The 141,378-nt window shown below is 40.9% G+C and overlaps 9 protein-coding genes across 13 annotated transcripts in view; 8 read left to right on the top strand and 1 right to left on the bottom strand.

The window, feature by feature from the left end:
• Positions 1-16,691, top strand: part of sfswap (splicing factor SWAP) — a 52,197-nt gene extending 35,506 nt beyond the window's left edge. For both annotated transcript variants that reach the window (XM_030767459.1, XM_030767457.1), the window contains 5 exons: positions 4,682-4,986; positions 7,888-8,034; positions 10,078-10,251; positions 11,165-11,237; positions 15,892-16,691. In XM_030767459.1, coding sequence (XP_030623319.1) covers positions 4,682-4,986; positions 7,888-8,034; positions 10,078-10,251; positions 11,165-11,237; positions 15,892-15,957 — 765 coding nt within the window. In that variant the 3' untranslated portion in view covers positions 15,958-16,691. The remainder of the gene's footprint in view (positions 1-4,681; positions 4,987-7,887; positions 8,035-10,077; positions 10,252-11,164; positions 11,238-15,891) is intronic.
• A 27,888-nt stretch (positions 16,692-44,579) lies between these two features.
• Positions 44,580-83,993, top strand: mmp17a (matrix metallopeptidase 17a). Its single transcript, XM_030769806.1, has 11 exons — positions 44,580-44,613; positions 44,761-44,894; positions 66,586-66,718; positions 66,902-67,037; positions 73,321-73,607; positions 78,100-78,276; positions 79,761-79,863; positions 80,662-80,744; positions 81,260-81,412; positions 81,944-82,201; positions 83,668-83,993. Exons 1-11 carry the CDS (start codon positions 44,580-44,582, stop codon positions 83,991-83,993), a joined length of 1,824 nt encoding a protein of 607 aa, XP_030625666.1.
• A 6,389-nt stretch (positions 83,994-90,382) lies between these two features.
• Positions 90,383-106,356, top strand: ulk1b (unc-51 like autophagy activating kinase 1). Its single transcript, XM_030768411.1, has 28 exons — positions 90,383-90,568; positions 91,194-91,286; positions 91,383-91,424; positions 94,417-94,449; positions 95,037-95,073; positions 95,937-96,110; positions 96,814-96,887; positions 97,001-97,102; positions 97,968-98,026; positions 98,266-98,348; positions 98,538-98,588; positions 98,975-99,063; positions 99,636-99,801; positions 100,046-100,106; positions 100,432-100,521; positions 100,980-101,114; positions 101,361-101,515; positions 101,766-101,843; positions 101,997-102,241; positions 102,453-102,640; positions 102,875-102,990; positions 103,841-103,960; positions 104,132-104,307; positions 104,552-104,730; positions 104,958-105,076; positions 105,226-105,383; positions 105,742-105,877; positions 106,003-106,356. The coding sequence occupies exons 1-28, from the start codon at positions 90,479-90,481 to the stop codon at positions 106,056-106,058; spliced, it is 3,105 nt and encodes a 1,034-aa protein (XP_030624271.1). The 5' UTR covers positions 90,383-90,478; the 3' UTR covers positions 106,059-106,356.
• Positions 106,357-110,654: 4,298 nt separating this feature from the next.
• On the top strand, positions 110,655-112,749 carry pus1 (pseudouridine synthase 1). The gene is made up of 6 exons (XM_030769422.1): positions 110,655-110,780; positions 110,862-111,106; positions 111,188-111,325; positions 111,410-111,512; positions 111,639-112,345; positions 112,582-112,749. The coding sequence occupies exons 1-6, from the start codon at positions 110,714-110,716 to the stop codon at positions 112,612-112,614; spliced, it is 1,293 nt and encodes a 430-aa protein (XP_030625282.1). The 5' UTR covers positions 110,655-110,713; the 3' UTR covers positions 112,615-112,749.
• Positions 112,750-113,439: 690 nt separating this feature from the next.
• Positions 113,440-118,701, top strand: noc4l (nucleolar complex associated 4 homolog). The gene is made up of 15 exons (XM_030769654.1): positions 113,440-113,592; positions 113,796-113,916; positions 114,208-114,314; positions 114,753-114,860; positions 115,169-115,318; positions 115,528-115,630; positions 115,735-115,769; positions 115,882-115,932; positions 116,017-116,128; positions 116,462-116,522; positions 116,678-116,788; positions 117,007-117,170; positions 118,079-118,161; positions 118,254-118,367; positions 118,542-118,701. Exons 1-15 carry the CDS (start codon positions 113,440-113,442, stop codon positions 118,659-118,661), a joined length of 1,593 nt encoding a protein of 530 aa, XP_030625514.1. The 3' UTR covers positions 118,662-118,701.
• A 270-nt stretch (positions 118,702-118,971) lies between these two features.
• vps29 (VPS29 retromer complex component) lies at positions 118,972-122,319 on the top strand. Its single transcript, XM_030768657.1, has 4 exons — positions 118,972-119,051; positions 121,072-121,263; positions 121,538-121,773; positions 121,944-122,319. The coding sequence occupies exons 1-4, from the start codon at positions 119,049-119,051 to the stop codon at positions 122,059-122,061; spliced, it is 549 nt and encodes a 182-aa protein (XP_030624517.1). The 5' UTR covers positions 118,972-119,048; the 3' UTR covers positions 122,062-122,319.
• A 3,802-nt stretch (positions 122,320-126,121) lies between these two features.
• gpn3 (GPN-loop GTPase 3) lies at positions 126,122-128,580 on the top strand. Of its 2 annotated transcripts, none has more exons than XM_030769196.1 (8): positions 126,122-126,300; positions 126,580-126,688; positions 126,840-127,007; positions 127,115-127,239; positions 127,480-127,595; positions 127,711-127,807; positions 128,011-128,139; positions 128,286-128,580. In XM_030769196.1, the coding sequence occupies exons 1-8, from the start codon at positions 126,253-126,255 to the stop codon at positions 128,346-128,348; spliced, it is 855 nt and encodes a 284-aa protein (XP_030625056.1). In that variant the 5' UTR covers positions 126,122-126,252; the 3' UTR covers positions 128,349-128,580. The 2 variants fall into 2 exon arrangements, with proteins under 2 accessions (XP_030625056.1, XP_030625057.1); XM_030769197.1 differs by having other exon boundaries at positions 126,122-126,315.
• Positions 128,581-128,889: 309 nt separating this feature from the next.
• On the top strand, positions 128,890-131,226 carry arpc3 (actin related protein 2/3 complex, subunit 3). Its single transcript, XM_030768680.1, has 7 exons — positions 128,890-128,976; positions 129,420-129,519; positions 129,683-129,759; positions 130,061-130,129; positions 130,241-130,367; positions 130,667-130,761; positions 130,976-131,226. Exons 1-7 carry the CDS (start codon positions 128,971-128,973, stop codon positions 131,036-131,038), a joined length of 537 nt encoding a protein of 178 aa, XP_030624540.1. The 5' UTR covers positions 128,890-128,970; the 3' UTR covers positions 131,039-131,226.
• Positions 131,227-131,299: 73 nt separating this feature from the next.
• ube2g1b (ubiquitin-conjugating enzyme E2G 1b (UBC7 homolog, yeast)) lies at positions 131,300-134,853 on the bottom strand. 3 transcript variants are annotated; one of them, XM_030768677.1, is made up of 7 exons: positions 134,782-134,853; positions 134,422-134,476; positions 133,546-133,648; positions 133,356-133,453; positions 133,050-133,228; positions 132,781-132,891; positions 131,300-132,539 (listed from the first exon to the last, which is right to left on the bottom strand). In XM_030768677.1, exons 2-7 carry the CDS (start codon positions 134,462-134,464, stop codon positions 132,423-132,425), a joined length of 651 nt encoding a protein of 216 aa, XP_030624537.1. In that variant the 5' UTR covers positions 134,465-134,476; positions 134,782-134,853; the 3' UTR covers positions 131,300-132,422. The 3 variants fall into 3 exon arrangements, with proteins under 3 accessions (XP_030624537.1, XP_030624539.1, XP_030624538.1); XM_030768679.1 differs by lacking the exon at positions 134,782-134,853 and having other exon boundaries at positions 132,449-132,539; positions 132,781-132,895; positions 134,422-134,535; XM_030768678.1 differs by lacking the exon at positions 134,782-134,853 and having other exon boundaries at positions 132,475-132,539; positions 132,783-132,891; positions 134,422-134,535.
• Positions 134,854-141,378: the final 6,525 nt, after the last annotated feature.

Here is a 141,378-nt window from a genome sequence, read left to right as displayed (position 1 = left end):
TTTAAGCCTGCGTTTCTCTGGTGGCTCCTATTAGCACCAAGTTCCTCCTGTGTCACGCTGTTGGACCTCAGATGTGCAGCTAGCAAAACCATTTGATCTGCCAGTGTTTTTTTCAGTCACGTTTCTCTGTTTTTGCCTGTGAGTGTGTCTGTATGTGTGTGTTAGAGAGAGAGAGAGAGAGAGAAAGAGAGAGTGAATGAGAGAACACACACATTCCCCAAGGTTTAGTTCCTGCCCCTGGGCTTTGGTGCTTCTCCTCCTCTGTTGTCTGCTTTGCTCCTTAATTGATTGGGCTCTTTGTCTCGTAGCTGACGTGCTCCATTCCAAAGAGCTGATCTCCTGGGAGAGCAGTTTTCAGCAGGTGCTGCTTTAACAAGATAGGCTGCTCTAGGAGAACTCTCATCATCATTGACAAAGCTGAGTGCATAGGTCAAAGCCCTCCGAATTCTCCATCCTTTATGCGTCTTAAATGAACAAGTCGTCACGCAGGGAAAATGGGAATTATGTAGGGACATTAGATATTGACTTCTTAGGGGATCTTACACGCTGCGTCCTATTCTCTTTTGAAACCCCGCGTTTGTGAGAGTTTTTGATTTTCCCCTAACCAAACGTTCAAACAAACTGAGTCCAATCAGTTTCTTTTGTTCACTATAATAAAACTGCCAATGATTTTACTGTTCGTCCTTATAATTTCGTGTAATTGCTCTTTAAAGTGTTTGAATTGCTTCAGCTCAGCCGCTAGCTCTTTTCTCTCTAATTGGCTTTCCAGCTAAATTTTGATTATGGTTTTCATGATTACCCAGCAGTTAAGTAATCAATGCGTCGCTGTTGGAGATCTGTTTCTCTCTCTGTCACAGCCAGAGAGAATTCCAAATTTTTCCAAGAACATTCTTAAGCTGCAGTCATAGACTAAAGTTAATGACTGCTCCAAATTGTTCATTGAAGAAAAATGACACAGTGATATAAGTAAGCGGTTCACTTCTTCATTTCTATGGAAAAACAACATTTTCGCTGGTCTTAAAGTGAAAGACTAGATGTTGCCTCAAAACAAACATTGTTTTTTTTGTTTGTTTGTTTGTTTGTTTTGGGGGGGGGGGGGTTTGTGGGTTTTTTTTTTTTTTGGATGTGGTTCCTGTGCCAATCCATTCCTCACCTCCTACCCCTCCAGCAGGGTGCGGTGATGTGTTTACTCAAACACTCAAGTCTCTCCCGGTCTCTCCTTCTTTTTCCCCCCTAATAATACTGCATCACTTCATCTATTTCTCTTTCCTCCCACATACTAATGAGAGTAGCTGAGTCAGTTTGGCTGTTGCCTGACCATATGCACAGATGGGAGTTTTAACACACAAGCTTTCAAAAGCTTCCAAATCCCTTCATCATATGCTGACCCCAATCAACACGGTCCTAATGTCCCACACTAAAGCCTGACCAGATTAAACCTCATCTATGACCACCAGCATCACTGCGTCCTGCTTCAGAGAACTGCGGCTTACCTTCCTATCAGCTCCGTCTTCTGCAACAGGTGTTTCAGCGAAGACTTCAACATGAAGAAGTCTGTTCTTGTTTGTTCTTTTTACAAGAATAACAAGATTTTAAAAAGTTTGGAAATAACTAGACAGACAGTGCCTCATTAGAAAAAGTTTCCATTTTTGTCTGTTGTTTAAAAATGCAAATAGGTTTGTGCTAGAATAGTCACGGAAGCAGTTGTTCTTTCTAAAAAAAACAAAAAAAAACAAAACACCTGGACTCAGCAAGATCCAAATATAAGGAAGTTGTCCGTGTGACTCAGAAGCAGATTGGTTATTAGCTTGGAACTGTTGTTGCTAAAATAAGACCCCCCCCAACCTCCCTCCATAGGTTATTGTTTTTTCGCATCTCTCTGCAAAAAGACGAAGCTAATTAATGTAGCATTGGCTGTCAGCTGGGCTTTCTTTGTTACTGTTGTGGTGTCTGCAAATGTCAGAAGACTCGGGAGGAGAAGAGAAATGCTAGAGGGGATCAAAGAGCCTGAGCTGCACCGTCGTTATTTGTGTGAAGGAGGGCTCCCACAGTACACCCTATGAGGGGGAGCTTCCTCTCCACAGCCTCCAACGCACAGTTTCCCTTCTCATGCATTTCAATAACTCTTATATACACAGCTGTATTTCCCTAATCCACTTTCACTGCAAGCGGAGCCAGGAAGTGCTAACAAGAGTTGGCCATGTGAAAAATGTCGGAGAAATATCTCTTAGGCACCTCAATGATTTCCAACTGTTCCCCACCCCCTCGCAGTGATCCTATTTACTCGGTGAGTTTGATGAGTCACTTCAATTTGACAGATGGTCCAAACGGTTCACCAGTACCTGTAACTTTTCTGCTTTTCCTCTAAGATGCCAATGTACAATCTTCCAGAATGATAGGAAGGGGATGCTTCATAAAAAATAAAAAAAAAGTCTTCCTTTCCAACAGTTTACCTCAAGTGTGAATTCAGAGAAGGGCATTACAGGGAATTTTTGGCATTGAACAGTTCAGTCTATTTGGTCTCTGAACCACGGCAGAGAGAACACGTATCAAACAATCAAAGTTAAGCAGTTTGCAATGCAATATAGATAGATGCTTTTTAAAAAAAAAAAAAAAAAAAAAATTCACCATAGTGTTGAACTGTGGCTAGGCTGGCAACTCTTTATGGATATTTTCCCAGAGAACCTCAGTCCCATTTGTCCCTGCTGTGGCATATGCTGACCATCTGCGTTATGACACTCTTAAGAATCCTAAGATTATTGTTCTTTACTTGTTCCATAAGAGGATAGCAATTAAAACAGTGTGCCTTTTTTTTTTTTTTTTTACCCTCGTTAAGGAATGTGTGTCTGCAGCCCCGTTATCGCAGTGCCTTGCATAGTTTGTACCTCTTCATTAAAAATTTCTCATCAGGCCGCAAAGTAAAATTATTCCTCAAATCCCCGGAGAAACGCTCGCTTTTCAAGCCTTACTGCCATCCCATTTTTTTTCTTTCATTAGTGAGTCAGTTTGTGAATTGACCTCAAGTGAAACTATTGATCATCACACTACACAAGCATGATCTTCAAATATAATTCCCCTTGTTTGAGAACGTGTATCAAATGGGGAGTAATGAACACATTTGTGCTGGAGATTCAAGTCTTGACCATGGTCGCGCAACACGACTTTAAGATCATTCCAAAACAAAGAAATTCTCTTTTGTCGTATCCCACTCTCTTATTCTGCTTGCTCTCGCTCATACGCTGCCTCGCTGTCTGCTTCTCGGCGGCTCCCTCTGCGCTTTCTCTCTGCCTTTCATAAGCCTCTCACCGTGGCTTTGCAAAACAACAGCCAGTGAGAGCGTGTTGGAGGGTCTGAGGTGGATTTTTTTTTTTTTTTTTAGCACCTGTGGGGAGTTTTGTATCATCACAAACCCGACTGTCTTTGCTCCTCTGTGTCCGCATGTTTGTGTACAGTGTATCTGACTCTCTGGCATGCTTCCTGTATGTGCATATGTAATTTTTAGAGGGCACTTTGCCCCTATCTCACAAGAGCAGGCGTGAAAGACCGGACACTCTCTCTACGTTCCCCCCTCTAGGGGATTAGCCTCTCCAAATGTCATGCTATTTTTACCCAAAGCTGCCCAAATCAAATCGCAGCCTTCATTATCTGCCCCTAGCTGGTGTAAAATATTTATTGAGAGGGAGTTATCAAACTGAATAACCGAACTCATCTCCTATCTTTTCTAGTCCTTCCACCTTGAGCTGGTGTCGTCTCGTGCACGAGGGAAGAACACAGAGTTTTTCTTTTTTTTTTTTTTTTTTTTTTTACGTCAGATGAAGGGAAAACTGGAAACATTTCGAAATTAATTGGAAGGTGTCTTTAAATATTCCACAGAGACGTTGTGTTCTGGTTAAGTCAAGACCCTGAGAGAGCGCCTTTAACCCGTTGTTCCTGTTATTTCATCGTACACCACTCTCTGCCTTTCACATGTCTTGTGTTGGGTCCAATACTTCAGCCTTCACTGTCCTCTATTTTTTTTTTTTCCCCCTCCTCTGAGCGAAATGGATTTTTTCCACATCCTGTCAGACCGAAAATTACAGAAATGTGTTTTTTGAAGGAGTGAGCTACGGCATTGATTGATGAAAGACTATTTTGTGATGTGTATCCAACAACGGAGAGATTCAATTTAACCAGTCAGAGACGTATGGCGGTAATTAGAAACGGCGGAACAGGGCCAATTATGTTGTGCCAGGGCCGCATTGTGTTGAGTAACAACCAGTATCTTTTAATTAGCAGCTTAGCAAGTCTTGGGGTAGAGCGAAGATGAGTGATTATGACCTAGTCAGAAACACAGACGTGAAGCCCTGATCTAGGCAGCTTTTGTCCACAGCCTGCACCGCGCCACACAGACATGCACATCCCCAGGCAGATGCTGATTGTAAACCTAGTTAAAATTGGATAGTGCCTCACAGGTGGCTTAAAGCCAATTGTTCTACTATCGATGTGGCCAAATGCGCGAATGCAGAAGTCGACTGTGTATGCGCGTTTCATTTATTTATTTATTTTTATTGTGCTTTCCCCCTAGCATGCTGTCAAATGACATTTCCGTAACTCTTTTTCTTAAACTGTCAACTTAAATGTATGCAACTTTTCTTGTCTGCTGTCAAATAAGAAGTTTGCTCCTCTGTGTTCTTCCTCACAGCCGGTCATGCCCACCCGGCCCCTCACGGCAAACCCACCGCTGATGGGCCAAATGCCAGCCTTAATGGAGTACCAACCCATGGAAGCTTTGACCTTACAGACCAGCGAGCCACCGGCCTCCCTGCTGCCCCCTCCCTCGTCATCGTCCTCGTCTCGAGGTTCCAACAGAGAAAGAGACAGAGACCGGGACAAGAAGAAGAAGAAACACAAGAGGAGATCTCGAACGAGGTCCAGATCTCGATCCAGATCAAGGTCCAAAACCAAACACTCACTCCCTAGCGCCTATCGGACGTTCAGGAGGTCCAGGTACAGACTTCACTTTCCGCTTTTCTGGGATCTGTTCGTTCAGTTTGCCCTCTTGTTTAAATGTGCTGCCTATTGTAGATACTCAAAGCTAGAGGCACTTCTTTCTGAAATGCCGTTATGTTTTTCTTCACTCATTTCTTTGTTTACTCTCTGCCCTTTTCAGAAACTGTTTAATTAGCAGAGTGGTTAGAGGGGGGCACCATCAGTCATCTATCACACTGTTTAGAAGTAAATCTTACATATAGGCCTAACCTTTTGTTTAAGCCAATAGCTGACTGTGAATGAATCCACAGACTGTGAGTACACTTTCCTCCCCACTTCGCCTCATGTCTCCACACAGAGTTCTTTTCCTCCCCTCTCTCCCTTTCTCTCTCTCTCTCTCTCTCTCTCTCTCTCTCTCTCTCTCTCTCTCTCTCACTTTTCTTGAAACGGGGGCCAATTTGTCATTATCAGCAGCTGAAGTTGCCATAATTACATTCGTCTCATCATGTCGTCTTGACATGCTGTAATATAATTTCCAGAGATCGAATCATTTCTGCCCCCAGGTTTTAAATCACTTACAGTGTGAATTAAAGGCTCAGTGGATTGAAATGGGCTTCTCAGCCTCTGTCAGGGATTACATTCCTCTAATATACAATCTGGCCAAACTTTTTCTTTCATTCCTTCCTTCCTTCTTTCTTTCTTTCTTTTTTTTTTTTTTTTGCCTGAAATGGGGAGGTGCAGGGCAGAGTCAAAGTAATGTCCAAATGAACTTGCTGAATTGGAATATGGAAGGGGTAAACGCTTCCTTCCAGTTCCAAATAAGGAATGCTATTTTTTTTTTTTTTATGAACGTATTTTTTTGTTTGCCAGCGTAAGCTCTGTCTCTTGTGACTCCACGTGGACCGTTTATGTATAAAAATATGGTAATCTGTCTTTTTTTAGAGGACTTGCCATAGAGCTGTGAAGACAGGGTTTGAGTTTGCTCTGGGACCCACAGTTTATTCTTCAAAGTTGTTGAGAAGAATCATCCTTTCCCTAGTGGCCCTCTTGTTCTGTTACAGTCAAAACGTTAAGTCTAGTTAGCTGGCTCCACGTCGGCGTTCAAGATTCCTCTATCCTGACCGCACTATTCAAATAGTCTCCCACCGTCTGCCAACCAGCTGCTTACCATCAAACAGGGGTTGAAGTCCAGTATACATGTGACTACTCCATTTGTCTGGGTCCTACAGGACGGACTTGGTGTATTCAGGATATGCTGCTCTTCCTGTCTCTCGTCAGTTGACATGAGTTAATGAGGACCTAGGCTATGACACTACTCTCTCTCTCTCTCTTTCTCTTTTTTTTTCACCCCCACGACACACACACACACACACACACACACACACACTCTGTCCTCCATTTACATCCACTCCCACTCTAGGCCACGGCGCTTCAAACTCGGTCATTAATAGACCTGTCCATAGGTCCATTATATCCCAGCCCGTTCTCCTCTGACCTTGGACTAGCTGATTAAGGCACCGAGGCGGTTGACCAGAACAGGCCGACCCTCTGTGTCACTATTCCATAATGATGAAGATGATGATGGCTAGGTAGGATGTGACAAACAATGATGAAATGCTGCAGACGGATGGTTCAGCCACATTTCTTTTGACAGCCATCACGCCGGCAAAGCCATGCCACCACTGTATCTTCAACCTCGTGTCAAAATAGAATCGTTTAAACTGTAATCGTTGGCTTAATGTGTTTTCCAGTTAAAAAAAAAAAAAAAGAAGAACCCTGGACGTGTTGCCCCAGTCGAGTTGGCCGTGGGGTTAACTCATTGTGACAGAGAAAGGCACATTTGCCAAACCTCTCATAATGCCAGTTAGCTGATGCCTTTCCTGTTTTTGTGTATGTGTATGTGTGTGTATGTGTGTATGTGTGTGTATGTGTGTGTGTGTGTGTGTGTGTGTGTGTGTGTGTGTGTGTGTGTGTGTGTGTGTGTGTGTATGTGCGTTTGAGTGTAACACCCCCCCCCCCCCCTCCCCCTTGTAGTGTTTTTATGTGTTGGATGAAAAGTTAAAAAAAAAAAATGTCCATTTATTGCTGGAATGACTTCAGTTGGGGGAAAAATAGATTAGACTTAGGGTTTTGTAAGGTTTAATGAGAGAGTCATTTTATACATTTCCTGCCCTTGAAATCTAATAGAAAAAAAAAAGACATAGTCTCCATCAGAGGAGATGTCATTATTAAAAAAACGAACCTGCCTGGAGGGACAAGGGCAAAAAAAAATAGAGCGGTCTCTGCATCCATCAGTCATGGCCGAATGACTGATAAGAGCCGTCGCAGATAGATATATTCCAGTAAATCGTAATCTTGGATTAAATGACGTGCTTTTGCTTTTTTAATTGATCAAATAAATTTGTAAGGGGACATAGACTATTATATCCGCTCACATTAAATCACCGCTTTTACGATAGGTCCGAGCTGGAACAGAAAAGTTTGGAAAGGTTGTGCGGTTCAGCGGACAGAGGACAGGTTTGCCGCGGTTTTACGTCGTTGGGGGATAGATCAGAAATGGACGGCAGGTGGTCAAAAGATTTCCTGTCTTCTCTTCGTGCACGTTGGACTTTTCCAACGGGCAGAAAAGCCGAGGTGTTATGTTCTGACTGGTTGACAGGGGGAAATTCAGGCGCCGTAAGAATGCCCGAGTTATTGTTTATATTTATTCGGCCGTTTTTGGATTTTGCCAGTTTAAATGCTACATGACATACAGTAAAGTTTGTGCGACACACCTTTGAATATTTGGATGTTTTAGTTCAGCTTCAGATCATTCTTGTTATAGCGTCAGATTTTTATGCCGCTTTCCAATGTTGATCTTCTCTCTCTTTCTCTCTCTCTATCTCTCTCTCTCTCTTTCTCTCTCTCTCTCTGTCTCAGGTCTCAGTCAAGATCCCCCAGTAGGAGAGAGAGGAGGGCTCGCTCATCTGAAAGAAGACACGAGGAGAGAGAACGGGAACGCTATGGTCCCGGCGGATATCGCCTTGGCAACAGCCCAGGGCTGGGCAGGAAGCGCTCCAGATCAAGGTAGATGCAGAAATGCAATGAGGAAGTGTTAACAGAGGATCCGTAACCGAACGCTGTCGACTACCGAGAAACACACGTATGAGTGGTTATGAGTCGTTCCAGCCTCCTAATTAACACAAGACCCCTCTAAGTGGCTGATTTGTTTGTCCCTGACAATTCCATTAGCTTCATAATGGAAAAATGTGCTTGTAATATTTGTTGAATTAGAAAAGAGTGCTTAAAATTGTTTCTGCGCACTAACGAAGTTCTAATTGCATTGGCGTTCCATTTAGTAAAACATTTGAACAGCATGTGGAATCTTATTTTTGCTCGCCGAGTGATGGTACCATGTTGTCTCATGATTACCGCTAGCTTTGAACAGTTGTTATTCCCTACGGTTATTGGCATTTTGACCTGTTCTCTTGTGAGATACGGTCGGGGCTAAAACTTTAACTAACGCGGCAGATTCTTGGATGGATCACGTGGAGTTGCTTTGTGATAAGAAACCCTTTTTTCTAAATCCTATAGCCTTGTGTTATCGTAGCAGTCCAGTTTGCTTGGCTTGGCTTTGCATGCCTGTGCATCCTGGAAAGGGGGGTGGGGGGGGGGGGGGGGGGGGGGGGAAGAGAAAGTGCTGTCCTAGTGCTTCTGCAACACTACAAATTCCTAATCTTTTCATTGTTCCTAATCCTTCCATTGAACAAGACTGAGGACTCGTTGCCTTGACACCAACCAAGCTTACTCGTTCTCCCAAGCTTGCCCGTTGTCAGCTTATTTTACCAGTGAAACCGCTCCGTTCACAGGTCTGGGGAGAGAGAAGGGAGGGTGTGATGAAGGCAGTCACAGAGACGTATATTGTCACCTGTCCTAGTTTCCATCTCTCAACAGTTCTTTTCGAGTAGAACCTCTTCTTTTTTTTTTTTTTGAAGGTTCTCAGAATAACTGTTATTATAATTTATGGCTAGTATTTTAGGGGAGCTTTTCTTGAAGGAGCTCCATGGAATGTCATTACCTTCTCTACGTTTCGTTGAGGAAGAGTAGCCATTCTGTGGCTCCGGCATTCACGCGTGTATCGTGAGAGAAACAGAGTGGGATTAAGCTTTGCTCCTCTTCCCTGAGCCCTGGGCTCTTTAGTCGCTAGTTCAAAAGCATGTTCAGAGCACCAACCAGACCCTCAGAGCAATAGAAAGTAAACGAGTGTTTTCCACCCTCCTGTCTGGCCCTGGTGACAGGGAGCTGTCGTCATGGAGATGGTCCTGTTTAGAAGTTAGGCCGTAAGGCTGATAAAGCCTGTTTTAAACCCTAAGGAACAGACATTGCCTGGAGGTAGTGTGATGCTTTTGTGTGTGTGTGTGTGTGTGTGTGTGTGTGTGTGTGTGTGTGGCTCTGTGGTTCTGTCTGTCTTTGTATCTGAATGTTGCTCTCTGCTTCCTTACACAGAGAAAATAAGCCCCACCGTCCCATAGGAAATAAGTAATGTCTGCTTTACGTTGCAACAGCCATAGCTGTTACATTCAAGTCGAGCTGAGCTGTTTTTCATTGCGTGCGTCTCACACCATAGCACATGCCAGCAGCTTTCATCCTCTTTTACCTCTAACGCGCTATACCTATCACCTTGCCGCAGATCGTTTCAGACCCTAGTAAGCATGATTTCACGTATTCTGTTAAGAGAGCGTTCCTCACCAGTTTAACCCTGAAGTGTCTTATGACTATCTCAACACTTGTTTGTTTTAAATGCAGTGTGTCTGAGCTCGTGGAGTATGTGCTGAGTGCTCTCTATGCGCAGTGTGTTTCCACAGTGCTACTGGGCGCTTGTCACGCGGTCACACACTCAGTCAGCCGCAGTGTCCCAGTAGCAATAAGCGTCCGTCTCTGCCAGAGTGTGGAGGAGCATTTGATGGCTCCCAGTCTCCTGTTCATCTCTTCCCCCATTTTAAGCTCAACTGCTGTTCCCCGCTTCTTCTGTTTCGTTACCTCTCAAAAGTACTGTGTAATTTATCTTTCTTTCTTTCTTTCTTTTTTTTCCTTTTTTTCCCTGGCACTTTTTTGTCTCATTTATATGAGGTCACCTCATGAGAAGAGGAAAAGGAAGAGCTCCAAGTCTCAGCGCGCATCAAAAGGCTCCTCGCGCTCTCCATCTGTCTCTCCGGACAGGGGCGGGACAAAGAACAGAGTCTCCGCCCTCTCTTCCAGCCCCTCCCCTACCACCAGTCCCAACCCAGATCTGGGGAGGTCCAGGTACAGTCACGCTCTCCTCATCTGTTTCCTAATATGTCTGTGTACTGATTCTTCCTTTTATCTATCACTGCCTGAGTTTAAGGTCAGTCTGTCAGCCAGAAAATGTTCAACATAGCCTTAAATTAGCACTGAGCCTTGTTTTTTTTTTTGTTGTTGTTGGGGTTTTTTTTTTTTGTTTTGGTTTTTTTCATTTGTTTTTTTGTTTTGTTTTTTGTTTTTTTGCAACTTGGCATGATTCAGAGACAATATCCCACAGTGCTAATAGCCTTTCTCGAATTGCAGCAAAAAAGACAGAGCTTTGTAGAATATCCTTCAAAAGTTGCATGGTGTTTCCCTATGATTTGACAACTTGACTAATGACCGGTTGAATGAAACATGAAAGCTTTGGAACTACAGAATCGCCTACAATGGCTTTTTGATTTGGAATCTGTGTTGACATTGTAAGACATATGGACGATGGAGAGAAGGAAAGCACGCTGGAGTCCTTTGCATATTACAGATTGCTTTTATTCAAAACCTGCATGATTTCCGCAAGAATATATTGAAAATGAGACCTTTTGTCAGAGCTTGGAAAGTTTCATCAGAAGTTTCATCCCAAACTCTTAGAAACTTTTGTGTTTTTTGCCTTTCTTCTGTTCCTTTGTATTATTTGTGCTCTTGTTGTCAACTCTTTTCCGGCATTGGGTGAATATTTTATAGCCACCCCATGGTCACGGTGTTTTCAGGACTGTGATGTGGACAGTCTCCTCACTGTCTGCCTCGCACCATGAATACTGTATAAGGAACCTTCAAAAGCTCTTCGTGATGGTTACCATGTTTCTTTCTCTTTTCTCTTTTCTCTTGTCTCTTTTCTCTTCTCTCTCTCTCCCTGGCTTCCTTTCTCCCTCTTTCTCTCTCTGTTCTGTCTCTGCAGGGACGGCTCCCAGGAGAAAGACAGGCAAGTTTCATCAGCTATCGTGTCCTCAGTTCAGACTAAAATCACTCAGGTATGTATCTCTGGAATATATATTTAACATCATGTTCGCTGTTATGTCGCAAGGCTTCACTGATATCATTGTTACATGTTTTCAAGCCTTATATTACAGATTGTCATAATGGCAGATGAACCAGACAAGAAATAATTCCTGTGTTGAAAGTGTTTTGAAATCCAAAAGCTTGTGTTTTAAGTGCTTTACATTATTCAGAATCAGAGGCGCCTCACTCATTTGATGTTGGCAGAATGTTAAGTGTCGAAAACAGCCGGTAATGCACGATGAATGCTGTAAATGCTTACGTCCCTGGAGGTCATCGTGCGAGCGTCTCTCCGGCTCAGCTGATTCGGTGCAGCTGTCAGTCTGCTCCCAACGCCTCTCGTCATCACGCTGATCTTTGACCTTGTCTCTGATCTGACAGAAACGCTGGACTTGGTTTTCTTTTTTTTTTTTCTTTTTTTTTCTTTTAGACGTCAGTGTTTTCAGTCACCGTTTTCTGTCACAGCTGCTGACGGCAGAGAAGCATTAAAGTTTCACAAGAAGAACAGCAGTGTCAGTGAAAGGAAGATGAAAATAAATGTATTATTATTTAGACAAAAAGAAAATCCACATCCTAAAGAGTGATTTTTTTTGGGGGGGGGGGGGGGGGGGGGGGGGGGGATTTCTGACTTTCAGATCTCTCAGCTTCACTCTGTTAAATCAGTTAAAGACCCATGCAGAAGCCCAAAGTTATGAAGGCACAAACCTCTTTCGTAACCACAGTATTATTATTATTCTGACGATGCATGGGTGCTCCTCTTTGATTTAGCCTAATGGAAGCCTCTGAGCTGGCTGGCTGTAGTATTATCTTTCAGTTATGTAGTTTAGAACCATCAGATGCAACACACTGAGTAGGCTCAGCTTGACATTTTTTATTCTATAGCAATATCCTCTGATTGCTGTGGTTTCCTCGCGTATGAAATTCACAGCGCGTTCGTTTCACTGCTGCTCTGAATCAATGCTGACACCTCCGAACCCAGACAGGTCTTCCGCGGGGCAACGTCTTACGCAGACGGGCTTTATCTTATTAAAAGCAGCAGCCAGAACCCTTTGTGAGGGAAGGAGGGGGTTGGAAAAAAAAAAAAAAGACTAACCTTGGCAAACGCTCTCTGAAGCAGAAGATGCAGAGCAGACACGCTTGAAGACCTCCCTTCCCACAAGTTCGGTCTTTTGGGGAGGGCCGGGTTTAGGAGACGCAGGGCTCTGCGGCCCATTGAGTGAAAGATCAGTAGGTTTTAAGAGTTTTTAGCTGCATCTTTGAGCAGAGGTTTTGATCCCAGTCAGGAGCTCTTCGGGAGCCGTCCAGGGAAAGCGCTCTGGTAATGACAGGAGCAAGAACGCTTAACAGTATCTTCAGAGCTGCCGCCAAAACTGAAGACCTTCAGAAAAGACTTAAAGAAAAAAAAGGGGGGGGGGGGGGGGGGGGGGCTCGACACATACGCAGAGCTGGAAACACGTACTCTTTATTTGCTCTGCATTTTGGGCATACGCTTTTGCCCGTGCTGTTTTATGAACTTTAAAACTACCCGTCAGGAATGACTAAGGAGCTTGGTTTACGATGCCGTGGGCAGAATGTAATGGACTTTTTCCCCCCTCTCTCTCTCGCTCTCTCTCTCTCTCTCTCTCTCTCTCTCTCTCTCTCTCTCTTTCTCCCTCTCTCTCGCAGTAAAACATTTTGCATTTTTTTCCCCATTTGGTTGCCTTTTCATTGAATGGAACATGCCCTGTGACGGATGAGTGATTGTTTGATAAGGGGATGTTTATGGCAATATACTGAACACTCCCTGGAACATTATTAGTTTGCCATAAGATTTTTTTGGGCAGAGAGGAAGGAACTGCAGCAGGACATCTCCTGTAGTTTAGTAATGCTACTGTTCCTCTGCAAATCCGGAGCACATGCAAACAGCCTCGGTCTGACCACCTCAAAGTCTGGGAGTAACTCATTAAGGAGTCTGAGGCTAAAGCTAAAGTGATCTGATTCCAAAAGGCTGACTCGACTCAGGGACACGATAACAGCGTTGTATAAGAGGCGGAATTCTTTGCCTGCTGCTGACAAGAAAATTGAGGATCGCGAGAAAAGTTAGGAAAAAATGCTATAGAAGGGAAAAGAGTTTAGATTTTACAATCAAGATTAAAGAAAGCACAGGCTATATCAGTAAGCCTCCATAAAAAAAAAAAAAAAAAAAAAATGGGGGGGGGGGGTCAGCTCTAGCCGTAGGCCCAGAGATTCCAGGTCTGTTCACAAACTCTTTCCCCCGAGACGCCCTTTTCCCTTAAACCTCCCAATCCTCCTGCAGCAACAAGAGGAGCAACAATAATGGCCGTCCAGCTGCGGATGCCGCGACCGGCCCTTACGTAATCGTATGTAATCACACTGAAGATTTGCTCAGTTCATCTCTGTAATCGCCTCTGGTCAGTGATCCGGGCTAAAGGCTGGACAGCGTGCGGTGTCGCTGCCCGAGAGAGCCCCTCATCCCCAGGCTTAGTCCCGCCACTTAAACGCAGGGGATCAAGGTGCTCTGAAACATCCCTTCCTCTTTCTCACCCGCCGGCCTCTGGCTTCACTAACGCCTTGTGTATGTTCGCAAATAACGCCTCATTATGATCCATTTACCATCCATATTGCAGCTCAGACTCAGTCCAGAATCTGTCCCATAAAAAAAAGAAAAGAAAAGGTTCTTGCTTTTTATTGTCAGGCAAACCGTGCCCAGCTAATTAGCGTTTGGGTAATATCCAACAGTAATCGTTCCCTGGACGTTTTCCCCTCTTTTTTTTTTTTTTTTTTTTTTTGGAAATACATCTCAGATAGAGTTTGCGTCTGAGTGTGTATCAGTCTCGTCCGTACTGTTAGATTTTCTCCCCAAGGATCCGATACTTGGTCACGCCATCCTGGGCTGTGGAGCTGAAATCAAAACAGATCTTTACTATTACTGTTGGATCTCTACTGACTCCGTTAATAGCATTTAGCTGTGTATTTTACCCAGTGGAGGGTGAGGTTAGAGTTCTCTGGAACTGATTCTGATCTGAACTATACACTAAGTAGCACCATACAGGCAGTAGAACTGTTTCAGTAACTAAAAACAGGAGTAATGCAGAATAGACCTTCTGAAGTGAGCCATTCTGCAATGAGATATTTCAGGCCAGCTTTACCACTTAAAATGTGCTCTGTTTTTGGGGGTTTTTGTTTTTTCATCACTGGGGTGAGTGCTGTTGTTCTGTGACTGCATTGGTCTGGGCAAGTTATTACAGTCCCTCTAAAGCTCTCTCTTAGTCATCTTCCTCCCAGACTGCTCCCACTTAATACACCATTCAGCACACCAGACCGACCCATTCCTGTGTGTGCGCGCGTGTGTGTGTCTGTATGTGTGTGTGCGCGTCTGGCTATATCTGTGTGTGTGTGTGTCCATCTGTCTGTCTCTATGTGTGTGGGTTTGCCTGTATCTAGCTATCCGTATGTGTGTGTGTGTGTGTGTGTGTGTGTGTGTGTGTGTGTGTGTGTGTGTGTGTGTGTGTGTGTTCTGAGGTGCAGTTTTGTTTTAGTTAGGAGTTGCCCATATCCTGTATTTGTTCTGTCTGTCTCATTTATTTGTTTTTATGATTATTCTGGTTCGGGGCTTTATTGGAGTTTCAGGATCAATATCTCAGGCTGAAGAAGACAGACGGAGCACTAAGTTCAACCTTAAAATCATCAGACTCTGAACAGTTCTTCTGTGACAACCATGCAATTCACACGCTTGCTCAGAGAGATTGAATATCTAACCAATTTGATATGTAATCTCCAGTTTGGACCATGTTCAGATCTGAGCAGGCACAGCTAATGAGGCTTGTGATGCAAGGTGTCGATGGTTGAACCGTTGTAAAAAGGCAGGAATACATTAAGCCGTCATTTTTGTATATCTTAGGTTGTGAGACTAGACATCGGAGATTGTTGTGTGTTTATTACAGCAGATGTGGAGCGTCTCTCTTCCGAATGTGGTGCATTAGTAATGGACCACTTAGAAAATTAATCTCATAATGTGATTTTCTTTTTTTTCTTTTTTTTTTTTTCTTTATTTTTTTGCTCAATAACAGCAAGCCTTTCATGTTGTGTTTGCGTGCACATGTGTACATGTGCGTGCCTGCCTCTGTGTGTGTTTTTCAATCAACAAATGAATATTCTAGTTAAAATATGCCATGTGTCATGACCTTAGATTTAGGAGCAGCTGTGCTTCACCAGTGCCCTGGGAGATCACACACTCAGGCTGGATTTAGAAGGAGTGGCCCCCACAGGCCGGGCTGAATGGACCGATTGGAATGAGAATGTAGCCGAGCTGCTAAAAGGGCCTCCCTAGTGTGTGACATTAGCACCCCTGTCCAGATATAGCAACAAGGATTATCATATTTATAAAGCAGCAGGCAAATCTTAATGTTCAGTCTAAAATCTTCATTTAAATCTCACAAAGGATTTAACCTTTGTGGCATTGTCAACAGTGGATTTCTGAATTTATTTGGCTCTGCCTTCTGAGTTTTACTGTGTTTACTTCTCCTGTGTAATAGAATTCTCTCTCTTTCTCTCTCTCTCTCTCTCTCTCGCTCTCTCTCTCTCTCTTTCTCTTTTTTTTCTTTCTCTCTCTCCCTTTGTTCTTTGAAGGACCTCATGGCCAAAGTGCGGGCCATGTTGGCTGCATCTAAAGGTGTGCAGTCGAAGCCCTCCTGAGAAGCCTACAGAGACGGCCATGGAATGGGGCAGGATTCAAACACAACCTTCATCTGCCTCATCACCACGACAACAACAGCCTTTGCTGGCCAATTAGCAGACTGTCTTCTGCCTGGCGCGCTCCACAGGGCTGGACCAGAGTGCTTTTTATCTCATACGTTTGTCTTTTGAAATTACCTCTCTGTGTTTTTTTTGTTTTTTTTTTTTGCCTTCGGAACCTTCTGACTAGGAGTAGTCATGAAGATACCCCTTAATGTAAATGAGATATTAGGAGAGCCAATCTGGGATTCTTATTGGTGGAGCATAGTCAAATTGAACATATGACTAGCCAAACAGCAGACGGCAGGTATTCTCGGTCCTCCTGTTCAATAAATCTGTTTGTGGTCAAGAACAGACAACAAAGAAATTTCAAAGACATTCTGAATTGATTCACATAGTACCTCATGTCTCACACAAAAACAAATTGACATTGGGTCTTTTTTTTTTTTTTTGCTTTCTTTTTAATTGTGTGCTGCTGAAAAAGTGGCTACATTATGTCCTTCTGTGAAGGTTTGTTTTTTTGGGGTTTTTTTTCTTTCAATTTCTCATTACGGCAGTCTGAACACTTCCAGCCAGGTCAGTTTTTATAGCCATGGTCTGTTCTACTTTCTTCTCTTGTCATTTGGTTCAAATACGTGGCCTTCACTCTCTGAGTTTAAGTTTGTACAGGGCTTATTGTACAGCTTCTTTGTAATATACAGACTGTCAATAAAATTTGAATTATGAAAATAATCTGTCTTCTTGTCCTCTCTGTGTAAACTGAACAATCTTTGACCTACATATTGACTATTATTTCATCTCTTGCACCTGTGAACTCTTCAGTTTTGGATTTCTTAGTCTCATGATAACATCACAAAATTGTGCGTCCTGTTCTGCGTCAGGTTTGATTCTCCGAACGGATTCTATTTCATGACCAATTTGGCTGCTTCTGTGCAGAGGCATGTGGTTTGAATCACATTTGGTCTTGTGGGACGCTGGCATCAGCAAGTTGGAAACACATCTTTGTTCCCCAGGTAAAAGAGCAGGCCCAAAGGATCCCACTGTCACCCACGCTCCAGCGCCCTGATAGCCGAGAGAGAGGGAGAGCTCCTCACGGCTCCCTTCCACAGGGCTTTGCTTATTTCTCTGGATCTTGATATTCAGTCAATCGAATGTTCTGGTGACAATCGAAAGCTAAGATTTTTTTTTTTTTTCCTTTTATCCCCCCTGGAAACAAACAACATTTACAGCCCATCTGGTTCATCAGCAGAACAATGGAGCAACGCAGAGCTGAAAGCTTTTTATTGATCACTTTTGTTTTCTTGGTTCAGCCGGTCATTATTTCTAGTCTCTCTCTCTCTCTCTCTCTCTCTCTCTCTCTCTCTCTCTCTCTCTCCTCTCTCCAAGGACCATTCATCAGTTTAATAATGACATTAAAACATGTCCTCAGAAGTAATCTTTAAATCTCTTTCCAATTTTTTTTTTTCTGTGAGATGATATTTGTTGTTCACTTGCAATTACCACAGTTACCGATACAAAGCCAGCCTGTTATTCTAGTGACTAACAGGTTGGCCATTATATTTTGCATCTGTGTGACATTAATGCTTGTTACACATTAGGTTTGGAATTTCACAGTGTGTGACGCCAAGACACCCAAGGGAAGACTCTTCGTCTGATTGTGATGTATTGATGTCATAATGGACACCTGCTGTGATTTTGAAAATACAGAAGAGTACTTATTTTGTGTGGTCATTTCCAGGGGAGGGGGGGTGGGCAGGGAACAGCACGAAAAATAAGTTCCTTTCAAATAGGACTGTTAGGGAAATAGGGTCTTTTGAGGGAACAATTCATGCATTAAATAGGATCTTCAGTCTGAACTAAGCATTAGTGAGATGTATATAAATCTAACTCTCGAGAAAGGATCTCAGATGCTAGAGGCAGCTTGTGAGGCTTTTTTTCCCCCACTTAATGACTTCATTAGCCATAAATATTACTTATATTACAATGTTTAACATTTTTTCTTTAATATAAATATAGTATCAGGTACTCTGCTAGCACCCATTTCCACAAAAAATATTTCGCTACTGGGTTGAGACGTGGTAAAATGCAAAAAAAAAAAAAAAGTTCTTTTGTAGCTAATTAACTAATTGCAACAATTAAGACGGAGTGCTTTAGTTGGATTAGACCGGATCCTGGGTACCTTGGAGACCTGATCTTGGCACTTAGAAATTGGTGTTATGCTGCTGTCAGGGACCCTGATCCCATCTGGCAAATAGGACCGAGAAGGTTCTGGAAAAGAGCTCTCAAAGGACCCCCTCTACCCAGGAGTCTTAAACTCCATTCATTGCTACAGTCCAGTGATCTGCACAGGAATACGAAATGTACATCAAGATCTTGCTTCTGGAAAATGCTCCACATAATACATTCAATACATCCAATGCACCTTGCAATACTGTGAGTGCCTTACAATGCATTAAATCATGGATTTATGTGCAATTAAATGTGCCTCATAACATCTGCATTGATCCCATTCCAAATGGAGGCCCAGTGCACTAAATTTCATTAGTTCATGTTGGCTGAGGTTTTTTTTTCTTTTTCTTTTTCTTTTTTTTTTTTTTTTTGTAATATCATACATAAATGTGGGTACAAGATAGAAGAGTAGTCATTCTATGAAGTGATCAGTAAGGTACAGGAAGAACACTGAGGTGATTTGCGTGATTTTTTTTTATGTGTTTTCAAACCCCTGGCTCTCCTCTGACACTTGCTGAGGTAAATGAATGCTTAGCGGGGATTAGCTAACTCTGGAAAGAGTCATAGCATGTCTTTTTGCGGCAGTCTTATTTATGTGTTTGAGTGTTGCGAAAGAGACGATACTTGACTCGATTTATTTCACCTCGATGGTCCATTCGCACACCCAGACATACACACACACACACACACACAAAAGAAAAACGGGATGCAGTCAGTCTGTTATGTGTCAAGTCACTCGCAGAAAGCGGAGAGGTGAAAATGTCTCTTGGTTCTTACTGTAGCACTTTCTACTGTATTGTGTGGAAGTGCTTCCCTTCACATTATCTTCCATATGAAGCATAAAGCAGGTCAAAGAAAAAGAATTCAATGACAGCTTACGTGAAATCAGATCTGGCCTCAATTGACAACCAAAATGAAAAAGGCACAGACATGTGCTGCTGAAGCATGACTCACTTGATGTGGTTATGTTAGATGGAGGGTTTTTCTGACTCTTTCCCTTCAGGCCAAAACCACTTCAGCAGTTTTACTGAAGTTTCCAGAATGGGAGTGGAATTTTACTCAGAACCATGGCTGTATTTATAGTTTTGAACTTTGAAACGTCATCTTGTGATGGATTTGTTATGTATAACCACCAAATGTGCGTGTGACTCTGTGTGTAGCTTTAAGTGAAAAAAAAAGTACCAGAAAGAACAAGTCAATGAAGGTCAGAAAGACTTCTGCTGTTCATCTCTCTTGTTAAGTTAAGAGGTTTCTACTGATTGGTAAATCTCTGCAACCTCTTGGTCTTAATTACACCATTTTGTTTTTGTGTCGATTTTCAAGGTGCCCTGATTTTAGAGATAGCCCCTAAGCCACTCTCAAGATCAGCACATGCTCTTTCAAAATCTGTTGCAATAGCCCTCGTGCGTGGCCCCATGGAAATGTGCTGCTTTATCTTGTCACTGGCAAGACTAATATGATTATGCTGACCAGCCGTCCAGAAACTGATATTGCTGATGTGAAAGATTTGTGGAGTGATATTCGGAATCTCAGTATGAGGTTATCAACTGATTTATGTTGCTCATAATGTACAGACACTGGGCCACATAAGCCATGCTTTCCTTCTATCACCTAAAATATGACATTTAAATTCACACTGAAACCGGGTTTAATTATTAAAAGCTAAATACTTAACCATTTTCTATATGCTGTTGGAAGAAGAAATCATTCAGATGATATTATTTATATGCTGAAGGCTTTTTAGACTTTTTTTTATCTATCTTTAATAGTGTCCACTGGGTAGCATTGAATGGCATGTTATTCTCCTAGCATTCACACTGCATGTGTCTCCATGGTGCATCCATGAGTGTTTCTAGACCATTCTGCGGACAAGTCAAGGCCCTTTCGCTCTCCCTTTCTCTCAGCTCTCAGACTTGCTTTGTATATTTCAACTATATAGGGATAGAAAAAGAGAAAGAATATTTTATCAAAGCCGGAGAAAGGAATACTCCAGCAATCATTTGCAAGTCAAATCATCAATGGGATCAGGGGACTTGTGAGTATGAGTAGCTAGAAAGATGTTTAAATGCACAATACTGGATCTTCACTTTGCAATATATCAGTTTATCATGATTTTACACCACAGACTGGCTTAATGTGATCCTACAGATGAAATATACAAAAATAAATCAAATTTAGAACATACATAAAAAAAAAAAAACTTTGAGTGGAGTAAAATTTGGTTAAAATTCTCTTTTGTATGTTAATGACAAGCATCGACATCTTTTGTGGTTTTTAGTGCAATGACTTTGCAGAAAATGTGTCTTTTTTTTCATCCCGAGGGCAGGATGTTTGTTTGATCTGTTAGTCCAGGCCGAGAAGAGTGATGGGGGAAAGGTGTGAGTTTGACCTCACATCTCAAGGACTTCGTGCTGTTTAGAAAAAAAAAAAAGTCACCACCCCCAACCAGACCCGACGGACCAGCTTGCGTCAACCTCACATTCCTCAAAAAACCCAGCTGGGGGGGGGTTGTGTGTCCCGTCTAGCCTGTGCCCCCCCTTGGCCGAACGACACGGAGGGACTGGCTGCGGCTTGAAGGTTAATGATGGCTGCCAGCACTGGACTGCTCTCTCTGAGAGAATTCAATCAAACAGCCGCTGACAGCTCTCTCTCTCTCTCTCTCTCTCTCTCACGCCCCTCTCTTCGCTCGTAAATTCTGTCGCACTTTACCGTATGTGATAAAGACTCCGATTCCAGCCCTTGGGATAGCGTCGTAAGAGATCAGATGAGAGGAGAGTTCTGCTACTTGTGGAACCAGCCTTCCAGTCACCTTGCGAGTATCTGTCAAATCCGTCTGAAAATCTGCTCTTTTCCAATGCTATTCGTGCATACCTTATGCAGATGATTATGTTAATACAAATAAGATCAAACACTTCAGATCTCTCGAGGTATTCAGGAAAAACATACACGTTAAATAAAAAAATCTGCTTTTTTTTGTATGATGTGGATGTTTGAAAGCGACATTCAACGGTGTCCTAAGAGGACCTTTTTTCAGGGTGTTTTTTTTTTTTTTTGCTTGTTTGTTTGTTTGTTTGCTTTCTTTTGATTTTAATCCCTCATCTAACAGTGGCGAGGAAAGAGACTTTCAAAAGGCGATAACCACGTGTTAATTTTTTACTGCTGCATTCAGTTACTTCTCTCCGCTCTCTCTTTCTCTCTCTCTCTCTCTCTCTCTCCCCTTCACTATCTTTGACTATGCAGACTGATTAAAAGCAGAAAGATGGAGAGAAAAACATTGCCTCTGGCTTTGCTGCGCTTTCTTGCATGGCCCTCCAGGCAGATCCGGAGTACATGTAAGTAAACCTTAGGATGACGTTTTCTTCCCTCACACTAACCAATTACACGTCAACTCTCTCCTCACCTCACCTCAGTCGTAACGAGGACTCACCCTACAGCGCATTTGTCAAACTATAATGGCCAAGTCCATGTCACAGTGTGGAGAAAGCAGGAAAAAAAATGTGTGTGTTTGCTGATGTATTTATGTGTAAAATACACCTTGGCAATGAGTGCTGGACCTTATTGCTCTTTGTCACAGCTTCACAATGCAAACTGCACTGGAGAATCAGCGTTTTAACAAACAAAGGGAGTGAAAACCAGATGGAGCTTTTTCTTGCATTGTAATGCCGTGACACTGGAATTGGAATGGACTCCTCATAGTTTGCCTATTGGATGAAGAACGAAAAGTCGGGAAGAGCTTGTTATCACTGAGGTCATTTTTGGTGAACTCTTGTTTCTCTCACATTTTCCAGTGTCTGGTTTTGATTTTTGGCTGATTGGGAGGCTTTTGCCTCAGCTGAGAGCCGTTCGCAAATGGTCCCGTCCCGTTTTTAAAAGGTGTCAGAACCCCCGAGACTGAAAAGACGAATGACCCTTTGTGACGTGCAAGACCTGTCTTGTGTCATAACACCCCTGTCTCCGTTGAAAGTAATCAAAAATGCCTGTACTCCATGAACTCATCTGGGTCAAATTGTCTCTTCAGTACAAATCACTTGAACCACCAAAGAGAAAGACACTGGGGGAGAGAGAACCTGGGTTGTAGCGGAAAGCGATCAGTCAGCGATGCTGTTCTCTCAGTCACAGTCTAAGACAGACATGACTGGAACATGATTACAGTGCAGTATGGGGTCTAATTTACTTGCAAAGTGTGCCATTGTGTTTGTCCTCAGCCGTACACCCACCCTTTATCAGGGAGAATAATAGTCTCATCAGCTGTAGTCTGTAGCTTTGCTCTGAGTAAGTAGCTCAAGGCAAGATCCTCTGCTCTGTGAGCATGTGTGTGTGTGTGTGTGTGTGTGTGTGCATGTGTGTGTGTGTGTGTGCATGAGAACAGCAGCAGTGCAGATGCACAATATCAGTTTGCTCTCAGTGTTCTGTCAGAGTCCTGTATTAGAGGGAGGAGCATGTTCGAGAAACGTATATTTTTGTCAGAGTAATTTCCCAGGTACAGGCAGCATGGTCCGTGGAACGATTTGACATGAAGGGAATTGTATGTCGGGAATCCTCTTTTTTTTTTTTCTTTTTTTTTTATTTGAGGGTTGTGCTTTGTTCAGTGTGTTTATTTACTATTCTTTTGTCGGAAAACAATGATGTTCAAACAAAAAAAAGAGAGAAAACATTACTATCAGACATAATAATCCACAATAATCATCTCAACTATTGTGCCTCATATGATTTGTCACAGACAAATGTTTGACACTTACATGGGATTTTTTGCATCTCAGTGTGAGACTATTCATTAAATTCTCTCTCTCTCTCTCTCTCGCTCTCTCTCTCTCTCTCTCTCTCTCTCTCTCTCTCTCTCTCTCCCTCTTGCTCTCTTTTTCTCTCTCTCTGTTGCAGCTTCCTTTAACTCTCTCTCCTTCTGGCTCACCCTCTCTCTCTTTGTTTTTCTATTGTCTCACGCTCCCTCTTTCTTTCAGGGTCCTTCTCTATCGTTCCAGCTGTTGTTGGAGAGTATTAGTGTCCCTTGAGGACACTCGTGTCCATATGGCAGGGCTCTCGTCCCAACAGATCGGCGAGAGAGTGGACAGAGCGGAGTAATCCTGACCGCTTGATTGGCCATTGTTTTCTGTGCGGAGAACATGACTGTTTATGTGGGAGTCAGTTCCTTCAAGGTCTCAGCTGGAGTTCAAGTTTTGTTTGGGCTCTGTTTTGATTTCTTTCCTCAGCAGATCTGGAGTCTTGTACTTGAGCCAAAGCAAGAGCAGCGTGAGGCTTCACCTGATTTACCAGATTGGCTTTTCCTCACCACGCCTCTGTCTGCAGCTGTCTGCTAACACAATGGACTCCGCAGAGAGAGAGAGAGAAAATCTCATTCAATAGAAAGAAAAATTCCCCAGAGAAGTACCCACGTGGTACAAGTCTTTGTCCACAGAGCAACATGCAAACAGATAGAGCAGCAGTCTCCACATCAGCTGACATCTACAGACACTTGCATACTAGATTCCTTCAGGCTTTTGTTAGACTGTTAGGTGTACTCTGGGTCAACATGTGTAGAAGAAGACCTTTCTTGCTCTTTGTGATGGGTCACTGATTGGCTGGACCGCATAACGTACAACGACTCCTACATCTTCCGTCTATCACTCCAAAGAAGAAACATGAGCGATTCTGCTGTGTGGAAAAGACATATTGTTTATCTGTACTTGTTGTTGAAGGAATGTATAGGATAAATGATTCATGTGTCATACCGCTTTGGAGTGAAGCGAACGAGACAAATCTCCTAGTGCCTGTCCAAAATTTGTTTCACCGTGTTGAAGAAATTAGAATTTCAATGCGAGGCTCCTGTGCTGAAAAATGCAATTGCCTTGTTCTCATGTCAGCTTCTCCACAATTCAGTGTGGATGGAGGTTTTATTTCCTAAGAGGTTTTGAGAAGGAGATGCAAGGATTTTTGTAGATATTTCAGCCATCCTATGAAATGGACTCAGGGTCTAACCACATATAAGTGGATTATACACCACTTCTGCTATGTGAATCTGATTTTAATGGTAGAAGGGGTAAAGCAAATTGTTTCTTTTTTAAAGAGAGTCTTATTTAATGTTTTGGGTCGGGTCACATTATGTATCTTGACTGATATTACGCTCATGCTGGGGAGATGAAAACATTATTGGCTGTTTTTTTTTTTGGTTGTTGTTGTTGTTGTTTTCCAATCAACACACAACCTCAAATCTCTGCTTCCCCTTGCCTTTGGCATTTGTTTCACTTGTTAAGGCAGTCTCCTCCCAAGCAAGACCACCTTTTAATAGGATTTTGTCCACAGTGTAAAATACATCCATTTCCTCACACTCCAGCAGACACCTAGTCAGTCTTTCCATTCTGATATTAAAAAAAAAAAAAAAAACTTCAGGCCTACAACCCATTTTAAATAAATACATAAGAAGAGTCATGACCTGTCTGGACTGGGTAGTGAGTGACAAGTCTAATCAGCCATTCTAGCTCCCAGGCAGTCTGTTATATTAGAGCCCCACTACCGCTGAACAGAGACTTGGTTGTAATAATGTAACCTGTTACCACTAATGCTCACGCTTGTGACTTACACTTGTGGCCAAGCATAACAGTGTTCAATTTCTCAGCTGTGACACTGTGATATACGTCTGTACGTCTCGTGTTGTCATAGCGCAAGCTGTGTTTTTTTGAGTGTCAGTGACATAGTTTAGGACCCCCACCCACAGAGCTCTCTTATGTACTGGGGCTATAAAAACACTTCCTTCTCAATGAAAGTAAAAACACAGTGCGACGTAACTTTACGCCTGTTTGTGAGTGGTGAGGGGGAGTCGGGCAATGCTGACATTTATACCCCCACCCACCACCAGCCCGCCAGCGCCCCCCCCCCGGCCCGGCCCGGCCCGGCCTGGCCTGGCTCAGGCGAGCCACTGAATCTCTGCTCAAGCAGACACGATCTGTCGGTTAACCGGGCTGTCCTCTTTAATTAGCAGACAGCCCTTCGGAAATGGTTCATGTTTCTGGCTAAACATACTGGCGGCAGTTCCATGAGCTAAGGTCATGAGCCAGCTCAATATTTCCTGTGTGCTGCGTGCGAATGAACTTAAGTTCTTGCAGCATGTGTGGAGAGTGTTTTTAGAGCAAACTCTATGCATGTGTGAACAGAGTATTCAGTTAAGCATGAGTCACATTCGGCTCAATGTCTAACTTGCCTGACTCACCTGTCTCACATCTAGAGTGTCAGAGCGACAGCTGCCGATGAAAGGATTAGTTCAAAATATAGGCAAAATAAAGTGACAGCTTTTTTTTTTTTTTTGTACATATTTTGAAGAGCAGCTGTCAAATAGCCCATGTTTAGAGCCTTTTCTTCTGGTGAAAATTTGAGTTCCAGCATCTCAGCTTTCTCCCATTTGAAACAAAATAAGACAAAGTGAACTGCAAATGAAGATGAATACTCCTTGAAATGGTGGTTGCTGATCTCTCATGAATATAGACGCTTATTCATCGCAGTATCTATTATCGTGGCTTTGGTCTGTGTTTTTGGGGAGAGATATATTGAATTTGTGAATGGACTGGCATAAATCCTCCATTACCTCTTTATGCCATAGAAACCAAATATCCGTGGTGAGTTGTGCAAAAAAAAAAAAATACAGACTGTGCAAAAACATTGTTGCTATGTAAAATCTGACAAATGGAATTATATTTGGGAAGATACTCCCTGAGTGTGCTTTGCATTGATGAGCTGAGTGCTATCATAACTCTGCAATGTTCTAACCATTTGTTAGCATTTAATACGTCCGGCATATACTAGCATTAAGGGTCCTCATTAGGCGGGGAAACGGATCTGTTTTTCTTCCCTCATGTAACAGACCCTGGAGATGCGTTGGGAGTTTTGTTGGCCTTTGTTTAACAGATTTTGCAGAGCAGCCACTGAAGAGCTTTGAGGGTCTACTGCCCAGCTATTCAAAGGAAGAAACACTCTAGACGCCCCACTGCTCCTTACAGCCCACAGAATGGAACCATTGTTCCCAAATTCAAAACCTCTCCATCCCACATAAGAGAAATCTATTCACTAAGCTAAACCAGGAACGTGTAGCCATTCATGAAGTTCAGACTAGGCTCCACTGAATCAGGTTGGTCGGTCAAGGAACCTTAGAAGCGACAAAAAGAATATTAATGAAGCATGGAGGTGTTTGATTTTCATTCTGTGGTTTTAGTTCTTGTTTATAATGTTATTCTGAATTCATATAAAGGCTATGAAAAATTGGCAGATGGTAAGTTTGATGATCAAAAGTGTTTGATTGCCAGAGGGGGTTTTGTAAATTGTAGTTAGCGCATTTTGAACTAAAGAACTTTTTTGTTGTTGTTTTTTTTTTTTTTTTGGTCTTGAGACTCGAGAAAAAAAAGAAGAAAAAAAAAAGCTTTTGCTTGGAAAGATAATTTTGCCTATTTTCATTCTTCTTGCAACTCCTACAACAAAGGCCCTACGTGCCTTTTATGGCACAATGCTGCAAAAGAATCCACTAGTTAGAGTTGCTAATTAGTGGAGAGGAAGAGAGAGATACACTGTCAGCAGTTTGTGGGTTAGCACAGTCTTTGAAAGCCCTCCAACCTTATTTTATTTGGGGCCAATACAGTGAGGTTCTTATGAAACTGGATTAAGTCATGGTATCAATGTATAATAGGAGTATTATAGTCTTTGGAGAAAATGAAGGCGTCTGTTGTCTAGGTCCAAAATTAGCAACTTACCTCAATGAACTTTTTTTCAGCCACCCCCTGCCCCCCCCCCCCCCCCCCCCCAACACACATACACACACACACACACACACACACAGATATGTAAGGCACTGACAGAGTCTCTTTTGAAATGCTTTACTTATAAAGAGTAAAATTCCACTACCTTGCTTTTATTTCACGAAGGAGGACTCACCAATTTTTGTTCCCTGAAGAGAAGGGTTGAGGAAGGTAGTAAGTGAGTCAAGTGACACATTGCTGCTTCTCACAAAGTGGTCCAATTATTGCATCCCGTGGGGAACCCCATTCTCCCTACAGATTCAGTTTCAGCTCTTTAAGAAATAAGAAAAATTGTGTCATCTGAGTTCTGGATCTAAATCTGTATCTGCTATAACTTTACATGCAGGCACAGAATGATTCAGTTACACTTCAAAAATCACAGCGGATGGTTGAAATGAGGGGGGGGGGGGGGGGGGGGGGGGGTTGCATTTATTACATGTCTAGTGCAGTTCTGCACTGTTTCTCTGTACCTGCGGGATAACAGTGAGGTTCCTATGGTACGGAGCCTCGAGAGTCTATGATTGGTCCAGTGTGATTCACTAATTGGGAACATCTGTATGCATAAGTATAACTGGCATATGCGGTTATTAGCCGTAACTATTCAGCAAATGTGAACCATCAGTAGAACAAAATGTATTTAATCGCACATTTGCTGGGTAAGCACTATTAACAGAAATACGTACAGAAAAAACATATCAGCGGCTCCCTTGATTCTCTTGTAAAAGTGCAAAGAGGTGAGTGATAGCTGTATAGCATTTCTTACAACATGCTGTTCATTTGACCTTCGAGTTATTTTGTGGAAATACCTCCAAACCAACACCTCTGTAAAAGTCCGTTTTTATTTTCACCATAGTTTACTTTAGTAAATGTCCAGCAATGTAGATGAGTAATGCAGAGAGCCTCTTAAAAAATTTGAAAGCTGAATATTAAAAAAAAAAAAAAAGAAAGAAAGAAACTGCCATTTTCCATCAGTGATGGTCGCTAATTGCACCGTTAGCTTTTGCTTTATAAATGAGAGACCTGCGGTGGCATTGCATGCAATGACAAGGCAAGAGATAGCTAATGAAATCCTATTCACACTCTGGACTCAAGGACTTGCCTTCTGTTCTGTATTCAAGCCTCTTTCCCTCCCACATCATGCACTCTAGCGTTCAGTCTCAAACTGGAGAGAGAAGAGGAAGAGGGAAGTCATTTCCTTGTGAATAGCTATCAGTAGTGTGTGTTGCCCACTGTTGGCATCCTCTGAATCAGATATCTAACAACCTACAGAGAGAGAATCAACCTGGCATTTTCTCTGCAAGACAATGGGTTTGATTTTGTTTATGTGTGCCATCTTAAATGGTAATGCAATCAAAAAATAATGAACAGATTCAGACTATTCGAATGAGCCTATTATCTTTTTCATTCTTCAAAGCACAGAGCTCATTTGAGTAGGTGCTTAAGGAGACAGATCTCATTGCAATAGAATGAGTTTACTGAGAGCAGTTACTGACAACGTCGCGGCCGCTTTCGGGGGGTGGGGGGTGGGGGGGTAGATACTGCTAATCGAGTTTTCGTCATTGAAGTCGCTTTATGAAATATGAGTAATGAAATGAAATGTGGTATCAACATGAATCAGGGACATCTTCGTCATACACTGAAGTCCCATTGATAAAATCCACTGACATTCGGTCAGCTTGCTTGCTACGTGCACGTTACCAGGGTGAAAAATGGAGAGATACTAAGCAGAGACATACACTACAAAGAACAAGAAAAGCACCACTCCAAGCACTCTGTGCCACTCCAAGACGTTTATCGTGTGATCAAACAGACATGTTTCAATCCGAAGTCGACTTTCATCGTAGACCCGATTAAGATGTACCTTGGACCTAAACAAAGTTTGCTGCTTTCATTCCTAGAAATATTAAGAATGGTCTGTGAGTGCATGATTCTAAATTCAGCTGAGAGGGAAGGTTTTGTTATTTTGATCATGAGGGGAGATGTTCTGGTGGTCCTCTGAAAAACTTTGACATAACTGATGACAGTGAGTGCTCTTCATAGTGAGCGTGCTTCTCCATCTGTCTTTACTCACTCTCTAGATGTTGGAGCGAGACACACAGCTCTTTATAATGACAGCCCTTGGTGGTAGAGGGACTGCCTCCAAACTTTTCCTATTGATGTTGCAGCTTAGCCTTTTATTGGGAAAGCAGTTATTCAAAGCTTAGCGACTCTTGGGTTTCATCACCACATCCAGATACCTCAAACTACAGAACTTAGAAACATGTCATAATGTCAAGCGTTGGACTTCCCTGGAGAAGATCCACTGAATTGTGTGTTTGTGCGTGTGTGTGTGTGTGTGTGTGTGTGTGCACATATGTGTTTGTGTGATTGAAACACACATGACAGTAACAAAACAAAAAAAAAAAACAGTACCAAAGTAGCAGTATCTAAAATCTAACAAAAAAGGCAATTGAGTAAAATAAGACAATCCTTCTCGTTCTGTTTTTTAGTTTTGAACTGCTCCAGACATGAAAGCACAGGGGTTTTGTTTTTCTGACAGGCAGGGTTCAACCTAAAAAGGCTGTACGCATTTGTTTTTGCTTTTGCCAAGTTATTTACAGAGGTTTGTCGATAACCCCAGGGATGCGGAGAAAGGCTTTTCACATCAAGATGAGGAGATTTCCATGCCACGTGAACAGATTTCAAGAGCCACTGAAGGACATGAATGAAAATAATGCAATTAGACAATGACTATTGAAAGCATCAGCTCTTCCCTCATGCTGACTCGCCTGGGTATTATTTTATCATACTCCTTCAACGGAATAAAACTAGATTTAGATTTTTCCAATAAACTGCATAATTCCGTATCCGTGTACTTCTAAACACTTATTGATTCTACGGATTGTTTGTCGTTCACTAAAAGAAATACAATGCAAGATAATAAATCTTAAATATATGAGGTTGTGTAAATCCAGCGCTGAGAGGCCCAGCATAACAATCCCATCCTCAGATGTCAGACTGTCAAGCATTAGGTTTAGCTTAATGACTCTAACCCCTGGGTGCAGAGTAGAAGATAGCTGCCAACTAAAAGTGAGCCAGATGATTTTTTTTTTTTTTTTTTGATGAAGATGAGAGATTTTCACTCTACTCCCTGTCTGGGTGTCAGAAAGATGCTTCTTTCAAGTAGCAAATGGTGCAAAAAGGTCAGTTAGATTTTCTGGGCATAATCTGTCCTGTTGAAATATTTCACTGAAACTGTTTTTTTGTTGTTGTTGTTGTAAATTTTCCACCCATTTTCACATATACATCTCCGTTCTTTGTTGTTTGTTCTTTTGGGGGTTTTTTGTTTTTGTTTTTTTTTTCCTTTTCAGTATACCGAATTACCGTAGCTCTAATTCATCTATAATTCAAAGCGAGATTTATTAACTCCACATTACCGTTTTTCATCTAAAACATCTGTTTTGTATCTCGTGCCAAACAGACAAAAATGAACCAATACGAGTTCAGATCACAACAACACTGGCATAAGTGAGTCACTCCAGAATCTTTGCCTGAGCGGCTGCGAAAGCCTCAAGGAAGAAAGTTTCAAGGAAATAAATGAATACAGCATTGGGGAGGGAGGGAGGGAAAAAAAAAAAAAACGTGAGCAGCAGTCCAAAACCTCACGACAGATATCTCGTGAGACGACTGGCGCCAGCAAGGCCGCAGGGTACCGTGGAGAGGGGGTGATGTCATAGGAGGGAGAAAGATCAAGAAGGATGGGTATTTCATGACTTTTGTCCATCCGCTATTTTTTTTTTATTGTGCCCCACAAGTGTCCGACACAAACATCAGGATCAGGTTGTGAATACACTGTTTTTATATGTCTGTGCGCCCTAGTCACAGCCTCTCGTCTCAGCGCAGATAAAACCCGCCAGAGGTGCCTGGCCTTGTCCTCTGTCTTTTTAAAGGAGTCTCGGTGTATTTTGATGAGAGGGTCAAGACACGGAGCAGATATCACACAAAATCTTCCCCGTATCTCTACAACTCCTGTGATGACATTTCCCTAAACCAAAGGCACTGCAGGTTAGAGAGAAAAAAAAAAAATTCTATAGGCTTTTCTTTCTTGTGGAAAATTGCGTGTCACTTGAAAGGCAAGTGTCCTCAACTAAAGAAGTGCTGCCAAGCGCCGCAATCCTCCGATTCTCTTCGCTTCGCATGGCTGTTATCTCGCGGTCCCAAAAATCTGGGACGGTACCAAATCACCACATATGACATGTTTTTTCTTTTTTTTAAGCGGTTATATGTTTTTGCTGTTTTACAGGCTAATTGTTTGAAATGACATTGAAATGGTATGCAGATCAAGCGAGAACACAGAACCATAGACGCGGCGACAAAAGCGGCGTTAAAGGGGGAGCGCGCCGGGGGCGGTGCGGTCTCCTCTCCTCTCGTTTTTTCGCTCATGGTGCGGACCCACACCCAGTAATCAAAGGAAAAAGCCCTCCAAGCAAGTTCTCACACGAATCCAGAAGCTAATTAATGGAGTACTTTGAAAGGGTTACCCGTTCCCGTCTACGGGGATCCATAAATCAAGCGCTTTCTCTCTTTTTTTTTTTTTTTTTTTTTTTTTTATCTGTTGACAGAAGAAGTATTAGGGCAAGTGTTGAGCGGCAGACACACCCAAGACCCTGTCACTCATTGAGAAAAGGAGGATTGTGCAGCATGTGAGCCCAGGCCTATTAGCTAAATGGATTTGGATGGAGAGGAGGCTGAGATGGCAGAGAGAGACAGAAAAGCCATGAGGACACTAATGCTCCCTCTCTTTTCCATTACCCAGTGAAGGGCAGAGACATGTCTGAAATGAAATAATAAAAAAAAAAAAAATGCCCGGTGTACAGAACATTAGTGCAGTGGCACCAGTGACAGGTCAGTGAAGCAAAGAAGAAAGATAATCCAGTTACATTGAGAAATGTGAATGTCAATGGATCCCCATTCATTTACATTAATCCATCCATAGATTCATGCACACTCATGCTTAAAATTATTAAAATGGATATTTTTATCACCCGAGCAGCTTCCCAGGTGTACCTCAAATATTGACTGAATGTTTTGTTGTCACTGGCCTCCCATTCAAAAGTCTTAAAATATATAAAGGCAAGTGAACTTGATGTATGCTATGTATAGATGTGTATTTTCAACACTGAGCAAAGCCCTCCTGGGGTGTTTAATGGAATGGCTGACTGATGTGTCATAGTGCCTGGCCATTGTCAGGTTACATACGCACACAAACACACATATACACACAGGCCCAAATGTACAGCCAAATTGAGTGGAACCCTCCCCCATCCTCCATCAGGCTAAATGCCACCCACACAGAGAGCAAACACACTAAATCCCGTCCTGCAACATCCTCCTATATTACACTCTGCCCGGGCCTCTCACAGAGTGTGCATGGATGCAAGGCTCAGGTAGTCACCATGGAATAAAAAATGGGAACCTCACCGCACAAGTATTTTACAGCTACTGAACCACCTGCAAAGCGTGCTGACAGTTAGTGTCCCTAAATTGTGAGTGTCACTCGTAGTAGTGAGCATGATTAAAACGTGGGGCTGATTTCCTGGGTCATTTATCATTCTCTAAACAGAATGGGTCGTTGAGGTTGGGGGGAAGGGGGCGGGGGATGTGGGTGGGGTGGGGGTTGGGGGGGGGGGGGGGGGGGGGGGGGGGGGGGTTGTAAGCGCAGCACAGTGGCACTAAAAGTCCAGGTTTGCAGTCAGCAGTAAATCTGTTTCTCTCACTCACTCTTCTGTCTTGCTTCAGGACATTACTCCTATTATAAACTTGCAGAGCAGCAGTATCAGCAAACAGGGAAATGTATAGGCATCTTAACAACACCAAATTCTGATAAACGACATGACTTTCAGAGGTTTTTCGGGGACACAGTTGAAAAGCTGTAGTGAAGAGAGAAAATCATCTTCACCTTTGTCCCTCTTGTCGTTTAGCCCAGCATCACAAAGATCCTATCCATCTTCTGAGATATGACAAATCGAAGAGATGGGCTGACTGAATTATAATGCCTTTATAAAGTTTCATGTTTTCCTCTCTCCTTGGCCTTGTGCCCTACACTGTGAGAAATGTGTGGTCATGCATTTTATCATATTTCTCTTCTTCCTCATACCCAGACATCACAAAGTTTTGTATATGGAAGGCTCTGATCAACTTTCGGGAGCGTTTTGATCAAATCCGTCTGGCAGGCGGACCTGCCAGCATTGTGTAATGTTTTTTGTTTTTTGTTTTTTAAATTAGTTATAAGGTTTTCGACTTGTTTACAAAAAGTCTTATGAGTGCTGTTGATGCAGCCACACCATTATTTTGCTGTGTATATTCTCTGTGTGTTTCTTGCGCTTTGAGAAAGAAACAGTCAGACAGTTAAATCTGTTTCTCCAGTGAACTGTAAATTACGTTCAACATTCAAATACAGACTTGAGCTTATGCAGAGCTCCTTTCAGACTGATTGCGTGAAACCGCCATATTGATTTATCTCTCTCTCTCTCTCTCTCTCTCTCTCTCTCTCTCTCTTTCTCTCTCTGCGTCTCCTTCTCTTGCCCCCCACCCCCCTCCTCCATCCTCTTTGTGCCCTTCTCTGTAGGCCTGTTGGTAAAGAGAGATGAGGTTTGAGTTTATTAAAAGAAATGGCATGTCAGGACAAAGTTTCATTCCCGGCCCAATGGGGCGCCAGGCTTCTGCATGGCCTCATGTGAGTGAGTGGAATGGTCTTAACTGCAGACGCGGAGCTGAGTTAGGGGTTATGGAAGATGAAATGGACAGATCCAAATATAGATTCACTCAGTATTCCATTAGAACAATGTTTAAAACTGCCCAGCACAGCAATGCAATACATTTATAAAGTCATTACGATGCCATATCATTTCCAAAGATCATTACACTAAGTGTTTCAAAACAGCTGAACTGTAAGTTGACGTCAGATTTGTTTTGGGTCCATGTTTATTTATTGAGTCTGTCACCATGTCCAGTCAAAAGAGGTGCTTGTGGCCTTTTAATGTTTATACACATGGTCCATCAGTTACAGCTGAAATCCCAGCCAAACTATGACCTCACAGTGAATGCAGAAAAGACATGAAGCTCAAATGATCTGACCCAGATAGAACAATCGGGAATTTAAGCCAATTGCTCTTGCCAAAGACTGCTTTACTGCATTTAATGAGAGTGTCCTTTGTACTTGTCTGTTTCCATGGCTCTGTTGAGTGATATTCTAATTGTTTAGTTAGACTGTAAAGGGAGGGTGAGATCAGTTGGCCAGGAGTAGGGCCATGAATTTCTCGCTCCCAGGATGTGGGCTTTGATCTCTTTCTACAACTGTATCTTGTCTTCAAACCACCAGAGCGCTGGAACCCGTCACTGCACAAGACCATGGTTTTCTTACACTTATTATTTTGTTGATTTAGCAAATGCTCTTTTTCAGAACAGCTTGCAGGAAACGCATTCAAAATTAAGCAGGGAATCAACAATGTGTCACCATCATAATGCTGAATCCTTAGGAGAAAAAGCGTCAATAAGAATTACCAACGCCGCGGTACATTTTTTTAAAATAGCGTTCGTGTGGTGCTTAAAAGCGAGGAAATGAGTGTTAGCGACGTGAAATTGGGTTGGAGATGTAGCAGTATGTCCTGGTGGATACATGTGTTTTCAGTGGGTGGTGGAAGATGAAGAGGCAATCAACATTTCTCACTTCAACAAGAAGGTCATTCCACCACCACAGCGAGAGAAGTGAGAAGAGCTGAACCCTTGAAGCGTGAGATCTTGGAACAGACAGTGCTGGAACTGCCAAGTGCCTCAATGGGAAGGAACTTAGTGGTAAGGGCAGATCATAACCTGCGGATAGGCAGACGCAGCTCTTTTTATAGCACCTTACACAAGATCAAGGGTCTTGAACCGATTATGATATACAGCCGACGAAGGGCGAGGGGGAGCGGAGTTATCTGCGATCTACAGTGTTCTTTGTCAAGAATACGGCAAAAGTTGCAAAGCCATGATGGCACAGGAAGGCACGACTGGATGAGGTAGCTATGCAGTGGTCTAATTCTGGAAATAACAAAGGCTTGAATTTGGAGTCATAACATGTCTCCGCTGAGAAAAGGCCAAATTTAGTGCATGCAGGACCAGGTTGTTGACGGGACATGAGAGGTAAGTGAAGGCTTGTCTGCATAACCAGCATAATATGCAAGCAAGCTTAAGGGATCAGTGAAATCCTTCTCTCTCTCTCTTTCTTTATCTGTCTCTCTCTCTCTCTCTCTCTGTCTGCTTAGATGACAATTTGCCACCAAAGACTGACTACATCAACGCTCTCGACACTGTCATATGCTAATGGCTGAATCAATCTGTCACTCCGAGACACGTGAGAGCAGTGGTCAGTAATAAACTGCAAATTGACCACATTTTGACTCCAGGGAAAAGTTGACAAGAACCAACTGTAATTTTCGATGACTTCAGTTTCGCATTTATGAAGTCAAGATAATATCACAGTCCGTGACTGGCACAAGGACGGGGTTGCATGTAATTCTGTCTGTCAGCACTTCAGATCTACATGACTGAAAGCTGCAGTAGTTTACCCAGATCTGGCTGAGCTGAACTGATCAACATGCTAGGCAATGGACAGGTCTATACAAATGTATCCCACTCAACATATTGGATTTATACCCTTCACATTTACATTATTTAATATATGAATGTAAAATGCTGGCCTCATTCATTCACTTCGTTCAAGCTGCTCATAATGATTAAATATAGAACATAATCTGAAAATCATTCAGATTTTATCATTTTCGCCTCAATCATTGACCGGTAGTTAAAAACCCGATGTGTCTAAATGACTGCCATAAGAAGCCACATCCTAACCTGTTGCTTTACAGGTTCCAAAAAAGGATTGTAGTGAAACAAAATCAAAGCATTGATCAAGTGTAATCATCTCCTCATTCCTCTTGATCAATATACTGGGGTTGTGGTGAGGGGGGGGGGACTTCAAATTAATTAACACCATTAAGCACTGAAGTTTTAATTAGGTGACTTGGTGTGGGGAAGTGATCTAAAAGTAGTTCATTATATGTAGAAAACAACTGTTAATCACGTGCAGTCTGGCCCAAAAGAGGCCTTGCATCCTAAACAAAAACAACAACAACAACAAAAAAACTACAAACAAAGCAAAAAATCAGAGTGCCAGGAAACAAACAGAAGGGAACACTATACGAATAGGACCCATGGGCTTCGTCTGATGACCAGCCTGTGCTCTGTGCCAACACAGAACAAGCCGAAAGGTTCAACACAGCCAACAAATCTGTCACCCTCAAACCTAATGCAGAACAAACTCTTCTTTGAGTAACTGAGAAAGAGCTTTCGATTTTCAACGAGCCAAGTTCAGGTACTCAAAAAAAGAGGTTGATGACTAACCTATAAAATATGCAACAGTGGAGGGGATACAGTAGATGGAATCAGTGGAACCCATCCCTTGTCCAGAAGCGCTTTGTGCTGAAATTCCGTTTGTTGGCATAATTAGAATTTTTTTTTTTTATGTACCACAGTTCCAATAACTTGTGGCTCTTTTGGGGGGGGTTATCCGCTGATAATTAGTCAAAATTCCTAAAAAGCTATTAATCCTGTGTTTTTCTAGATGAAGGGCTAATATTAACATCTTTAATTGGCCACTGTGGTGTACTCTGTAGCCTCACTTCCTACCTCTTGCACCATGACGTTTGCCATGATAGCAGAGAGTGTCTGTTTTAAACAGGTACACCAGTCTTGTAAATAACCAATGAAAGGGGGGAGTCATGGTGCAGCATCACTGACATGTTCCTCTTACACCACGAGCATACATCAAACTGAATTTCCATACTCAGACAGAGAAGGTGACTTTTAATCTAACCCTAATGCAATATCAGTTTTACACAGGGAAATGTCTGACTCTAAAGCCTTAATTTTTATGTCAAATGTTATACCCCCCCCCCCCCCCCCCCCCCCCAACACACATATACACACACACACACACACACACACACACACAACCACCCTCTCACCTTCAGTATTAGCCCCAAAAGAGATTAGACTGATCTCTTATTTGAAATATTGTCTGATTAAGCTAATGCTCCAGTGAATGTGTTTGTGAGATATTTTTTTGAGATGCAGCTCACTGTGGTCAAAGGCTCCACACTGCTGATGAATTCAGATAATGATGATGACATTGGCAGGAGGGATTGGGAGATGGAGGAGGTACTTTTGGCATCAATTCCCAAGATGCATTAGTTTCTCACATACCCTGTGGCAAGGCTGTTTGTTATCTGTCAAGCCGGTAACACTATTTTGTTACTACACACCAAAAGAAGAAAAAAAAATGCTAAGCAGCTTCAACAGAGACACACACACACACACACACACACACACACACACACACACACACAAACACACTAACATACACATGTACACACATGCACACAGACCTCCCAACATTGCAAAGAGAAACAGAAAACAATCTATGCTTTTCAGACTTCAGTGCGGGGTTTTGTTTTTTTTTTTCTTTGTTTTTTAGGGAACCCCACGAGAAACAGCAGGTGTACCCACAATGAGATTACACTTCCGCTGACAAAGACACATTGGTGTGATAGAAGGCAAAGCACAGCATCCAATCTCTGAAATAACTCTGTCTGGAACAAGACACACAAGGATAAATAGAAAGATATTACATTAGAGCTGATTTGCATGAGAGAAAGAATGAGATTCATCCAACACAGTTATATCTCACCATACTGCTATTGTAAAATTTAGCCATGGCACAATACACAGCACAATCCATCCAGATATGAGAAACATAGGCACAAACTCTGGTCAGACGTAGTGCAGTAAAGCATTCTGCGTGTTGACTCAAGCAATATTGGGGTTCAGATATCAGATTTCATAACGCATTATTTTAACTGAAAGGACCAGAGATTTAATCAGGCATGCAATTATCTGCTTATGGTAAATCGAGCACTTGCTAGCAATCGCCCAACATGTCACAAGGCAAAATTGCAGTGACAAGACATTTGTTGCACATGGATCTATCTAGAATGGAATCTTAAAATAATAAGTAAAATATGACCCCCTAGATATGCCTACACAGACGGAAATTGAATTCTTTGTCACACCTCTGAGCTGCAATATTTATTACTTTTAATCTTTGCAGTGGTGCAAATGGACCCGCAGCTAAATTTTAGCATTAATTCATAACAGCACTGGTTGGTTTTGTGTGTGTGTGTGTGTGTGTGTGTGTGTGTGTGTGTGTGTGTGCATGTGCACAGCACATTGTGCAATGCAATTCTGTCATTTGTAATTTGTGAGCAGATTAGGTCAAGCCATCACAAAGCCTTAATGCAGCTATTCTTGAATAGATACGGGACATGTTAATGGTTCTGTGTTGGCCAGATAAGTTGAATTGGCATACTGTCAAAAGGTCAGTTCAAGTTGCTCAAGTAAGTATGTGAAGTGTCTCATCGAATTGGACCTGTCCCATTTCTCCTCAGTGGTTCCTTTCCTTGTGATCTTGCTCTTTTCATTAACAGGTTAAATTGCACCTCTTATGAACACACAGTAAAGCACTCATGTGATGCTTGTTGGCGAGTACTTCAACTCATTCAGTCCTGTTAGAATTGTATTAATTTTAGTAGAAAAGCATATGCGGGGGCAGAGTATTGGGATGGAGTCCAGTTATTCTCCCAGACTAAATTACTGTCTAATCAATGTATGTTTAAAGACTGTCATTGCTAAGTCCGACTTTGATGTTATGCAATCAATAGCATGGCAGCAGGAGATGATTTTTAAGCTAATCCAATGAAAGACACTGTATGACTGTCATCAAACAGGAAAGAATGAAAGTGAATTGGAAGAGAGTGATAAGTGGATGTTTAGGGATGAAAGAGCTCATTTTTGTAGTGATTTTTGAATGCAGCAGCGGCATCTGAGCCCAAATAAAGAGCCACGGCACGGCTGATCCAAATCACATGTGACTCACAGAGACCTTCAGATCAGACGGTTTCACTGTTGATACAGAGCCCTATCACAAATTAAACATGTCACATGAACCAGGTTAAAAGAAGATTTTGCATTCATTTATAGCCAATAGTGCTTTAAGGCAAGAGCAGACCTGAACAGCAGACCTTACAACAACCTCTTACACCCAACAAATAAAGTAGCTGTCATAATAAACACACAGTTAGGCGTAAATCCAGAAAAAAAAAAAATCAAAACACTGACTGAAATACACAACCTCATCAGGAGAGGAGCTGGCTTGGAAGGGTTTTTTAATGAAGGCAATTAAGGTAAAAAGCTCTCAAGCCAAAAAGGTTAAGAAAAACATTAATGCGTTCCTGCCACACGCTACTCTTGTTCCGCAAGCACGTTCGTTGTTCACACTCAGTTTCTGCTATGTGGTTTATTGCCTGTGGAGTATTGCTCAGAGACAGAGAGAAAGTGGATACACTCGGCCGGAATAAAAGGTCTGAACACAGTGAAATAGGCTGGTCAAAATACTCGCACCTTCTAAACCTGCAGGGGAATGTGAGGCAACACCTAATAAAGGTTGATTGTACAACTCAGTCAATAAATGATTTTTCAACCAAGCAAGCTGATCATAGAAGCAACAAACAACAAGACTGTGAGCATGTAGACGTGAATACATCACTGTTACATACAAAAAGTTGAGAAAATATCGGTTTTTGCAAGTGGCACACTTTAGTTTTGTCCCCCTCTCGGTTTCTGTCGCTGTTTCAGATTCGTATTAGGAGCAAACCTGAACTGCTTGCCAAGCACGACAATGGTGTGTTTGATTTTCACATTACATCTAATCACATCTGATTCCGAATCATATGGTTCTTGTAAGTCCTGAATGGCATCTGTGGAACCAGCTTGCCTTGTGGGTCATTAAAATCTTTTCCAGACCAGCCTTCATACCCAGCAGCACCACGGCACTGTGACTGCCAACGTTAAATGGGTACAGAGAAAAGAGAACCCTTCCATTACATCCTCTCACAGGGCAGTCTTCTGCTATTATTCCCACATGTCACAGCAGTCTGTCTGTTAACACCATTCAATGCCAGCAGCATTGGAAGTGTGGAAAACTGAGAAAAAACCTGACAGGTTTAATAACAGTACTTTCTGTTCAAATGTCCTTGCAATGCGTCCAAAAAATCGAAGTGAAAGGACGAAAGCAGGTGCTCTCAGATAAGGTGTCTTTTTTTGTGTCCTGTCTGAATGCGAATAGAGAATGAGAGAGAGAGAGAGAGAGAGAGAGAGAGAGAGAGAGAGGGGAAAGAGTATGTCCAGACTGGAAAACACAGAGGGACACTCTCAAAAGAGATTAGAGAATTTCTGCTTAGCCAGAGCAGTCACCCATCTATTTGTTTATTTCCTCTTAAGTTTTAATGAAGTCCATGTCAGTAAAGAATCACAGTAGACTTTGCTTTAAGAGAGATGTGGATTAAAAAGTGACTTGAATACAGTTCATTAAGTACACATGTTAGGCTCCGCTTGTTTTTGGTTTTCAAGGGACTATGTTTTGATTTATTTTTCCTGTCATAAAATATGCTTCTGTCCTTGAGCTGTTTTGCTTTCCACCTCAGTACATTTTCAGTTTTACAAGCAGATACAAGGCTCAGCACCAAACCAGAGAGATTAATTAATGCCCAGTTGACATGTCTGTCTGTTTGTTTGTGTTTTTAAATGGTAATCTTAACCTGTCCAATGGGAATGCCTATTAGGCCATACCAGTAGTCCAGATTTCCAAAGCAGCAATACAAGATAAAACACACAGCATGATACACAAAAATTATAGACAGACATTGAGAAACAAACCTCAGACACTCTAAATGCTCTCCTCGCGAATATGTGACGTTCCACACTCAGAGCGTCTGCAAAATTAGAATTTTAGATCAGATGTAAACATTAAAATCAGCTTCAGTTTCCCTGGTGATAGAGGCAAGTTTAAAAGGATTGACTTGCTTGGTACTGATTCATAGCCTGATGCTCAAGTGAGCATCAGTAACTTTAAAACAACTCCCACTGCTCTTTGATCTCTAAGTTTCTAAGAATTTAGTCAAGTTATTACCACTTTTTTTTTCCTTCAGGTGTGCTCATGACTTACTCCATAATTATACTATTTTTCAAAGAATTCAAAATATATAACATATATCTTTACACCTCTCAGTAAGCAAGGCTTAAAAATGAATGGCTGTCCATCTTGAATCCTTTCAAATGCTGATTATAAGATCATTGGGACCATCTTTTTATCGCTCCTCTTTTGAAAACATTATGTAATGCTCAAGATAATAATGTGAGGCTTTTATTTTTTTTTTTATTACATTTTTATGAAATGTGTGCATTGTTCTTTTGTTATATGACTTCACCATGTATATTTAGTCAGTGCTATAACGCTGTCAAATAAAAGGCACAATTTCCTTACAAGTCTGTCTTTTTAGCGGTTGATAAATATTCTCAATAAAATTCTAACTACAAGCTGTAGCATGCCAAATATATGAAATCAATAAATCAATAAATAATTGCCACAGAGAAATTATGTCAAGTATTGTGATCCTTTATCTTCTAATGTAATTCATTTTAATCAAGGTCAGCTAACACTCAGTCGGAACAAAGACAAACGCACTGCTCTATGAGATGCTCCCACTCCGAATACTATTTGGACTGAGACACTAATAGTTCTGAAGAATCTGACCTGTCATTCACCATTACGCTTATTGTTATTCCGCGATGTCCTCGTATTTCCCCGGTGGTTTTGCATGCTTCAGCCTGCACTAAAAATGAATTTCCCCATTCATTTTTTGACTCAGGGAAAATATGCAACAATTAATGTGTCCCATGAAATAAAAAAAAAAAGAAAAAGATTTGATCATTTCCTTTCAGCTGGGATCATTCTACAGTGGTGATCATCAGGTCTTTGAAATGGGTTTGTGATTTTCTGTGATGTCCTTTGAAATTCAGCAATAATGAGGGATAGAAAATAAAACAGCTCAGTATTTCAGAGGCATACACAGTCTTTTTCAGTTGAAGAAGTTTGCTTCTAGCAATATATGTATATTTAATTGGTTGACAGTTCACAACCCAGAATGCTCAGTTGTGAATTCTGAGCTTCCTGATCTCTAAAGACAAAAAAAAAAGTGATAAGGCATTTTTGAAGTGCTAAATTTCTGAGCAGTCAACAAAATGATGATATGTTTTACGTTAATGTTTTTCCTGTGTCCTTAGAAGTTGTTATCCATTCATTGATAGTTGAACTGCAAATGTTTTCTGCATTGACAAAGAGCATGCAAGACAGAGACAGGAAATGTGGCATGAAACCTCTAAAATTTTGTGCTCTTCCTCTGTGTGCGTGTGTGTGTGAGAGATAGAGAGAGAGAGAGAGAGAGAGAGAGAGAGTGTGTGTGTGAGAGAGAGAGACAGCAAGAGAGTGAGTGTGTGTGTGTGTGTGAGAGAGAGAGAAAGAGAGACAGAGAGAGAGAGAGAGAGAGAGAGAGAGCATGTGTGGAACAGCTCAAGATAAACGTGTTTAAATTAGGGTTCCTAATTAGATGCTCTGTAGGTGGGAAGTTGATTAGTAATATTTGCTGGCTAAAGTAGACAGGTATATCTTCAATCCTTCACAGTCAAAACTAAAGTGGAGGCTGATTCACGGTCAAAATGTCTTCGGCAGATAGTTTCTTGTTGTTTCTCTTGATTGTTCTTGAGTTTTATGTTAGGACTGTAACCATGTAATGAATTTTAATTGACTTTTCAGAAAGACAGACGAGGTCACACCAGGAAAAAAGAAAACTATCTAAAAAATACACTGGCACCATCGGGTTGACCTTAAGAAACAGAACTTATAATGGTGATTGTGGTGTTGAAAACTCTTTCATCTCCAATACTCTTAGATCTCACCAGAGCTAGAGTACCATCAGCCTTACTGAGGTGTGTCAGAGATTGTATCACGTGGTGAATTACTTTTCTATTCTCTTCATTTTTTGTAATGGACAGATTAATCAAATTTAGATTAGAGTTCTAAGATGATATTCCATGAATTATTACCACTATTTTCGACATGCTTCATCAGAAAGGCTTCGCACTCTTTATAGTACGGAGCTATATTCTCTCTTCCATGAGCTACAGACATCTTTAATTCTGTTCCCTTTCAGCTATGAGTTGCACGGCAGTGTTCATGGATAAGTTTTTACAACTGTTTTGGGAACATCCTAATTGTACATAGCTCTACAAAATGGGAGTCCTATTCAATAAATTCACATTAGTCATGCGATCAAGAAATGAGTTGTTTCAAGAATTATTAGTGCAGAAAGTCATCAAAATGATTTAACTACATTTCCAGAGAGCATATGCCAAATATGTATTTGATTCTACTCGTGCGAGCAGCAGAATGTTGTGCGTGTGACATTTTATTCTTCATTTTGTTTCACATTACCTCCATTAATCACTTTCCTCCCACACACCACCTCACCGTTGCCCTGCGTCCCTGAACGTCTCTTTCGATTACGCAGGTTTTACGTCTGAGGTTTGACCCATCGACCCGCTGTCATCCAGTTTGTGATTCCAGTTTCTCGTAGTCTCTGTCAGATGACCATTCTTCATTGTCCGCGGAAGGCTACGCTACTAGATTACCTATTTTGTGTTTTCTTCGCCGGTGTGTCCTCATTGGTTTGGGTAGATATGCTGGTTTAAGTCTAAAACGAAGTTACAGAGGTGTGTTATCTTCAACACAGACACCAGTTCCGCACTCGATAAGACTTCGTCTGAGGTGTCTTAGAGGCATTTTATTTTGTGGAGTGTCGATTAAGTGAGATGATTCTTTTTTTCGTTCCAGTCTTAAATTGTTTGACTGTTTTCTCCTGTGACTCATTCATATGATAGCTGTGCTGAGCTGTAATGTATGTCTTCACAGGAGTTGTGGTTTAAATGAAAGCTAAACTGAATAGCCTGTGGTTAAGCAGCCACTCGAGGCATTTTAAACAGCTTCAGCATATACTGATATTACCTGCATCAGTAATAATAACAGTAATAATAGATATTTATCGACAATATCTTTGCGATAATTGAGTCATTTGAGTGCAATGTTGAGCTTCCTCCCGAAAGGGCGACTGAAATACGTATAGAGTTCGTAAGAAATTAAGTGGCATCCGTGCGTAAGTGTAACTGGACGGGGTAGTGCTCCCTGATCCCCCTCCCATACGAGAATCATCTCGTAAGTAAGTTCCTCTCCCCTCGCTTAAAGCGCTTCAGTCGGAGACCGTTATGCTTAGTGCGTGGAGCGCTGCACCTCTGTTCAAGAAGCAGGCACGAATTCGAAAACAGATGCCTTTTTTATTGACGACTGTTTGCCTCAACTCTTAAAGACAAGTCATCCGGTCCAGTGGAGTTAATGATGTATCGTTTATTATTTTTAACTGTTTCTGCTCTTACACGTTAATTGACATTGTGAATGGCACGCATGTTGGGGACTTTCACTGTGGAGGAAACTGATTGTTTTCTTGGACAAATCCATTTGTCATTTTCGGAACATTTCTGGCTATGTTATGTGATATGTGTTTCACGTGTTTACGCGCAACCGTGAGGTAGTTAACCGATCAATTAGTTCTGGACATTTCAGTGGCAGTGCATATGCCAGGAATTCGGGTTTGGCTCATTTATACAGTGGATGCGGTGGCAAAGCCCAGTCTATGAACAGAAAGGGTTCCACACGCGGAGAACATGATTTGTTTAACATTTCTGAAGTGGAATTCCACGCCGTGCGTTTGGATTACTTACCCAGAGATGATCCTTATTCCAATACTGTGGTTTTTATCCCAGGCTCGTGCAGCCCCCTCGCTAACGACAGAGCAGATGGATATGGGGGTGGTAAGTATACTCTTCAGATAATCTTTCATCACTTTACTAGCTTCGAGCTGCTGCGGCACAAGGTGTCAAGAAATCGTGGGGTTTTCCATAGGAGTAGCTCATTATAAATCAAAATTAAATTCGCAGAATCTTTAAAATGTCGCCCACTTTGCTTTCTACCAAGTGAAATTGGCGATGGGCATGGAAGGGTTCAAAAGCGGGAATATCATAGACACCGATACACCCCAGCGTGACAATTATTCATGTCTGATATATCTTAAAATGCAAGCTATCGCAGCATTCAGAGAGGCGGTGCATGATATAACAAGTATGACAAATTAACGTATTATTTTCTCCAAACACCAAGCCTCTTTGCTGAAGATTTCTTGAATCCAATCAAAGTGAACACCTGGTGCGTGCTCAATAGATGTTGCTGAAATGAGAGCTGTCGAAATTCCAAGCATGTCGCCTGATGTTCTTTAGTTCTCACATCAACCCTCTGCTGTGTGACCACTGTCGTTTTAATATTTAAAAAGCAGTTTTTCTAATCAAATATGCTTAAAACACTAGGTGAAACTCACTCCTTAAACATGTAAAATGACTGTGGCGACGATTTGACGAGAGCAGAATGCTGAAGGAAAGCTTTGAACTTCACAAGCGCGAGAGAGGCGCTAGAAATGTTTGACTGCTTCATCTGCCTCAGGGTGAATATAATAAGCGCAAGGGTAATCGAGTGACTGAGAAGAAAATGCTCTGAAACTGAGCCCGTGTCTTGTTTTTCATGTCACTAATAGTGTTAACAATAAAAAAGTGACCGGTTTCACACATTAGAACCGGTCCTCAAGAGTACATTCGACTGTTTAAAAGTGCAAACGTGACGTAACCTTAGAAGACAGAAGTGGAGGTAAAAACAGCTTTATAATTTCACAAAAGTTAAAAAATCTCTTTGTTCACATAAAACTTCATAGTTATTACATATGATAATGTTTATGATTAGGTTGATCTATCTATCTATCTATCTATCTATCTATCTATCTCCTCTGTCTTATTTATTATTAAGAAGTCAACTCTGAAAAGTGCTCGGTTTCTCTTTTGACAACAACCATTTATCTTTCTGTCTGAAATAGTCACCTATTCTTCACTCACACTGTCTGACAAGAGGCAAATTTGTCCTTATTAGTGCCTGCAGTGAAGGCACACATATTCAGACATGCACACAATTATTCATCATTCTCGACCTCTGCTTAAACATGAAGACCTGAAGTCTGAAGGACTTAGACCATTAAAATGGTTGAAACATTTCTCCTCGTGACCCTTACAAGGCTTCATAAAAAGCCCAATGATCAGTTGTCTCTTACATGTAATGAGGCAGTCGGTGTCTCTGCTGGTGCGTGACACTTGTCTCATCCAGCTTTATCGCTGCTGGGCTTGTACAGTGCTTGTGACTCCAGATTTTGCAATGTTTCTCTGATGAGCTATAACACTCTTTGACACCAGCTGTTAATAAACATCAGACACTTTGCATTTGCAGTTGTCTGCCTGTCCATTATTTCTCTGCTGTAGCGTCGTTCCCCCTGGTTTTTGTGACACTCTCTGTGCACTCACAGGACGTAACCCCATTCAGTAATGCATTGTTATGACTGGCTTTCTGCACACATTTTGTATGCATGAGTAGAAGATTAACCAGTTGTGTGTGCTGTAAAGGGTGGGGTTTTAATGAACTGTGAACTTTACTCAGTGGGGAACGGCACGGTGGCATCTGGCAGACTCAGGTGGATGGGCTCTTAGCGACCAGCGGTAGTCAATGGGCAGATGGTAATATACCTTAGGGATGAGACCTCTGTGACTGACAGGATGTTAAGTAAAAGGGATTTTGGGGGGAGCAGGTGGGCGTATGGGATGTTGATTGGGGTTTAAGGTGGTTACTCAGGCTATACAGATCTTGCTGAGAGGGATGGAGATGCTAACGAGCTGTACCCGAATTCTGCCCAGCTTTTCTCTGACTCCTTGCTTCCCTCTACTACCAACTTATACATGCAGACCAGCCACGAAAGATAAATAAACGCTGAGTGGAGAATGCAGCGCAAAGACGGCAATTCATCGGTATTCAAGAAAATTATTTATATTTGTTGTGTCGCTCGGTCTGAGAAGTGTATAAAAGCAAACCACTTCTTATTCACTCAAATCATTTTAAAAAAAGTCATACATATTTTAAGTATAATTAAGTTTTTAAAAAATGCAAACAGGACGTTAAAAATAACACAACTCCACCGTTAACTATACCATGATTGCCACAGGACGCTTTCCTCTAAGGTGTTGTAAAATAGGATGGAGTGTGCTGAATATTTGAGCACGGCGCGGGCAGTGGAACAGTGTTCCCATGTCCTTTTGGAGGACTGGGTCGACATAATGATCATGCTTCAGCAGTCAGTGTCTGTCCTGAAACTGAACCAGACTTAACTGTAATTTCTTTAATGAGAGCACCATCTGGACCCATCAATAGTGGGACGGAACAGCAGACGCCACATCCTCCCGAAATCCTCCAAGCTTTGCGCTACCCCACACACTAGAACCAGTTCTCATTATAGTTCATCCCTCACTTTGGCCCAAAGGTGTCACCGTCTCATCAGAGCACTGTCCCCTTTCCTGACACGTGTCTAACTCAAAGCTTTTCTCTGATGAATTCACTCCAGCTCTCAGTCCTAATGAAAGAGAGTCGGGGATTGGAGGGTTGTAAGAGATTGATTGACAGTAAAAGGGAAGTGGGCAAGAGTTAGGAGTGCTCTGCACAAAGTAATTAGACAGAAAGGAAGGAAAGAGAAAGAGGAAAAGTGCACTCTACACACACACACACACACACACAAAAAAGCCTCAACCACTTAGACAACTGGCAAACATGAAATCAATACCGTTTCCCTCCAACTGGGATGAACCTGTCTCTCAGAGATAATGCAGTAGAGACAGAGAGATTTGCTGTTACCGGATCGGTAGAGGACTCTTTTGTCTAATTGCGTATGTCAGTTGAAAATCATACATCCCTTGTGTAGAACTCCAGACATAGAGGAAAGATATAACGATGTGGTTTGATGAGGTTAAATGTTTAAGTCCCACCTTTTCTTTACTCAGTGCGTAGTCCACTTTTGGTTCCCGCCCTACTTTCCACAGACACTCTGGATTCCTGTGACCTCAAGTCCATTGCTTGGCAGCTTGGGGGTTCAGATTTAGGACGAGCAGATTATTTCAGGAACAATGTCTTTGGGGAGCTTGCCCATAGCGCAGGAGAGAATAAATTACTATGTGTGAGCAAGAGGTGCAATGAGAAGAACCAAGCATACAAAGAGAGAAAGAGAGAGAGAGAGGAGCGAGACAGAGAGATAAAGAAGGAAGACAGCTCAATGTTCTGTCCACGTCCAGTTCATTTTCTATCTTTTAGAAAAGAGTGCCTTACGTTGTCTGAAGACAAGGGTTTTTTTTTTTTTTTTTGCCATTGGCTTTTGGACAGCGCAGCATTAGAGGTTTTTTGCAGAAAAAAAGCAGATGACCCTTTACTGGCAGATCTCATCCCTTTGGCAGCAGGCTAGCAACTCCTTCAGACCTTGTCTGACCCTGTCGGAGCAGACTGACAGACTGGCCCATCCGGCTCGAGGTGCTTTCAGTGTCGATACCAGCAGCCAAAGCGATTAAGGTGTCATGTTCAAGATCATCTCTTTATTATTCTAATGAGACTCCTCCCACACACCGTGCCCTCCATACTCAAACGCAATGCTGCTTTATGCATGCTAATAGTGGATTTCCTTAGCAGTATGCTGACAGTGTTGTAGACAAGGGCACTGATGAGTCCTGAAAGCATTAGAGATAGACCTCAGAGAGCTAGAGAACCAGCTGTCATATGTCAAATGCGTAAAATGCACAAAAATGAAAACTTACCAGCAATGGATACAGCAGTAATAGATCAAATTGTGCGGTCAAGAAAGACAGAGCGACTTCTTTCCTCACTGCAACGGCACGCAACAGTGTCCCCTTTTTTCCATAGGCGAACGCTGATTTCAGCACTAAAGCAAGTTAAAAAATCAAGCTATACCACTCTAAGCTCCTCCAAAAGAGAACCCCAAATCAACTCCATGTGTTCCTGTATCTTATTTTAGCAGAGGAGTTCCCCCCCTCACTCCCATTCAAGCTGAGATCAAGGACACCCTCACAATGCTAGCCAAAGGACCAACAGGCGCTTGTAATTACTGTGGTTTTGGTGTTTGGTTGGTTTGATCCTGCTGAAAATAACCCGTGAGCCAGTGTGTATATATGGCAATAGACAACCACAAAACACTATCAGATAAACCCAAAAAAGCAACGGCAGAGCCCCTTTTAAAGTGTTTGCAGATTTATTTAAACTCCTACAGATATGTTTGTAAAAGCGTTGTTTGCGTGCATGTTCTGTGCTGTTTGCCGTCCTTATTTTAAAGTGCATGGGATGCGGGCGTAAAGATTTTTTTTTTTAAAAAAGGCACCCTGTTGTTAATTTTGGTGGTAGCTCTTTTTCGGTTTTAATAAGTTTGTTCATCTTCCAGGTCATTCACAGCTTCACAGTAGGGGCTCGTCTAGTTTGTCTTTCATTTGCATTTGTCAGTTCTTAACAAGACGGAGAAGAAGCTTGCTCAGATGCAAGGAGTACCATAAAAATCCATTTTTCTAAGCTGTCTTTTTTTTTTTTTTTTCCTTTTCTTTTCTTTCTTTTTTTTTTTTTTTTTTTGATGTGCAGTAAAGAAATAAACTTCAAGCCTCTTCATAATGGCAAAAAGACATGGCTCCCCCTCTCTCTTCCTGGGGGGGCAGAGGGACAGACAGAGAAGGGCAAGTGACGCATGTTCATTAGACACACTTGTAGCATTAGCCTTTATCATTAAACCACAGACACAGAAAAGATCATGGAGGTGAATTCAAGTGAGATATTATGATGGTTTAATCTGTCCATTAAACGAGCTGGCTTTAACTACTGGCGTTTCCATACAGTGTGAATGATAATGAAGTATTGGTTGATTCAATGTACAAATCTCCCAAATTTTTATTGTGGAAGTGGTGTTCAGGAAATTTTCTAAAATAAATCATTAATACATGATTAGGCCACAGCAGATTGATTTGGGGTCAAAATTGCAAGTCTCATATTATCTTTCATATATTTCTTACACATCCTTTTTATTATGAGGCTGATCATTTTGAGTCCAAACACAAGATGTTTCTCGAGCAGTGATGACAAAACTGATTAGTGTGAAAAAAGGTCTGTTCTCCATTGTTATGCCCTTGATTGTGACACTTCACCTTAACCACTTTTTGTCAAAAAATATTCTTTATAAATGGATAAAAAAAAAATGTCTCAGCTGCACTGGCTGAGCAAATGGATAGATCTGGATATGATTGTTATATTTTTGGATCCGCCTCTCCAGAGCACATATTTGAGCCTGTATCTTTGAAATCATTATCTTGTCCACACAGCCTTGTCTGTACAATTGGTTTTCCAGCTTTATTTTGTGTGATTCAGGTCATCCCGTTGGGTTGGGCTCCCAGCCCCTCCAAAAGAGTGGAGTGATGGCTGTAGATGTACTTTTATGTCAGTGCAAGGTAGAACGTATAGCTCTCAGGAAGTATAGGATATAAAATGCAGAATATATGAAATACACATAAAAATTTATGTACATAATTTTTCTTTAAGACAGAGGACTCTCTCTCTCTCTCTCTCTCTCTCTCCCCCTCTCTCTCTCTCTCTCTCTCTCTCTCTCTCTCTCTCACACACACACACACACACACATACGTTGGCTCAGGATCATAGACTTGTGAAAGGTTTGATTGTGCTGAAATGGGGAGCGAGTTTGCACTTAATAATCTGGCAAATCAATATGACCTTAATGGTGTGTCATTAATTTAGTTATGTACTGCATCATCCATTCCATTATTTTTTTATTAGTATTATTTTATCCATCAGACCATGATTTGATGGGTCATTATTGGCAGTACTGACCCAGAGAAATGACCCATAGCTCAGTGATGCAGATGCATTTTAAGGGAGGCCACAGAGACAGATCCGGGAGAATAAAACCAGATTTGCTATCCTACACACTCTACTCTCTTCATTCTCTCTGGGACACTCTGTGACATTTATCCAGACGTGTAATACCTGTGTGTGTGTGTGTGTGTGTGTGTGTGTGTGTGTGTGTGTGTGTGTGTGCGCGCGCGCGCGCGTGTGTGTGTGTGCAGGCGCGCGTGTGTGTGTGCGTGCATGTGTTTAATAGCACGTTTTTACTGCCTTGTTGACACACTGTGTGGCACAGGGGTCCCCATGAGGATTTTAAAATCTAACAGCTGGTAACCTTGCATGGATTTTTGCAAGTCTCCACTTGGGAAAACCATTTTCCCCCAAAATATAAAGTTGTTATTGTTAAAACCAAAAGTAACACAGGTCAGGGTTTGAGCTGGTGTTTAAGTTAGGGAGTTAATCTTTGTTTACAGTAAAATTAAAATCAAAGTGAAGAACACACTGTGTGTGTGTGTGTGTGTGTGTGTGTGTGTGTGTGTGCGTGTGTGTGCGTGTGTACACATATACATGCATTTACATATACAGTGTTATATATGCAAGATGGCCATTGTATTGCTCAGATATGGTTAAATCAGTGTAATTGGATGTGCTTTCATTTCACTGGACTGACTGATCAACATTGACAGTGTGCCTTGTCATCATATCCGCCTCCAAAGATATAAATTATCCCCTACAGTGTTGTGCTTTACTCTACCCATGAGCACCGATTCTGTGTAAATCTCAAATAATTCCCAAAGTAATTGCTGGTTGCTGCTGTGCTCTGGCCCAAAGCACAATCCTCTGTGTAACATTAAGATAACAGCAAAGAGGTGTACTGCACACTCTGCTTTGTTATTATCAGTTTAACACGATCAATTGTTTTCTCCATGTCTCCCTCTCTTTTCTTTCTGTTTTTTTTTTTTTTCAACCTGCAGCTGTAACATCCTTTTCCACGTTTTCAGTAGCCGATATCAAGGAGACCCCGGTTCTCCACGGGAATTAAACTGTTCTGTTTCACTAAGTGCCAATATAAAACACTATGAATAAATTAGTTTAAGAGGAGGTCCGAATCTCTCAAAGCAATGAAAATTCCCCAGACATTGAGAATAGAAAACTGCTCTGTTTATTGGTTTACCCACATATCATGATTATTTCATATTTAACACCCTCAATACCCTGAACAGCACTGAATCTTAATATACAACCCTGAATGTTTATATGGCAAGATACCAGTGGTTAAAAAAAAAATGTATTCATTATTTATTACACTCAAGCATGCTGTGCATCAATAAGGTGGAGACCACAAGGCTTAACACAATTGTATCTCCACTTAAAAATGATCTGACATCCCAGATTGCATCAGCAGTAATCAATGTTCCAACACTGAAGATCTCGGCTCACCTTCACTCCTCAATATCGAGGTCGCAGGGCCTCTGCAAGAAGTGCTGATAGCTTATCTGCTTTTATGGTCTCATGCATACATCACTCTCTCAGCGACAGAGACAGATATTCACTTTATCGCCATCAACTGGAATGAATTAGAAGATTCCTTAATTTAAACTCAGAAGAAGCATTCAAAGGTCATCCTTGTTTAAAGACGGAAAGCAACAGCCCACAAACAGTCTGTTCAAACCCAGTTTTGGTTTCTTTGTTATGTTAGTCTGTCATTGGAAATATAGTTGCTATTGTAAAGGGAAGCTGAATTGTATTTAGAACCACATACTGTAGAGTCTCAGGGGTTCCTTTTCTAGTAGGGTTTTTTTTTTGCTGTTGTTGTTGTTGTTGTTGTTGTCACAATACACCAGAGATGTCATAAGAGCTCCGCTGCAGCAAAGCTAATTTTGTAAACAAAGTTGACTTTAGAGGTGACCTCACTGTGCTAAGAGGTGTAAGAAACAGAGAGAGAAAGAGAAAGAGAAAGAGAAAGAGAAAGAGAGGGGGGGGGTGCTGCTATTAGCCCAACCTCTGCAGTTACTAAACTTAACTGCTGCTACTGACCTGCCTGATTTGTTATCTGAGCATCTGTACAGCTCTCTGTTTGATGCTGCTGAGTGAGCATCTGGGGTCAGGATTTGATAACATGCCCCGTGGTGAGATTGGCCTCCTCCACCTATTGCAGATATCACAGGAACATCAGCCAGAGATCCCAGTGGAAAGAATTAAAAGCTAATTAACAGCCATTAGCGTGTAAGCCTGGGAATCATCAGTAACAGGAGCCAAGGTGTTCCCTTCAGAGCACACTAGGTAAGGATACGGCTGCATTAACCTCACAACGCAGACCCCGTGCAGACCAGCCCCCGTACCACGCTCCAGCAGGGAAATTGGAGATCTAATTTAGCCAGAGTGGAGCAGGGAACATAGAGGACTGAAGATAAATTGATTCATCGACTCACGGGGTTGTGAGGTTTATTTTTGAACCTTTACAGTCAGCCACATTTTATTCGTGGGAGATTGTTTGGGTTTGAACTTCGACACCATTTCGAAAAAAAAAAAAAAAAAAAAAAAAGACCCGTCTGCTCCTTTGTGGAGGCCCCACTGGTTTTAGATGTGAAACAATATCCAATTTCCTTTTATTTATCTCTCCTTCATGTTGACACGAGGGCACAGTGGTCACCTTTTTTGACAGATTTCACCTTGTCCCAGCTCAGTCCTCTTATCTCTCTCGCTCTGTAGTTTTTTCACTTTGAGGATTACTCGTGACGCCTTTTTGTTTCTTTTTTTTTTTTTTTTTTTTTTTTTTTTTTTTCCGTCTTGCTTTGGCAACGTGTGCCACAGCTAAAACTCACAACAGTGTAAAGTCAGCAGCCAATTTTGGGAGAGATCCTGGCACATAATTCATGTCGCTTGTTTGATTTACACACCTTGATTGCTCTAAAATAAAATATACGAGTTCGTCCAGGTTGAGCCGGTAGTCAATATGCTGTCTAGGTCTAGGCTGTAGTTTTTAGCCATCCCATTGCTTAGATGTTTGAGAAATATTTGGTGCACCCCTTTCAATAACACTGTAAATTGAGAAAGAATAAAATTGTTCGAAGCCTGATCGTAATTTTTTATGGTTGGAAGGCCTAGCCCATATCAATGATAGAGTATTTTGTGCTGCCAGTTGAAGAGGTCAGGACCAGTTGTTACCATTCCTCAGCATTCTGTCAGTGTAGCAGCTCTCAGCAAAGTCTCAGTGTAAATCTGTCTCCTTGACAAGTGGTTGTTCAAGACAGCTTTAAGTTACATCAGCAGACGAAAACCACCGACACCGAAGGACACCAACATGTAGAAAAACCCTGGCTGTAACATGAACTGCGATCGTTCATTTTGCATAAACAAAAGCGAATGCCCAGACTTTGGTATGCTCGTGAGGCGATATGTTTAAATTAGAATTCACATCCACTCAAGAGGTTCACAAAGTTTTCATATTACATTTCTCTCGTGAGCCTTAAAGAGGATATTGGATGCTGTGGCATATGGCAGTCAGAATACGTGACTCTTTTGCTCTCTGTGTGTTATGTTGTGAATGTAATAAATATTTCAGAGGGGCCACTGTTTGTGGTTTGCTCTATCCCTGTATTTGTCTGGCCTGGCTTAGCTGCAATGGCAGATTGGTGTCCCACTAGGAATTCGACATCAAACGATTACCAAGGTTTTCGACTCGTTCTGGCAGTTAAATTTAACCACTGTAGTAGGATGCCTCAGAAATTGCTTCTAACATCAGAGATTGTTTATTTTAGAACTTGAGCTGGTTCTTGTTTGCTCTTCACGCTACGCAGTAGGTAAAAACCATAAGCACATACATAAAGCGAGTCGACACAAGTGACTGATGTTAGGTTTGGTCTTTCATCCTTGGTAAATATTTGATTGAGTTATTTTGAAACTCTTCATGTCAGAAATGGAAGTAGCTCACTGGTAAAAGATGACAACAACTGTGTAGAGGAGATGCTGTTAACTTTAGATTCTGTTACCTTCAAGAAATCTCAAAATGTGCATGTATACATTACATTAGCCCCAGTGTTGCATAACAGATTTCTCTGAATTTAGCAAATTGCGTTTATTATATTTAGCAAATAATCCCTTTTATTTTCACAAAGCTGTTAAATTAAAGAGGAAATAAGGCTGTTTATCAAGAGTTACAAAGATGCAGGGGAAAACAATAATTGCGCAATGGCAAGCAGTTGGCTTACTTAAGAATGCTTTTCTCAGTATTCTGAATGTGTTCCCGCTTCTCTAGTGGAACATGAATCACTTACACAACATTTTTCACTCTGTAACATTTGCTCTTTCTCTGTGCTGCTTTGCGGCCTCAAACCTGAATCCCAATTTTTTTTTTTTTTTTTTTTTTTTCGAGCTTGTTCTCTGCAAACCAGTCCAGTTCAAATTCCACAGTTACTGGAGCCTTAACCTGATCATTGGCACATTTTCTACTGACAGGTTTTATTGTTTTTTTTTTTTTAACCTGACACAGCTTCATGGTTGAGCAGCATCCCTCTGGACCTTTGGCTTTACTCGATATTCGCAGATCCACCTTCATTACGCTGCCAACAGAGAGAATGAACCCAGTCCAGTTCGACCCCCGCACAAAAGGTGTTTGTTTTCAAAGGATCCGCTGTATTGACTCCAGAGGCGGTGTTGAATGAATCAGCTCAGAGCACGTGCCCGGTGGAGGATCCAATACCTATTAGCACCTCTGTACTAATGCTCCACATAATCTTGTTTTGAACTGATTTCTTTCTGTGTTTTCTCTCTCTTTGTCTGTCAGGGACATGTTTAACGTTCAGTGTGCACCGTGTCCACGCTCTGAATGGTTAGCGCCTGCTTTGGCTCAGAGTTTGCTCTTGGCAAAGGCTAGGAGCCAGAGGTAGTGACTGCAGGCTCTCTCTCCCACATTCCCTGCGTCTGCTCTCACAGCTCAGTTAGACACAGATAGGCCTGGTATCTCCTCACACTTGCATCAGCTGCCCAAGCTTAGAGGATTAAAAGTAGAACTTATCTGCTCTTTTTCAAACCCTGTGAGTGAGTGTGTGTGTGTGTGTGTGTGCGTGTGTGTGTGCATGTGTGTGTGTGTGTGTGTGTGTCTGTGCATGTGTGTATGTGCAGGCATGTATGCGGTGCATGTGTGCGTGTGTGTGTGTGTGCGCGTGCTTGCGTGTGTGTGTCTGTGTCTATGTGTGTGTGTGTGTGTGTGTGTGTGCGTGTGTGTGCGTGTGTTTGTGTGTGTGTGTTCCTGTCCGTCTGTCCGTCTGTCCTCATTTACCCTCAAACACAGCACAGCCATTACTCTCTCAAGTTTGAAAAACAGGATTAATTCCTGAACAAAAAAATATTCTTAATAGGTTGAAACACCAGTACACAAACTCAGTCACTTTAAAACCCAGCCAGACCCACTAGTGTCTCCCTCTCTTTGTGTAGAGTAGAAGATGCCCTGCTGGCGACCTCCTTAGACAGACAGTGCTTTACATAAATAGTGACCATGTTCACTCCATTGACCACACACTTACTCTTATGGAACTACGCTGACCTAAGCTGAGTAGATAAGTGGTTAAGTTTGTGAAAGCACATCCTTGCAGCTAGTATTCATGTCTCAGCCTTTTAAGTGTCAGGCCGCGCTTCAGACTGGCGTTGGTGTGCCGTTTTCCGCTCTCCCCTGGGGTGTGTTATAGCACACTGTAAGCCTGCTGACAGTATGTCTAACCTTTGTGTGAATGCGTTGAATAAACTGTGTTTTTCGCCTTGTCCGCAGAGGCCAAATCAACAGCATTGCTCATTCACAGAGCATCTGTGACTGAGGCTTCTCGTGGTGTCTCACGAGCTTATTATTATTGTCAAGTGTCTGCCGAACTGGATGAATCCTCCTCATAACATATGGGATGTCTGCAAACATTTACCTTGAGTGCACTTCCCACTGAATGTATTATTGATTGTTGCAGCTTGTTGAAGTGTACAGTAATTTTCATTGGTTTGTATGCTCTAGTGTTTCTCTATTACACAATCCATTTTTGATTAAAATTGTGCTGTGTGGACTTTCAGCCCATTTTATTTGTGTTTCTTTGTGTGTGTGTGTGTGTGTGTGTCTGTGTGAAAGGGCAATGTGAAAGTTGGTTGTGTTCACAAAACACATTTAAAGGAAACATGTTTAAATTGAATATGTTGAGCCAAACGATTTCTTTCCTTTTTCAAACGAACTACCTGGCTATATATTTTAGTTCAGCATGCTCTGAAAGATGCCGAGAGTTTCATAAGATATTTATGATTTTTGTTATCACCGTGGGAGCCGCGTCGGTCTGTTCGTGATGATTAGCAGAAGAGAAAAGTGAGTGTTTGCATAAAGAATTGTAGGCAGTATGCAGACACTTGTGATGTTCCCTGTCTAGATTCACTAATAATAGAATTGCTCTGCACATACATGCATGTACATCGTTTTTCAATGGTTAAGCAGTGGACTTTTTTCCTTCATAAATGGACATAAACATTTATCTACTTACAGAGAGAGAGAAGTGTGTGTGTGTGTGTGTGTGTGTGTGTGTGTGTGTGTGTGTGTGTGTGTGTGCGTGCGTGCGTGCGTGCCATATAGGGATGCTCTTGTGTACTGTGGCTATATATATGTACACGCGTCGGTAAGTCCTCTCTATATCAGATGATGGTGCCAGCCCATTGTGAAGGACAAATTTCACTCTCAGCATATGAGATATATGTATTCATAGCCCCTGTAGTGTCTGGTAAAGATCTGAGAGAAGTTGTTTTTATGCTGTTTGTGGTTTTGTGTTGTTGCTTTATTTATGTTGCTTATGTTTTATTTAGGCTGTGTCATGAAATGCAGGGCTGAAGTCCAGATGATACTGGTTTATTTTGTGTGGATATTGGATGAAACACAGGATCGTGCCGCTAAGTACTAAAATCTTCACTCAGGACAAAAATGTAACCAGTTGGTAGTTTGAAAGATGTAAGGCCTAAAGATATGACATACAGTAATTTATGCTCTGATTTACATGTAAACTGTGTGTCTGTGTGTGTTCAGTGACGAGCTGTGGCATTTCTTGCTTCCAGAAGACTTTCACCAGAAAGATGATTGATCACTTCTCTCCTTTGCTGTGTATTAAAGTAGTTCTGCATTGAATGCTTAAGGTTGTCGTATCGATTTCGGCTTTCTGTTTATTTGTGCTGCCGCTGGCCTTTGAATATGAATGTCTGGGGAAACAGAGACAGGTTGGCTTTACACAGCTCTCTCTCTCTGTCTCTCTCTCTCTCTCTCTGTCACGCTCCCTCTCCCTTCCTCTCTGTCCCCTCTTCTCTTTTTGTTCCTGTGATAAATAACAGATTATTCAACAGCGCGTCTCATCTCTCTCAGCCGCAATTGTTTGTCTGTGTATGTTTTCCATGGGAATTACTTAAATAAAATGTGAGTTTAGTTGCTGGAGACTATGTTGCATAGTTTGGGGTCTGACAATGTCTGTAATCAAAGAGAGCGTCACAGAGGGGCGTGTTGAGAGAGTTGGTTATTTCATCCGCGTGTTGATGGATATACCTAGCCAGCGTGTTACTTTTTCTCTCTCTCTCTCTCTCTCTCTCTCTCTCTTTCTCTCTCTCTCTCTCTCCCTCTCCATCCTCCTCTCTCAGCTCATGTACAATCTTTCCATCCTCATTGAGTAGATTCTCCTGAGCGTTTGGATTGCTCACTCATTGAGTTTCTATTCCCTGCTTCAGTTGTTTTGCTGGCTAAATCCCCACTGTGCCCTTGGCTCTTCCTCTGTCTCTCTCTCTCTCTGTGAGACTGAATCACAGTCCCAAGTCCCTTGTGGTAATTTATTAAATTATACATTACATTAAAAAAAAAAATAAATCAGCGACAGTGACGCTAGCGTTATGTTGGGCTGAACAGAATTATATCTGTATCTGTGGGTTTTTACACTTCCTTGATTTTTTTTTTCCCCCCCTTGCTTAGGGTACAAAACAGAGAAAATGAAAGATTTGTTGCAATCCATTGAAAACCCTTTCATTTTGACTGCTTTATCGCAGTCCCACACATTTTATTTCTATGCTCTACATTTGAAGTGCACCGTTGATCATACGTCAATGCTGCAAATCCTTTGCATTGCCAGTAGTGGCAGATTCAATCAGATGTTCAAGGTCCAAACTTCCCTAAACCGACACTAATCAGAGTAAACAGTCAACTCTAACCAGTAAACTCTATGATTATCCCTCTTCTCATTCTGTGTGTTTGTCCTGTATCAGTGCCTTCCAGATGGTCGTAGCTAGGTGTTTGTCTCTAGAGAAGCAATGTCTCTGAGTCTTTGATATAGAAACTTTTGATTAATGACAGGGAGGGTTATTGGAAATGGAGGCCATTCAGAGCCCCTTCTGTCTGTTTGTTTCTCTCTCTCTCTCTCTCTCTCTCTCTCTCTTTGTCTCTCTTATTTTGTTTGGAAGGTGATGGCAGTGAGAATAAGAAAAGTGTTAAGACTGTGATTAATGCTGACTTTCCTCCTGTATAATCTGAAGTAAATCTTATGGGGGATAAGGAGTTTGAGGCAATGAATGCATCAGTGTGTGTTGAAGCAGTTTCTCCCTCCTTCGTCTGTTTTCTCCAGAAAAACCAGGACCTCTCGTTTCAAATCTGTTTATTCTCAAACACCGTTTTGAAACCCCAGACGTCAAAAAAGTTCCCATAAATCATTTTTTGGTAGGATTAAGGTATTCTGTCTCAAATGAGATCTATCAGCCTCAGAAACTGATAAGAAAGTCTCTGCTAGACCTCGAGGGGATATGAGAGAGAGAAAAAAAAAGAATGTTTTTTATTTATTTGTTTATTTTCAAAAAGAGGGCTAAACTTAGAATTCTGTACGAACCCACTGTCTGTTTTTTTTTTGTTTATATAAGTGAGTGTTGTGCTAATATTCTATGTTCAGTGTCTCCTGAGTTATACTGATGTAGAAACAAGACTCCACATCACTGATCGAACATCAAGTCCTCCTCGTGTCCTCTTTGTGTGTGTATGTGAGTCGGTGTGTGGGTGTGTGTGTGTGTGTGGCCTGGTACACCTATTTTAAGTGAATGGGTAGACTGAATATACAATATCTCCTCATGAGAGCTATCTCTCTCTCTCTGTGTCTCTGTCCCTCAGGGATCTGGGAAGACATTTAGCTGCGTAAACATGATTTAATTCACTCCAGCTATTTGGGGATATGAAAGGGGGGGGGGGGGTGCGGTCAGAGGTTTTGGTCTGGAAGGAGACCTGGGCAAATGACTCACTTCCTCTCAATGTGGCACATGAAGGGGTTCTCTCAGTGGGGGTCTGTGGGACCAGACAATACTGTTGTGGACTGGAGGCACACAATCAAACTTTTCATAGTGGGAGAGTTGTAGCTGACTGCTCACACTGAGAGTTTCCATAGGAGAGGAGATGAGAGAGGAAGTGTAGTGCTATTTAAACTTGCTGTTTGACCCCTGAGATCACATTGGAGGAGACCCGGCTTTGTTGTCTATCTGACCAAAGCTCGGAGACACGGGTCAGCATGTGATATTGGCATTTTAACAAGACACACCAGAACTGGGAGTGTATGATGCAGTGTTTTTTCCTCTCTGTCTCTGTCTCTTTCTCTCTCTCTCTCTCTCTCTCTCTCTCTCTCTCTCTCTCTCTCTCTCTCTCTCTCTCTCTCTCTCTCTCTCTCTCTGTCTCTTTCTCTCCGACTCTTTCTCTGCCTCTCTCTCTCTGTTCTAGTTGTCTTTTTTTTTTTCTATGTTCTGAGACTGCGTTGAGGAAACATAACTCAACTCTTTGTTTATTAGAGCATGCCAGCACTCATGAAGATGTGATGTGTGCTTGGAGTGTACAGCTGGGTATAGGAAAAGAAGTGTTTTCTGCAGTTTTGTTATTTTCATCATATCATGCTCCGTTGCATGTTTTCTGACGATTAGGATTAGAGCAGCTGGGATTTGGATTAGAGCAGAAAGAGAGCCAAAGTTTTTGCCGCAACAGCCAAATAAAGTCATTTAAAGCTGAAGAGATCAGATTTGGAGGACAGTGAGCCTATGGAAATCAACAAGAGTGAATGGCTTCATCCGGAGCAAGGGGAGGACGTTAAGAGATTACTGGGAGGGAGTTTCCAAGCGACAGCATGTGGACTTGCACTGTGATTTTTTGGGGGGGGGGGCGGCTGTGGCGGAGCTGGTTTACAAGACTTTACAGGACCAAGTGCTAAACAAACAGAAAATCCAAAAGAACTTTAGAGGCTGAATGTTGCGGTAATCCACTCCAGCCCCACCGCTGATGTGAGTTTGACCACTGACCTGCGTAGTGAGGGTAAAGTGTGTGGAACTGCAGGCAGATGATTGAGTGGCTCTGGCTCTCAGTTCTTTGTCAGCAGTCATGCTCGAATGTGACCAGGGAGCACAGAGGAGTACGCGCACCAACGAGCAACGGGCCTGTCAAAAAAAAAAAAAAATCACTATGTTTTTATTTCTTTATTTCTTTATATTCTCATTCCTCTGGTCCCTTATGTGATGTAACATGCATGAGATGGCAAAAAAAAAAAAAAAAAAACGGAGGAAAAAAAAACGTTAAAAAACGTATAGCCTCAAGGTGTATGCCAAGCACCATGTTTGTTCAGTGTTGCAGAAATATACACAATGAGTTTTCCCCCCAAAGAGAGAGAAAGCGAGAGAGAGAGACAGAGAGAGAGAGAGAGAGAGAGACCTTGCTGGCCCCTTTTTTCCAGGATTCACTTCCACCTATCTGTTTGTCTTTGTTGCCATGCCATCTCTGTAATTCATAGCTGCTGATGGATTCTGTGTGTGTGTGTGTGTGTGTGTGTGTGTGTGTGTGTGTGTGGGAGGGGGGACAGGTATTAGATGGGGGAGTACGGTGGTGAGAATGACTGACTGTGGTACAGATAAGTAGTGAGGCCAGACTAGAAAATTGACAGAGCTACGAGGATTAAAGACCACAGGAAATAGAAGCACAGCCCTGCCAACACATGCTCTCGCAGACCTACATGAGAGCTCTGCCCGAAAACCACCTATCTTCTCTCTTAGCCCCACAAAGAAAGGCAAGAGATGTTGTTCACCAAATAACTATGAATCCAGATGATACCTTAGGTGATTTCTTTTCATTTGTCTTTCTCTGAAAGGCATATTTTAAAAAAGTTTTTTTTGTGTGTGTCAGATGAACCTCCTGGTCATCTTTGCCTCTCAGCATCTCAACTCTGCCATGGATGAGGTAATATTGGTTGTCCCAGACCACATGATGATGACAAACGATGGGAAAATAAGTAACTTTCGCGATTAATCCAGTCGTACGCTGGATTAACAGTCTGCGTAACACTGCAGGACAGCTTTCTTGGTTGTTTTGTGTTCTTTCGTGTACTCTAAGACAGAGGTGGTAAAAGTATTCAGGTATTATACTCGAGTTAAAGTAAAGATAAAAGCATCAAAAAATGTCTCTGAAAGTAAAAGTCACCCACTAAGAAACAGCTTGAGTCAAAGTCTTTAAGTATCAGGCTGTGAATGTACTCAAGTTTTCAAAAGTACAAGTTGAAAAAACATAGACCCACTCCAAATAATTAAACAAGACTATTTACATGTTTGTACTCTACAATTTCACATTACCGTTAAAGGTTGTATCCAAACCAATCTGTCATTTATCTTACGGCACTATATTGTGATGGTGAGCAACAGCAAAACGATAAGGAGAATGTTCTATTCCTGCATGTACGGTGCATTAAACGGTAGCTACTAACTTATCTCAGTGTATTTCATCTCAGTGTATTTTAGATAGGCTATACTTATAGGCTATATCTCCATAAACATTTTCCACTTGCAGCAAGCTACCGTTTGCTATACCGTCTTTGATATTTGCCAGCCAATGGACTGATATAAGCGATGATAACAACATACAAGGGCAAGTGTCATAGCCAGGAGCATGGGCTAGGCACACAAATGCATACGATGCATACAAGCAGTGCTATTCCTGCGTGCATTCAATCGGTTACCACTTGATAAAACAAAAATAAGAGACAAAACAAGCAAAGCACAATGGTTTATGGCTTATGAATGGCCATCCCTGCCAGCCCTTCTTAGAAATGTATTGGAATAAATAATATTTATATATAATACATAATATTTTTTTTAATATAATTTCTTTATAGATGTAGCTGAGTAGAAAGTGAAAGTTGCTCATACTCAGGGTTCAAACCCAAGCCAAGACACAACTTTATATTATTGGAGTTGTCTTTGGACGTCTGGGGAGTTGTCTTTGGACTCCTGCTCACTCCGAGACTCCCTCTCTCTTCTCTCTTTCTCTTCATCGGACTGTGCAATGGGGGTTCTGGGGCTTTGTGTTAAAGTCTATACTTTCTCTCAAGTTTCTAGTTCAGTAATAAAAAAAAAGAAAAAAAAAAAGCTCTTCATACTTAGATAGATGACATGCAGCAAGAATACTGACACTGCAAAGCAGTGACCTTCCCCCTGAATACACATTCACTCATCATTCCTGTTGGCTTCCAAGGCAACTTTGAGAGAGATCTGTCCTTGCACAAAGTCAGTGACCTTAGCTGAGCTGAATCTTTTGGAAAATGTTTTCACAGTGAAAGATTTGCACGTCCTGAGCCAGGGTGTCTCTTTGTGTGTGTGCATGTGACTGTGTGTATGTGTACCATGTATTGGTATCTTTCTGCGGACCAAAAGTCACCAGTAAGATAGCATAATCTGACAAAATTGCCTTGTGGGAACCAAAATGTTGGTCCCCACTAGGAGAACAATGTTTTTCTAAACTATATTGTTGTTACTGATACTACAAAAAATTTCAAAACATTTCTTTGGTTAAGGTTAGGGTTGGGGTTAGGGATAGATTAGTATGATTAGTATTCTGTAGTTACAGGGTAATGGGAGTTAATGGAAAGTAAGTAGGATATGAATAAAGGCTTACATGTGCGTGCGTGTGTGCGTGTGTGTGTGTGTGTGTGTGTGTCTGTGTGTGTGTGTGTGTGTGTATTTGTGGGTGGGTTGGTTGTTGAGAGAGAAAGAGGGAGAGAGAGAGTGTGTGTGTGTGTGGGTGGGTGGGTGAGAGAGAGAGAGAGGGAGAGAGAAAGAGAAAGAGAGAGAGAGAATGTGTGTGTATGTGCATGCATGTGTGCGTATTTGTGTTTGTGTTTATATGGAGTGCGTTTTCAGAATTCTCTCTCCCACTTCTGGCTTTGCATTGGCAGCTTCACACTTTTGTAGGAATCTCAGTAAAAAATCTAGGTGTGACCACACAGGCGGTCATCCTTTTTAAAAATATATTTTATTACATTACTCATACACAATTAAAAAAAAACAAAAAACAATACAACACTATGCAGTGCAACCCCTCTCTTGGACTGGAATGTCTGTAATCTCCAGCAGTGATGGGATATGGTCATTACTTGTCATTGTTTGTTTAGGTCCCTTACACGATCTCATCATAGCAAAGTGAGAGTCCACCGTTGTACTTCACTGAAATTCTGTTCCTCCTGAGTCGATCAACAATGAAAATACTGGTGATGATGATGATGATGATGATGATGATGGTGATGATGATGATGATGGCGATGATGATGATGATGGCAATGATGATGATGATGATGATGATGATGGTGATGATGATGATGATGATGATTAAAATATCTGATGATAACTGATTATGTCTATAGATGAGACTGAGGGCGGTACCAAATGAACGTCTCGGAGACCACACGCTCGTTTGCTGAGATGTATCTCGCTGTGAAAGAGCTTATGCATGGGGAGGTTGTTTATGGGAGACACTTTGCAGTTGATAAGAGAGCTGTGTTGACTGCGTGGTAGCACTGGGTGTGCACAGTCATACCGGTCATGCATTGATTTCCCTGACGGCAGGAGGAGAGCTCACACAAACACAGTAAGCTCTTTCTCCACGCTCTCACACAGCTGGACAATTTGTCAACACACAAATTGTGTCAGCTTGAAACTTTAGCAGGAAACTGGATAGCCCAAAGTCAACACAGCGCAATGTTTCAAAGTGAAAGAAGAAGACCGCAAAGATTTTAGTCACGCATTCACTGTCACTCGACACACTGTGTGCATTATTCAATACTTATTAGCGGCGTGCCCTTCTGTTCATTGCTGCTGATGTGTCTTAATGTGTGTTCTGCCTCTGAGGTCTTTTCCTCTTCGACAAGAAATAGCCTTTTGGACTGAGATCATCAGACTTTGCCAGCCGCAAAGACTGATGGTGCCATACTATATTACCCACAGGCACCTCCTCTGATGAATAGCAGTGTTAGCAGGACTGACATAGATGGACTGGGCAGGGTTTTTCTCTGCTGTGCCTCTACTGTTCTCATGACACAACATCAACAGTCAGCTTTCAGATGGATATCCACTCCCTCCACAGTTTCCGTTTAGTTAAAAGTCTTGATGCTTACATTTCGTACTTTTTAAAACGAATAGCATATGTATTAAAAGTTAAGGAAACTTTAGCTTTTGAGTCATCCCTCTATTTCCTCGTCCTACTTATTGTGAGTGAGCAATTTATGGTTGATCGTTCAAGTTGACAGTTTGGAACTAAAACACCCAGTACACATTCAGCTCTGTGATTCTACAGCAGGAACAAAGATTGAACTTCTGATGACTTTTTTTTTTTTTTATACTCGATGCAGCTGTTGTTCCTCAGCTGTATGGATTCTTTTCTGCTTTATTTAACTTCTGTTCTCAGCAGCAGCAGTCTTGGCTCCAATCATATGGAGTGTCTTTTATTAGAAACAAAAGTTCAGACAAGAGGGACCACTCTCCTCAATAGCTGAGAGGCTAGGACAAGATGCACTTTGAGTGTCTGTCAGCATTGGTTTTGCGTGACAGTGAATTCAGAGTCCCAAAGAAAACTGATACCTTTAGATATCGATAGCGATTTTGACCTGTTTTCTTTCTTACAAGAACAGCAGTCGTGCAACAATGTGAGGTCAAGCAGGTTGAACTTTTTTTTTTCTTCCCCTATCTTGGCTGTTTGATTTAGTGTGCTGTTGTTTTCACACATTCGAAAAGTCACGTTTTTTTGATCAACAAAATAAGTTCTTGCATATATTTTATAATTGCCTTTAAGGTACTGAGTGACTTCAGCACAGGTAATATGCTTCATTCTAACTTTGTGTGATTAGTAAGATTTAGCAGGTTTGCTATGTTTGCAGTTTTACTGATGGAATTTGGTGAATTTTGGCATTGTAATTGGCCTTTATAACTGATCAGTAATATTTGTCTTAGGCTCTCTGATTAAAAGCTTATTTAAATTCAGAAAGATTTGACTGAAGGCACGCCAGTGAAGAAAAAATGCTTGGGAGAGTTTGAACCTGCAATAACTGTCTTTTAGACATAATAACCAAAATTAATTTTCAGTTAACACTGATCATCGAATCATCGTTAACAATGCCAAGCGTAAATGCTGCGTGTTCAAACACATTCAAAGTAGATTTAGCAGATAAAATGGTGACTTGCTGAAAATGTGAAGTCCAATATGGTTGTCACTGTGCCTGTTAATTGCATAAAACAGTTAAAGACACAACAGACGTGAAAGCACCATTTTAAAATGAGAAAGATATTTTTAGCGGTTTTCAAGAGAATCCAGTTTCCTGCAATGAAAAGCTCCTGAGCTACAATTGGTTTTTTTTCCCCCTGCAGGACTGGCTAAGTAAGTTTGGCTACCTTCCCCCTCCTGACCCTGTGAATGGACAGCTGCAGACCAAGGAAGCTTTGACCAAGGCCATTAAAGCCATGCAGAAGTTCGGAGGTCTGGAGGAAACTGGAGTGTTAGGTGAGCCAGTGCATTAGGATTAGATGCTCTATTTAATACAAAAATGGAGCGGAAAGGAGAATACAGCTGTTGTGGTTGACCATCTCTGCTGGTGTGTGTGTGTGTGTGTGTGTGTGTGTGTGTGTGTGTGTGTGCGCGCGCGTGTGCGCGTGTGTTCTTGCGTATGTGTAATTCCACTTTCAGATCAGGCAACCTTAGGCTTGATGAAGACGCCACGTTGCTCACTGCCAGACATGTCAGAGCCAGAAGCAGCAGCTGGTCGTAGAAGGCGAGCTCTAGCCCCCAAAACCAAGTGGAACAAAAGACACCTGTCTTGGAGGTAAAGTGCAACAACCTCTACCTTCATCAGCCCCCAAGAGGGCCTCCACAAACTCAACACAACCTCTGGCGTTGTCTCGTTCTGAGAACAGGTGTGTGTGTGTGTGTGTGTGTCTGTGTGTGTGAACAGGCCTGCCACTTCTGGTATAAATGCTTTTGTGAGAGATTGTAACACTGCTGAAATGAGGGAAGATCTTTACACATCTGTCTTGGTTGCCATGAGCAATGAGTAACAAGTACAGTGTAGGTGTACTGTACATTTGAGATAAGGATCTGCAAAAATGCAACAGGTTCCCAGACAGCACATGTGAGTGAACGGTTACCATCACAGATCTGCACTTAAAACACACGCACAGACTCTAGTGCTAAAGAGAGATTGACAGGTGATGAGTCGAAAGTGTGTGTGTATGTGTGTCGTTTGTGCTTGCAGCGTTCGTGTGTGATGTACAGTCAAGCCCATGTCTTTAGCTTCACACCGGTTATCATCCGCTCTCATTATCACATTCTGTTATGCTTTCATGTGCTGTGGGGTGCCAATCTTAAAGCCTGGTTGTTGTCAGCGTGTTCCTCTTGATTTTCACCATCTCTTGCGAAATAAACTCATGCATGTTTTTTTTTTTTTCACATTTATGTTGATTTGTGAAATGTTACTGCTTGTTTGTTTGCTGCAGAGACTTCTCTCAGTGATCTTTCAAGTGGAATTCCATTTGCTTTTGATGTGTTTTTTTGAAGTAAAAAAAGAGAGGGAGTTTTTGCTGATCAGAACATAGGAGTAAGATATGATCAGTCACCATCACTTGTAAGGTGTAGGTTTGGAGTGGTAATACTGTAGAGATAGAGAATGTGGCCACGTAATTGGAGTGTTGTGGGTTTGAATGTCAAGGTTGTGGATTCACTCTGAGTAAGCCCCTTAACACCAAAGTTGCTTTACAGGCGTCTCATCCCGACATACACAGTAATATCCTAAATCCCTCACAGTAAGCTTCGGCTGAATTAATAAAGATGAATGATAATTATGGAAGGATAGGCTCATACAGATCTGCTTTTATCAAAAGTTTACTTTTAGGCATAAAATGAGGTGCTCATTAAATGATGTGTGTGTGTATATATATATATATATATATATATATATATATATATATATATATACACACACACACAATGACAAATTTGTTGTATTTACAATGAAATACATCATCTATATTAAATAACTAAATTAAAAAAAAAAAAAATATTCAGCTCTTGCAGTTGCTCCTGCAGCTGTGAGATGATTTGAAGCAAATGCTGGTAAGCTTCCCTTCGCTCTTACCCATACCACCTATCTTTTGGAGTCTTCTAAATATCCCAGCAATTTTTTAGGTTAGATGGTACCTCTGCCCAAGTTTAAAAAGAAGCCTGTCTCAGTGGGCATTTGTTAGGAATATCAACAGAGATGACGAGTTTGAGTGAAGCCTGAGAATTGGGTTAGAGGCCAGATGCTGGAATAACTTTCAAAAAAGGCTTTTTAGTCATTATGGTGGAAAAAGAGAAAAAATACCTGCTGTATAGCCCTAGGCGATTGAGCAGGCTGGAAGGATGGATCGTGATTGGATACTAGGCAGTGTCATGATACAGGCTTTTTGAAAAGATATCTTCAGTAGTGAGCCCAAGAGATACGCAGAATCAATATCAGAGGATGAAGGCACTAACAGTCAAACAGTCAAAACAGAATTTATGCAAAGCACAAGTTCTTGAATTTTGTCTTATGAATGCACGTTAAGTTACTCTGCAGGGAGTAACAACAAATTACATTCACACTGTTTGTTTTGCCTGTATCCCCCCCTCCCCCCCCCCCCATATTTATCCAACAGTACAATGTGAGGCTTGCATTTTAACTTAGTCGGAATAAAGTAAGAATAAATAAACAAAGCTGAGCAGTATTTGTGTCTTGTGTATCCACATTAGCGTTTTTAGGTCCACATAATCAAACTCTTAATAGGGTGGCCTGCTTATTTCAGCTGTGCATCGGACGTTGTGATTGTTCCGACTTTAGTTTTAATGCTGTTCCAGGCGCTGGGACTGGTGTGTTTTATAGCACAGTTCAGAGCAGGGGAGGGCTGATTGATGTGGCACTGAAAGTGCAAGTTCAGAGGTTCAGCTGTCAGGACATGAGACCAGAGCATCAGTCACATCAGTCAAACGAGAGACAGTCCTCAACGGAGCCCTCATCACTTCGCCCCCCTGGTCCAATCTCACACAGGGGACTGCCTTCTGCTCACTAACGGCGAGATTAATTATCCAAATAGATTAGTAGTGATTACGCCGAGGTGAGCCTGTTTTTCCCTCAGACTCTCTAGACGATCTTTGGAGTTGATTTCCCTTGCTGATTAACCCAGAACAGAGACAAACGCCATGATGATAAGCATCTTTCTTTTCACTGCCCTCCATTACCCGCCAATACAGTTCTCCCTTCTTAAGAACCGGCTGTCACAGTTAACCCTTTCTCGTGCCTTTAAAAGAACACACCCTTTTCCCAACAGATGAGCATCTCCGAACAGATACAGTAAGCCATTAAGTTGCCATCTGAATAGAGTAAAGCAGGGCCGTCATTTGTCTGCAGGATGTTCCGCCCACAGTGACGGATGATGAATGGTATTTGGATCTTAATGTTGTATTCTAGTCAGATAATCTGGGCCGTGTCTAATAGGTTGAAATGGGATTAATCCAAAAGGCCGCGCTCTCGTTCCCCTTTTTTTGGGGAGGAGGCGTGTACGATTAAAGGGAGAAAGGAGCAGAGATGATTGAACTACAGGAATTGCATGCTCAAACAGCACAGGGTTGTGGGTTCTTCTTCTTAGATTCTGTATGTGCGAGATTGATTCTGGGGGGGCAGGGGCAGGGGCGGGGGGGGGGTTGGGGGGTGGCGATTAACACAGCATACAGTAAATTTCTTATCTGGGCCTCAGAGCTACAGAGGGTCAGTCATGCAGTAAGATTTAGATTGGAAAGGAGGAAATGAGTTTCTTTGAGGCTGTTGTCTTGTTTCTTTCTCTGCCTGTTTCATCTTAGTCATATCACTTTGAGGCAAAAGCTTAGGATGTGACTGAAAATTAAAAGCTGACATTTTTGATCTGATGTGAGAACTGAGGGTCAGAGAAACATTTTTTGTTTCATTCTCAGTTAAGGAACTGCTCAAAGCTAGACCTGTGTACAGACTATCTCAAAGTAAAACTCTCTCAAGCATCAGGATCAGTTTAAAATGTTCATGTGTGGAAATCTAAAGGGCAGATTGTTGAGAAAATGGACAATTAATTGTGTTACGAATATGCACTCTGTCGACTCCAATCCTGACCCCTTCTTGTTGTGTTCTAACTCTTGACCTCTGTGAACATTAGAACCCACAATGTAAAATATTTCCCTGTAAATATACAATTCTTGAGCAGCAACAGTTGTGCCTGTGAAGCACTGTTTTTTCCACAGAATTTCTACTATGTTTTGAAATGACAGTATAATGCTGTAATTCCATGTACAGTCATTTATGGTTTAACTGTCTGATCTTAATTTAAAACATCTCTGTTTTATCTTGAAATTTCAAATCACCACTGTAACTCAAAGACACAATCCAGAACTCTATTTTCTGTTAACAGTAGTTTATTGACAACAGGTTTACAAGAAATGTTGGGTAAATTTTACAGGCTGCATGCCTGTGTTGTCGTAGCAGTGAAACTTACTGATTATAGCATTGCCATCAGTTTTCCAAAAATGTACAGTAGTGTGTTTTTTTTTATATTAGCAGAATTTTACTGTAGCTTTTAAAATTTGCCGAAAGTCTTCACTTAAATGAAAACGCTATAACAGTGACCCGTTTAGAGGTTTGGTTTACTTCTTACTTACTTAGTCTCTCAAATCATCACTTATGTAACTATAGCATCAGCAGCCATCATAACATTATACTGATGTAATGTGTCCACATAACGTAAAAGTTAAGTACTTCACTGGAAGCGCTTGCAAGTAAATTCCAATAACTTTTTCAGTGCTGCAAATTGTTGTTTCTCAAGCTATAATGGATTCTTAGCAAGCTACAGCTGTCAGACTAGCAACCATTTTCCCAGTGCTGTCACCAATTACCAGCAAGGTTTTGGACAAGAGTTTATTAACAATGGCTCCTTATCAGTATTGTTTGGAGTTTGCTGTCTTAGTCATGGGACGTGCACATCTGGCCTCTAAATTGAGACACAAACTTAGTTTAATTGGTGTTGTGTTCACAAACTGTTCTCTTCGAAGAAATCTTTTAGTTGAACAAAATGAACTAAATCACCTCCTTGTGGGAAAAAAAAAGTTCATTTCATTCATCTCCTTGTTCTGAGCAATTAGCTGTAACAAGGAGCAGCTTCTCACCCGTTTTGTAGCCTTTTTCATCATTGATTTGTGTAGTGGCCATTAGCCAATAAAGGTCCTGATCAAGCCATGAGGTGTCTGAGCACATTTAACCAAAAGCAACAGAAAGTGGTGAAGAATGAAGGAGGGAACCTGTCGTAAATACTACCACCTTACCACCTGCTGGTGAGCAATCCTTAAGCAAGTCAGATTAAAATATTTGGCTAGCAACTCTTTCTGCTATTCAGAAATCTTTAATCAGCATGCTGCACTTTCAAGAACCAGTAAAATGCTGTATATTAACAGTGCTTCACCAGGAAATCTGCAGTCAGAGAAGAATAAGTGTAAATTTAAATAAATACAGTAAGTTACTGTCTCTGCAATACTGTGAAATATAATTCTTAAGAGTTACGCATTTTAAAATGTAAAAAGTTATGAAGTCTTGTATATTAACAGCATTTTTAAAGTGTATGGTTAAATTTTACTGAACCTTTCAACTCTGCATTTTAGGAATCAATTTACGGTTGTAACGTAAAAGGAAAGCAGAAGGCAAAAGCCAAAGGATTTTACAATAAAAAAAAAAAAATAATAATAATTTTCTCTCCTAGCCAATATGCTTTTAAATGTGTAAACACACAAGTTAAAAAGATGGTTCTCAGATCTGATGTGTTTTAAACACAAACTATATTTGCAAAAAAAAAACACGCCTACCAAATGTTTTTATTCTCATGACACTCACAGTGTAATCACACTAGGAGACTCACGACTCACAGCTGCTTCACACCAGTTGGCAAAAAGAGCACAGATCATATCTTTCCACAATGTCAACCTCTCAAGTATTTATTTACAAACCATAGATAAGCTATTCTTAACACAATAGCAAGTTTAGAAATTGATTATATGCTCTAGCATTGGAATTACTTAATGAAATGATTTGAAGGATATCATGGGGGATATAATGGAGAAAAGCAGCAGATTTATGCCACAAATGTAATTTTCATGTAGTACAGCAAGTGGACAAAGTCAACATATGTAGCAAGAGATTTCTAAGTTCATCTTTAATGCAGTAGAGGCTGATGTTGACCTTGGCTTGTGGCTATTGTGCATCATGGTTCAGCATCTCTCCCTGGCCTTCATGTACCGGCATTAAGGATATTGATCACGTGGACTGTCTGAGAAATTTGCATAATGACCTTGGCTATCTGCTGTTATGCTCTAGGTTGCTATGTAACAGAAACCCTCGCATCTAGGATTACTGGGCTTATGTAAAATTTTAGAATGCTGCAGAATCTATTAGTCTGGTCTAAGCAGCACAAACGTAAGCTTATTTCACACTGAGAAGAGTTCTTTCCAGGCACTTACAAAGCTAGGGCCCTGAAATTAATTTCCCATCGATCTCTCAACGCCTGGACGTAGAGCGCAAATTGACCTTGGTGGAAGAGCTTGCCACGAATGTGAGTGGCACTCCGGCTCCAAATCACCCATGCTTGTTCAGAGCAAACTTTAGTCATGCAGAGGAGGCAGGGGCGGGGGTGTGAGAGTGAGACTGTGCAAGAAACAGACACAGGAGACAGAGAGAGATGGAATGTGTGCAGGGCCCATGTTTATTTAAAACTCATTATAGCTTCTGCCAAGTCAGAAAGGGAAAGGGAAAAAGAGTCCCCCCCCCCCCCCCCCCCCCAAAAAAAAAAAACCTCCAGTTGAGAAATAGCCATGTCTCTATCCATTCTTGCGAGCTTTAATTTAGTTCAAATGTCAGAGTCTGTGGTCAATATGCTTTTTTTTTCCCCACGACTTGTGTTTACTTAGCCATGAAATGGAAACAGAAAATGAAATGACGTTTAATCTCAGGAAGGGCTTACAGTCACCTATTTTAACTGTTGTGTCATGCTTTGACTTATGAAAACGTCATTCCGCTGTGCTTACAGGGTACGGACTTTCCCTAAGGAATCAGCTGTTCTGGGCAGAGACACTGTTCGCGCTCTCATGTACTACGCTCTGAAGGTCTGGAGCGATATTGCACCGCTCAACTTTCACGAGGTGGCGGGTAACGAGGCCGACATCCAGATCGACTTCACCAAGGCAGACCACAACGACGGCTACCCTTTCGACGGGCCCGGTGGCACCGTGGCCCATGCCTTCTTCCCCGGTGAACGCTTTACCGCCGGAGACACCCACTTCGACGATGACGAAGCGTGGACCTTCAGATCTCCAGGTGAAGCTCCTAGGAGGAGACATATGTAGTGGGGTTGGTTTGAAGTTGAAGTTAAGCTTGAGCGTGAGGTGAGGTGAGGTTTGGGTTGCGGTTCAAGATGAACTCTGAATTTACAGTTTGAGTTTGACCTTGAAAGTTTGACGACAGCCCCACCCCCCACCCTCTCGCCATATCCGTATGGTCTAGCACCACCCAGCCAATCCGTCAGACATGTTGTGTGTCTGATGGATTGGTTGAGTCTATGTAGAACAGATGCACTCTTTCATCATTTAACTAGCTTACTGTTCTCCAGAGCCTGCTCCTGGCCTGAGCAGCGTGAGACGGAGTGGCCTCTAGACCCTCTTTGCCAAAGGACCACATGCTGACTGAGAGCTTGAATAAGACATAAGGCCGATATGAAAGCAGGGGTCCTCATTACCCTGCCAGTGAACCTCTGTCAGGGTCAGTCCCTGCCCCCTTCTCCCTCCTGCCCATCCTGCAGCTCTGGACCATATGCTCCTGGGCAGCAGCGTAGTATAACCCAATTAGGCTTCCCATCAGACTAGCAGCTGGTTGTATGGGAGTTTGGCAAGTGCACATGTTCTGAGGGATTGAGAGGAGAACTCTCTTGAAAATCGTGAGACTTTCGCTCACTTCACACCGCCCACTCTCGCCCTCTCTGCAAGCTTGGCTATTCTCTCTAACTCTGTCACCCACCTCCCTCAACATAAATATATATATATATACATACTGTCTACTTATACTCACCTAAACCACCATGTATGCATGTTGTGCATGCCTCATCAAATCTACTGGAATGGCATCTCATTTACAATCTTCACTGTGTGAATGATGTCGCCCGTTCTCATTTCATGAACTGTCTGTATCTTTTCTCTAAGAGCCAGTGTCAGCTGTTCCATCTTGTACACGTTCTCCATAATCTCAGTGCAATTACTGCAACTGCTTCAAACGTCATTTTCACAACCAGCATTGGTAAATTTTACCAGCTAGGTGTGACACTCTACCAGGAACCTGCATGAAGAAGTAAAACATGTTCTTAAACTATTTTTAAAAAAAAGAGTTTAATACAAAACAGTTGCTCACAGTAAGAGGTTTAAGTAAGATATAGATGAGACACAGGATGCAGTAAAACAATAGAGTAACAATACAGATAAATGAACTCAATGTCTTGTCAAGCCCCTTGATAAATGGTATGTCAGTGTACAAACCCTAATTAATAGCCTCAAGGCATTCACATATTAGTCATATGTTTTCCGAACGCTCATGACAACTGTATTACTTTATATAGCAGCCAGACAGAAAAATATAAAAGAGAGAGAGAGAGGGAGAGGGAGAGAGAGAGAGAGAGAGAGAGAGAGAGAGAGAGAGAGCTGTGTGCAGCCAAGTGTGGTTTATGAACATGTGTGTGCGCGCGTACATGTATGCGTGCAAGATGTATCCAACCTAGATATGGACTCTCATAACAGCACAGAAAATAACAAAACACTGGCTTAACTGTGTATTGTAGAAAACTAACAAGACAGTTCAGAACTAGAAACACCCCGATCCCATCATTATCTCCAACCAGACACAATCTCTGTCAGAAAAACAGCTCGCATCTTTTATTTCAACACTCATTACACTTTTTTTTTTTGTTTGTTTTCATTTCTCTTTTGCCAAGATAAAATATCCCCTGATTTATGAAAATCAGTGATTTCCAGCCACTCCCCACCGCTAGTTCGCATATGATCACCAAACATTGCACATCAGGTACACAGAACACTCCCCTCAGATTGAGCCGAACTGTCATAGCAAGTATCTAGAAGACTACTTTCAGATGTAAGTTTGTTTAGCAGACATGATGGATCCAAGTGATGCAAGTTAATTAAACAGCGTTTCATTTCTCAGCTTCACAGTTTATTGGAGAGACCTTTCCTTACAAGACGTCAGCTGCTTCATGGAGTCATTTTGTGTATAAATGTTCCTGTAGACGGCTCTTTCTTCAGATAGCTTTGCCTTTAAGCAGATCCACTCCTCCGTACCAGGAAAATGTGTAGCACAACTTTTCAGCAAGGAGATAATTTATGAGAACTTGTAAGGCCAAGAGGAGAAATCAAATCTCTAAGGTTCAGCGGATTTTTTCTGACCTTAATCTCCTTAAGACGGATGGACCTTATCATAGGAACATGAACTTGAGTAATTGCATTTTCGTTTTTGCCCTCCCCCTGCCCTCCTCTTGCCCAGGCTGTGGAAGACGTCTCTGAGTGTATTGTTCTTGGCAGAACCCGAAAACTTTCCCCTTTGAGAACCATCTGCTAATGTGAATAATTACCACTAAATTGCAGTTGGCCAGAAGAAGAAGCGCTTGTCTTGCAGAATGCTAAAAGCTGTTTGAGTGAGTGGGCATTTCCTTGCTGTTGACTGACAGCGGAAACACCCTGTAAAACAGCTTCAGTAGTCTCCCACGGGTCATGTAAGTTAAGCCAGGGGATTTTACTGTTTTGTTTTGACAGCAAGCAGATAGCTTTTATTAATTATATCTCTGTTGGTTGCTCACTAATGCAGACTGATTACTGTGGCCACAACAAAAGGCTCATTAAGCAGGTGTGTTTCTGATGACTTTTGAAATTTGGCATAAGCTTCTGATTTGTATGTGTGTGTGTGTGTGTGTGTGTGTGTGTGTGTGTGTATGTATGTGTTAGCTAATGTGTGCATTTTTTTGCATTTGAGTGCGGATGATGCATGGTGGCTAGGTGAAATTACAGTGGTCAACATGCACCCACATTTAGCAGCTGTCCATTGTGACTGTTTTAACACTACCAGCTACCAGCCTCCTCCCATCACTAGCACCAAAAGCAAGGGATCTCTGTTTGACTACATTACACTACATTTAGCACTTTAAGACCTTCAAAGCCAGTGGATTTGATAATTCAACTCTAAATAGTAATTATACGTTTTAGAGGATTTGAAAGGCGTAGGGACATTTTGTTCAGACATCCCACCTAATCAGTGCTCTCTGTTTTTGTTCTTTAAAGCTTTCATTCCTCAGAGCAGTCCTCTGAGACACAGGACCAGGACGTTACCACAAAAAAAATAAATAAATAAAAATAAAATAAAATTAAAAAAATAAATAAAAAGAGTGAAATGAACTCGAAGGGGTATTTTACATTTGCTCTGCTATCACACTTTACAGGCACTTTAAGCCTTCATGTGTGTACGCCTATATCTGCCAGCTGTTTGCCTGAGCGCAAGGGCGAATCACACGCAAAGCAGATTCTATGTACAGCTTCCCATAGTTCTTTTTCCATCTGAGCAGCCCAAAAGCAGCAGGGTTCATCTAAATGAATCTGTTGCCAGCGCTGAACAAATCAGTGGCTGGCAGAGGATGACACTGGCAGAGTGTTAGATGCTGTGGTGCCTGAACAAGCATAAAGTAAAATGGGACCACGCAAAGTCACGGTGGCTCATCGTCCTTCTCTTCCCCTTCGGAGTCTGCAGCTTCTGATTAGAGCTCGCGTCGCGAAGAAAGTTACACAGGTGTAAGACTTAAAAAAGAAAGAAAAAAAAAAAAAATCTCATTGCCTTGCTTTGTTTCAAAGAATATTTGAAGTGCAGTAAGACTGAGTCGAACCAGTAACCCTCAGGGGATGCCAAGGCTATATTGGGATACACACCTTGTTTGGAGTCTTAACCTTAATCGGCGAGACGCAGGCTTAATTCCACGTCTCAGTCAACAGAGCAAGACAAGTGCAGTTCTGTTTTTCACAAACCAGCGGCAAAGGCAAACTATTACACCTTATGTTTTTTACTTTACTGCAGGGCCTTGGACAATTTGTCTTTTTTCTCTTTCTTTCTCTCGCTCTCTCTCTCTCTCTCTCCATTATCTCTCCCTCCCTCTCTCTCTCCCTCTCTCTTCATCTTTGATCGACAGTTCTTTGGCTGAACTAACATTTCTATCTCATGCTTCTATGTAATAGAGGGTTGTGAAAGTCTCTATGATGGCTTTGCTTCATATAACTGTCTGTATAGAGAAATGAATGCAAGATAAAAGACACCCTTTAGTAATAAAAAAGAAGAGGCTCTCTTAAAGACTCAGATTTTCCACTCCACTCATTGTTCATTATGTAAATAACAACAACGACATCTCCTGTACTATTCAAGCAAAAAAAAAAAAAAGCAGAGTGCTCTTTTTAATGAAGTCATACGTCTACAACTTCTGTAAGCGTACGCTTAAAGCTATGTTGAGATTTTACCTGTAGGTAGGGTTCTGTATTTTAAAAACGGTAAAGGAAAATCTTTCATTCGCTGTGCCGTGTTATGTTGTTTTCTTTACTGCACTGCTTCATTTGCTTAGCTCAGTCTATTTTCTGTTTCTGCTCATTTCAGTTAGACCAACAGGTAGCTAAACCTACAGGCTAAAATGATCTGTGATAGCTTTAGACTTCCCTCTAGCTGTAGAGAAGAACCTTTTTTTTTTTTTTTTTTAATCTCACAGTCTGTTTTGTCTCCACAGATTCTCATGGGATGGATCTGTTTGCAGTGGCAGTCCACGAGTTTGGTCATGCTATTGGCCTCGCTCACACATCTGCGATAGAGTCCATCATGCGGCCATACTACCAGGGCCCGGTGGGCGACCCGCTCAAATACGACCTCCCGTACGAGGACAAAGTTCGAGTTTGGCAGCTCTACGGTGAGTTGGAACATCACTTTTATTCCCCTATTCATCACATCCCTCTCCCTTCACCGTTGTCATTTCACACTCACTGAGTCTCCCCGTACCTGTCTTCACTCGCTCTCTCTCCATCCCGCTAACAAAGACATACTTGCAGAGTGAACGTAGGCTTAGAGAAAATCAAGGACGTTCGCTAAACGTTTATTGTTTGCAGCTCAGATCCGCAATGAGTGTAGGTTGTGTAACAAACCAAAAAGCAGTTGAATTGCTACAAGGCTGACGTGCAGAAGCTGAGCCTGAGGTGAACGAGGGGTTTCATAACATGCAATAAGAGGTCTTCATCCACATCCGTACAGTCAGTCATAATGATACGGCGTTATGGGAGTGACAGACTCAATGAGCGTCCCCTCTTTGTGATCCTGCAGGTTGATGATGTGAGTCCCAGAACAGGAAGCACAATTGATTTGTTTATATAGGGGGTTTATTGGTTTAATTATATTGCTGGTTTGAGACAGACAGAGTGCAGGGGGGTTTAATTGTCCGTCCCTGTGCTTCAGACCCTGCTTATCACAGTGAGCCATACCACACGACACCAGGCTGCACACAAAACAAGCTGGTGCGACAGAAATCCAGAGATAGCTTTGGAAGAGAGAGAGTGAGAGAGAGAGAGAGAGGGGGAGAGAGAGAGGGAGAGAGAGAGAGGAAGAGACAGACAGAGAGAATGAGAGAGAGAGAGAGAGAGAGAGAGAGGGAGAAAGAGAGGGAAAGACAGAGAGAGAGAGAGAGAGAGAGGAAGAGACAGACAGAGAGAAAGACTGAGAGGGAGAGAGAAAGAGAGAGAGAGAGAGAATTGGATGGCAGGAATGAGAGGATGAGGGGCAGAGAAATAAGGAAAAAGATTCCAGAGAAATGTGGTATGTGGGATGTTGTGACTAGCATAGACATAACTTTACACCGCTCAACATTCGTCACCTGTTTTTTTTTGGCTCTCTGCACAAGGTTAAATGCCAACATTTTTTTTCCCTTTCATTTACCTAATCTCTAGTTACAGAAAACAAATACTTTGGAAGTCAATCAAAAATGAATCACTTTTGTTTGTCTCGACACACTTTTTAAAGAAATAGCACTGTTTACAGAGTCGCTGACAAATGTGTAATTATTCTTCTTGTTACATCTGCGAGATAAAGGTGTTGACGCTGACTTTTAATTTTCTATGAATGACACTGAAGAGCAAGGTTCCTCATAGCCCTGTCAAACATATTTTCTCCACTGGATTCCACATCACCCAATTGTTGCCACTCTGTGTTAAAGAAAAAAAAAACTTTCTCGCTCTCTACTTAATATTGCTTGTGCGTGTGTCTGTCTGTGTGTGTGTATATGTGTGTGTGTGTGTGTGTGTGTGTGTGTGTGTGTGTGTGTGTGTGAGTGTGCATCTGTGCATGCATATTGCTGTGTTCCTCCTTTATGACTTGTCTAATGCATGTCTGTTTGTTTTTGGTCAGGGGTGCGGGATTCTGTATCACATACTGTTCGGCCTGACGACCCCTCTCGCACTGCTGAACCACCGGTTCTACTTGATCTTCCAGAGAACAGATCCACTATCCCGTGAGTAAAGAAAACAAACAAACTCTCACACACATTCTTCCTTCAACAGTATGTCTCAGATAGTGATTCACATTTCACGGTATTTCCTGAACTAGTGGACATAAGATTGCTGTGTTCTCAATTACAAAATGCCGTACAGTACAATTCAACACTCTGAGCAAATGTCAATATGAACCAAACAACAGCCGATAGTCAACTCTTGACTCTCAGTAAATGAATTTCTTGCCTTTCTGTGAGCAGTATACGACTCCCTGTCTTAGCCTTCCTTCATCTCAAAAGGTGATGTGCTGAAAAGGTGTATTTAACTTGACAAAGGTGACTAATGTAATCCTTTGGAAGAGCTCTGGTAATAAGATGTGAATGAAGGTATTTGTTAATAAGGTGCAAAGCGAGTTCCGGCTCACAAAAGAAGCACTGTCGCTGTAATTGCTCCGTCATTAGTAATCCAGTCACGTCAAAGCCTTAAATCAGTCATTAGCGCCACGTTAATGCACGCAGGGACGTTTTCTGCAAACAGGTGATAGTAGCATCTCCCTTGACATTTGTCCAGTTTTGACTGCAGTACGTAACAAGCCTTCATAAACATAAACATATGATAAGGACAAACGACAAACCTAGTATCAACGCACACAAATCATCCTCCTAATGCAAGTTCATTAATAGTGGGGAGGCCAGTAATTTCCGCTCTTCAGACCCTGTCTGTACCTATTAAGCCTCTCACTGTGGGGTTTTTTTTCTCTCCCTTCTGTCTTTTTTTCTGTCTCTACCTCTTTGCTCTTTTTTTTTTTCCTCTCCCAGACCAGACCGTGATGCCCCAGACAGATGCAGCAGCCACTTTGATGCAGTGGCACAGATTCGAGGGGAGGCCTTCTTTTTTAAAGGTACAGGCTTAGGAGGGGGTGGGGGACAAGAATATAATCAATAGTAGACAAGACCCAGGTCTTGGTTCTGGTACCACACTCCCCTCCTCCTCCTCCTCCTCCTCCCTTCATAAACTCCTCATAGACTCTGAAAGGGCTCAGAGCTCCAACTGCACTCTTCAATTCTTTGGAAGAAATTCACACTTTTGTCCAGTGTATATATTTACATGAGCATTAAAACCTTGAAAACAAATCCGTAACTGAAGTGAAAACTAGTTACATCCGGATAGAGTTAAAACAAAAAGCCGCTTCAGAAATATCCACTTGGCTGCTCTGCCCAGATGAACATCCGGATATCTGCTGCCTCTGGGCACCAGCACATGTTTTGCCTGCAGTCAACTACTGTTTCCAGTGGAGATGTAAAAAACTGAAATAGCAGCTCGTGCAAAATAACAACGTGGATTTTAAATACTCTGAGTTTTCTGCATTTGCTCTTCGTTCACTTGCGATGTCACGATATCGTATCTTCTTTCTAGGGAAGTACTTCTGGCGCTTGACACGGGAGAAGCACTTGGTCTCTCTGCGGCCGGCTCAGATCCATCGTTTTTGGAGAGGTCTGCCTGCCAATCTGGACAGTGTGGATGCTGTGTACGAGAGACCAGGAGACCATAAGATTGTATTTTTCAAAGGTAACTCATGGGTATGACCTGTCGTAGGAGAACATGCTAAAGTTCATACGCTGTTGACTATAAAAATACATTTTAGCCTCATGTTTGTTACAGATACTAGCCTTGTTGGCTAAACAGCTCGCTACCCTTTGCCAAGATGTTTTGTTTTGTTCTGTTTTTTTTTTTTTTTCTCAAGTAAAATTTTAAAAAAGGTTATTTATGAGTCATCACTCTAAGGGCCTTTGTGATTTTTTTTTTTTTTTTGGATGTCTGAAAAGTTTTAATGATTAAGGACACGTTCTGTGTAGCAGCGAGAGGTAAAATGCCCTTCAAGGATGTTTAACCTCATTCAAAATTTTCCTCAAGCAACTGAAGAGTGAGGAGGTCTAAAAACTAGCTATAGGTATACCGTAAAAAAAAAAACAAAAAAAAAACTGAAGTATTCCATTTAAAGTGCTTTTCAAAGGAAAAAAAAAATTTGGTTTCACTATGTCATCATTTCACATAAGTTGGTCTTTAGCTGATTGATATTCCCCTCTCTTATTCTCACAGGGGTGAAGTACTGGGTGTTCAAGGACAACAATGTGGAGGATGGATATCCAAGGCCTATCAGTGATTTTGGTTTGCCCTTGGAGGGTGTAGATGCTGTCTTTGTCTGGCTACACAATGACAAGACCTACTTCTTCAAAGACAACCGTTACTGGCGCTACGATGACCACTTGCGACGTATGGACCTGGGTTACCCCAAGGACAGTACGTTATGGAAGGGAATCCCACCACACCTGGACGATGCCATGAGATGGTCTGACGGTGGGTGTCTCTGTAACGATTCTGAGCATTTAATCCTAGGATCTCATGTGTTTTTGCGTAGTATTCCTATTAAAAGCATAAATAAACCTTTGGTACACTCAGAAGAGACACAGTTATGCACAGCTGTGATCTATGTGATTTTTTGAATACATAAAAAAATGGATAAAAAATTGAGGAGAACTAAGAGTCAAGTCCATAAGTTGTTTTATTACTACTTTTCTGTAATTATTGCCTTTCTTTAGAACATGCTTCAAGTGATTTTCATGCATTATAATAAATTTATATGTTTTTTCTTATTAAATGTGAGGTTCTTTCTAGCCTGAAAAATCTATATCATGTATTCATTTATTACAATACATAGGCTGGAGACAGGACATCCTCAAAGTTATATAATTGTATCAGAATCATACAACAGATCGTATATATGAAAATCATGAATCAGATTGTATCAGGATCGTATCAGTTATGTTGTATCAGAAAAGGAAAGATTGGCTTACTGTGAACAGGAGCAGTCAGGGTTGAGCAGGTAGGGGTTTTTTTTTCTCCTTGTTGTCATAGCAGCAGCTGGCATGTCTCAGTGCTTTAAATGAACCCAGGAGCTCCATGTCCTGTCTAATGCACAGCATTGTGTGTCTCCTAATGTTGCTCTCATAGTATTAGCCTTTATTCTCTCCTTCACTATTAAGGAAAGAGAAAAAGCCTTTGAACCTCTGTGCTTGAAATAAAATGGAGTACCATTTAGCTGGGTGAGAAGATACAGAACGCACACACACACAAGAACACCCCCCCCTCCCAAAAAAAAACTACCCCCCCCCCACCCTTTTCCTGCTTGCTTTGTTGCTTTGTTTCCTTCCCCTCCTTCTTCTATCTATCTCTTGTACACAAACACAGATAAACACAGTATCAAGTTTCCTCCTTCCTCCCATAGCTTGTAGTTGGGTGTTACAGCCCCTCAGGTGTGTACTAGTGGGGCTTTGCCAGTTGCATAGGTCCTGCTCTTCTGCTCAAAGCTGTTTGATGTGTGTGTGTGAGCCCAGGCCAAGTTTCTAAAGTGACAGTCCCCAGTTGCCGGAGCCCCATAGCGGGAGCACAATCTCAGACCCAAGGGGTATGAGAACTGGAGCCACATCAAAGAGCCCACAGCAGAGCCTCATTGCACCGGCAGAGTGAGGGGGAGGAAGAAGTACGGAGCAGTTACAGACCATCAGAGGTGCTGGGGGAAAAAAAAAAAAGAGAGAGAGCAATGGGCTAAAAGGGTGAGAGAGCGAGAGAGAGAGAGAGAGAGAGAGAGAGAGAGAGAAAGAAAAAGTGAGAAAGATTAATACCAGAGCCAAAACACCCAAGCAGACTTCAAAAGTGAGAACAAATATTGGCAGATCTAAGAGAGAGAGAGAGAAAAAAAAAAAAAAAAACACCGCCATAGCGATGTCAATATCTTTTATAATTTATCTTCCTATCCCTCTCAGGTGCTTCTTACTTCTTCAAAGGAAAGGAGTACTGGAGAGTAATGGGCAGTGATATGGAGGTGGAGGCTGGTTATCCAAGACCCATCGGTAAAGACTGGTTGGTTTGCACAGAGATGCAGTCGGACTCGCCAGAGAGAGGAGCCAACAGAACAGAAACACGGCTGCACGGGCAGCACCACGCTGACCACGCCGAAAACGGCTATGAGGTGTGTTCGTGCACCTCGGACTCGGCCTCACCCCTGGGTGCGCGGCCCTCGCTCTCCCCTGCCTGGGTGCTGGCGCCGCTGTGGACGCTCTCCGTAGCCCTGTCAGCGGCACCCCTATGATGAAACACTGAGGCTGGACGTTAGACAGTCAGCGTACTGAAGGAAGCCATGGCCAGGAGCCAAAGCTACGAATCTGTGTGACTGAAGATCACTCCAATCAAATAAATGGTTTTATCAACTTTGCTTTTGTTTGTTAGGGAAAAACTTGGACTTTTCCTGCATTGTTTATGTTGATATTATTATTATTATTATTATTATTATTATTATTATTATTATTATTATTATTATTATTATGTCGTTGCCGTTGCTCTAATTTTGTGAGCGCAGAAACCGGAACAGGTCACTTATATTCACCTCTTGCAGTGCATTAGGACTTTTAAAGTTACGTAATGAGCTGTCCCAGAGTTTTTTATTTTCATGAGTCTAAGTAATAATAATAATGATGATAATGATAGTAATAACGCCAATAAGATGGTCACAGCAAAAATCTCTGGATGGGGCTGGCTGCTCTGTGCAGTTTAGTGATGAGAGGAATGATCCATATCCTCTTATCTTTCTTGTCACTCAAAGTGCTTTAAGAATACAGTCATTCATAGACTTCTGTCTAGATGCTCTTCACCAACATCTCCTCTTGAAAACCTTATATACACTCTTCAGATGGACTGACCTGCATCTCCCCCCACACACTCTCTCTCTCTCTCTCTCTCTCTCTCTCTCTCTTACTCTTTCTCTCTCTCTCTCTCCCTCTCCCTCTCTACTTCTCATTCTGTCAGATGAACTCTTTCTTAGATTATCACTAATTGTGTATTTTTGTAATAAAGAAAAACAACTGTGGTTGAGTTCATTGAAGACATGCATGATCTTAGGTTTACATACTTCGGTCAACACAGCTGTAAATGGTTTGAAACACACTGATGTTTTTTTTTCTTTTCTTTTCTTTTCTTTTGTTTTTTAGTGAGGAGCCTTTGCATTCCTCCAGTTTAGTTCTTTCTAGTTCATATTCTGCCATCCGGAATATGATCTCATGTTTTTACCACATTTAAAAGAGGGCGGCAGACAATTAGCAGCATATTGGGAAAAATCTGAAGGATGTTTGGCTTGCACCCTGGACCTGCTTAGAGTACCTTTACATCACAACTTGATTTTGTCATAACTGCTAAGAAATATTTACTTATATACAATATAAATATATATATATAAATAAACATATATATTTAAGGTGAAAGATTATATGGCAGTTGCAAAAAATGTAAAAATGTAAGCTGTCTTTTCTAAGGTGAAATATTTTTGTAGAAAAATAAAGAGAAGTGAGAGATTGCTGAGAAGTGCAATGATTTTGTGTCACTGAAAGACGACGTGAAAACAGAGGACTGAAGACACCATCTTCAACAACATGACAGTTTGCTGTCACATGTTGGCAGGTATACTGTACTCACTCCACGAAAACTGTTAAAAGAGTGTCAGTGGACATGTCTCTACCGTATTGTCAATTTCCAGCATCTTTGTTTTGATTTATGTGCATTCTGATGACTTTTAAGGGGTGAGCGCTTTGTGTATGCACTGAATCAAATCCAGATGGCTTAAAAATAAATAAATAAAAAAATAAATAACATTCAAAAAAGACATTCAGCTGACGTGGTTGCACACGCTGAATGCTTACCAACAATGGATACAGAAATGATCTGTCTCCTTGGAAACGAAATCTGGATGCTTATTGCCTCTTATGGAAAACACAAAGAAAAAGCAGCTTCGGAGTTATATAAGTCGTGTGAAGAGGTGACATTCATTCCATTTCGTTTTTACTAATCTCTCAACTATTTTCTGCTTAGAATCACAAGTTCTTCTCTGATTGATACCAGTGCTGCTAATTAACTTGCATGACAAGTTGTCCAGAGAGTGGCAGTGCGCATAGTTATGGAGGTTGGTCATATTCCAAAAACTGTCATCAAATGGCTGAGCCAAGTTTTAACAGGAATCTGTGATAGGAACCCGAAGCACAATTAGAATTACAAGAAGGATTTGAAGTCTGGCTTTTGCTTTTTCTTGGCAGGATGCTTGCATAGGGGCATTGCACAGTGTCAAACTGATTCAAGAGAAGGAAGTACGCATGAATGGCCCAGACAAGTTTAGGCAATAGAATATTCTGAGTGGACGCTCTGTGCAGTGTGGATACACCACATCCTATCACCTCAGCTCATCAAATGTGTCAGAGCAAATGACTCCGGTAAATAGGCAGTGCCCGGGCGCATTTCGCTGAAGCACTTTGGGTCGAGGCTGGTTTTGTTTGGTTGGAGATCCGTTAGGAGGGAAAAGTGTGTGTCTTTTTGTAAAGCATTGCAATCAAAACCTGTCATTCATCCTCATCAGAACCGCAGCGGGATATTCTCAGAGCGGTTCTGGGAGAACCAATCTACCTCCACCCCGGGCCATCACAGTGCTGTGTTGCATTCAGAAGCCGAACAAACGTGCAACAAGCTTTGGGTCGGCTCCAGTATAGATAGTGGTGACAGAGGTCCGGGTGGCCAACTAACTGGTACCCTGTGCTACTCACTGTTTTACTGGCAGCTGCTGATAGTCTTTCACCTCTTACTGATGTAAGAAGTTGAGAGGATGTACATCATCCTGACCAATCTTACTGTTGGCTATAGAACAGAGTTTGTTGTTTTACTTTTAACTCAGTGACTCAACAATGCAGCTGAAAGAGAGGACCTGAAGCTCATGTGAACACAGTGGATTCACAGCCAAGACCCCTTTTAAGTCAGTACACCTTACACTGGCTGTGGCACAAAAGCTCTTTGATCTCAATTTCACATCAGCCACCACTCCCAAAATGCAGAGCCAATCACTTGAAGCGTTGTCAGCTGCTGAAGGTGCAAATACCGCTCAGTTCCAATGTCAGTTCCCAATGGAACACTTTTTTTGCCCATAGGAAAAAGGTTCTGTGGAACAAGCACGCAGGTAACACAGTATAAATTATTCGCTACCCCCTAACTTTCACAGGTCTGCAGTCAGATGAAAGACGGGCACAGGAGAAAAAGTGCCTGGTCGCTAAGGCTATTTGCTATAACTGGCCCTATGATAGAGTAAGGATCAAACCATGAAGTGGGCTAGGGGGCTAGACAGAGAGCAAAGCTGCTGTAGTTCAAACCAAGAGCGTGAGCAGATTCCCAACATACTCACGGGGTAGGAGGGGGATTCAGCCCACACAAAGAGGCGGTTTGATGGCTTTCATCATCATGTTTACAGCCCTCCCCACAACTCACCCCCCACCCTCCGACCCTCCACTCCTAGCTTGACAGTGGTGACTGAGGATGCCCAACTCGCTCAGTGGGAGAATTTTAAGTAGGCCTGTTGGTACCGTTACTGGGTCAGAATGTAGGACGCTAACTGCTCTCAGCTGGATCCTCCCTAATGCCCAAGTGCCCTGTAATCATTTAAGCTTCTGTCTTAAATGTTCATGTCAATGCTGGTTTCTCTTAATAACTAACATGCATTTCATGAAATTTTCAGCTTTCTGGGCTAAAAGTTTATTAAGAGGGGGAAAAAAAAATATATATATATATATATATGGGACAAAAACTGCTTAAATTCTTAAATACTTTAAATGTACTAAAATACCTGCTGCTAATGAAGTGACTCAAAAACATCCAAATATATAAATAAGTCACAGAAAAAATAATATACCAAATTAGGTTATCAGCACTGATTAGGTAATATTATATGTAAGATGACAAAATATTACAGTGACCATGGTCTGTGATTTGACTTCTTATCCAAAGATCAAAAAATATTTTCAGTACTGCAAAAATCAGCTTATACCTCAACTGTAATTTTATGCACAATATAGCATTCAGTTATCACATATAAAAGTTCATTATAGTCAAACCCTAGTTATGTTTTCCCTTATCTCTTATTCTTTATTATATTTATTATCTTGAACGATATTTTTTGCACTTTTCTTGGTCTAGTCTTCTTTTGGAAAGTTTAACTTGATATTTAAAAAAATCAAAGCCCAATCTTTCTCATCATTTTGTTGAGAAATACACTAGATTGATTTTTGAATCAGGAATTGAAGTGTAACCCATTGTTTTGCTTCAAATTTGCAACTGTACCCAACCAAGCAAGAATTACTGGTTGCTTTGCAGAATGTGGATGCATTTCACTGGTTGAAGTTTAGGTATCAATAATGTGAACCTCTGCTGCATACTTGAAGTTGTACCCATCAAATGAAAGGCCCTCATCCAAAGAACTTTATCTCCCCCTTGAGGTGAAAAAAAAAATAAAACAATTGGCTCCAGACAGGTGGGCTTATAAATTCTAGGATGTATGACCACTGCCTTGCTTAGTTACAGTGAATACAAGTACTAACCTCATCTGATCAAAACTGTTTTTCCCAGGTCTCTCAAGCATAGTGTCAACAACTTGTTAATATAACAATATGCTTTGATGAGAAGCACAAATCTTCATACCTGTCATAGGAACATCTGTCTCAGTAAATATATGCAATTCCAGTAATTCCACTTTACCTAAAATGTCTGTCTGTATTGTCCTGTTTATCTTTATGGAACAGATGCCTTTGTGTTAAAATGACAGATTTGGAGGGAGTAATGTCAGTGCTGACTAAACAACGCACTGTAGATCCAGCATTTTTCAGTGTTCAGTTATTTTTTGGTTCATTTCTTCCCTATACAAGAGGAAACATAGGATCAAAATGTATGCATTAGGTTTTTGCTTTTGAAGGAACACAAACTTTTTAGACACATGACTATTTAGTATTCAGAATGCTTTTGGCTTGAGGGATATGAAAGTAAATGAGGCCTTAAATGCAGACCTGCCATTTTTCTCACCATTGTGCCCTTTGAAAAACAGCTCAGCTGATATGGATTTGATGCTTTCTGCTGGCGATGGTTGATGAGTTTCATGGAACAACTGTAAGAATTTGCATGGCTTTAAACAAGGGGAGTAACACGGCCTTTAAACTAGCCAAATAGTTCCCTGTTTTTTTCTTTTTCTTTCTTTTTTTTTTCCCTTTCTTGGTCTTAAAATCTTTGCATTTGGCCATTTGGACCAGGTGGAAAGAATTCAATCTCAATCTACAGCTGTTTTGAGGTAAAAACACAATTTGGACGGTTGAAGCAACTTGCCGAATTTTTCCTTATCTGTAATGCACATAGCTGTAAAATCCCAGCCATTGTATACTGAAAAGGTCAAGATTATTTATCTGATAACTTGAAAATAAATCTTTTGGATGATTTCAGAAACCATCCTGACAGCTGAGGTCTTCCATTTTATGCACAACTGACTACTCTCAGTGTACACTACTTTCCATATTACATTATATTACATCTTATTATACATTTCTTTTTATACTGGGTATGTATCAGTTCTGGGCTAATCCACGCTGAAGATCATGTTCGTCTATTATTCACTTCAATGAAAATTTAATACTTCTGACTGTGTCGTTAAGAGGTCCCATATTCGTTGCTTCAAAATTCTGTTTTCATTGTTTTACCACGGCAAACTCTAGGTGCTGAGACATACAAATGAATTAGATTTGATATATAGTCTTTGAGTGGAGTACTTCTTTCCTTGTACATTAATTTGCTGCGTATGTTATTATCAGAGGTGGACGCAGAACTATAATTTGCCGTCTCTTGTCGTCTTCGTCCTACCATTCCCCTCTGCATTTACTCGTCATATGTACCGCATGGTGTCGGTAGTGAGACTGTTTACTGTTTACAGCAATCGCAGCAGTTTAGATTGTTGTTATTGTTATTCATTTTGAAGTACTGTCATTCGTAATCATTTTCTCAGCAGAAAAAGGTCAATTTACAGTTCATATCTAAATCTTCTTACATTATGTTAGAGTGTTATTTGTTTCGTTTTTGCCTTTTAATTGGTACAGTAGGTCATACAGTATGGCACAGTTAGGATTTATGCCATTGGTTTTGTCGTGACAGACTTCCCTTGACGTCAAAATTCAGCAAATGAGGAGATGGTGCACGCATGCGCAACGTTGCAGGGCTCGACAGAATTCAGGTCTTTGTTAAGACCCACAAACGAGTCCTTTTGACGTGAGTAAACAAATTAGGATATTGTAGGAACTTAGTTGTATGACTCTTGGAGAAATAGCAGATGTTAAAACCGGCTGGATCAGACTTCGCTGTTATACGGTGATCCTTTGAGCTGACAAAATCAGATGTATACAAACAAAACCAGCGTTCGTGTTTTAAGGTGGTATTTCGCGATATTTTTAACCTCACTGTAATAGGCTGTAAACGCTGAGCCATCGGGACCACATAAAACATGGAGGAACTCAATAAATAAAAAGGAGAGTGGCTCCTCTCCATCCACAAGCTACCATGAGAAGAGAGGAATATTTTTCTTCAGAAAGGCAGCTCATGGCACGCGAAAGAGGGGGTGAACTTTCCAGCTGCCTTGTCAATACAGAGGAGAAGGGGGTATCAGACCGAGGAATCCGTCGAGTCACTTTTGCTTGTTATTTTTCGGAAAAATAATATATACATATTTGAAGCTGTAGGACGATGGAGACAGTTGGAAAATTCGAGTTCAGCAGGAAGGATCTCATAGGGCATGGTGCCTTTGCAGTGGTCTTCAAAGGCAGACACAGAGAGGTGAGACAATTATTTCTGAATATGGTAACTCGTTTAACACATCGTTGGTACATTTTAACAGTTTAGTATGGGCTCGTTCCTTTATTTTTTCCTTTAGTTATTGTCTACTCTGAGTTGCTCACGTCTTCTCTGCTACTGTGTCACTGTCAAGAGTGTAACGAGCCACCTTAAAACAGGCCCGGGCTGCTGTTCTTTTGCATGCGTTGTGGTTAAGATTCTAACATTTAATGCACACGGTACGTTTTCTTAGAAGCACATTGGCACGTTGGATGCTCTGTAGTAATGCTTAATGTCCATGATTTGCTTTACATCTATGTGACAGAATATACACATCTTTATTTCCGGTAGAGCCTTTGTGGTTGGGGGTTGGGGCATAATAAATGCATAAATTCTGTACGTTGTGGAACATCGAGATATTTGAAGTTATGCCCTGGCGGTGCACACTATGCTTTTTTATGTGTTAATGAGATGAAAAGTCCGTTGTATTTTACTAACCCTGTCTGGTTAGTATGGATGAGGACATGTCAAAACATGCCCCGAAACTAAGTATTTGATGCTGTGACCAAAATGAAATATAATTTTGAACGTACAAAATGAGTTACTCAGTATCGTGTTTTGTCAACAGAAACACGAATGGGAAGTAGCTGTGAAATGCATCAACAAGAAAAACTTGGCAAAATCTCAGACACTTCTAGGGAAAGAAATTAAAATATTGAAGGTATGATTTCCCACATTTCTGTCACACTAAAGATATTTTGTTGTGTGTGTGTGTGTGTGTGAGCCTAGATAACATTGTTTGTGTCTTTCTCTAAAGGAACTGAAGCATGAAAACATCGTTGCATTGCATGATTTCCAGGTATGTTAACTCTGTCTTACACAGAGGATGCTTATCTTGTAGACTAAAAGGTGAATGCCTCAGTATCGTTAAATATTTCTCTGGGGTCAAATGTATCATGTCTAAAAGCCTACTACGTATTCATTCCTCATTCAACATTTATTTTCATAACCTCTTTTTCGTGTTAAATAAGTGTATATGGGCCCAAATGAGGCTAAGTATCATCCTGTAAAATATTTAGGTTATTAGACCTCACGAAAACCGTAACAAGCTGCAAGCTTGTCTTGCATTGGCTAAAGTCCATCACGTGTTTTATGTTGACATGCCATGTGCACTCACTGGTTGGTTTACAGAACAGTCTTATGCACGGATTTATGGGTATGGTAGTTTTTTTTAACAAACGTACATAAACCAATGGTCCTCTGTTTGTGTATTTGTGTGGTATTTATAGAAGGAATTTCAAGATCACTTACTCCTTGTCAAAAAAAGCCACTCCTCTTAACACACCTAATCTGTATGCTGCACACCTTACGGTATGAGTACAGCGTTACCGATGTATGCGTATTTTGCAGCATTATTGAATGTTGCCCAAACCTGTTCGCCAAGATAGTTTAACACGCTGCGTTTAAGATCAGTTTGAGGTGAACTGTCTGATATCACAAATATTTGTTGCTTGCATTTTCACCCACAGGTTGAGTTGTTGTTACGCTTAGATATTAAAGTTGTTGGTTGTTTACATACATTGCCGCTGACTTTCCATGTTTCTGCTGACTTTTCAGCTCAGACACATTGTCCTCGGGAAGTGCATGTCGCCAGCTGGTAGACTGCATCATTTTCTCTAGTGTGTTCTTCATTCTTTTTTCGTAATGGCCTACATTCATCTAATTATCTGTCAAACCAGCTTTTAATCTGTTGTGCTGCCAAAAATTTGCAATGTAATGTAATAAATCAAAGTGCAGCACGATTAGTTTTGTTGATTTGCTCTCACCTTCATTGGAATCATTCCTGAAAGACCGTTCGAGGAGCTGCGCATTTCACATGTAAGGTTTGCTGCAGTCCAAGACCTGCTTGGCTCTCTGCCACATGTGAACGTGGTGCACAATGCCAAGTGAGTCAAGTTCTGGGTAACCGTCCAACCAAGAACAATTCTGAGCGCTAGGCCAGAAAAAAAAGAGTCATATCTGTGTGTGATCCCTCTGAGTGAGTTTCAGAGACCTCTGTAGCCTGTTTGTTTTCTCTTATATGTAAGAAGTCAACGATAATGCCTAGAAAGAGCGCTAGATGTGGCAGTGTGCCGATTTAAGTGCCGATATTTGACTTTGTCCAGTAAATGCTGTTTGTGTAAATAGCATCACTCATGTGTCCTCACTGCCTTCTCGATTCTGAAGGAGATACTTGTCGAAACGTGTTCCAAATATAGAAATTGTATAGTTTTACGCTTCATGAATTAAAAATGAATGAAGATTCTTTGTCTGCTATACATAGAGAGAAAAATGGCGCTGTGTGACAACTCATTTATATGTACTATATATTAATAACTATTCACCTTCATATTATAAGTATTTGAAGATTCAGAAACATCTTAAATTTATAGACCCCATTCTCTAAATGGCATAGAAGAGGCTTTTGATATATGACATTGTGTGGGCTTGCAATATAATACTAGTTCTGAATCTCTTTGGGCTATTTTAGTGGTCTGTTCTACACATACAGTGGAATAGCAGATGGTTTCAAGAAATTGGAGAGCTGAGCTTTACAGTCATGCTGCTTCAATTAGATGAAGTTTCTCACCCCCATGTTTACCATAGAAGGCTCAGTTATCATTGCTCTTGCTTTGTTCAGCTCGAAGGCTGTATGTGGTAATCACATGGATTGCTAATATGCACTTGGGCACGTACCATTAACACAAGAATGGTTTATGTGGCCAAACAACCATTGAAGCCAGATGGTTGGCTGTCTGTCTGGCTGGCTGGCTGGTTGGCTGCTTTCTGGCTGGTTGCTATCTCCAGCCCAGCAAAAAGAAAACTTCAGCAATGCTGAGTCAGCAGTCTCTTGCTCTGGGATCAGCCAGTGCTGCTCAGCTGATTGGCTGCACGTAGAGAGGGAGGTCGACTGGTGTGGAATGATAAAAAGGATGTTTTCAAGTGGGCCGCACTGACATGTTTTCAAGAGACTTATGCCACAGCCTTGTGTATGTAAACTGAAAATGTCAGGAGGTAGTGGGAAAGGCTGTAAAAACAAGGCTGGTATCAGACTTAAACTAGCCAGTTGTGCTTTTAGTTTTCTGTCTTTTCAATAATTGTTTAAATAAACAGTATTCCCTGCTTTAAAACGGCATCGTTATTTTGAATGTGGTTTTGAAGCTTTGAAGTTTTACTCTGAAGCGATAGATTTATTATTTAGACATTTGTACAAAACATCTGTTTGTCTGCTTTCTTGTTAAAAACTCTGGGCACAGTTTAACATGTCAAAACACGATCATCTCCCATTTGGTAGTTTATGTTGTATCAGTTGGTTAATTATTAACATGTTGTGTAGGGGTCAAAGTTGTCCTTACATTATGCAGTCATCACTTAAAAGAGCTGCCTTAAGCTTATGTGTGGAAGACTGTCTAATTTGGATAGTGTGTTTTATAGCCTAGTTACCATTATTAGATGGTTAACGTGATGACACCCAATAGGATTAGTGTTAACCCTTCTGTTACCATGTGGACACACAGGCCATATGTGAGTCAGCTTCTGCAGCATTTACTCAACACTCCACCATTCCAGCAGCACTACGTATCCAAACAAATATGTTTTTAAACAAATCCCTCTGCACACTTGATCGCTAATTCATTTAAACATGTCACCATCAGTTCTGATAAATTTAACATTCAGGCAGTCAACAACCTGGCCCATTTTAGGACGCGAAACACACTTTTTTTTTCTTTTTTTTTGACATAACAGTGACTTTTTAAAATTGTCAAATGAATGCAATCATTTGAAATATTATTGTACCTGCCTCTTTCTAGGAAACAGCAAGCTCTGTTTACTTGGTGATGGAGGTAAGATCTGTAATTGGATTTTGTTTTTTCATGAAGTTTGTTTTCATAGGCCTAGTATCTTATTCTTAAACTGATCCAGCTTGTCTTTGGTAATGACCGTGAGCCAAGACTTAGGATGTGAGCACCATTGGAGAAAAAAAAAAGTCCAGAGTTTGAAATGCGTAGTGATTAAATGAACTGTGTTAAAGCTACATATCAGAAACATGAAGAGCAGATTTAGACTTCTTCGGTGAAGACCACCTGGTGTGTTTTTAGCGTCTCAGTAAGCATGAGACATCAGTGCAGACCCGATATATTCACAGCAGTTTAGCTTATCGGTTCTTGTTACACAGACACTTCAGATGTAGAAAAAAGGAAATGACTCCAGGAAGGCTTATGCAAGTCTGCACAAAGGCAGTGATCTCGACTGATATGCATCTCAATGCCCCAGGCCTATCCACTAACCCACTCACCCTTCAGATGGGAAATTGTCGCGTAGTTTTCTTTTTCTAAAGCCCTGATGGTCATGCAGACTTAAGCCTATTGTCATTGTTTGATTGTTCACCCATACACTCTCTCATTGTTTTTTTTTTCCCCCTCATCTCCAGTATTGCAATGGAGGAGACCTGGCAGACTACCTGCACTGTAAGTTGGTGGATCAAAGCAACAAAGTTTTGGTTAATTTTCCCTCTCCACTTCCTGCATTTATGCAAGAATCCCTGTTGTAGGACCTTTGAGTAGATACAAACAAACTTGTTTGTAGTTGAATCTTAAAATAGCTTAAGGCACGTATGCTGCCATGTTCTTTTAATTTAATTTTTAAAAATGTTGTGGGAATCTTAATAAATATTTAAGGGCTGTCCCCGAAGCTTGTGTAACCAAAAAAATGATTTGTTTTCAGACCATGAGCATAAAATAATCTAAGCCTCAAGTGCCCTGAGCATGGTTAGAAGTATTCTGTTATGAACTTTTAGAAACAGACTTACTCAGATCTGTTTGAGTAAAGTGCTCATACGCCTGAGTTGAAATTTGTCATATTCTTGAAAATGTGTGATCCTGAGGAGTTTATAGGTGTATGATTATGAATAGTACGCTTTAACATGGAGGGTGTGTGTGTGTGTGTCTAGTCGACAATGCTCGGCACAGGAAGTTAGCACAGAGCGGTTTGTTTTATTTAGAGACAGAGGTCTGAGGAAGTTTACTCTGGCGTTCAAGGGAATGAGGCATGTTTTTTTTTTTTTTTATGAGGATATGGGGCCAAGCTTTCTATTCAGCATTCCTCAGTCAGCTCATGAGCAGAACACGATAATCTAGTTTTCAAAGTTTAGAAGGTTAGGTTCCTGTATTCAAGTCTAAGAAACAGTTGAAGAGCGCTGCCAAAAATTTGCATAGGTTTGACAGTCAGATTAGTTCACATTATATTATGAGGACTAAATGCTGGAATGCTAGTGATTTACATGAAGTGTGTGGTTGGCTTGTGTGTCACACCCTGTTGTTTCCCTCCCCAGCTAAGGGCACCCTGAGCGAGGACACTATCCGAGTGTTCCTCCAGCAGATAGCGGGAGCCATGAGGGTCCTGCAGGCCAAAGGCATCATTCACAGAGATCTCAAACCCCAGAACATCCTTCTGTCCTATCCCGCTGGCCGCAAGTCCCACTCCAACAACACCTGCATCAAGATAGGTGTGTTGACGGAAGGCAAAGGGCCGGCCGTCCGACCCAATTGTGAATGCGTTTCCGCACGCTTAATACACACTTAAGGCTGACGGCTTTGAATGGCACACTCTTCAGACAAACCTGCCAAATCACACGTTCTTTAGATAAATCTGCCAAATCACACACTCTTCAGACAAATATGCTGTTCTCCAGGGCTTTGAAATTTAGCCGAGGGGAAAAAAAAAAAAAAGAATCAGATGTGAGGGTGTTAAACATTGGTTACTTCTGGAGAATTGTTGTGTTTGAATAGTTTTAGGTCGTAAAACATTGCACCGGCTTTCCTGATGATTCATTCTGTATTGCATTGTGTATTCTGTGACCTGACTTTGCCTTGAATGTTGGAAATTTTTCTTCCCCCCCAAACTTAATTTTAATTGGTAGTTTACTGATATACAGGCCACTGCCCTCTCTGTGAGGACATTTTAAAAAAGACACTTAGAAAAACAGTGTGTGTGCTTATGTATTGGCCTGCATAATTTATCTTTCCATCAGAAACATTGAGATCAGCTAGGGGGTGTTGTCCGTTCCAGTGTATGCACTGTTGTTCGTTCATCACAGTTGTTGTCAGTATCTTATCTCTCTTCTCCTCCCTCCCCACTTCTCTCTCTCTCTCACTCTCTCTCTCTCTCTCTCTCTCTCACTCTTTCTCTCTCTCTCTTGCTCTCTTTAGCTGACTTTGGCTTTGCACGGTACCTCCAGAACAATATGATGGCTGCCACACTATGTGGATCTCCCATGTACATGGTGAGTCCCTTTAGGTTTAAGTGTACAACACATTTTACTGATTCAATGCAAGATTTCCACAAGACCGTTTGTGTACAGAACAAAACTGAAAAGCCCCCTTCTCCTCTCACCAGGCCCCTGAAGTTATCATGTCCCTGAATTATGATGCCAAGGCTGACCTGTGGAGCATAGGAACCATTGTGTTCCAGTGTCTGACAGGGAAGGCTCCATTTCAGGTATGCATTATGCTGAGTTATTACCGTAGTAATAACAAGGCAATAAGAGCTTGCAGTCAAGCAAAATACAGTACTATACACTCTCTACTATAACTCACATAAAAAGGAAGAATTTTTTTTTTCTACTTTTTGCATTTTTCATGAAGCCATTTTGGGTCCATGCAAACAAACTTAAAATTGCTAGCCTGGGACTTGCTCAAGGCATACACACCGCTGTGCTGTTAAAAAGACTTGCTGAGATCTTAAGACCACTCTGTCCCTGCAGCGTATGTAACTGAAAATAATTTGTTCTCAGACCATGAGCACGCAATTGCATAGACCTCCCGCAAAGTCAAACAAACACAATAATAAATATGCTTAAATAACTCAAACTCCACATAAAACAAGCAGCCCTGACTGATGTTGGTTTTGTTGTTGTTGTTTTGTTTTTACCTACCTATTCACATGTGTTTACTGTTTATATGCAACACAAAAGGGTTTATTGTCAGTGTGTATGCTCTAAATCACGGGTCAGCCCATGCAATTCGTAGCGTAAAACATGACAAACAAAGCGTAGCTTCACATTGCCTTGCATGAGAGAGATGACTGTCTGCAGATGGAGATGAACAAAGCTTTTTCTGTTTTTAAATGCAACATCATGTCTTTATGTAATAGCAACTTTTGGTGCTTCTGACACTGACAGAATGATTTTGCTTTCGGCGCATAATATTTTAGTTTAATTTCCCCATGCCCAATAATCTTACCCATTCGATTTTAACCGACTGAACATGTCTTATATTTGAAATCTCATTCGCTTTGTTTTGTTTTTTTTTATTGCCTTGTTTTCTTAAACTCCCCATCTAATTTTTTTCTGTTCTGTCATTAGGCCAGTAGTCCTCAGGATCTTCGACTGTTTTATGAAAAAAACAAAAGTCTCAGCCCGAAGTGAGTGCTCTATGGTCTTTAATCTAATGCTGTTTGTGTGTTTTAGAAATCAGATCAATCACATCCAATTCCCAACTGAATAAGAATCCCCCCCCATGATTTATTTTTCCTGTGTTTTACTCTCTCACTGTGTCCCTCTCACCCACTTCCCCTCTGCCTCATTTGAACTCTTTTTAACTGTCGGATACTCTCACTCTCTCTCTCTCTCTCTCTCTCACTCTCTCTTTCTCACCTCTAAGCATCCCCAGAGAGACCTCAAGCTACCTGAGACACTTGTTGTTGGGCCTTTTGCAGCGCAATCACAAGGATCGGATGGACTTTGGTCAGTATCTGCTTTTCGGGAATGTACCTTCACTGTGCTCTGAACTTCCTTACGCTACCTTAATGCTCTGTAGACTGTTGTGCTGTAGTAAGAGCCTGGCCTAAGTTCACACAGTGACAGTCAGCTATGTTACACATTAGCTGTTCATTAGAGCTGTTTTTTACTCTCTTACACTTCCTCCCATTTCAGATGAATTTTTCAGACACCCGTTTCTTGAAGCAAGCTCGTCCATGAAAAAGTGTAAGTGACACGGCTGGCCCTGTGTATATCTCTCTATATCGTTATAAATGTGGGGCTTTACTCTTCCTCTCTGAATGATCAAATTGAGTCTTATCAACCTTTTATGCAATTTATGTTCATTAATTTTGATTAAAGTTTCTGATTATTATCCTGTCCAGTCTGCTCAGTCATTAGAAAATTGAGGAGGAATTATCAGTTGATTTTCCTCACCGTGCTTGTCTTTTAGAATGATGAATTGAGCAGTTCTTTGTTCTTGTTTATTGAGGAGAATAACTATGGCTCTCTCTCTCTTCTCTCTCTCTCTCTCTCTCTCTCTCTCTCTCTCTCTCTCTCTCTCTCTCCCCCCCCCTCTCTCTGTGTGTGTGTGTGTGTGTGTGTGTTCACAGCAGCTCCAGTGACCTTAACGTGTTTTCCCAGCTCAGCTTCTGCAAGCTCATGCAGTAGCTCCTCAACTTCACACCTGGCCTCACCTCCGGTAAGTGCGTGTGTGCGTGTGTGCGTGTGTACGTGTGCGTGTGCGTGCGTGCGTGTGTGTTTGTGTGTGTGTGTGTGTACTGCGTGGATGCATAAAGGAATGACTGAGGATGGGTTTATGGAGCCTTTCCTTACTGCAGGTGGTAGGTTTTTTTAAGCTGTTTGTTGGTGGTGTGATTCTCAGGTCACTCTGTCTCAGCTGCACTGATAAATCATAAATGTGGTCTAGAGACTATCAGTGGCATTGTGGGAAAACTCTCTGATAAGGACCAGCTACCTCAACAAACACAAAGACATTTTCACAGTTATTGCTTAACAGTTATTGCTTAACAGTTTATAGCTCCATTTGGCAAAGCCTGAAGTAGGTCTGTTGATGTGCCATTATTGACATGGTTCCAGTATTTTTAGAATTCTCTCTGATTAGAAGTCGAGAAACTCCCTTTTCAAAAAGTGATATGTCAGGACACTTTATTATTTGTACTGTACTGAATACAATTTCTTCATTGCGACTGGTTCAAGAAAGAAAAATAAACACTCTCATGATCACTTTCCTTTTGCTTTCTCTTCTTGCAGCAATCGCTTGCTGAAATCCAGCAGCTCCGTGCTAAAGCCATTGCGTCACCGACCCAGGATTCTCCTGGCTACCTGCTGAAGGATTCGGGGGGTGGCGGCGGCAGCAGCAAGAACTCGTCATGTGACACAGACGATTTCGTTATGGTCCCAGCTCATTTTCCCACCAGTCAGTTTCATATTCACAACACTGAGCACTTCTCCAAAACCAGTAGACTTATTTCAGAATAATTATGGTCTGTTCATGCAAATTTTGAGAACTTTATTCTTTAACTCTTAACGTCTGTCTGATTGTCTGTGTGTGTGTGTGTGTGTGTGTGTGTGTGTGTGTGTGTGTGTGCGTCTGTGTGTGTGCGTCTGTGTGTGTGTGTGTGTCTGTGTGTCTGTGTGTGTGTGTGTGTGTGTGTGTGTAGCTGAGCTCACGTGTGACATGCCTACAGGGAAGGTGCTGCAGGACAGTCTGATGTATAGTGGGTAAGCACTCGAGAGTTGATCCACCCACGGATAAAAGTGTAGCTTCTGTGTCTTACACATGATAGGAACACCAGTTAAATCATTAAAGTTCCCTCTATTCCAGTATAACAAAACTACATCCAGATCCGTTTATGGGGCGTGCTATATGACCATTCTCTACTTTTTTTTTTTCATCTAAATCTTCTTTTGCTTTTAATTTATTTAACACCAGCTTGTTTTATGTCTTGCTGTGATGTAAAAGTATGTCTGACAGTGGATCAACTAAATTTCATATTCCATGAAGAGAACTCTGGTAATCTTGTGTTCTTTCTGTTTTCTTTGGCAGGAGCTCTCTCTTGGCCTCTGGTGGTTTGGGAGGTCAAGGCAAGACCCCCCCACGTTCACCATCCTACAGCGGCTCTCCTGGTACTGTAGGGTAAGTGCATATTAAGCATTTGTCTGAAAATAGCACATCTCTATCAGTCACTTAGAGGGGAGCTGGACTTGATCACTTCATACTGTCTTCCTTAAACATCACGTCTTTCCTTTTTGACATAAAATGAAGATTTAATGGAGAGAATCAGATCCCATATTTTTTTTATTTCTTCTTAATGAATCAATATCACCATGACTCAGTATCTGTTAGAAGAAAAACAGAACTATCTCTGTTTCTATCACTCTGTATTCAGTATCAGTTTGAATTTCTTCAACATGTTGCATGCCAGTTGCCTTTGAATATAATCTTGATAGTATTTGTTTATCGGACACTGAAAAAACAAAGTAATATCTGTTCCTCGTTTTCTTTGCCCCTCTTTCTCTCTTCTCTCTCCCTCTCTCTCTCTCTGTCTCCCCCCTTCTTCCTTTTGTTTTCTTTATTTTTCCTCACACTCTCAGCAGGCCCAGTGAGTTCTCTGCTAGTAACTATGGCAACTATGGTCAGTCAGTACCCATTCCAGTCCCCACACAGATTCACAACTACCAGCGTATAGAGCACAACCTCAACTCTCCCAGTCAGGATAGCTCTCCAAGGTTAGTGCGTACGCAGACACTCCAACACATGCCTCATTCTCCCTTTCTTCCTCCAGTTTTCTGTCTCTAACACACAAAGACACAGTGTCCCTGGATAAGTCCTACTCTATGCTCTATTCACCGTGCAGTGCCTGACACACTGTCTTCCCCACTACCACCCTCCCTCCATTCATTCGTCCACTTTATCATCCACTCAAGTGTTTTGTTATGTAGTTCAGGCTTTACTGTTGGTTCTCCGTACCGCAGAGCGGCACCACCAGTACGGCGGTGCAGCAGTGGCAGCTCTCTTGGATTTGGGAGGACTGGACCTTCGCCCCCTTACTCAGCAGGCCTTGGACCCGCCCTCACCTCTCGCAGGCTTTCTGGAGGTGGGAGCAAACCCTTTCAGCTTTCACCGCAAGGTAAGCAGGATCCAGCCGTGCCGTACTAACCGACAGTGCCACTACATCTCCAGGGCATTTAATCATTTAGTAGTGGAATGACAGTTTTTCTCTCTTTTTTTCATTTTATTTTAGGTTCGTTTTTGTACAGACATAAAATTCCATTTCCTCTCGATTTTGACCAGGAAATTGTTTCAGTAATATCTTAATTCTCAGCATCTGTTTTTCTGAAGAAGAAAAAATCTTTTTTTTCTTGTCTTTCCCTCCACAGTGGGCACTATTCCTGAGCTGCCAGGCCAGTCTGGTATGCTGAACGTGGAGACAGCTCGGCCGGGGTCTCGGATTGGAGGTAACGCAAGATTTCTTTTTCTTTTTCCGTCCCTCTGGACTCTGATGCGTTGAGTTGGTCTGTACCGCTGCATCCTCTTAGATGAACGTTTTACGCTGATTCGTTCTATTTTCGACCGTTACTCATCCTTACCCTCTCTCCTGTGTGCACTAGCTCTCCAGACTCCTGAGGTAAGATCAAGACCTCAGCAACAGGGCATGGGTACCAGGCTCCACAGTGCTCCATGTCTGCTGGAGGCTGCAAGTGGCTGCAAGCAGAAGATCAGGAAGCAGCACTCGGATCCTGTGGTGGCCCCCCAGAGTGGCATGATGGCTCTGAGGCCTCTTCACTCCTCCCCTCGACTCAGCGAGCTCATGCAGCGTAGCCCCTTACCCACCATACTGGGATCACCCTCAAGGGTGAGCGTTTATCTCCCCTTCATCTGTGTGAACGAACATGCCTCTTTATGCGAAGAGGAAAACGTCTCTTGTATCCTGAGGTTTCACGGCTTTGAGTCGAATTTAGAATGTTTGTCCCGTCCTGGTCTTGAAAACCGTCCGTGTGCTTCTCTGTTGTCTGAACGTGGTACGATTGAATGGATTCTGATCACGTCTTTCGTTTATCCACCAGGCCATGCCCCCCTTCGAGTTTCCCAAGCCCCCCAGCTCCCCAAATATGGTCACCTTCTTTACGCAGCAAGGCATGGCTCTTCCATCATCCGCTAGCAGAGCGGTTCAGGGTGACCCAGGGCTGCCCTCCGGCTTCCAGCCTGACCACTGTGCCACTCTAGCAGCAGAAGAAAGCAAGGGCTTTGGAAGGTAAACATTCTGTGAAGAAAAGAAGTCGTGTATTACTCTAGTATAGAAATAGGCAGTAAGAGGTACCGAAAACAACCAAATCGCTGAAATTGAGCTTAAACTGAAATATCAGAGTCGTCCCCCCCCCCCTACTTTTCACATTCTTTATCTTCCCGTGTTTTTATATGTGCCTCTTTTAACCTTTAACCTTTAACCTTTCGCTTTGATGTGTTTTCTCACCACCTCTCCACCCAGGTCCCAGAGCGCTGGTCGCCTGTCGGACATGTTGCTGATGGCAGCATTCGGGGGTCAGCTGGGAGACAGAGGGAGCATGGAGAACCTTAACGCCGACAGAGCCATAGATATCACAGGTGACCGCTCTCATTCACACACCGTCTGTTCCTGTTTGGTTTTAGTGTCAAAGGACACAGTGTCAGCAGCGAGAACTTAAACACTCTGCTCTAGTAGTCATGTATGTTCTTCCACATCTTGTATTGTTAACTTAACGTGAAAGGAAGAAAAGTTCTATGGGCTCCACTATTGCTCAATAAGTTGGTCTTTCACAGTTCATAAAAACTTAGATAACTGTCATGAATGTTCTTTTTATTTTATTGAACTTGTTGCGTTGTCAAAACAGTAGCAGATTTTATGACTGAAAATATTCAAAGGTCTCATTATCTGTTGATTAGTTATCTAAATGGGTCAGTTAGGATTATTGGTGCTTTATTTAGTAAGAAAGAGTACTTTCTTCCTTTGAAAGTGGAGCACAGCATGATAGCAAATCAGACTATATGAAGGGATTTTTCCACAGTCTGATGTCAGCTCATAGAGTGAAGTAATTGTCAAATCAAGTAGGACATTTTAAGGCTTGCAAATGTACAGAAAGTTCACTTCTTATCCGTTGGGTATGATTTGTGATTTTTTTATGAGGTAGCTTTACGGAAAACTGTTCAACGCATGGTAACGTGCCGTCAAGATGGCTGTCGTTCTCTGAGCTCTATCTTAAATTGAACTTTTTTGTTAATTTATTCACAATATTTTATGCAAGAGCACTATAATTTTGAACGTGATGATCACCTACGATAGGGAGACTTTGATCAACATCAGATCTACAATCGATAGCCAAACCGATAAGGTTATTTCGTGATTCTTCTGCCCTTTTACAGTGCTAATAAACCATTTCTCTCTCTAACCACCACGACTCTCTTCTGTGCTTTGTAGCGCCACCTGGTGGAGCCATGGTAGTAGGCTCGGGCAGTCCAGCACGGGTGGTGTTCACAGTGGGTTCTCCACCCAGTGGTTGCACACCACCGCAGACCTCTCGCTCAAGGAAGTTCTCAGGTGAATTTTCCGTCGAAACCCCGTTGTAGGTGCAACAAAGTTAATAATTCGTTGACTTAAATTACGCCGGTTGGTCAATGGAGCGGCTCCTGCATTGTTTTGCATGTAGATGATTCTCTTCAGCTACCTGTGATGTCCTGACCCTAATCCCACTCGCCTCTCCTTTTGCAGGCTCCTCAAGCTCTATCAGCCCGGTGGGCTCCTACACAAGCCGTTATGCCCAGGCAGGCATTTGCGTGGATGGCTGCGAGGGCCCTTCGAGTCCACGCTATGGCTTTAGTCCAGCCAGCCTGGGGGGAGCAGTCACTTTTGAGGCCCCGGAGCTGCCGGAGGAGACGCTCATGGAGGTTAGGATTTGCATTTTTTGAAGGAGTTTGTGTGAGCCATTGTCTTGTCTGACCTCTCGTAACGTTCTGTTACTCTGTTTTTGCGTATTTGTACGTTAATGTACACAGTTTATGTGTCTAGTCATTGCACGTTCTCGTGTATTTGTTGTAAGTCAGTAGAGACGGTGAAGGTTTTATCGTATGTGTATACGTGTGGGCGTTTTTTACCTGTCAGTCTGAAACTCGTTCCCTTTTCCCGCCGTAGCAAGAGCATACAGAAATCCTACGTAGGCTGCGTTTCACACTGGAGTTTGTGCGCTGCATGACGGAGGTGGCGGGAGCCAGAGGTGGAGAGGCTGACCACGACAACACCGCCTCCACCTGCCTGCTCCAGCAGCAGAGCCTGGTGGCCGACCAAATCAGCTCACTGAGTCGAGAGTGGAGGTCAGGAACTCGACTTAGATTCAACACAAGTGCTAATCAGATCAACAACTCCCCACTTAAGAGAATTTACACAAACTGATGTTTTGTTTTGTTTTGTTTTTGGGGGTTTTTGTAACATCTGCTCCCCATTGTTCAAAAGTAAGAGAAGTTGTTATGCAGAGTTGGCATAATGGTGAAGTAAAAATGAAAAAATATATAATGGGAGATATGCTGTTTGTGCATTGCAGTCATGCAGAACAATTGGTGTTGTACATGAAGGCTGCAGAACTCCTGTCATCTGCTCTGACCACAGCTATGGAAGGCATCAAACAGGGGAAGCTCTATCCTTCCACCACTGTTAAACAAGGTAAAGAACCACTTGTAGCATTTATTTAAAGCTTGGAATCATAACGATTCTCCAAACGCCTCTCCTTCGTCCATAGCTAGTGTCGTTTTCTGATTGCAAATTTTAACGTTTAGTCAATAACGGATTGTATTTTCTTGACCGTTGGACAGTGGTTAGGAAACTGAACGACCTTTACAAGTCCAGCGTGACATCGTGCCGCTCCCTGAGTGCCCGGTTGGAGCATTTCTTCTCTCGTAAACAACGCCTCATGGACCACATCAACACCATCACTGCAGAGAGACTGCTCTTCAGTCACACTGTACAGATGGTAAGGAGAAAGCAATTAGCACATGGGCAATGCTTTTTCCCTGTCTTCTTTCTCTGTCTCTTTGTCTGGCCACTTATTCTCATTCTCGTCATGCTGCTGGCGCCAGTCAAGTGAACAGAATCTTAGAATCCGTAGATTTTATCAACAGAATTAAAAAGAACATTTAAAAGAATATTTTCTCAATCCGTTTAGAAGTTGATGACGTAATGCTAAAACGGGCATTTGTGTGTTTAAATGTGAATCGATAGAACAATCTCATGGTGCTTCAGATCTGAATGTTTGTGTGTGTGTGTGTGTGTGTGTGTGTGTGTGTGTGTGTGTGTGTTTAATTGGAATATTCCTTTCCTTGACTTTGCAGGTGCAGGCTGCTGCTCTTGATGAGATGTTCCGACAGGGTGAGGCGTCAGTGCAGCGTTACCATAAAGCCTTGCTGTTGATGGAGGGTCTGTCCCTCCTTCTCACAGAGCAGGCAGACATTCTCAGCATCAGCAAGTGTGAGTTACCATGGTCTTCAACCGGTCCAATCCACACATTTATAAAGCCTTCACATTTAACGTACGATTATTTAAATTCCGTATGCCATATGTCTTCACGATGGCTTGTTTACTTCTCCCTGCAGGCAAGCAGTGTATCGAGCGGCGTCTCACCGCTCTGCAGTCCGGGCTTTGCGTCTAAAAATCTCAAACGTCGTTCTAGCGCGGCACTGCAAACTCAGCGGATTTCCCACATTCCACTCAGCCACATCCATTCTGCTCTGTGTGGATCTCTCTTCACGTCTTTCCATCCCTTATGTGCCACTGAGCGTCCAGATCAGATGACCTGAGGTGTCTTGTCTTTGACCTAACCCTCGGGCACTGTGGTCATACTGAAACCGGGCCGGCTTGGCCAACCAGGTGCGGTGTATTTTGCTGGATAAATGAAGATTTTACCACGCGCTCATAACACACGGGCAGGCACGTAGCATTAGCGACGCCTGCAGGGACCAGTTCTTATCACAACACATAGTATATCACTGAACTGTTAGCAGTCACTTATAACAGTCCAGTTCGATCAATAATTCTCAATGTTCTCTCACACACAGTTTGAGCCAGTCAATGGCTCGGCTCCGGCTGGTCACAGGTGGTCGTGTTTGCAATATCGCCTCTTTAAAAAAAAGCTGTGCTCGATAAAAGCTATGCTAGTCCTGAAATAGATCTAAGATAAGCTTTTCTCTGTCAGTACATTGTCAGCTGACAGTGGGGTGTGAGGCAGGTTACACGGAGCTGGACTGAATAACCAAGTACTCGTATTCATAGTGACCCATTTTACCCTCAGAATCATTTCTTGCCTCCAAAAGATATTACCCACTCCACATGTCACAAGGTCACATTCCCTTTAATCATACTATGAATCTGAATTGATGTCACTTTATTTCCAGTTTGATTTGAATGAATTTGAACATTTGAGAAGAGGTACTCATTGATTGAATATTTTCATCAGAAAAGGGAAGTAGTTTACCTGTAGATGAATGTTGCCACATTAGCACAGGCTCTCTCGACTTAGCAAAAAGGCATCATTAAGAGAAACTGCCCTTAACTAAAGAATGAGGAGTTGTTATTACATATTGTGTAACAACCCAGCAGCATGAAACAAGGCTGTTTTATTTTGAACTCAAATACAGTATTCGATTTTCTAATGTATATTAGGCAGTCCCTTTTGTTTTGCACCTGGTTTTATTTGTAAATTTTATCGTATGTTTATTTTTAGTCAGTGAAGCCATGCTTAGCACTTTAGATAATGTTGACCAATCAGATGTCCCCCCCTTTTTTTTTTCCTTTTTAAGAATCTGACCAACATTAGTCATTCACTGAGGAGAAGATGTTTCCAAATACCTTTATTAATTTATCATTAATTTATTTTTAGAAAACCTCTCTCAACTGAGCAGTTGTTTGTTTTTCAATCATTGATATGAATGTATGTGTGCATTGTCAGTTCACGAGTGGAAAAATAAACAGTTTATTAGTGAGGTTACATAAACAGTAAAAGCAGGAGAGAACCGCACCTCTCTTGACAATTATCTCACTGTATGACATGCCTGGATGCATACGTTAATTTTTATCCCAAACATTTCTCCCAAAGAAGAGAAACCTATTAGGTGCCCTGACAAAATGATTTCTATTCTATTTATTCAGTGAATATGACAGATATTGTCAAAGGAATTGAGAACGTTAGGGATTATAGGGACAATTTAGTGTAGGAGTTTTTCTTGCAATGGATGAATTTGATCAGCCTCCTTTTAAGTTCCCAAAGGGAAGGAGAATGCTACTCCGCTTTTGCAGTTACAGCAGTGTATGAACTGTGAGAATGGCACAGCAGATGAAGGAAATATCCCTAATCATTTTCCCTTACTCTGACCACAGGTACTTTGTGGTTTTGGCTTGAACTGTGCATGCTCTAGTCAGAGCCTTATGTGTTGGCTTTACACCCAAATGGATCTGGTGTGCACATTCATGTGTGTTTTAGTGCCTGCTAAATGTCGTGCAGAATGTGGACCAGTTAACTAAAGGACAGGGCTTAAGTTAGTACCATCTTGCTCCTGGCACATCTAGAGAATTATTCAGCACTGTTTTGAGGAAAATAATTAAATATATATAAAAAAAACAAACTTGTTTTTGTGCACATAGAACATAGATAATCTTACATTTTTACTTTCCATCTATTGTTTTAGTGTGTCTGTTTGGAGTGCTTTTTAACTTTAGGGTTGTTTTACGTTTTTTTCATTCTTAGAAGATTATCACCTGTATCTTGACAGGTAAATACTGAGCTATTTAAAACAAACAAACAAAAAAAGAAGAATGTGCCTTCAATAAAAAAAAGCAAAACATAAAATTTTGTACACTGAAAAAAAAAAAAAAGTTTAATTGTGTTCACACATTCATGTTTATCAACCTCAAGTAGCTAAAAGTGGATTCTCGTTTGTCTGTTTGTTCTTTTTTTTTTTTTTTGTGAAATTTGTTTAAGATGCAGTGAAATGGCTGTAAGATTTTTTTTTGCTTGAGAAAGCTATAGGTTGTGTGCCTGAGTCATGTGTTTGTAAGTTGTTGGAGGTTCATCATATATATATATATATATATATATTTTTTTTTTTTTTTTTTTTCCTAAATGACAAAGCAAACATGTTTAAGTGTAGGCCCATGTTAGTAATGTATAGACCGCTGTGAATTCAAAGGTCCAGTTTGCATTCTGTATGGAAGGCCAGTTGCAGTACAGTTTGAGCAGTATTCAGGGTGTTTTTTCATTTCTTTTTTTTTTTTCTGCGTCACACGTATTCAGATAGGGCTACAGTGTTTTGTTAATATAATCATCTGTTTACATCTGCAGAGGAGGCAGATTTGCCTTTTGTTTCCTTTTCACTGCTCAAATAGTGAAATAATTCATCGAAATAATTCATCTCCGGCTCCTGTCGTTCCAATGCATTAGCTTGAGCACTCACTCATCAGAAGTCAAGTGTTGGTGCCAGGTTTTAATGGGGACAAACAGCATTTGTTGCGTAGTAGCAGTGTGAATCTGAATCATATGTAAAAAAAAAATTGTCCATGGAAATCATGAAAAACTCCTCTGACAGGGCAGTTGACGAGCTTCATAGAGGTAATAGAAGTTTCTGCTTCTCTTTGTACAAGTACACTCTAATATTAAAGAGTGAATATGTAACACTAAAAGCTGGATTGTTAGATGGGATCACTAAACACACGTTTTTTGTTTGTTTTGTTTGTTTGGTTGTTTTTTTGTTTTCTTTTGTTTTTTCCATACAACTTGAAAGTTTGCTACTGTGCTTACACATTAATTCTGAATAGTCTGTCTCTTTCTTTTTTTCTTTTTTTTTTCGGCAGAGGTGACAAGCATATATATTTTATCTTGATTTTTTTTTTCATTATGACTTGTAAATAAGGGTTGTAAATTAAGTTATTGCTCAAATGTATATGACAAATGACTGCATGGCGAGAATCTTCCTGTTCCCCTCACCAAAGACAAATACTATCTTCCCCTGTCATTGCTAGACTGTTGTTAACATTTCAGATAGTCCGCTCTGTAAAATGCAAGAGGAACTGTACACAATATTTCATTGTCTATGTGATGTTACTTTGCTTTAAAAGGTGCAACACCAATAAAAAAAAAGTGAAAATTGAAAAAAAAAAAAAATGTTGAGATACTTCACCCTCTCCCTACTCCCTCTTGTTTTGTTTTGGGGTTTTTTCCCCTAACTTTCCTTTTCTTTCATTGCTATCTCCTTTTTCATCTGTTCAGTCTTGACTTCAGTGACATTCAGGTTCACTTATAAAAGTGTTGTCATGGTTTTGTATCTTACATGGGACTTGTCATGATTACACATTAGTGAGAATGTGGATTACAGGAGATGCTGCTTCGAACAGGATAGTAAGGACTAGGATCTCAAAGTACGATAACATGTGAATGCTCACTGCGAATGCGCATTAAAGAAAAGAAAAAAAAAAAAACACTGAAATGAGCAATGGAATCAGTTAATGATTTAAATCCAGATCAGTTCAACTGATAGTATATGGAATGATCAATTCTAAAGTGTCCTTTGGCAGTTTTTCATCCAGAAATTTGTGATGGGATATGTATAAATATTTGGAGGGGGGAAATGCCTGAAAAAATAGCTAGACTGCAAAACGTTGAACTACCAGAGCATCTGACCTTTTTAAGGTTTGTGATAATCTAATATAAACTGCCTTATAGGAACACATACATTATTACCTAGAATTCAGCGTTGCATGAAACAACAGTATAGGCTGTATAAGCATAAATGGGGAGACTTTAGTACAGCGTCAGTTGTTACACTATAAAGGCGCTTACAGAATTTGTTTGGCTGCCTTTTGTATTATTATTTTAATAATACGTCTCAGTCTACGTGAACTTTTGAACGAAAAAAGCGTCGACCAAAATTTCCGGATGCGGACGCCGGTGATTGCGCATTGATGCAAGCTTCCACCTACAGCTAGTGCAGCTGAACTGTTGCTGACTTCACAGTCTTTATGTGTGCGCCTTTATCATTTCTGTCTATACTTTTTAATCTTCTTTCGAAATCGTTTTTCATGAACTTTACGAGTGAAGATAGCGGTAGGTGATTTTCCTCTTTGCTACAATAAATCCAATTTAATCCAATTGCTAAACGCTCGCGATATTTGGAGAAAGGTTATAGTTCAACAACTCCATGTGAGTACCGTGGTAGTGTAAGCAAAACTGGAAGTCATAGAAATAATACTGTTTTAACGAAACAGATTAAAAGGAGCAGCCAGGAGCTGTAATTATCGAAGACGTGTTCATAAGAAATGCTGAAATGCCGTCTGATAGTTAGTGCCTTAAGTCCACGATTGATATTGCTTTTCAAAAACCAAGGTATGTTTATTTTGTTATGCGTCTTTTACATTTCTTAAAAGATCGCTGTGAGTGTAAGTATGTATTATCTTTTTTTTTCAGGTAGGCCACATCAGTGTGAGAGGTTGCGGTCTTTTCATACTTTCCCTAAGATGATGAGTGAAGAAGTAGTTCAACCCCCAGTCAAGGTGCTGAAAAGGAGTCCGGAGCATGACACATGCGATACTGAGCATGTTGATAAGAAACTGAAAATAGATGAAGATCAGACCAGTAACGAGAAGAAATTTCCAAAAAGAAAAGTGGTGTTGCTAATGGCATATTCAGGAAAGGGATATTATGGTATGCAGGTGAGTCAACAGAAACTCAATGTTTAGTTTTACACATTTTTTAAACGTCTGCTTTTTAAAAGTCTCATTTTCTTTCTTAAGAGAAATCCTTCAGCTACACAGTTCAAAACCCTCGAAGACGACTTGGTCATGGCTTTGGTGAAGGCTGGATGTATTCCTGAAAACCACATGGATGATATGAAAAAGATGTCCTTCCAGAGATGTGCAAGGACTGACAAGGTGTAGTGCATCACTAAATTGTCCAAATAATATCTAGAAACACTGAACAGTTGTCATATATACCTTATAATGCCTCTTTTGAAGGGTGTGTCTGCAGCTGGTCAAGTTGTGTCTCTTAAACTGTGGTTACTTGAAGACTTGGTGGACAAGATAAATACACACCTCCCACCTCAGATTAGGATTCTAGGTGAGAGACCATACTTGTTAGGTTCAAATCCTTGAGTTATTAAAGTGTGACTCTGGCAGTTGCAGGTCTTAACTCAATATGATGAAATTACAACACATACAGTTTTCCCATTTTACTTGTTCTTAGGTTTCAAGAGAGTCACTGGTGGTTTCAACGCCAAAAACAACTGCGATGGCAGAACGTATTCCTACATGCTTCCCACCGTTGCTTTCTCGCCCAAAGATCACGACCAAGAAGACACCTCATTCCGTCTGGAAACCGAAACACTACAGAGGGTAAACAGGCTCTTTGCCTGCTATAAAGGAACCCACAATTTCCACAACTTCACCTCCCAAAAAGGTCCCCGAGACCCAAGCGCACGGCGCTACATCACACAGATGTACTGCGGGGAGCCCTTTGTACGAAAGGGGGCGGAGTTTGCAGTTATCACTGTGCGGGGCCAGAGCTTCATGATGCATCAGATCAGGAAGATGATTGGTCTGGTGATCGCTGTGGTAAAGGGTTATGTAAATGAGGAGGTGATTGAAAGAAGCTGGGGTGAAGAGAAGGTAGATGTGCCCAAAGCCCCCGGGCTGGGACTGGTCCTGGAGAGAGTGCACTTTGACAGGTACAACAAACGCTTCGGAAGCGACGGCCTCCACGAGTCACTGGAGTGGACGGAGCAGGAGGACGCCGTAGCCGCTTTTAAGGAGGAATACATCTACCCTAGCATCATTGAGACAGAATTGCAGGAGAGGTCCATGGTTAGCTGGATGGCCACGCTCCCTATTCACAATTTTGAGGGCACGGCAGCAGGCGCACAGCAACGCAAGGATGGGAATCACGTGCAACAAGTGAGCGATGTTCATGCAGTTGTTTTTGACCGGTTATAAAAGAAGGATTCCAAATGGTTAATAACGTAGTTATGTGCATTGTGGGGGAGGGGGGGGGGGGGGGCCCAATTTATTTGCAAGGACTTTTCATTTTAGTCACACCTTAAGTTTTATAATTGCTATAAGACATTGTCAATTTTCAATACCGTTTGCATTTTAAACATTATTCTAATGTTTTTTTTATTATTGTGTTGAAGGATGATAATGAAGATGGGAATGGATCTGACTGAACTACAGCGAAGAGTGGACATGTTTTTATTTTGCTTTTCCTCAGGCTTTATATTCTTTCTTTTTGGAAATAAACTTTGGCTTAGAATATCATGTTCTTGTCCACATAAGTTCTTGAAATAAACATTTCTTTTTACATTTCCAGTCGTTTTGCGTTGTTCTCTGTAGAATTCTTTCAGATGTGTAGACTATTGAAATATTCAAATTATTGGTGTATATAATCATCATCACTGTGGAATATTCATGGCACAGACTTTGGTCCTGCCCTCATTGTACTGGTACCTGTCTTTTTCTGTTTAAGTGCCTGTGCCATGATCCTACTCAGCTGCCACATTTAGCTTCATGATACAACTAAGACACTGTGTGGTATGAGACGTGTTGTCACAGCCCGTGGGCGAAAACTTGCTCTGTCAACAAACATTTTGTACTCCACACTAACAGCACCGCACTGTGCAGCATATATATACATCAATATAATAATCTCTGTTATTAAAACATAATAACATAATCTCCCCCACATCAGCTGGCCCATCACATCTTTATTATGGTCCCACTGGAGTCCCACTTAAAGAGCCTGTGCTTTAAATGCACAATGGAAATAAAACGTCTGTTTTCCTCTCTGGGCCTCTTAAGGCGTTGTTGGAGGTTCTTTTTTGTATTCAATATTTTCTTCCAACCGAGTTTCTGTCAAAAAATGCACTTAATAGTAGGTGTAGCTTCTGCGCACGGCCACAGGCTTCATCCACGCCACACCTATACGTTCATTTGCCACAGGGGGGCAACATCATTTTTATAGATTAGCGGCTCACTTTCTCTACAACGGTATCATGGCGCCGTCCAAGAGCAGCAACGTGAAACGGAGCGGTACAGATGAGAGCAGCCAGATTTCTTTCAAAAAGGACATAAACTCTAAAGTAGATCTCATAATTCAAAACAGAAAGCATGCCAACGATATATTTGACATTCTTGAATACCTGCAGGTATGTCATTTTTAGCTTTTCTGTTTACAGTACGATAGCATAAGTTAGCTTAGTTAAGCATTGTCAATAGGAAAGTATCGCAGTGTGTTACATTAGGTAGTGGATAAACGTTGTTGTCGGTGTTGTTTTATAGATTATATAGCAGTCTGTTATCGCTCTTAGTGTCTCTGTTACTGGAGTGTTAATACGTTTGTCTTTCCCAGTCTGAGAGAGAGAAAGAGATACTCTGTGCGGTCAATGCCTGTAGCAGGATCTTCTGCACTCTGTTGGAGAGGGGTGACCTGTACGTCGGTCAGTTGCCCAAGGAAGAAGAAATTTTAGAAGGTAAGACAGGACTACAAGTTACAGTGCCTTACTGGTTTGTGGCTCGACTTGGTGATCCTGTCTGTACTCCCAATGTTCATTTTCACACTCTTCACTCCCTGGTCCACTCCCTCGCTCAAGCGTTAAGTAATTACTGAATGAAAAAGGGACTAGCAGAATTACAGAGCCTAAGCATACAAAGTCTTGAGCACTGTTTTTTTTTTTAAAGGTAACTGGAAAATGTGTAATGAAATTGCACGATAATAGTAAAATGGAAATAGTGAGGTTGAGAGAGACTTTTTGTTATGCCAGGTGATCGCAGTGCGGATGAAAAGTACCATATATTTGTTCGACATCGTTACAACGACTGTGTGGAGTCTCTGCTGGAGAACATTGGCCATGAATCATTCCAAGTGAAGGTAAGCAGCACAGATGGTCCTGACAATCCCATGTAAACCACTGCATCGCTCTTTTTCCCCAGATATCACCCAAGAAGTTATGATCTTTCTTTTTCTTTTTTTTCATATGTGGATGAGGTAATGGTTCTAAGTTTTGACAGTTGATGTGTTAATGAGTTAGCTACAGTGTTGTTTTTGTAGCATGAGGACTGAAAAAATTAGAGAATGACATGTCAGTGGGTTAGATTACCATTATAAGAGCTTAACATTTTAACAGCTTAATAGCCCTTGTTCCTAAGAAGTTCCCAAATCTAATAATCACCCACTTTTAAAGACCTTGTGAATCCTTGTTAAAAAAAAAAATGTCTGTGCTTTGACAACTGATGTCCAGCATTCCAGCTGATGTCCTCCTTCAGAAGTGATTGCGCTGGTTTTATGCTGCTCTCTGTCTCTCTGTAGGAGAGTTGTCTTTGTACTCTAATGAAGTTTGCATCAGCTGAAGGGAAGCACCCACTTCAAAAGATGGACTGGTGTGAGCATTACAATTTTCCCAGAGAGCTAATACAGGTAAATTCGTTTACATCTCATAAGAGAAGACACTTCCTTATAGGCATGTAGGTATTGTATATCAAGTTGTTAAATGATCTTTATGAATGATTGTACTATTGTAGCTTAATATATTGTACCATATATTTATGTTACTGCCAACAGCAGAATCTGTTCTGATGGTTTTGGAACAGAAATAAATGGGATTAACATATTATATCAGTACAATGGATTGTGGTTGAAGATGTCCTGTGATTCAAGAGTTATTATATAGGTGATGTTATGTATATCGTCAATAGATTCTAATAGACTGTTTACCGTTTGCTTAGGCAGTGGTGGGCGGTCTGCTCTCAGAAAAGGAGGACATGGCTTTGCTCATCTCTAGGTTCCAGGAGTTTCTGGAGATGGATGATGTTCGATTCTATGTCATGACTTCTATCCGTGTGAATGTGGCCAGAGTTATGGATAAAAACAAAGGGGTGAGTGTGAATCGGACAGGAGAAATCAAATGGATTTGGTTCATGTTCTAGAAAAAAGAAACATGAGGCGTTAGAGATTGGTTGTTCTGTATTCCGAAGAGCTTGGCTGAATTTCATTCACAGCGAAGGCCTAGGGTTTTTTCTAATGCATATATGATTTCTTAGTTATCGGGATTTTGAGAGAATTTACATGTGTCTGATTATTGTAGGCGGTGATGCCTGTCTATCAGAACAATGTTTTTACGCTGCTCACCAACATCAACATGCCCAGTCAAGAATCAGAGATCACCAACTTCATGGTCAAGCAGGAGGGTGAGTCTCTGCTTTGTTTGCTTCTTAATAGTTTCAACCAATCATGTAGTACTAAGCGTCCCAGAAAATGTGATTGACCTGTTCTTTTTTTTTTTCTATTTTAGTTAAACACGAAGACTGGAAACCAACCAAAATAAAAGTAAGTAGGAGTTCTTATCCATCAAGAAAAACCCTTTTAAAAATAAATAAATAAATAAAGAATCGTGATTAATTCACTAACCTAAACCTCTGTGTCTTCCCTCATCATTAAGGAGCATAAGAGAGCCTTTGACCGAATGTGGCTGGGATTTCTTAAGCACAAGGTAAAGGAGTATTGATGAACGTGGAAATGTTCTTAATGCCGTGTTAGTTTGACTCCACTCTGATCATCCTGTTACCCTATTCAGTTACCAGGGAGCATGTACAAAAAGATACTGGTGATTCTCCATGACTCAGTCCTGCCTTACATGAGTGAACCTACCCTGTTGATTGACTTTCTGACAGCTGCATATGATGTTGGTGAGTTTGGGTCTGGGTGTAGGATACTAGGGCAGTGATATGTTCAACAAGACTCAGCATAGTATGTGTTTGTCTCTTGAATGTATTGTATTTCAGCTCCTATAATTCAACAGTTCTTTGGTAGTACAACAGTTAAAGAGCGTTTCTCTCTTAAATTTTCATTTTATCCTGTACATTTTTTGGATATTTCTATGATGAACCTGTTAGGAACTGAAATAACTCTTAGGGTCACCTTAGGTGTTTGTATGTAGATTGCATACAACCATGCTGCCTCTAGCTATGGTGTAAGAATCAGATACATGTTTATATATCTGTCTGTGTGTCTTACTTAAGGTGGAGCTATTAGCTTATTGGCTCTGAATGGACTGTTTGTCCTTATTCACCAACACAACCTGTAAGTAAAGTGACTTTCAAAGCACACATCACATAGTTTCCTCTTCAGCCACTATACCTACATGTATAATGCACTTTTAACCTCCAATGTCTATGTCAGTGATTGCTGAGAGAGCATATGTGTGGTTGTGTTAAACTCTGTGACTGTCTCTGCAGAGATTATCCTGACTTCTATAAGAAGCTGTACAATCTGCTAGACCCCTCGGTTTTCCACGTAAAATACAGAGCACGATTCTTCCACCTAGCCAACATCTTCCTCTCCTCGACGTGAGTGACCTCTTGAAACAGAGTTAACCACCGGTATCCCTTGACACAAATCAAATAGTTAATAAAATATGTAGTATGACTGAAAAATGCATGCTATCGCACCCTACACAGAGGGGCCTTATTTCTATAAGTTGTTTAGTTGCATGCCTGAAGAGAATGTCCTTACGCTGGCTTTATCCTGGACTCATGTTGTCTTTTGGTTGTTGATGTATTTACAGTCATTTGCCGGTCTACCTTGTGGCTGCATTTATCAAGCGGTTGTCTCGCCTGGCCCTCACAGCGCCGCCTACATCTCTTCTCATGGTACTGCCTTTCATCTGCAACCTCATTCGCAGACACCCAGCCTGCCGCGTTCTTATCCATCGACCCACTGCAGCTGATGGTATGCCTTCCTACACATTGGCTTGATTATGCTAATGTAAACAATTCAGACCATTAATTATTCTTAATGCTGATCGATCATTTACCATACCTTTTCAAAATGTGACATTTATTGAGGGCATAAACAATATACATATTTTTTAAAGCAGTGTTTCTTAGATGGGGTTACTTCAGTAAACATCCTTTGTCCTTGGTTAAAGGACAGTCTTTCTCCTGGACATTTACTGTCTTTAATGAAGTACTGAAAAGACCACTTTCAGTTGGCCACACTTCAGAAACTGTTTGCATAGTGTTCATAATAGGGGTATTCAGTTTATGTGGCCCGAGTATAAATTAGAGAAAGAACTGCAGGCAAATATGGAGCTGTTCAAACTGCTCTTAATCCATAGTTCCTGTAGGTGTCTTTCAGCCACTTTTGTCAACTCATATATAAATTCTCGAAATGAACTCAGATCATCTTGTAAGTTTGTGATGCAGTATATGCATACTGTGAAGATAATATTCATGGCTTTACCATATGGCGCTCACAGCTGCTGTGCAGCAATGTGATCTGATATTAAATGAAAGATGGGAGTGCGAGAGGAAGCTGAGACCTCATTAGAGTTGATATGGACCAGCAACAGGTGCCAGCCCTCTGTCAAATGGAGGGACAGTATGGACACAAAGCAAACTGAGAGTTTTATGGGGGGGGTTTATCTCATGGTATTCAAAAGAGAGCTATCATTGGGACTATAAGTGAAAACACTCCAGATTACAACAGTAATACTGAGTCACTCTCAATTGTCCATTAGGTAGAGAACTGAACAGTCATCAAGTAGTGGTGCTTTGGAGGAAAGAATCATAAAAAACTATGCCTCTGATGTAGCATTGTTGATGAATATCTTCTGGGTTTGTGTGTGTGTGTTTCAGAACCCTGTCAAGATCCTTATGTGATGGAGGAGGAAGATCCAGCACAGAGTCATGCCCTGGAGAGCAGCCTATGGGAGCTACAGGTATAAGGATTATGTCGCACCAACATGCACAATCTACACATTTCTGTGCATTTCTGTTACCTTCATTATTTAACTCTGTAACTCAAACTCAGACCCTACAGAAGCATTACCACCCTGACGTGGCAAAGGCAGCAATGAAGATAAACCAGCCCCTGCCGGACATGGAAGATGACATCAGCGAGCTGCTTGAACTCACAACCTTTGAGGTGACGCTCTTAGACTAGCTCTTGGATCATCTGTTCTTAGGTTGATCATTAATTCACCTGAAATAGAGGTCACTGGATACCTGCTTGCCTTTGATGATTCGTTTTATGTTTAAATTCTTAGATTCATTAAAGTGTGTGTTAATGAACATGTTTCTACACTCTGTGTCTCTGCAGGTGATGGAACGGGACCTTAAACAGACTGAAAAGCAGACAGTGCCGCTAGAGTTTGATCCAGCCACCCAGTTGCTGCAGAGCCCCAAGGAAGTTCTTGGTGTACACTTCTGTCTGGATTAAATGCAGCTTTTTACTGTAAACTACCACTTAAGCTTTCTTCTGTTCCATTGTCTTAATGCCTTCATTTTTCTAAATAAATTGTTTAATGTTTTATATAGGATCCAAATGGATATGATAACCTTGTCTGTAAAGAAAGAAATAAACTGCTTGAGTACATTTGTCACGTTTTAACCCTTTATGACTTTTATGTTTTGATTTAAAGTCTCTTATAAATCTTTAGTTGGAGTAGCAGAAGAATGCGCGTTTTCAGTACTCCTGAACAAAATTGTCCTACTTTAGTGTCCGTAGATGTATTCGTTACTCATTGGTTAGTGTTTTGACGTTGGTACGAGAATAAGGTTGTCGTGCGTAAGTGCTTTCCGTGGCCCAGCATAGACAGCAGGAAAAATGGTAAGACGAGAATGTCTCATCAACCATTTATTTGTCTGAAATCTGTGTCGGGTCTTTTGCTTCTGGTATGCGGTTTGCGCAGGAATTTTAAACAGAAGTTAAGCTCCTAGACAAGATGCATCTCAAACTTGTAGCCAGTGCATATGGTAACGTTAAATGATCACATGACTGTGGGGTAGAGTGAGCTAACTGCCAGAACTGACGGTTGGTACAATCATGTTTTCTTCTTAATTTTATACCCCGGTATTTTCTTACTATCCGTTAGCTTTTGTTTTTCAGTTTCTTTTTAAAGTGAGCTTGAGTGAACTGTTATAAAAACATCTGTATAACTTAAGCATACCATTCGCTAGCTAGCATAACGTAGCAAGCTAACATCAGCTTCTTTCTAGATTGATATAAACTGCGCTCGCTTGACATTTAATCCTCAACATTCCGTAGTTCTACAGCATTTTAAATGCTAAGCGTACAAAGAACAACGTGTGATTGAATCTTAATGTTTACCTCGAATGAGATGATGGCAATGTTAGTAATGTGATGGGCTTATGTCTGTAGCTGTTTTGGATTGCAGTTTGACCAAAATGGATTCGTTTTACGAATATTTTTCCGCTCTGTTGCTGTCGGACCAAGACAACGATAGCACTGGCCAAGAGAGAAATGAAAATATAGCCATTCTTGTTTGTGTTGGAGCCAGATTTGTTCAATTCATTGATACAGACACAGAGGAAGTGCTTTGAAGTGACAACTGATACATTTGACCAGGCTAAAAGTGAAGAAAGAAACGGATCCTTCCTCTCAAGATGATTTCCTGGCATACATTTCAAATAGGATGTATGATTGATTGTCGTCCTGTTATGAGAGATGTAGATTGTAACGGTCAAATCAGAAGACACAGCTCACAAAACCATCGTGATCTTACTTAGAATTAAAATGAAAGAAATACTGCCTTGTTCACAGCAAGACTCTGTAAATAATAACCTTGCAGTGTCATAATTGTGATTGGTCCATGCAAAGATCTGTCGGACTGTAACTACCACGTCAAATTTCACCATTCACGCTTACGTGCTAACTACTAACCACTCACTGCTAACCTCTTATTCATCATCACCTAACACGCGTATGATTTATGTTTGAATGGTTCATTTAATATTCGTTTTTTTTTTTCACTTTTTAATTCCTAATTTTAATTTTACCTATTTTTTTTTCTCCTCACATTTTTTGTTTTGTTTTTACAACTTTGATCATGCTTCATCCTGATCTCTCCAAACCCCCTCCCACACCCTCCTTCACCCACTGTATCCCATCCCGTCTCCAATCAACACCTGCATTGTGTTCAGGCTGGTCACAGAGTAAGTGTCCCCACCCCATCTCTTCTCCCACTCACCGCTTTCCAGACCCTTTTCATTTCAGACTAATTTATGACTACCATGTAAAACTGTTCTCTTGGCACTGTTGGAACAACTGGCTGTGTAATTCGGACTTACTACACGTAAGACATGAGGGCAGGAATGATTTGGTATTGTCCTCTAAATCCATCTTGCATGCTAATGCATTGCTTGCAACAATATTAATAAATATACCTGTAGAGAAAAGGGTTTCTGTAGTATTCACACTTATTTGTAGCTTGTGAGCATTGGTATACCTTTGCAAACTGAGACGGTACCTGAATTGTATCCTGTCCATCCATCCCTTCTAACAGATGAAGAATGTGAGCATTATTAATGCTGTGTGTTGTATTTGATTCAATGATGTGTTTGCTATAGGCCCTGTAATACTTACAATCATCAGCCACACTGAATGTTTCATCTAGGTAATTGTTAGTTTGATCAGATCAGCTGTGTGAAAATGACATCTAATTCCACTGTCTGGTTACGCAGCTGCTCCTGAGCATTTAAGTTGAATTGCAGAGTGAGTATCTGAAACATGTTACAAGTGGGAGAGAATCTTTGCCTCTGCCCAGGAGGACTGAGCATTGTTGCCATTCGAATTGTGTTCATGTTAACATGTCCCTCCAAATCTCTAGTTGGTCCTGGTGTTAGGTGACTTGCATATTCCCCATCGCTGCAACTCGCTACCAGCCAAATTCAAAAAGCTACTGGTGCCCGGCAAGATCCAGCACATCCTTTGCACTGGGAACCTCTGTACGAAGGAGAGCTATGACTACCTGAAAACACTGGCCGGAGATGTGCACATTGTCAGAGGCGACTTTGACGAGGTTTATTTGTCATTCTCTCTTCCCACCGGGCCTTTCTTTTGCCAGGCCTGTGTGTGTGTGTGTCTGTGTGTGTGTGTGCGTCTGTGTGTGTGTGTGTGTGTGTGCGAGAACATGCACATGTGTGTTTCCTCTATGAACATGAATCACATGAACATGGATCAATTGAAATATTGTCATGACACAATATTTTCACCCCTTGTAGTGGCATTGCATGAGTAAACAAATAATATTCAATGACGTAACAACTTTTTTTTTTATTTCCTGTGAATCTCAGAACCTGAATTACCCTGAACAGAAAGTGGTAACAGTGGGGCAGTTTAAAATTGGCCTGATTCACGGACACCAAGTGATTCCTTGGGGCGACATGGCCAGCTTGGCACTCTTGCAGAGACAGTTAGACGTGGACATCCTCATCTCTGGTCACACACACAAGTTTGAGGCTTTTGAGAATGAGAACAAATTCTACATCAATCCTGGGTCTGCCACAGGTGCCTACAATGCACTGGAAAGGTAAGAAATCTGTTTTTTTATGCCTTCTCTGCATCTTTCCTGCCTGGTCTGAATAAAAAAAAAAAATATATATATATATATATATATATATATATATATATACACACACTAGACATTTTTAAAGCTTTTAATAAATGTATAATTAATATTTAAAAATTCTCTTTTAACAGCAACATCATACCCTCTTTTGTGCTGATGGACATTCAAGCATCCACGGTGGTTACATATGTTTACCAGCTTATTGGAGATGATGTCAAAGTTGAGAGAATCGAGTACAAAAAGTCTTAATTTGTTGGTCATGAATGAAGGGTTTCTTCATTCAGAAAGTCTATCTTCATTCCTCTCCACCTACAGCACTATCACCATGCTAATGTTGTACCATAAATGTCCAGTCTTTTAAATATAAACACTGTATAATACTATTGGTGTCATCAGCATTTGCTTCAGTGTTCAGTTTTTACAATTTAGCATTGGATGGTCGTATAGAATGCAGTTATTTGCAAAAACCAGTGATTAAATATGTGGTGCCACACTCTCTTTTTTTTTTTTTTTTTTTTTTTTTTTTTTAATTTTAGATATTAACATGTTAAATGTCCTATAAATATATCAAGAATTCCTGTTTGGGCCTTTATTCAGTGCTTATGAAGTCATGTTTCCTAAAATAAAATTGCACAACACAGTGAACGATTGTTTCATTTCTTTTTTTTTTTTTTACGGTAGATGAAGCCGTACCTATTTGAACTAAAAGAAAACTATAAAAGGTTTTCTACATCCATAAGAGGTGATGAGATTTAGAGAATGTTCCAGAGAAGAAGATCTGAATCTGGTTAAAAATCTAGCCCATCATCTGATTTGATATCTTTACAAGTGCCATTTATAAGGTGTTATGTTCAGTGTTCTGCAATATTTCAGGTAGACACTGTATTTGCTCATGTCTAAAGCCAGTCTAAGATATTATGTGTCTGATAAAAAGTCTTCTTCATCAAGAGACAGGGAGCTCATGAAATCAGAAAGGGAATCCTCTTCAGTCTTCTTCCTCAACAAATTATGCTTCGAAGGGCTTGACGCTTGGAAAAAAAAAAAAAAAGTATTGGAGTATGGTAGAAAGGGTGTGACAAGACTGAAAAAGCTTTGCTGTTCCGCTCTCATTAGTCATCATGAAACTTAAGAAATTAATTTAGAAAATGTTTGAATAGTTATGCTATTCAGATTTGAACTTACTATTTGAAGTTGAATGTTTTGTGATGCTGTCACGTGTCCTGAACTCTCTGTACTTCACGTTTGACCTCGATGAACTGTGTGGCATCCTGTGAAATTGGAAAAACAACAAAAAAATATTTTTACTTTTAATGACGTTAACATTTCTCTCTTTGCTTCTCTTTGAGATCCAATGGTTTCACCTTCTCTGGTGATGATCAGTTTTTGGAAGAACAGTTTTTTTAGGGTCTGTTATAGTTCTCTTCTTCTCTGTTTCTCTGTTACTCTTGCTGTTAGTTGTGCTTCTGGGCTGTGCTTCATTCTCCATCCCAAATGGACACGGACTCAAGTCTGGAAAGCTGAAATTCTCATCTTTCTGAGGGTTGAGACCTGTGAGAGAAGAGTTTATGTGGTAATAGACTTGCGTGGCTCCAAAGACATTATTGACTGTTGCTCAGTATACAGTAATCTGAGTTGATGTTTATGTATTTTACCAGTTCTGATGCACCTGTTTAACACATTCAGGTAGTACTGCTTTATGAGTCTCCGAACATATTCACCACTGTGAGTCTCTGCAACAGAGCAAAGGTAACGCTTCTGCCCTGGGGTCAGGCTTGGATGCTGAAATATAAGTTATTTCTAAGTCATTTCTAAGCATATTTCTTTTACGAAGAAAGTAAAATAAGTCATTAGTAAAATTTAATTTTTTATAGCTCACAAATTGCTGTATTGTGACAGGTGATATTATTTCTGAGTAAAAGTTAGCATAAGACTGGTATCAAATGATAGCTGCCACTGAAAGTAGATCCCAGTTTACTTGCAGAAATGGGGCAGTTGTCATAGTTTTAGGAATCTGGATAATGTTGACACACTGGCTCCTTTGAGTCAACTGTGGAAGTGCTGTTTTCTGCTGTGATGGCCCATAGTCTGTAGTCTTTTTCACACCCGAGGCTGCCAAATAAAAGAAATATTTAGTTCAATTTAGTACTGACCGTAATGCTTGTTCACAGTCTCAGAAATAATCAATTAGTCTCTCAGTTGATTTCTGATCACTCTATGACTTAATCATCCAGTCTTGATGGATGACATAATTATGTCCAGGTTTCTGTTGTATTATGCACTGTCCACTTCATCCGCATTAATCTGCTTCAAAGGATGTTACAGATATCCCTTTTTTTTCCATTGCCAAGTCTTACTTTAGCCGCAGAGGAGTGTTACACGACCAATGAGACAGGACTGACAATACAGTTTGCAGTTGTTTATGAAAATAAATTCTAATTTCAAGGCATACACCAGGGTAAACAGTTTGAGATATTGCGAGTGAAAACTTTCCATATGCACTATTTGCGTTTACATTTATGTTCTTTTAATTTGGCAGATGCTTTTCTCCATAGTGACTTATACATGAAACACGTGCAACACATACGTAGCCAAGCCAGCAGTCCTAAAGGAACAGCATTATCCTGTGTCGTTCTGATACAGGTTCTTTGCACAGAGTCACTTTGGGACTCATGCAAATGAGATGGTCTTATGTTGTATTCATTGAGGTCATTGCACAGGAAAGAATCTGGTTTCTTAGCCCATATTGCACAGGTGTAGCGTTTCCCTGGGCTCCACAGCTAAGGGCCCGCCACGTTATCCGTGTGGAAAAAAAAATATCAGGTTCCATCAGAAACTACATCCTAATTTATTGAATCATCAAGGTTTTTGGAAAACTCCTCAAAAAAAAAAAAAGTGGTAGATCCTCATTCCAGTGCTGAAAGGAAATGAATATCTTGAAATTATATTTCTTCAGAGGAAATTTCAACCAGGAAGTTGTTGGTATATGGTGCGTTACGGTATAATACTTGAAATTCATCAATGCTACCCAGTTTGGTTTATATAAACTTCTATTTCTACATGTACTTTGAAAGTACAGTTTCTTAATCGAAGCCCTCTGTCTATTAAGAATTTTAAAAGAGTATCAACGCATTTGTTTTATAATGCAACCAAAATTATATATGAGTGTTGGAAACAAAACATACATACATACATACATACCCATCAGATGAAATAAGAATTCATTTACAAAAATCATTATTTAAAAAAATAATAATACACGTTCATGCATGGTTAGGCTTAAGAATAAGCGTGAAATCCTAACAGCTCAGTGACTGTAACAGAATGAACAAATGGTTGTAACATATACCTGTTCACAATTTCCATTAAAAAAACATTTACTTAATTTATAGACTTAGCGCAAATCATAATGTTAAGACATATCTGGCTTTAAACCTTAAACTTACCGTTCTTTGAATGACTCAGGCTTGACGTCCTAAAAAGGCCGAATAATACATGTTAAATTATTGAAACTTTTAAATTGAAATGATTCAGAGGATAGTTTTGAGGGGATTGCGTTTTGCCCTTCGTTTTATTTTGATAAATTCCAAATACATAATTTTCCACGATAAACATCACAACACATTGCTCTTCAACCCTTGAATGAATCACAGCACGTAATACAAAAGTCTTTTCTTACCTTGATAATGAACGTGAATTCTTTAAAGTTCTTGCGAATCCCCGGGTGTCATATATGTTTTCGACAAATTTCACTTCTTTCTTCATTGTACGTTTTCATACCGAAACAGCTATCTTTCTTTGGCTGCTCAGCCTGCTTGAGTTGAGTCGCATTTACCCTCCGTTACGACTGCGTGATGTGCCCTCCACTGCCCACTAATTGCAACGTCCCGCTGTATCCCTATTTTAGTGAGGGGAGAGGCTGTGTTATCGATGCAAATGCCTGACAATTTCAGTTACTTTGGGAAATACACTTATTTTAAAACCAAAACAACACAAGTAATAAACACTGGAAATGGAAAATGGGATCCTAATCTGACAATAATTTTATGTATGTTGATGTTCCACTTTTATGTTCGACTGACTCGGGGGAAATATGTGAGTGGGTCGATTATTTCATTCAGCACTTTGTAATGTACTATGAAAAGCATAAGACATTCGAATATCTCCAGATCTCATACACTTGCAATATGAAGCCCTCATGTAATTGGGTAGCGGGTGCCGTGCAGCAACAGCATGAGAGACCCACCGATGTGAAGTTGTGCATGGGTTTGTCACCGGACGGCTTCCGTAGTTACAGCCAAGGATGTTGACTTGAGGAGCGTGTGCTTGGTATTAGAGTGTTTCGACATGCTAAAATGAGAACATGTAGTAGTTGGGTTAGTGAAAAGAGGTAGAGAAACAAATTTAAACGTGTTTTTCATAACAAGGGGTCAGAATCGAAAAATGCCTCGCTACGCACAGCTCGTTATGGGGCCCGCTGGAAGTGGGAAGGTAAGCCACAGTACTGTTCTGTGTAGCATAGCAGTTAGCTACAAATGCTAATACACACGTTAAGTACCACATCATTTGCGGGTGGTCGTGGGTTCTTCTATGGATTTAATGTTTTGTGTATTGACTCCTCAGAGTGAAATGTCGTTATTATGGTCCCCAAAAATGACGCCGGTTGGCTATCAACTGTTGCGGCCCGTCCCTCTCAGCCACAACCCTTTGAATAGACTCCGTCCATGTCACATTTATTGCTTCCACACTGCTCTCTGTTTTGTATCGTAGAGTACGTACTGTTCCACTATGGTCCAGCACGCCGAAGCTATGAACCGCTCCGTACAGGTTTTCAACCTTGATCCAGCAGCAGAGCACTTTGACTATCCGGTTATGGCTGGTGAGTATCTTAAAGGTAGTTTATTCACAGTTGTGGTCTTGTGTTCAGCATGATCAGATTCTTTATCATATTGCAATACTAAAAAAAAACTGACAAAACATCTCAGCCCTGAACGTCATTTGTTCAAAATCCAATGTTTTAAAACACACAGATATTCGGGAGCTGATTCAAGTGGATGATGTCATGGAAGATGACTCTTTGAGATTTGGCCCTAATGGTGGACTGGTTTTCTGCATGGAGTACTTTGCCAGTAATTTTGACTGGCTGGAGGAATGTCTTGGACATGTTGAAGATGACTACATACTCTTTGACTGTCCTGGTAAGGTGCTATTGAAACGGGAAGAGACCATATAGAATGGATGGGCATCATATTCATGGTTGTAAACACGGGTTAAAATGCAGAGATGTTATGTTTGTGACTTTCAGGTCAGATAGAACTGTACACTCACCTCCCTGTCATGAAGCAGTTGGTAGAACAGCTGCAGCAGTGGGAGTTCCGTGTCTGTGGCGTCTTCTTGGTGGACTCACAGTTCATGGTGGAGACTTTTAAGGTAGATCAACAGGGCCAGGCTTGGTCTTGAGGGGACCGACTGGACTTACCGTGTGTTTGAGGCCTAAACTCTCATTCAGTACCTTTATAAACATGTTAACACATTTATAAATATGGTATATATGTGGAAATATGTGTTAATATGTGTTTTCCCCTCTGAGTTTAGACATTGCCTATTGCTTTGGTGCTAATGTTATAATTAAAGTGGTGAGAAATATTGATTGCTTTCTCCATTTCTTAGTTTATCTCTGGTGTTATGGCTGCTCTCAGCGCCATGGTGTCCCTAGAAATCCCACAGGTGAACATCATGACCAAAATGGACCTGTTAAGTCCAAAAGCCAAGAAGGAAATTGAAAAGTAAGTATCCGTCTTACATGTACAGCAACATGGTCAGTATATGTTGATTAAAGCCGTCTGTCTGTCTGTCTATTACAAATGCACTGCTAATTGGAGATGTTGATATTTTATACAGATATCTAGATCCAGATATGTATTCAATGATGGAGGATAACTCAGCCACCCTGAGGAGCAAGAAGTTCAGGAAACTTACCAAAGCTATCTGTGGTTTGGTGAGATGCTCATCATCTGTCTTTTTGATACGTGGACGGAGTATATGTCATACATCGTATACCACACTGCAGTTTTTCATGAATCTTAGTCCCAGTAATGAACTATAAAACTACACTAAGTGTAATGCACTCACAATTCATAATTTAGTAATCATCTTTTACACAAGATACGCAGTACTAATCATACATGTTTGTATCTTAAGATTGATGACTACAGCATGGTGCGATTCCTTCCCTTTGACCGGACTGATGAAGAAGGCATCAACATTGTCCTGCAGCACATTGACTTCTCCATTCAGTATGGTGAGGACCTCGAGTTCAAGGAACCCAAGGTAAATATTATATTTTTGGTATTCATGGATGTTTCATGTTGATCACTGAATGAGCAATATTGGCAGTCTTTTTGTATGCTGGATGGTTGTATGAATTTTGGTTTCCAATCTCGATTGTTAGACTAACCTGGGTGTCTTTATTTTAGGAAGGAGATGAGGACCCCAGCACTGACTATGATGAGCTCTTCCAAAGCAAGGCAGATTCCTGAATCTGTGTCCCAAATGGATGCTAAATTAAATATAATGTGGAATTGAAAAATAGAGACAATAAGAGATTGTAATTTTGGAATAGAGGCAAACATCTAATGGAAAACGGCTAGTTTGGGGAATTTTGATATTTTTTTTTCACAATACCGTCATCTTACCATGGTTTGGAACTATTTTAATATGACATGCTTTATGTTTTTTATTTGTTTATGCTCCAGATGTAATATTAGAGATGTAAAAAATACATATTTTTCCAATAAACTTCGTCTTTTGTGTGTTGTATTTGTGATCTCAAAAATGTTTCATTGCAGTGAGAATATACTGCCTCTAAGAAATTTTATTTTTTCAGATTGGACATGGTCATCATTATATATTTGTAACTGGACAACAAAATATGAAAATCGTTATTTTGTTGTATTGCATGGTCCGAGGAGCACTCTAGAAATGGGAAATGACTCTTTATCTCCGCCTAGCGGACAAATGTGTTAGTTAGAATGGAATTTACCAGTGCACAGCACAGAGACACTTCCTGTATTACTGTGCTGGATGGGACAGCGGAAGCAGCGTCTCGAAGCGCTGACATTTTCAGTCTACTTGGTGAAATTGGCGAAATAATTTATCAAAATGCCGGTAAGTCAGTTGTCCCTTTGTCTACACGTTTCGTTGGTTTTAAAAAAGCTATGGACAGAAATTGATTTTGCACGAATGTTGAAACAGCGTGTTTCCTAAACGCCCGGTTCTCTTTTCCATTTAGCTAGCTCACGATAGTCTTTCAAGCGAGAGTATATGTGACAGTACCTCGTTAACTTGTAATAAAATGTTGTTTTGGCATAATGTGTTAGAAGTGGTAGCAATAGTCAATAAGAAATATATTGTGCACTGCATTACGAAGACAATTGTTTCGATGCTCCGTAGCGTGGTAAACAGAAACAGCGGTGTTTGTGGCCTCCGCTACATTGAGTCGCTTTACTGAATTATTCAACTTAACCACGCATATCTGTTCTTCCACATCACGATACTCATCATTATTCTCATTCTATGTATATGCTGTGTCTGCTTTCTTTTTTGTTCAGGCTTATCACTCTAACTTAATGGATTCCGACACCAAACTGGTGGGAAACATGGCATTGCTGCCCCTTAAAACTCAATTCAAAGGACCTGCGCCCAAAGAGAGTATGTTGTATCAGTAAATTGACTGTAAATAGCCTATGATTTTTTTATATCTGCTTGAATATTCTGTGGTGCAGAAGAATACGTGCAAGATTCTTCCTTAAATGGTCATGAAAAAACGATGATACTCAATCAGCTGGTCATACTTTCCTGTTTCCTCCTTCAGCCAAAGATACAGACATAATTGATGAGGCCATCTACTATTTCAAAGCCAATGTTTTCTTCAAGAACTATGAGATTAAGGTAAGGGGCTGCTGCTGAGCTTGCGAACAGAAAAAAAAAAAAAATGACTTCATGCCTCAACCTGTTCTGCCTGCCTACTTCAGAGCTATGTGGTTTTGTAATAGTTTGACATCCAGGTTGTCTTTGGTCTGCAGAAATGTTAGCAATTACTCTGATTTTGCGTTGTTCTTTCATTTATTGAAAAATTAGAGACAGTGTGGTTGTGTTAATGCAAATCACGCTTTAGTGATTGATTTCAGTGTATTTTTCAAATGTTTTAGTTTCTGTTTTTTATGTTTGTTTGTTTGTTTTTGTTGTTTAGAACGAAGCTGACCGCACACTCATCTACACCACGCTGTACATCTCTGAGTGTCTAAAGAAGCTACAGAAGGTAACTGCGCATAAACATGTGTCGTCATGGCTAAAGTGGTGTGATACATGTGAAAGGATTTATTGGATTAAATACAGTGTAATCAAATCTATCATTCTGAATGATTTACAGTGCAGCTCTAGAGGTCAGGGGGAGAAGGAGATGTACACACTCGGAATCACCAACTTCCCCATTCCAGGAGAGCCAGGCTTCCCTTTGAATGCCATGTATGCCAAGCCCTCTAACAAACAGGAGGAAGGTACCACCAGTTCAGTTTAAATTAGTCTGTTTGTCTTTCTTTTGGCCGAAGAAAGAGTACAATATAAAAATGAACTTTTAACAGCTTACAACTAAGAGTTTCTTGGCCTTCTGTTTCACTGCACATTGACTGAAGCCCTGGCAGTTCATGAATGAAAAGTCAACAGTGTTGCTGTAGCAACTGTGTTGTTTCATTCATCAGGTCTTTAGGAAACACAGACATATCCTTTTGGTGAATAACTACTTGTGCAACTGTATCCCCGTTACTGATGCAATGATTTCTTCCATTTTGCGGAGCAGAGACCATGAGGGCATACTTGCAGCAGATTCGACAGGAGACTGGCTTGAGGTTGTGTGATCGAGTGTTTGACCCTCAGACAGACAAGCCAAGCAAGGTGAATTAATAAACAGACAGACGATATTAATAAACGACATTTAAGAGACAGATTCATTACGGGTGCAGAATTGTATACATTTCAAGTGCTTCAGTTTAGTCAAATGTCTGCAACATGTTTTATCATTAGTAAACAATAGTAATCAAAGGCCTAAAGATTTTTGCTCACAGTTTAAAATGAAGGCTAACTGTGATTGTGACTTTGTCTCTTTCAGTGGTGGCTGTGCTTTGTAAAGAAACAGTTCATGAACAAAAGCCTGTCTGGCCCCGGTCAGTGAACTGCATCTCAGGATGTCTCCCGGTACTACGTGTGCGAATCAACAGTTGAGCTTTCTTGTCTTTTGTGCGAATTTGTTTGCTACCCGATGTCGGATACAGAGGATTTTTATACTCTGGATACTAAGTCCAGCATTTTTGATTGACATTTTAAGAATTATGTCAAACTAGGAACAAAAAAAAAAAATAAACTCAAAATAAAATACATCTGGTATGTATTCATTCATGCGTGGTAAACACACCATCACTTCAGTGTTGCTTTTAAATTACTATTATTCCTTTATTTGTCTCAAAACAACTTGTGGTTTAACAGTGATTGCAGCTGTACAGTCAACAAAGGTAAAATAGATGTCATCAGCTATGCTCAACATTTGAAATCTCAGTGACTAGAAAATGTGATTTATGTTTGACTGTAGGTTAATTAGTAAAATATATTCAATAAGTAGTTGACAACGAACTCTTACATCATTGCGTCCCCATATTGAACATGGCGGACCGTTAGTTTGTTTGTTAGTCATTTATTGCTTGCTTTGAATAATGTTTTGCATCAACAGAGGTTGCAAAGATCTTTCTCTTCATTAAAATATTAAGCAGGCGATATCCTGCATACCATCATAATAGCTCTTTTTTGTTTGTTTTTTACCACACCAGACATCAGTCAGACCTTGTAAACATGTAAGACAAACACTACAGTTTAATTCATGGGAATATGTGGCAGTGGGCAAAGGGAGGGTGGAGAAAACAAATAACAATTTTGAGGAGAATACACCTGAAGTGAGACTCTACAAAATTAGAGGTTAAAACACCGGGGAACAAATGAACTGATTGACATTGCAAACGTACGGTTACATCATATATACATTGATGAAAAATACAGTATCCAAGCTTACATTTTTATACAAAAAATATTCTCTGTCCCTCATGCAAATATGTAACTTTTTGGTTTGTCCAAAAAAAAAAAAAAAAAATTAGGAGAAGGAACATCCTGACAGACTTGACATCACTGAAACAGTTTCCTTCCTTACAGGAAAACAAATTAAGGCAGCAAAGAACAAGTTCACCCCTTGAGGGACTTTAGCGGTATACTTATCAGGAGGTTGGAACTGGATTAAATAACAGTGAGAAGGGCTAATCAGCGTTTGTCCAAATCTCTACTGCTTCTGTTAGAATGGACACAGAGCACTCTAGAATTGCATAAGAGACCTTGTTCGAAAGATGATGGCTCAGTGGCAGGTAAAAAAAAAAAAAAAAAAAAGCAAGTCAATACACAAATAACATGCAATACATCGTCATGATTCAGATAATAAATAAATCAGACACACACCTCAGAGTGGAAAAACTTAACAACTCCAAAAAACGTGATTGCTCTCACACATTCAGTAGAAATCAAATAATCCTATTGTCAAAAATGGCTGGCTTTGCTTCCGTCTCCCTATTAGCAAATAACTGGTGCAAAGTTGACTGAAGACTGACGAGACTTCCTTCCAATTGTTCACTGATTGACTGAAAGAAAATTTTAAAATGTTATATTTTCCAGTGTGAAGCATCCAGCACAGAACAAACAGTTGGCACACATAACTTAATATACTTGCAATGCTCAAACATTAAAATGAATATTCTATCTTGCCACTGAACCAGTAAACTGCTAGTGATGTAAAGAGGCAGAGAGGCATACATATCATAAGATTCTCAGCTACATTATAATGAATGGAAGACAGAGTTACAATAAGATGACAGGCCTCACACTATAAAACTGTCCCGCTGATGGAGGCCTAATCAAATGCCATCTCCTGGCTTTTTCGTACACAGCGAGCCACCTTCCTCTTGAATTCACCGTTGGGATCCTCTCTCCATTCTTTCTGTTATGCAAATGCAGGTTGGCATTAGAGTTATGAACATCCATACGAGTCTACACACACACACACACACACACACACACACACACTCCATTATTGTCTTTTTCTGCGATTACGGTCATAAAATATACATTCAGAACTTGTCGTCTGGACTTACCGCTGCATCCACATTGGCAGGAGAGTCACCATTAGGGTCTGCCAGCATGGAGATGACGCTAATCATGATTGTCTCTACTGTGTGAATAGGTAACCAACGCTCTTCTGGTTTCTCGTAGCCGTACTTGTCTTCTCCTGGCTCATGCAGGATGGAGATACACACGTCCCCATTCTTTGCCACTGGGAATGTTAAAAATGGCAAAGTTAAAACTAGCCGACGAGCTGTTTCAGATCCTTCTGATAAGTCTTTAAATAAAGAATTCCGTTGCCATAGCGGTGGGCTCTGACATTTTACAAACACGCTTACCATTAGGGTGCCAGATTTCAGTGATAAACCTCATCTTAGGGGGTCGCAGAGGGTAGTCATGAGGAAAGTTTAGATGTGCTTTAAAAAATCCTCCCTCACTGAAAAGGAAATTGCACTTAAGAAAATCGAAGAAGGCAAGTGACAGCAGTATGATATGTTCAGCATAATATTCTTTGAAATGAGTACTTACTACAAGGTGTCCTGTGGCCCAATAACGACAACCTCCCATTGGTAGATGTCATCATCGTCGATTAAGCCAGCAGAAAAACCCTCAACTGGATTTTTGTTCAGCTCTATAACATGTCGACATTAAGACGATGTAAACCAACGATTCTGTATTCCATATGGCTTAATGCTTGCCACCTTGAAATAGTGTAAATCAGTGGACATGAGCTAGTCAAATTACTCATATGTAAGGCTGGAAAACAAACGCCACACTGTTTATAACTGTTAATGTCATCCAGCACTGTAAATTAACACGTGTCCTTCTGCCCAAGCACAGCTAACCTAGTTTTGATGTTCACTTAAACTTGGAAGCTAGCCTGAAGTTAGCATTGCAACTTAGCTAACTTTTGATCTTAGCTGCAAGTCTCCCCCAAGAAAAGTGAAGTTATTTTCGTTTACTACATAAGATAACACTTAAAGTTAACAAATACATAACAGAGACTACAGTCAATACAAAACCTGATCACAAAAGACGAGTGACTAACAAACTGTGGGATAATCGAAACCAGGCTCTGAGGAAAGCTACCGCTACGTAGCTAGCATTATTAGCTGTTCCAACGCTTTATGTGCGTCAACAGTACGCTCACAGACAATGTAAAGCTTGTTGGCCTTGTACTGCAAAACTCTACATCGCTGTGAAATCTCAGTATATACAAAATACTTTCGGTCATATCGGTGATTCGATGATGGATTGTAGGTCTATGAACAGAACTGACTTGCCAGCCATGTACACTCTTGACATATTTCTTTGCAAGCTAGTAAGCTAGCTATCTGGCCAACAACGTAAACCTAAAGGTAAATAATTCCATCTATTTTAGCGAAGGGAATAACATTTTGTTACCTGCCAGCTGTTTTCGAAGAAGCAGAGATGATTGCTCAGTCATTTTGCAATAAATCTGAAAACAGATGGTGGGGAAATAGCACAGTTATACACGGCTGTGTTCAGTTTGGGCTTCTCTCGGCTGTTTACTGGATACCTTGCAGCCTGTCACAAACTGTGCGCAGGATTTCTAGCGTTGGCTAACATAGAAGCCCCACTTTTTTAACGCTTAGCATGCGCTCCTCTTTCAGAGTACGGACGGCCCTGTTCGGTAATACGCGTTAATATTCGCCTAATTTCTTATACAATAAAGTCGGGTTTTTACTTGATTAATATGGTTTACAGGCGGTTGGATATCCAAAAGATTTCTGTCAACCTTACCCTTTTTCACACAGGCAATTATTTGATTTGCAACGAGACCGCTGGTTCTGTGCGACGGACAGTAGACTCGGGATCAGAGTTACCAGTCCTGTTACTCATTTAAACCGCTGGAAGACAGAGGGTTCCACTGATCTGAGTTTAAGAGCTAAAAACATACAGTATTTGCCTTGTAAATGAAATGTTTCAAATTGCTGCACCGTCAATAAGTTAAGTCATTAATGTCCCAGTGTATATAGAATGTATTGTCACAAAACTTTTTTGTCACTTCATCCTTTACATTAATATAACAAGTTGTTTTTTGAAAGGCTTAACAACAGGGTTTGTTTCCCTGTGTTATGTGGGAAGATTTAGCAGTTATTTACAGCTTATTTTTTTCCAGATTTAAAACCCTGCAAAGCCTTGTACAGCAGTTCTAAACCTGAGCATCAACAGAAGATATTTAACCATTAAATATCTGATATCTGTATTTCATTTTTCATCTCATTTCAAAATGAATATGTAGTAATTGAGTAAATATTTGATTTACACCTAAGTATTTTTCTCATTTGTGTTGTACTACCGATAAAGTATTTTGAGTCTTTTCAGCCACCATAATTAAATGTGGATTGCTGACATATGGCCTAACATTCTTTCAAATGTTAGACTTCAGAATTTTGTTTTTTAATTTCTCTCACTTGACCTGAGACAATGAACCGAAATAGAATTAAAAATTTAACTTAACACACTTTAAACAGAACTGAAATTTTAACTTAAAAATTTGAACTTCCCAAGATTTAAAATATGACTAATATATTTCTTCACACATTTCTGGTTCATAGAAAATTATTTTTGAACCATACGTGTATGTGTATAGTTCAGAAATGCATTTTATTTTGCTTTCGCTAGTCATTATATGTGCATTTAAAGCACAAATTTAATAATATACCCAGAGAGTGAACTTTATGTTCACTCATGTTTGTGGAATTAAAAAATAAACAAACAAAAAAAAAAACAGAACAACAACAAAGCATTACAGCCATTATACACACAGGTCACAGAGTTTGATGTTTGGTTCACACGAGCAGTGTAGGGAAAAGGAAATCCCCCCTTTTTGGTTTTCATATTTTGTAAATTATCTTACGTTTTCTGCCACATGAATGATTCCTCATTTGGGTCTTGGATAGTCTTCAGCATCTGAGTAAGTCATGGTTTTTACAGTAGGCCATCACAATTCTTTTTCTTTATCATACATCTTAATAATCATAATTATGTTTATTTTAAAATTAAGGTAGGACGTCGCAGTTGTTTTTCTTCATCGTAGATCTTAATAATCATGAATCTAGTCACATTGTTTTATAATGACAAGATCCTCATTGCTTACATATTGTTGTGGAACTCAAAAAATGTTCTCAAGTAGATGTAATAATGAAAAACAGCCCCTAGATGGCAGTGTCATTATTCAAAGCTCTCCTCATGCGTGCTGCTATGCAATGTAATGGCAAATTTAAGCCACTTTGTCTTGCAAGATACATTTTTAAAACGTGTTGTTATGACTCTTTAAATTACAATAACGGTCGTCAAGAGAAAACTACACACACACACACAACATGCATCAGTATCTATTTCAACACGATTCCTCTGAAACCAAGAGGACATGCGCAGTCTCATTTCCCTCTATCTTCTATCTTGAGAGCTTTACTATCTGCCTGACATGCCAGATTCTTACATCTGCTTTTTTACAGCACCTTATAAGGCCGACATCTGGCCTGCGGCCCAGAGGCCGACACCAAACATAGACTGAATATGGGAAATGGTTGTTAGCAGTTACATTCTTCATCCATGAAACTAAAACAAGAGGATAGGTTTTAGAAATAAACATCCAAGATTAGGTGACAAAAAAGGGAATTTGTATATCATTTTGTCTGTTTTCTGTGAATGGGAAAGAACACGCTACAGCATTAATATTTGACTTTGAGGCAGATGAACATTTTTGTAATGCAACACCACACAAATAATCTTATGGTGAGTGGATTGCTATGGAGTTTGCCTCCTGTAGCCATAACCGCTTGGCTTCACATGGTATCTGTAATTGGAATGTTGGGTCTGACCTCTTATATGAAATCAGTCAATCAAATCATTATAAAAAAGACTTTCATACTGGCCCCACTTACTTTGAACAGGTCACACACATACATATTTATTGTACGGTTAAATGCTGCATTTTAGGACAAACGATAACAGTCTTGATGAAATCCCATTTTAAATCAATACTATGTGTCAGAAAACAGTGCCACTGATTATTTAGTCACTGTTTGGAATGGTGCTGATTAATGTTCAAATGTCGGTTGAGGAGGACCTTTATTACTCAAAGCCTTATCAGAAAGTGTTATAGTACATGATCATTGTTACAACCAATCTTATTTTATAACCAAGCCTTGCCTTTTCTTCTTTCAATGACTAATTCTAACAAATGATTTTAACAGCCTTCACATTGATAACTTAGATAAGACTATGTGGTACGTAAGCATCATTTTAATGAGCACTGTCCTGAGTGGCTGACTTAGCTTGTGCCACTCCATGACCTTGTGCAATTAAAGTGCCAATCATTCTACAGTGATAAATGCACTGCTGTTGGCTCATTTGACCTTTCTGTGAGAAAAAAAAAAAGCACTTGTAAGCAAATTACATTTCGTGAAGCTTACTGAACGTTACCTTATCCTTTCAAGAAAATGCTTAGTTTCTCTTGTCTACCTTGTTTTAAAGTAGTGTCACTAAAGGCTTGCAAACCACGCGGAATTTATGTGATATTGTAGCTAGAGCAATGCATGACGAGTGAGAAAAAGAGTATGTTGTAGAACATAAGCTTGCATGTAGTGAATCTTGCTGTTAGACTGAGTCAACCTGAGGATATTTTTTACATAATATTCAGATGTTTAAAATGATGTATTATTGTATAGGTCTCTCTAACTATCAGTCTAACATTTTTGGTTTTTGCCTTGGACTCATATGCTTGAAATGTTTTGCGAAAATGTTCTGAGAGGTTTTGATTTCATCTGTTTAGCAGATAGGCACATTTCATCATCATACTTGTACTGATGTTTCAAGTACTTGTTTTAGGTTGAGAGGGAATTAATTACAGATGCATTAGATATCTACCTGTCCTGTACTAAAAGAATAGACATTCCTGATGCTAACTGTGCAAAGCTAAAATCTCACACAAGCTGAAGTGTGGTAGCTTCTCTAACACATGTTTTTTTTTTTTCCTCCAAGAAACCATCTATGTATCTGTCAGCTGAGAGTCCTTGTCTGATCACATCATGTGCTTCCATTCATAATCTCAACATTGTATTCCATTCAAGTAAGCCTCTGGACATAAAATAAACATTTCTGTACCGATGAATGGAAACGATGAAAAAGAGCATATGACATTAGAAAAAAATATATATATGAGTGTTAACAGTATGGGCATGCTGGCAAGATACTGGACCGCGGGTACGGTTCTTTTTTTCTTTTTTTTTCAGTAGCCTATTTCACACTTACATAAAAGCTGTTCAAATTGATTTCAACAATTTAATCATCAGCGATGCAAACTAGGTCAATACTCTCCTTCATTCTCCTTCTCAAACTCATGTGAACTACATAAAGCAGGCTAAAAACGAGGGATTGATCTTTTTTTCTTTTTTGGTTGGGTATTTCTTTGTTTTAAATAGCCTGTGTGGAAATAGAAGCGATGGACGTTGACTTGCGTACAAAAAGATAACCCAGAGGGGCCCTGGCGCTAGAGGAATGCGTAGATGTTACAAATGTGTCGCGGGCAAAAACGTGTTTGCTTGCCCCAGTCACCTAGCCTCAAACCAAACGTGCGAATACAGTTAAAGAACACGTGAAGCTGTTTACACGCAGCGACAGGTGACTCGGGTGACTCAACTGACAGGCTCGTGATCAAATACAGACATGAAAAGACAATGTAAACGGCGTACTTGATTTGCTGTTACACGTTCATTTATTCCACTCTGTAATGAGATATTTTCACAGATAATAATACCCTGACAGATTTTCATTTGAATTCTCAAAAACCCCAATTTTCATTCATTTTCTGATTGTCAGCACATTTATTTGGTCACATTATTTGCTTAGAGATACTGACCTTCCCAAATGCGACACGTTACCTAATATTTGTTCCTTCCTATTTGTTAAATATATATATATATCCTTTTTTTTTTAGAAACAGGCACACACAGTGATTGACGTGTTGCTAGCCTTATTTTAGTGGTAACATCTGGTACCGTGGCGCTATCCTTGTTTGACAGGAAGCAGAGATACTGATTAGAGGTGTATGTGTAAAACGTGTAGATGACATGAGCAATTAATCTCTTTGACTTCACATATACCTGCTGGGTCTCAGATATAGTGTCTCACATCACTAAAAGCAACAGATAGTTACAAGGTTTTAATCATTCTGGTTTAAAGATACAAATTTTACCTTTCTTGGCTGTTCTGTTCTGCTTCCATGATACTCAGACAGAAAGTAGGCTTTTTGTAAATATCCCCAAGCCATCCACACATTTTAAGACAGAGAATAGTAAATGAATTGATATTAAACGTGTTTTTCAGGGGTGTAAAAAACACTGCCCAGTTGACTCGTTGTGTACTTTCACATTGTTTAAAGACTGTACCATTAAGAAGTTGTTTATTCAAAAACGTATGATGTGTGTTATTAATGTTCAGCTTTAATATGGTCTTGAATCCATCTGCAAAGAGTGTATTGGGGTAGATCTCCATGACAACCCAACACTGGAAAAACTAATCTGCCTCTCTCATATCCTTTTTATCTGCGCCTGTAGTGTTACAGAGTAGTCACAGACCATTTTTCCTCTAGCGAGTCTAAATTAATCCTGTAATTTGTTTCCCCAGTCTTCCTTTTCATCAGAGGGACAGCAGACACACAGAGAAGGAGTCTTATCTCAGTGTCCAAATATAACCATTTTTTTTTTTTCAGTAGATACAAGCAGACACTAGACACAGAGATCGTCTCCTTGCATACCCTTCACACAGTACTGGGGGCACAGGCTGAACAGGAAAACAGATGCATCATTTCTGCACCTCAGCTGTAAACGTATTTACAAGATCTTACTGATTTCAAACAAATACAGAAAATCACAAGCATCTTAACCGTTTTGTCATTGGTTATGTCTTTACATATATGCTACTGACTTTTTCCAGAAGCCGTACTGCAGTTTGGACAGACATTACAGTGTATTCATTTTGATCAGCCCTTTTAAATTTTTCTCTGTACGGCCCTTTCATCATTTTCAAAGCTACGAAAGTCTTGGACGGATAAGAACTCGGTTCCTCGTTTTATATCTAATAAGTTTTCTAACTGTAACTGCAGTGTACGCGGGTCATCTCTCACACTTTCCTGTCTCTGGCATCTTAAGTGAGTCCTGAGGACAGACAGTATGGCTACCTGCCCCCCCCCCCGCCATCTACATACACCCCTGATACACCCCCCCGGACTCATGTGCAGCAGTCTCTAGTTTCAATCCCCTATCCAAAGCTGTACTGGTCAGCAGCTGGAGCAAAAGGCACAAACCACACGAACCATTGTAGCAGTTTATGTGGTCACTGGATTCTGATCTCCACTGAGGAGTTCAGAGCTTTGTGTATTCCTGTCTATTTTAGTAACAGGCCTGCTTTCAAAAACTGAAGGCTGATAATCTACCATTAATAATATGCAATGAGTGTGTTTGTTCCCTTAAATCATGCATAATGTTCATTCCCTGCTATATTGATTCTAGGTTTCCTTTTCCTTCAATATTCCAGTAACAGCTTGACAAATCCTCTAAGCTATTGGAAGACTAGTTCCTATCTCCTATCTCTACAAACACGTAAAACAGCGGAAATATTTAATAGAATTTCACTAGTCAAATACTCTCATTAAGCTGGAGAGGCACACAGTGATAGTTCCGCTGACAGGCATTAAATTGGGTTAATGATATTCGAACAATTCATCTACATTTACTGTTTTCTATCAAGCTGAGATAGGACAATGCCTTGTCATGAAGATGCTGCTAGCAACAGCTATTTACAGAGACATCCATTGTGACCTTGAGTAGAGGAGTCTGGAAGTTTTGAAACTGACAGAACAGTTATTGTGAAGGCATGTGACAGCTCCTCTTTCTCCTCAAGAAAGCATGAAGCTAACTGTCAGCAAATAGTAAGGGTTTTATCAAGGGTGTCACTGGATCAGAGACATGCTCCTATATCTACAATAAGAGGCCAGCAATAAGAGACACGCTGAAAAACTTTTAGTATTATTTTGATGAGCTCCTCACAAAACTCTACCCGAATCAGACTTCTACATTTGAGTCATCATTACAGTCAATAAATAGAAGCCATATCCCTGAACAAGCCTTAAGACTGAGACAAAAGCACATAATGGAAGCATCTGACTTTCTCATTCAACTAAACTCACTCACTGTTAAACTATTAGATCTAAAGCCCTAACAAATGGAGTTTACCTGACGTCTCAAGGCGTCTCAAGTGTCTTCACTGACAAAATATAAGAACCAAATTCGAAGTCTTTGCAGAGAGAATGTCTTCCAGTCACTGTGCAGT

This window comes from Chanos chanos, chromosome 3 (genome assembly GCF_902362185.1).
Source record: "Chanos chanos chromosome 3, fChaCha1.1, whole genome shotgun sequence".
In the NCBI taxonomy this organism is placed as follows: domain Eukaryota; kingdom Metazoa; phylum Chordata; class Actinopteri; order Gonorynchiformes; family Chanidae; genus Chanos; species Chanos chanos.
This window is presented reverse-complemented; position numbering and strand designations above follow the sequence as displayed.

Bases quoted from the DNA above. Each gene is read 5' to 3' on its own strand.
- vps29 (XM_030768657.1), top strand. The intron at 121,264-121,537 runs GTTTATTTGTCA...TGTGAATCTCAG, and splicing joins TCAGAGGCGACTTTGACGAG to AACCTGAATTACCCTGAACA. The intron at 121,774-121,943 runs GTAAGAAATCTG...CTCTTTTAACAG, and splicing joins GCCTACAATGCACTGGAAAG to CAACATCATACCCTCTTTTG.
- ube2g1b (XM_030768677.1), bottom strand. From the start codon at position 134,464: ATGACTGAGCAATCATCTCTGCTTCTTCGAAAACAGCTGGCAG. The intron at 133,229-133,355 runs GTAAGCGTGTTT...TAACATTCCCAG, and splicing joins TGAAATCTGGCACCCTAATG to TGGCAAAGAATGGGGACGTG. The intron at 132,540-132,780 runs GTGAGGCCTGTC...ATTTTCTTTCAG, and splicing joins CAGCGGGACAGTTTTATAGT to TCAATCAGTGAACAATTGGA.
- arpc3 (XM_030768680.1), top strand. The intron at 129,760-130,060 runs GTAAGGGGCTGC...TTTGTTGTTTAG, and splicing joins TCAAGAACTATGAGATTAAG to AACGAAGCTGACCGCACACT. The intron at 130,368-130,666 runs GTACCACCAGTT...TTTGCGGAGCAG, and splicing joins CTCTAACAAACAGGAGGAAG to AGACCATGAGGGCATACTTG.
- gpn3 (XM_030769197.1), top strand. From the start codon at position 126,253: ATGCCTCGCTACGCACAGCTCGTTATGGGGCCCGCTGGAAGTGGGAAG. The intron at 127,240-127,479 runs GTAGATCAACAG...TCCATTTCTTAG, and splicing joins TCATGGTGGAGACTTTTAAG to TTTATCTCTGGTGTTATGGC. The intron at 127,808-128,010 runs GTGAGATGCTCA...TTGTATCTTAAG, and splicing joins CCAAAGCTATCTGTGGTTTG to ATTGATGACTACAGCATGGT.
- pus1 (XM_030769422.1), top strand. From the start codon at position 110,714: ATGCTGAAATGCCGTCTGATAGTTAGTGCCTTAAGTCCACGATTGATA. The intron at 111,107-111,187 runs GTGAGTCAACAG...TTCTTTCTTAAG, and splicing joins AGGGATATTATGGTATGCAG to AGAAATCCTTCAGCTACACA. The intron at 111,513-111,638 runs GTGAGAGACCAT...ACTTGTTCTTAG, and splicing joins ACCTCAGATTAGGATTCTAG to GTTTCAAGAGAGTCACTGGT.
- ulk1b (XM_030768411.1), top strand. From the start codon at position 90,479: ATGGAGACAGTTGGAAAATTCGAGTTCAGCAGGAAGGATCTCATAGGG. The intron at 97,103-97,967 runs GTATGCATTATG...TTCTGTCATTAG, and splicing joins CAGGGAAGGCTCCATTTCAG to GCCAGTAGTCCTCAGGATCT. The intron at 104,308-104,551 runs GTTAGGATTTGC...TTCCCGCCGTAG, and splicing joins CGGAGGAGACGCTCATGGAG to CAAGAGCATACAGAAATCCT.
- noc4l (XM_030769654.1), top strand. From the start codon at position 113,440: ATGGCGCCGTCCAAGAGCAGCAACGTGAAACGGAGCGGTACAGATGAG. The intron at 114,861-115,168 runs GTAAATTCGTTT...CCGTTTGCTTAG, and splicing joins TTCCCAGAGAGCTAATACAG to GCAGTGGTGGGCGGTCTGCT. The intron at 115,933-116,016 runs GTAAAGGAGTAT...TACCCTATTCAG, and splicing joins TGGGATTTCTTAAGCACAAG to TTACCAGGGAGCATGTACAA.
- mmp17a (XM_030769806.1), top strand. From the start codon at position 44,580: ATGTGTTTCACGTGTTTACGCGCAACCGTGAGGT. The intron at 73,608-78,099 runs GTGAAGCTCCTA...TTGTCTCCACAG, and splicing joins GTGGACCTTCAGATCTCCAG to ATTCTCATGGGATGGATCTG. The intron at 79,864-80,661 runs GTGAGTAAAGAA...TTCCTCTCCCAG, and splicing joins GAGAACAGATCCACTATCCC to ACCAGACCGTGATGCCCCAG.